General features: G+C 45.7%; 1 protein-coding gene and 1 long non-coding RNA gene across 5 annotated transcripts; one reads left to right on the top strand and one right to left on the bottom strand.

The window, feature by feature from the left end:
* Positions 1 to 31,372: 31,372 nt before the first annotated feature.
* Positions 31,373 to 75,418, bottom strand: KATNAL1 (katanin catalytic subunit A1 like 1). Of its 2 annotated transcripts, XM_058044994.1 has the most exons (12): positions 75,332 to 75,418; positions 73,889 to 74,012; positions 66,450 to 66,625; positions 59,025 to 59,185; positions 56,917 to 57,085; positions 50,138 to 50,262; positions 49,527 to 49,632; positions 44,883 to 45,041; positions 43,898 to 44,024; positions 42,803 to 42,937; positions 40,348 to 40,474; positions 31,373 to 38,854 (listed from the first exon to the last, which is right to left on the bottom strand). In XM_058044994.1, the coding sequence occupies exons 3-12, from the start codon at positions 66,609 to 66,611 to the stop codon at positions 38,656 to 38,658; spliced, it is 1,470 nt and encodes a 489-aa protein (XP_057900977.1). In that variant the 5' UTR covers positions 66,612 to 66,625; positions 73,889 to 74,012; positions 75,332 to 75,418; the 3' UTR covers positions 31,373 to 38,655. The 2 variants fall into 2 exon arrangements, with proteins under 2 accessions (XP_057900977.1, XP_057900976.1); XM_058044993.1 differs by lacking the exon at positions 73,889 to 74,012 and having other exon boundaries at positions 75,332 to 75,401.
* Positions 75,259 to 134,596, top strand: LOC131096599 (uncharacterized). 3 transcript variants are annotated; one of them, XR_009115995.1, is made up of 6 exons: positions 75,259 to 75,346; positions 105,005 to 105,072; positions 121,334 to 121,460; positions 130,234 to 130,313; positions 133,082 to 133,244; positions 133,323 to 134,596. It is a non-coding gene; the product is annotated as an uncharacterized LOC131096599 (long non-coding RNA). The 3 variants fall into 3 exon arrangements; XR_009115994.1 differs by having other exon boundaries at positions 130,186 to 130,313; XR_009115996.1 differs by lacking the exon at positions 130,234 to 130,313.
* The last annotated feature ends 9,583 nt before the right edge of the window (positions 134,597 to 144,179 follow it).

The following is a 144,179-nucleotide window of genomic DNA, read 5'->3' as shown; positions in this document are numbered from 1 at the left end:
TAGAAGGAACGAGTGTGACCCAAGGCAGGCAGGTGTCAGCACCTGGAAAGACTCTGTGCTCAGATCAGCAGGCTGGGAGCAGCAATTGGAGCTGCTGGTGTGCAACTGAGAGGGTTGTAGAAAGGGATGTGAATTTGGGTCCGTGTCAGGTACTTCCATGTGAAAAATTTATTGTTCTGCCTGGCAGCCGTGCCCACAGGGAGAAATAAGGCACCATCACTGCAGAGGTGACTGCCTGCTTTGAGCATAAACTGTGCCCAACTCATCCTCTCTGGCTTCTTCCAGATTTGTCTGGGGAACCTCTCAGAGGAAAAAACAAAAATATTTTTCTGTCAAACGCACCTGTTGAGGCAATTTTTTCCCACCGGATTTGGCTGCACAGTTCTGGATGCAAATCCAGATGGGGTGAGGTCTCTGCTCATGCTCTCAGGGGCTGCTGCTGTAGGGACCCCCTGGTCCAGCACTACATTCCAGCATGTGGCACCACACTCTGAGCTTCCAGCCTTCCTCCCTGGGCACCTTGCATGCGCAGCTTGCTGCCTCTCTGCTCCTCTCTGGAGTAGTTTTTTGCCTTACTGGCCTACCACAGCCAAACACAGCACCAGGGCAAAGACATCCCAGGCAGCCAGGTTTGTACAAATCCATTTAAAACAGCCCCCAAGGTAAGGCAGGATGGCCTCTGTGCTGAGGAGAGCAGATAAAAAGCTGCCATCAGTGCAACATCAGGAAACCCAGGTGAACACGATCGCTTAGGCAAGCAGAATACGATGGGGGAGGCTGTGGGCTGACCCCAACTTCCATGGAAAAGGTTTTCCCTGATAAACGTGCTGAGAGCTGCAAATCCCCATGCATGCTGTGCTCCCAGCCTGCTTCAAGGCCAGGAATTAAGGCAGCTTTGCAGGCAAAGCCGTGAGGACGCTGGGGAGCTGTCAGCCCAGCAGATGATTTAATAGAGCAGCAGCAGCAGCACACGAAGGGCCAGGGCCAGGCTGGGGCTCAGCAGCCTCTCTGTGGCAGCCCAGCCCTGCCCTGGCTCCGTGCTGAGCCCAGCCACTGCAGCCCATGCTCAGCCATGTGCAGCCTGGAGCACAGCAGCAGGCAGAGCATCTGCCACTGCCCTGGCCGGCTTGTCAAGGACTGGGGGGCACGGCCTAGTGGGAACAGTTTTATTTCCCAGTCTGGAGAGGTTTTCCTCCTTTTGGAAGAGGACTATCAGCCTTTTCTGACCTTTTTCCAAGGGACAGATGTTTTTGCTCTGTCACTCATTCACTGCTAAGGCTACAGCTACCACTAATTTTTTAGGTTTTGGATTCAGTTCCACAGCAGTGGTCCCTGGCTAAGTTAGGCTGTTTAATTAGTTATGGAAATGGAAGCACTTTTTTTTTAAATCGCATCTCCTACCATTTTGGAACACGTCCACTAACAGTAGACACTACTCAGACAAGCATTTTTTACTCTGCCTTGAATAGACTAAATAATTTTGGCAAGTCAACCTTTCTCTTCTGGGTTTGCCAGGCATCTGACTCCCTCTCACATTTGCTTTCAGGAGGGTGCAGCTGCCAAAGGCAAGGCAGCTGGACCAGGCACTCTGTCACCCCAACAGCAGCATTCCCACCTGGCATTACAAGAGGATATAGGGTTGTTCCATCTCTTTAGGGTGATGGTTTGCTCTGAAAACCTGATTAAGTGCTTGTGGAGGTATCTTGTGGCAGGATTTCCTGTTTATGTTGCCCTACACCTTGTTATTAGCATCACACCTCTGCTGAATGCGTGCCCTCACCCTGCAGCTCTGCACAAGTGGGTGGGAGGAGGAGGTTTGGGAAGGTGAGTCAGGAAAATGCCGGGGGCAATGGCTCTAAGCTGGATGACAGAGAGGACAATCCATGTGGGAGCAGTGGCACCATGCTGTGAGGGGACAGACCACAGGATGCCTCCTCTCCCCCTGGTGAACTCCCCAATTTACTTTACAATTACACCCCGGTAGAGGTAAGAGTCCCCCATGCATTCACCTGAGATTTGTTCTGGCACAGGGTCCCCAGGAGCCAGGAGATGCCAGGAGCACAGACAGATCCTTAAGGGTCTCAGGCTGCTTTTCTCAGCTGCTTTCTGTCCCCTCATGCATTTTACCTTCCAGAACTCTCCTCTCCTCAGCAGGAAGGTGCCGTGGGTCTGTGCCACGCATGCAGCCTCAGCAGGGTGGTGTCGCCCTGGCCCCACCATGCCTTGTGCCATCACGTCCCACACCAAATTAAGCAGCGACCTACAAGTCAGCTTGACACCAAGGAACCAGCTCTGGGTGCCTGACAGAAACAAATCATCATTTCAGTGGGGAATGCAAGTGTCACAGATGCTCCAAGGCAGCCTGGGGGAAGCCAGAGCAGACCACAGAGTGAATATTTTGGTTTCTTGGTTTTGTGGCAGGCTGGTGATTAGCTTGGCCTTTGCATTGAGCTAATGAGATGTCTCTGCACAAAGAGATGCCCACATGCCCTCTGAGGCTTGCGTGGATCAGTGCTTCCCATCACCCAGGCACAACTTGAGCCTTCCTCCTTCAGAGGAAGACTGATGATTTCTGAGTGCTCAGCATCCATCTAACACAGCTCCCTTCCTTGGCAAGAGGTATTTCTGGGATCTGGGATATTTTCCTGGCAGGCAAAAAGTGGAAGTACACTTCCAGTATGTGCCAACCCCAACCACCCAGTGTTCCCACCACTGACATGCATGGTGGGAGGTAGGTGAAACCTCAGATGTTAGGATTGGCTTTTCCAAGGCCCTTCGGAAAAGTTGAAGGTTTGCTGTAAAAAAAGAGAGAAAACTATCAAAAGAAAGATTTTCCTGTCAGACATGAATGTTTGGTGCTGCAAAGCAAATTAGGAATGCCTCGGGGCTACACCGAGCACCCAAGGTTACCCAGTCCTTAGTATTTGCATGTTTATCTGAGGGAAGGTGCAAGCACACCACCTCTGCCTCTGTGCAACCTGCCACAACACCCTGCCAGCAAAATTAGCCACTTAGCAGATCTGAAGACTGTGTCCCTGTTAAATGGCTTAATTTGTTCAGAGGGGCAGCCAGAGGGCACATCAGCCCAGCAGTGCCACAGCCATAATCCATTGGAGTGACGTTTCACAGGTGACAGAGCTCTGGGCTGTGTTAGAGGGCTGGTGGTGCTCAACACCTGCAGGAATTGAAGCTCTGGGTCTGTCATGCACAGCCTCAAAGCTGCAAAGGCAGCCCGTAGTGAAAAGGGGCCATCTGGCCCCTTGCTCCTTAAAATGCTCATGGCTGAAGTGCTCCTGGCCATGCACCTCTGGGGGTGCTGGGATGACCCCACTTCCCTGGCATGGAGCCACGATGTGGCTGGGACAAACCAGTGGTTCTGAGAGATGGGGAGTTGTACTGGGCCCAGCACCCCTGCCCTGTCCCAAGGCTGAGCACTGCCTCTGCCAGGCTGTGGTTGCAGGTTCTAACCCTGACAGGCTTTGGTGGTGCCTCCCCTGGGTACTGCTTTTGGCCCCTTGCTCCCCTCCTCAGGCTGTGCCAGCAGAAGCCAGCCCAGGATCTGGGGCTGGAGCTGCTGCCAGGGAGGAGGTGCAGGGCACACCTGGGTGAGTGCTGGTCTGGGTGAGGCAGGAGGGGAATCTCCATCCCCAGCCCCAAGCAAGGCACTGTCACATCCCAGAGTCACTGCAGGATGTGGGCATGTGCTATCTCAGCTGCTTTAGCAGCTGGCAGGGATGGGGTCTCAGCCCTGTGGTGGATTGCACAGCCTGACACAGGGCACGTTCCCCGGCAGGGCAAGTGACAAAAGCCAAGGCAGGAGGATGATTCCTCACCCACCATTGTGGCCTCTCTGCCCCCATCACCTGTGAGCTGGGCTGGACTTCCACAGGCCCAGCTAAGCTGTGGCAGTGCTGCCAAAGGCCTCCTGTGCCAGAGATGGCTGCAGGCAGCTCCACAGACAGACAAACAGCCACCTCACTGCAGAGCCAACCCCAAAGTGCTCCTGCCAGGCCACCCTGCAGCCCTGAAAACACCCATTGGTTTGCCATGCACAACACAGTGCAAGGCAGTCACGCCCCACAGAAACACAAAAAGAAAAGATGCCTGTGTTTCAGCAGTTCCCCCTTGGCTGTGCTACCAGGAAAAGGGCATTTAGGGTAACCATGGAGTCTCTGGGTAGCTTGGCACTGCACAGGGAGCTGCAGACTAAGCTCCCCACCTCCAATTTCCAGGCCAGATGGAGCTCAGGCAGGATGTGATACACCAAGCACCCACTGCAAGATTTTCCCTGGCTCGCTTGGGAAGGGATTTCATGGTTGTGGCAGCAGGAAGAGAGCCAACAGAGCCAGCTCTGTGGCCAGACCACACGGGGCACCAGGCTCTGGTGTCCCTGCTCTGTGCAAGGCCAGAGCTGCCCACAGCTCCCTGCTGAGGAGGGCTCTGTAACCAGCTGTGAGAGCCTGGCCCAGCAGTGCAGGGGTGGCCTCAGCTCATCCCAGCGCTGATCCTGCCGTGGGGAGCTGCGAGGAAAGCTGAGAGCTGCTCAGGAGGCGATGCTTGCTCGGGTGTCTCTGGAGCTGGGCCCTGGCAGGATGGCAGTGGCAGAGCAAGCAGCAGTGACAGCTGCTCTCTTTGCCTTGGGGATGCTGGGTTGCTCTGCCTCCGGGCTTGCCACCTCACTGTTTTTAATGGATTTAGTCCATTTCCTCCAACTCAAGCCCTGGCAGGACAAAGTAGCTCCCACTGGCCTTCTTCAGCACTGAGCAGGAGGAGTCTCATCCACCATGAGTGGTAGACCACCAAGTCACCACACTCCAGGCATAGAAGCACTCCTGTGGGGCCATCAAAGCTTTCCACCACAGCAGCAAAAGTGATTTCTAAGCTTTTAATTTCAAGAAATGAAGTGTGTGTGTGGAGTACACCCGGTCTCCCTGTTACACCCTCACTGTGGCTTTTGCTGCATGGCAAAGGATTGACATTGCAGGGAACACTTCCTCTCCAGGGAAGGGCTTCTTGCTGCCAGCAGGTCGGTCAGGCTGACCCCAACATCCCTGGCATCCTAATGTGGGCAATTACTGCTATGGCTGGGCTCAGTCCAGCCCCAGGAATGTCTCAATAACTGCAAATAGAGAACTGCTGCTAGTTAACTCATTCACCCAAAAGTTGAATTGATGGAAAGGCTTCACAGTCCGTTGCTGTCAGTGTCAGGTCAGCACGGCTCAGGGAGGGACACGCTGGGCACTGGAGGATGCCAATCCCTACTGGATCACAGCATTGTTGCACTGAAGCTCTCAACCTTGGCACATTAAGAGGAGAGGGCATCTTGCAGGAAGTGTTCGTCCCTGAGTTAAGCACTGAAGGTGCTGCTAAGGGCACTGCTTGCTGTCGGGCCAGGGGATGACTGTGCCCACCCTCTCCCCTTGAGGGAGGGAAAGTTGCCAAAAAGGTGTTGCAGGAATATCAAAAACTGCTCACTGCATAAGCTAAGAATCAATAACACCCGGGGAAGGGAAGAAGGAAAGATTTTCTTCTGAGAAAAAGGGGTGGGGCTGTTTCTAGGGGCAGAGTGAAGGTCTGAGCAGCCTTTCCTCCATGACTGCAGAGGTGGGCCTGCAGGAGGGTCGGCGGGAGGGTTGACAGGGCCTCCTTGGATCTGATACGATGGTAGGCAGATATCAGCGTGGTTTTCTTTAAATTCTACACACTGTCCCCAGTACAAGGTAATTTCACATTTATCTGACAGATACTTACACCCCCACAGTGCCCATCTCTGCCCAGGCTCGTTCCAGGGTCTCCAGGCAGCCACTGACAGCACTAACCAAGGCTCTGGCAGACAAGCTGTGCTGTCTTTCAGCAGGACTGTGCACACTGTGTCTCAAAGATCTGCATCCCAATGAACTGTCTGTGGCTTTTACACCACTAGAAGAAAGTACAGAAGGCTGGAAGATGTTACATATCAAAGAATTCTCCTGCTAAATTGATGGTTTGCTGTGGTGTTCCACGAACACAGGAAGAGCTGGGGATGGGGAAGATGCTTCAGTGTTTCTCCTTGCTTTGGTAGGACTGAGCAGCATCATTGCAGGATGGTCACCTGTGTTTTTTCCCCCATAGAAGCCGTGCTTTTGAAGAACATTTTGAAGGGTTGGATCTCCTCATAAGTGGAGCTTGTTTGCAGTTTTTACTGTTTAAGACCTGAGGGAAAGCTGAATTTAGATGCTGCTGTGCAAACAGAAAATAAGAACTAATCAAAGTACTCACAAAAATTGATAGGTCAGCATTTTAAACCACTAGTTTCATCCTTCAGAACATGTTTCTACCAGCATGGTACATGATATAACAAATAGCTGGCCTAGGGTATATAAATACAATATATTATCACTCTTTCTGAGGTGTACTTGAGTATCATCCTAGAAAAGTTGCTTGTGCAGCTTTCACTTAACTGTGCATTAGGAAAATTAATGACATGCTCACATACTGGAGATCAGCTGGAATACCTGCTCCCACCTGTGACAGGAGAGACAATGCTCCAGGAACATGTCTGGGCTGTGCACGGGAAAGGCTCCTGCCTGAGGGATCACTGCTGTGTGATACAGCTGGGAAGGAAGGAAGGGAAGGAGGATCAGTGACTTGCTGAAGGGACAGGCTAAAGGAGTTGATGGCCCTACCAGAGGCTGGGATTTACCCTTGCTGAACTTGTGATATTTCTGTTTCTGCCACCAGCCCACCAACCCACAGGTCGTGTGCTTTCCCTGTCTCCCGGACACGCGGGAAGCAGGGAGGGCTATGTGTGATTTTGAGGCAGCTCAGGCATGCAGATCTGCACCAAAATGTGCTCTGCACACTGAAAACATCCTGCCCTGAGCACCCCAGGAGAGGAGGCAGAGTGACCCCAGCCCCCTCACTGCACAGCTGAGAGGGGAGGCTTGCCCCTGCCTGCAAAGGAACAGAGGAGGCAAATTGCTGCCACACCAACCCCACTGCAGAAGCACCTGAGAGGAAATGAACCATTACAAACCCTGTGCAAGGAACACCTGGGTGCACACAACCAAGCCATGAACTGGGGGTGTCCAGTAAAGGCAAAAAGGGGGTGAGTGAAGGGAATGAGGGCTCCAGACCCACAGCTGATGCAGGATAGGATGCTGGCTTAGAGCAGGGACCTGGAGTGACCAGCGCTGCTGGCTATGCTCGGCTTGCTCCTCCTCTCCTGCTACCTCCCTCCTCCTGAAAAGCCTCATCCCAGCCCTGTGAGCAAACTGGTGTGTCGTGGTGCAATTACAGGCTGTCAGCCTGTGTCACCAGAGGTGGGTGGGAATTAAGGCTCCCCTGACATCTAGCATTTTTCTCATTTTTGACAGTCTGTCTAATTTCAGAGTAATTTGGTGTCTTCTTGCATTCTGCCATTTGAGTTTTATCATTATTACTATAATAACATTATATTTATGCACGTTTCTGTTTGATTAAGCCTCAAATAGTAAATATCCACATGTAGTAGTCACAACAAGAACAAATCCAAAGATCTTCAGTCCCTAGCTGGCCCTGGAGCAAAAAGCACGTGACCCAGGACCTTCACCTTGGAGGAATGCATGAATTCTGGATATGATGATCAGAGAATTGCCTCTGGGCAAAGCCAGGAGAAACAGTTTGCTCTCTGGCTCCAGTGTCCTTTAGGTTCCCACAGCAATCAAGCATCTTCCTTCCTCTCTTTACTCACCTGCTGTTTGTAGCTTAACAGTTGTGTTAACATGTGAGGCATGAATATTGTGTAGAATATGTATTTATGCAACCTCTTAGGCATTTGAGGATGTTTCAGAGGCAGCAAGATACATGAGCACCCCCATCAGCAATGCTCACCAAGGCGTTACTTAACAAATGATCAAGATTTCTCTTTTTGGGCCAGTTATAATTCTGCATCCTGGGTGACAGTGGCACCTTGATTTAGGAAGTTATTTGCACCTGCCAGCTGTGCTGGAGCAGCTCTCTGTGGTTGTGTTCAGCAGACAGCTCCAATGGAAGTGCTTGCTGGTGCAGGAAAGGCCCACGGGTGGATTGGAGCCACCGGGGATAAGCTGGTGGCGATGGCACGGCTTTGGTGCTGAGTGCCCACCTCTGGGTGCAGGGAGACAAGGAGCAAGGGTCCAAGGGTGAGCATGCCAATGTCCCCTCCATGCTGCAAATGGGTCACAAGGGCGCCCCTGGTCCCAGGGAATGTGCCCACCTACACTAGTGAGAATTGCAAGCTGCGCCATGCGGGGCAGGGGCAGTGAGGGAGGGCACAAGAAAGGAAGCACCTAAAGACACAGGAGGTGTCTCACCGGGATTGCTGCTGGGGTGGAAGTCATTCTGGGACACAGCGCACACCCATGAGCTCTCCTGGCCTCGGAAACTGGGTCCTGAGCACTGCTTCGTTGTTTGGTTGGTTTACATTTCTCCCAAACCACTGCGGTGGCAGAACCAGACTTGAAAACCTCAGCTCACCACAAGTGAGAGCTCCAAAGCAAGGCTACCCCGACCAGGGCAAGGGATGGGTGTCACCATCAGGAGGCACCACAAGGGCAGGAGGGTTTGGGTGGACCTGGCTACTTGTGAAAGAGCAGGTCTGAGCTGTGGTCTGTGAGAGCAAACTGGCTTTGCCAGGCGGAGACAGCTCTGGCTTGGCACAATTTCAGCTCTTCCAGAACCACTCCCCAGAGGAGAAAATATATTACTTTTCTTTATGACTAGAGATGCGACTTCCCTGCCACCTCCAGAGCAGAGGCTTTGCAAGAGGAAGGTCTCTGGACCTGAGATCAATGGGAGCTATTCTGCTCCATTAAATGGGGACTAGAGCATGCTCTCATCTTCAGGTGGCTTTTTACCCTGCTTGCTGCCCCAGCACATCCCGTGGCTGTTTTGCCTTCCAGAACCAGCAGGCATTTCCTCAGGGTTTCACCCAGGAAGCACATAACATGTTATATCTGAAGCCCATCAACAGGCTGAGTCAAACCCTGAGGTGCCTGGGTCAGGACCTGTTTGTGTACACCACACGCAGACTTCTTCCGCAGCTGTCACAGGAAGGGCACAATTTCACAGCACTTGTTGTCTGAACATCAATTTGTAACATAACAGGAAGAGCCAGAGAGGGGCACCTCACGCCAGCTGCTCCAAGGAGGAGTTTGAAGGAAATGTGCCCATTTTGTGCCAGCAGGATGGCTCAGACACAAATGAAGGAAATGTGCCCATTTTGTGCCAGGAGGATGGCTCAGGCACAAATGAAGGAAATGCGCCCATTTTGTGCCAGCAGGATGGCTCAGGGGTGGCGTGGAGCTGCTGTGCTCTGTCGCTGCATGCTGGGCTCAGGCAGGGCCACTGGTGACCATCTGTGCACACGTGCAGGCAGCAAATGCAGGAGCTCACCTAGGAGAAAATATGCAGAGACATTTAACCCAGGAGCTTTTCATCACCCTGGTCCAACCAGTCCCAGCCTGACTAACAGGAGGCCAAGCCTATATTTACTGCAATTTATATAAATCAAGAGACATCCCATGAAAGACAACCAACCAACCTAATTGCTCTAGGGACGAATTCCTTCTGACACACACATCTGATAACATCAATTACTTCCCAAACAGACTGATTCAAATGCTGTGGGTGTTTTCAGAGGTGATAAACATTATGGGAGGAGGCTGGGCTGAGGCTGAAACACACTGGCAAAGGCATGGACCTGTAAGGAATAACACAGTCAGAGACCATACTCTCACAGGCAACAGAGACCCCAGGACGAGCTGTTCACATCTCCATGCACACCACAGGCAAAAAAAAACAAACCTCCCAGCATCTTATAATAAAATTCAGACTTATTGTTAAAAAAATTTTGAAGCTAGACTGTGCTGAGGCACACTGCTGCATCAAAATCTCCTGCAATAGCAGGGAATATATTGAATGAAAAATGCTTAAAACCGCGGACACTGCTCCCTGACAGCCTCCTCAACAAATCCATCCCACTCTCCAGCCGGTGCTTGGTGCTCAGGTGAGGGCAGGCTGAGGTCAGCAGGAGGCCAGGCAGTGCCTCAGGAGAAGAGGATGACACTGCACCCATTACTATTCATTGCCACAGGAGCAAACCTCCCTGCTGCCACAGATCCCTCTGCACCTCCACCTTCAGGAGCTGTGGCTGCCTGGGGGGAGCTCTGCAGGGGAAGCTGGTGCAGGTGAGCTCAGACAGCTGGAGCAGCACAGCTGAGCACCCTGCAGGCTCAGGTGCCTTTGTGCCCAAGCTGCCCAAGCTCACACTGCTGGTGTTGCTCAGCAGGGCTGAGCTCTGTGGCTGGGCAGCACAGGCACAGCTCCGTCTGATGGCAGCCACCCCAGCTCCTCCCTGGGCCAGGGACAGCATCCCCATCTCCGTGGGCAGGCCGTGCCTTGTGCCCAGCCTGCTGGAAGGTGGCTTGGCCTCTCACAGCTGGCTCAGGCTTGGAGTGCTGCACTGTGCCCCCACAGTCATTAAGTGAATTGTTGTTTTTCCACAGTTTCCCAGTTCCAAGGGTCTGAAATAATATGTCACAGCCTGTCAGTGTGGTGCCCTCATAGCAATGGGTGCCAAGGCTGTGTTTCTTGTGCCCTAGGGTGCAGCAGAAGGGCTTTGGAGGGCATCCAAGGGTAAGAATGCCTGTAGGACTACAGCACTAGAGGACCATTAGGATAATTGGGAGCAGTTTGCATCAGGCTCGGGAGGCAAATTTCCTATCAGCTGGGTGAAATGGGCAGATACAGGGAAGGTAGCCCTCATTTCCAGTTGTATTTTAGGGCTAAAAGCAGCTTTTCTGTGGGCCTTTGCAGCTGGTGCCCATCCCAGTGAGCGTCTCACTCCTGGGAGAAATAGGAGATGTGAAAGGGGAGGAGGAAAAAGGCTGGTCTGGAGTTCAGAGAACTTAAGTGTGAGAAAGAATGAGGCAGGACCAAAGTGAAAAGTAAATAAAGCCAATAAAAATCAGTAACTGCAGAACACTTAAGTGAATTTGTAAATCTTGGAAATAAAAAGGAAAGAGTCGTTGTTAGAGCAGAAAGGAAGCTTGAGACCTACAAAAACTCTCTTGTGTCTGTGAGAAGTTGAGGTCAAAGGGAATACAACACTGACCCTACTACTACACTTGGAAATGCTGCAGGAAACACCTCACTGTGAGGAGCAGCTGTAACTGAGAAGGGACAGACGTCAGGTGGGAAGGACCTGTGCTCTCCAGTGTTTGCTGGGAGCTGAAGAACCCACAGGCAGCCACGGGAACAGAGGGAGAGGCATCTAAAGGTAATTGGTTGTGATTTGAAAGGACTAAATATAAATCCTGGGGGAAGACCTCAGCAAGCAGCACGTCTCTCCAGGGGACGCTGACTCAAGCAGAAGTGGCATGACGCAGATGAACAGAGAGGCAAGACTGTCCTGAGCAGAAATCTCATTACAGCTACTTAGCTATTCCTGCTAAACTGCCTCCTATTTACTGCCCCAAGGGCTTAAGCAAAGAACATTAAGAGTGAGATTAAGAAAGCAGAAATGTAGGCTGAATGTCTGAAAAAATTTCCCTGACACAGCAGGATGAGCCGAGCATGTCCGCAGAGATCTTTGCCTGGCTGAGACAGAGTGGAAGCGCGCACAGTCCCGCAGCAGCCTCTCCTCCAGCCCCAACCAAAACTGCCCGGGGCTGCTTCCCGCCTGCAGGGCACCTCGGGGCTCCTGGCAGGCAGGGGATTGGGGATGCAAGCTCCCCCAGGGCCCCCTGTGAGCAGGGATGCTCCCACTGGCTGCGTTATCGCGCCCAGGCCGGGTCAGTTGCCCACTTGCCACTCGCCCTTGCCAGGGGTGGGGAGCAGCCCACACATCTTGGAGCTCAGGGTGGGGATTCCACAGGAAAGGGGGAACAGCTCTGGCAGAGCACGTGCAACACCTCATAAGTCTCTGAGTGGAAGGGTGAGCCTGAAGCACTTTTGTATTTTTATTTGTGGTAGCCTTTCAGCTGCTCCCACAGCCCCCAAGAGCACTGAGGCTCACACAGGACGGTGCTGTAACACTGAAACTTCAGCCTGTGCTCACTCAAACAGCAGTTTCCCATCTCTCACCCAACTCTCCTTTTTGGTCCTCTCCAAAACAGATACACTAATGAGAAAATGAAAAAGCACTGGGGCCCGAGCCTTGCTAATGGACAGCAAAGCCTTCCTCCCTCTCCTGTGCCCACTGCTGCCCTCTCCAGCAGCAGGACCTGCTCCAACTGCAGGAGTCCTTTGTTGCTGGCACCGCAACTCGAGGCTGACACGAGCTGTCTGTGCTGGAACTTGCTACACGGGCATCTCTGTTGGCAATTATGCACATAGTGGGATCCCCAGGGCTGCCACAGGGGCTAGCCCCAGCAAAGGGCCAGAAGGGCGAGAGCACAGCCAAGTGAGGGGTCTGGCACCCACAGAAAGCGTCACACAGTGCGTATCAGTGCCTCCCTATGGCGGGAAGTGACTGCAAATACTTGCTTTTATAGACAAGAGTTGAGTAACCAGTGCATAAATAATGATATCTTGGTTCATCTTTCCACTGCTCCTGCAATTGCAGAGTTCCCATCTAGGCAGAAAGTTGATTATCTCTGGGATGGGAAGTGCAGCTTCCAGGACAAGGACTTTTCTCTGAAATCCAAGGGAACAGGGAAGTGGTTGCTGCCAGGTTTAGTTGGATATTTATCCCATGCAGTCTGAGTAGCTCTAGGCTGGAGAAGGCTGAATGTCTGTGAGGTCTGAAGATGGGAGCAAATCTCCAACTCTAATTTAGACACCCCTGCACTGAAGCTTTTAAGCAGATGCTCAGCTTCATTCATGAGCTCAGGCTCCAGACCAGCAAAAAACACCTGTGGTTCACAGTCATGGCAAAATCCCATGCCAGCTGCCCCCAAACCCCAGCCCCAAAGGCTGTCAGGAGTTGATGGAGCTTCACCTGGCAGAAGGTAACAGTAATTCTTCCTTCTCAAATGAATTTTGTCCTGAACATGTTTTCAGCAGTTGATTTATGTCTCTTCTGACAGGGCCTGGGCCTTAGGACCCAGATCTCCCCTGCCAGGGATCCTCTAACACACAACGAGGGAAAACTGCCCTGGCCATGGAAATCCTGGTTCTGCAGCATCTCTCTAAATTCTCAGACTGGAACACCCTGGTCTCAAAGCCCAGGAGCTGGAGTGGGGACATCATTCTCTTCCAGGCTCCATGCTCATTGGTGTCTTGTCTTGGGCAAAACAATAATCCATCCCATGTCTTTTTGCCACTTCAGACCCAGAATAGCAACTTGAATTCTTCAGAAAAAAAGAGATCATCCTTTAACAGTGTCCTGCTTTACAAAAGGGTGAGAACCTCATTTTTAGCTCCTGTTTGAATTGCTAAAATGATTACTTACTTCTAAGCACTTTTAATTATAACTCTGCTGTACTGCTAGTTATGTTCCAAACAGTTAACATTGAATCACTCATCTACAATTTCCTGAAAGCAGCAACCACTGCTGCATTTATTATTCCAATCCCAAACCATCCTGTAAGAGTTATTTTTATTTGTACACCTCAGTGACCACTGGTAATTCTGCAGCTCAAATCAACATAATGCTTTTTCCATTCCCCAAAATGACACCAAAGTATTTGTGAGAATTGTAGTTGTCCAACCAAATTATCATCAATCACATTAAATTAGAAAGCATGAGAGGGACTGTTCCACTCCAAATCATCTTTTTTGGTTCAAGAAGAGCAAGAGAAATACAGTTCCTATTCTTCCCTGCTGACATTCCCAGGCCTCACTTCCCATTCCCTCTATTCCTGCTGCTGATGCTCTGCAGGCACCACCAGGTGTGGGGACTTTCCTTTGAGGATGACAAGAATTTGGAGACGCCATGGCATTGCCCAGCCAGCAGCCAGTGGAGCAGGCTGGGACACCCAGGACTGCAGTGGAAAGAAAACAGAAGGAAAACAAAGTTCAGTAGAAGAAAGCTGCCTGCACAGAGGCGCTGGCACATGCTGCAGTGGCCCTGAGCTCTCCATGGAATGCTGTGGTCAAATATCTCACCCAGGCATCCCTGTGCATCCTGGCCAAGCAGTGCTTCTGCCCCTCTGCTCTTCCACAGCCCACAGGCACTGTGTGGCCGGGGCTGCTGCTTTCTTCTGTGCCTGGCCTTCCTGGTTTAACTCATCATTTATGATAAGTGAAAACTGCATTTCCAGAGCTCTCCCTGTGTAGCCATTGCCTGGAATTGTGCACAGCTGGAGATCACACCCATCTGGGCATTAAAAAGCCTGTTATTTCTCACATGGTGTCTCATTCCAGCCTCTCTTTGACATTTGCATGGAAAGAGGCTCTACAGAAAATTCGGGGTAACGCTGCAACCTTGTGTCAGGTGAAGCTAAACAGCAATGCAACTTCAAAACTCAGTTTACAGTCACAGCCATTGACTCCATACACCTTGGGATGGATGGATGGATGGATGGATGGATGGATGGATGGATGGATGGATGGATGGATGGATGGATGGATGGATGGATGGATGGATGGATGGAGCATCCCCCACAGCATCCTTGAGAAATCCCTTGGGAAGACCTAGCAGGAAAAAAAAAACAGAGCTGGGCCTTAGTCCTTCCACTGTCACTATCATATTTTCTGAAAAATCCCTTTGCTAGGATTTCTTCTCCTGGGAAGATGAGAAGCCTCAGCATCTCCATGTTTTGCTGCTCTGGAATGTGGTCTGGAGATTGTTTATCCACACATGTGAACTGTTCTCACTTAATGACTAATCACCATCAGCTGTGTCAGACTCTGAGGAGTCAGTCATGAGCTTTCATAATCATTCCTGTTAAGCCTTCTCTCTGTATCCTTCTCTTTCTTTAGTATAGTTTTAGTATCACATTCTTTAATATAATATAATATAATATAATATAATATAATATAATATAATATAATATAATATAATATAATATAATATAATATAATATAATATAATACAATATAATATCATATCATATATCATATCATATCAGCTTTCTGAGACCACGGAGTCTTAGTCTCATCTCTCACCTCATCCTGGGGACCTCCCAAACACCACATTCTGCTTCTTGGCCATGGGGAGCAAACAAACCCAGATTCTGGAGCCCCCAGGTAAGGCAGGTGTGAGCTATGAGGCCCAGCCCTGCCGACTCGGCCAGCTGCTCTCAGTGCCGAGCACAGGAGACAACAGCATTGTCACCTGCATGGTCACAGCCAGGCTGGATGCTCTGCTCCCTGCCTGCAGCTGATGTAGCTCTGCAGCTCTGAGCCTCCAGACCCCAAAATGCCACCCGTGGCGTGGGGTGAGTGTGAAGGAATTCATCACCTCTGCTTTCTCTGGCGCTCACCAGCAATGAAACACTGACTGCTGAACTCGCCAGCATGACAGCCCCAGTTCTCCTCCGGGACAAAGGATGAGATTTGCTTTCAAAACTAGGATTTAAATAAGCTTTTTAAATTCTATTTCAGGGACTTTCGACTTAGATCCGACTAAGCCATGTCTCCTGTGCCGGGAGCAGAAATGGCTGGGGATGACACAGACATATCAGAAAGCCCAAAAGTGTGAGAAGCACCCAGGGACGCTGAAGCATGTGACAAGCGGCACCAAGCCCCTCCGTTCTCCCACCCTCTCCATGCAGTGCAGGCGCCCCAGCACCGATGGCTACAGTTTAGGTATGAGTTTTGCGCTCATCGCACAAAGGGCGGCCGGGCCTGGGGACGGCCCGGCAGAAATGCCAGTTCCGTACACTTCCCGGGGGGATGTGGCCCCGCACGGAGGGAGCCCGGCCGCTTCCCAAGGAGCAGCGCCGCACGCTGTTCTCCATGGGAGCCGGCAGAGGGCAGCTGAGCCCTGCCGAACGCCGGGAATGCCGCGCCGGGAGCGGCCGCCCGCCCGCTCTCCCCGCCGGGCCCCGGGGGCGCGCCCGGCACCGGCAAAGGCGCACGGAGGATGCGGCTCCGTGTGCTGCCCCCGCTCCCCGCCCTCTGCGCCTCGGGGCAGCGCGGAGCCGGCCCGCCCGCCCTCCCTGCCGGGAATCTCGGGTTACGAGCGGCAACAATGCTGCAGCCCATCGTGTCTTCCTTTCGGGGCGGCTGGAGCTCCGGGCGGTCCGGCTGCCCGGACAGGGCTCGGTTTGGTCCTTGAGACGCCCCCGCTGAAGCCGCTGCCTTTCTGCAGGGAAGGATGGGTTGGGCGGATGTCAACGCTTGTGCCCATGGGGGTCCCAGACCTAAGGGAGAGGACGGGGCGACAGGGATGCCGTCCTCATCCTGGCCCGATGGGGATGGTTTGAACGTTTCCAGGTAAAAGCCCATGCAGCCCATACTAGAAATGGGGTGAATGCCTTTCACTTCCTGCCGTGTGGTGGGCTCACCCTCCGGGCAGGGGAGGCTGCCCAGCTCCTCCCCTTTCCAGGCACTCACTGCCCCGTGTGAGCGAGGGGCTCAGCTGGGCAGGAACATGCCAGGCATCACAGGGCCGTAAGGAAGGGCACAACCTTGTTGGAGATGCATTTTCTGCAAATCGTTCCTCAGTAAATAGATCGGAGCCCCAGCTCTTACATAAACATCATCAAAGAGGGTGAGTGGAAGAAATTTTTACCCAGAAATAATTTATTGCCATTCTTTCCAAATAGCTAAGGCCCAGGCAATTGGGTGATCCACATTCATGTGTGGCAAACAAACTTGGACTGGAAAGGCTTGCTGGCTTCAGCAGTAATTTTGTTATCTTCCCAAAGGCTAAGCTGTACTGCCAGGGCCCATCTTCTGTCACAAGCATTTTCTTTCTCCTCTTTCCTAAAGTCCACTCTGGGATTTCTGTCCTGGCTTTTGCCACGCTTCGTCTGCATGTGGGATAAAAACAATCGTACAGCAAACAGCAATCACAACCATGATGTTTCCATCTGCAACACACAGTGCTGGTGAAGGCATATTTGCAAACCAAAAAGTCAGCGGGGAAGAAGCCCCTGGGAAAAATAATTAACTATATTAATTAATTAGGAAATCACCATGGCAATTTTACACCTCCAGGATAGAAAACACACCCGCAGCTCATTTCATTGGTACTTCACCGTGTTCCTATGAAAATGTGTGGGGAGGACACACTGCTCATCCCAAAGGTGCAGTGCCCACCAGTGAGACCAGAGATGTGACACATGTTCCTGGCCTGAGCTGTGCCCAAGCAGCAAGCAATTCCAGGTGCATCACAGCACTAGGAGCCTGGTGCACTCCCCTCTTCAGCCACGGAGCCAGAGACTCCCTAATTTGTACAGGGACACCAGCACTGAGTTAAGCATCAAAAATGACACCAGCTCTTGGCACCAGCCTACTGGTGTGGTGGCTCTTCCAGAGCAGGCAGTTGCCCGATGGTGTCCCACACCATGGAATGAGTGTCTCCTGTGTGCCAGGGAGATGTGGGTCCCACAGCCTGGGCTGGCCAGGTGAGCCAGGGGGGCTGCTTCCTTTGGTTGCTGCTATTATCTTGCATTTTGAAGCCACAAGCCCAGACAGGGATGTGTCCAAGCCATGGCACATTCCCGTGCTCAGCTGCACAGACTGATATTCACTGTCGTCTACATGGTCATGGACAGCAAGTTAAGGCTGACAAGAATCTGACAGAGCCCTGGGAAGGGTGCTTGTTTGTTCTCCTGCCTTTGACAGCCACAGAAAGACAGGGACAGGACCAGACCATGACACACCCCCATCTCCTCCCTCCACAGCCACTCAGCCAGAGATTTCTGCAGCTTTTAACAAAGCCTAAGGGCAGAAATGTACACAGAGTCCCGGTCTGCACTGCACCATGCTCCCACAGGCAGCTGGAGGCTCCCCACAGCCATAGACAAGAGGGAACCAGCCTTTACAATGCTCAAAAAACGTGTGTTTGTGGCACTTGGGGAATTGGCTTTGTGGTGAAGGTGGCAGTGCTGGGTTAATGGCTGGACTCAATGGTCTCAGAGGTCTTTCCCAACCTTAGCAGTTCTATGATACCATGATTCTACAACACAACATGCTCAGTCTTCATTTACCTGACTCTACTCATTGACTGTCATGCAAATTCATATTCAACTCGGGTTCTCTGAATGATTTTCAACAAATAAACTATTTATGACTAAAATGTAACCTATCATATGTACAATGAATTTTCCTGGCTTTCTGGTTTAAAAACACTGATGGTAGGCGGAACCCTAAGCCTAACCCTAGGCAGTAAAAGTCTCGTTGGGCCAAGGTGGGCTCCGAGGAAAAAGCTGTGGAGGCAGCCATGTTGTGGCAGTTTTGTGCTCTCCTTGGGATGCCTTTCACAGCTGCAGTACTCTGGAGCTCAGGGCTTCCTGGTTTAAAAAACCCTAACCCTAGGCACAACTCTAACTCTAATGCGAGGCAGGTAAATCAGCCTAGGGTTAGGGATGGTCCCAAGGAAAAAGCTGAGGTGGCAGCCATGTTGGGGCAGTTTTGCGCTCCCCTTGGGATGTCTTTCGCAGCTGCCGTGTGCCTGGAGCTCGGGGCTGTGTGGGTTTTGAGACATCAACCCTAGGTGCAACCCTAACCCTAACCCTAGGCAGTAAAAGCAGCCTTGGCCTAAGGGTGGTCCCAAGGAAAGAGCCGTGGAGGCAGCCATGTTGTGGCAGTTTTGCATTCCTTCTGGGAAGCCTTTGGCAGCTGCGGAGTTGCTGGAGCTCTGGGCTCTGTGGTTTATGAGATGCTAACCCTAGGTGTAGCCCTAACCCTAGGTGTAAGCCTAACCCTAGGCAGTAAAAGCAGCCTTGGCCTAAGGGTGGCTCTGAGGAAAAAGTTGTGCAGGGAGCCATGTTGTAGCCCTTTCGTGTTCTCCTCGGCATGCCTTTTGCAGCTGCTGTGTCCGTGGGGCTCTGGGCTTTTTGGTTTAAAACCCCTATCCCCAGGTGTAACCCTAACCCTAACCCTAGGCAATAAAAGCTGCCTTGGGCTGTTGTTCACAGTTCTCTCTTAAGTGTGCGTTTCTTCAAATGAAATCTTGGTATTATGTATAACCAAATCTAAAATTTTACACTGGAAATCACTACTGTTGCTGTGATTATTTTTCACCATCCTAGTAATGTTGTTAAAACATGCAGCTTTTAGAACAAACTGATGTCTAAGTTAGACTATATTCCAAGGCATTTTTTGCAAGGAAATTTGAACAAGTCACATTCTGATTTCTTTTTCCACTTCAGCTTGTTGTCATTTTCTGTATAGTATTTAAAACTGTTTAACTTTTTGTGGTTTAAAATGAAATGCATTTTTTTTTATGTATTATTTTGTTACCTTGCATATTCTGGACTAAGTTGAGAAATCAAGGCTCTTCTCCTGTGTAGAGGATTGTAGCTAAATCAACCATTTACAAACTAATTCTTATCAGAAATACAGATTCTACAACTCTCAGGACAACCAATGCCAGTGCTTTGTCTCCCCCATAATGCAAAATTGTTTCCTGATGTTCATACAGAGCTTCCTGTTTCTGTTTGTGCCCATTGCCTCTATTTCTGGGGCAGGGATTTCATGGGTTGGCTCCTGCTGAGCAGTGCTGCCAGAATGTCTCACACACGCTATGACACACATGCTGGTTACTCAGAAAGGAAACCAGGAAGGGAAGCAGGAGTCCTCGCTGGCAGAACAAGCCCTGGAGGGTGAAATGTTATAACCCCATCCCTGAGGCAAGGGGAGCTCTGCATGCTCTTGAGGACTTGTTACACACCCTTGAAGCAAAGCTGAGGCAGCCAGTGATGCTCCCTTGGCCACAGCACTGGGAGTGCCTTGCCGGAGCTCCTGCCCTCTGTTGCCACCCAGCACACACTTCTGTCTCACTCTCCTGGAGCTTTTCTGTTCATGCACTTGCCTCAGGGCCCCAAATCAAAAACCTTTGTGGTTTTAGAGGGATTCTACTCCACAGGAACCAAGCTGCTCCTGCATGGACATCACAGCCCACAGACTGAGCAAGGAGTGAATGTCCATGAGTCATCGAGCTCTTCTCACACAGAGAAGCAGCTTGCTCTTGGTTATGTGCCAAAGGTGCCTGCGTCTCCAACAGGAGGTGGGAGAAGGAAGTTTTTAGCCCTCAAGTGTAAAACAAATGTTCAATAAATAGAATCACTTTTCAGCCATGAAAAAGCAGTGTTCAAGTCACTGGTGCCCCGGAGCTTATTTACTTGGCTACAAAACTGGTGGGTGTAGAACAAAGCAGCTCCTGAGTTTTGTCATGCACACTGCAGGATTTTGCTTGAGCCCTTTGGGTGTTTGTCTGGATCACTTTTAAATAAGTGTGAGGTGCAGGAAGTGCTGTGGGGACACCAAGAACGGGGCAGCTCGAACTCAGCCCTTCCCAGGCACTCAAAAAAAATTTGCTTGAGAGGTAGGGCAGACAAATGCATAAAGTTTGCAGGCACCATCACTTGTCTGGTGCTATCTTTCCCATTTCTCTAAATAATTTGCCACAAATTAATTAACACACTTGAAGCCTCAGCCCTCTCCAGTGCCCATCCCCTGCCACCCTCTGGACCAGGGTGCTGCTGAGAAGGCAGCAGTCAGTAGTGCTTTCTGAGATTAAAATTGCATGTGGAATAATAACATCCCTAGGGCTTATCATGGTTTTCACAGGAACAAGTCAAAATGCACCAACACTGGACAGAAATTTGGAATATTCCTTCACATATCCTGTCAGTTACATCCCTGTTAGCACTGTGAGCATGGTAGGCAGTGTTCTGTGGACCCAGTCCCACCATGCCTCATCCATGCTGAACTTGATTGATCCAAATCTTCCAGGGGACAGGTGCCCCAGAACTTGGGATGGGTTGATGCCAGATCCTTGCCCAGAGATGCAGAGATGTGTGTTTGGGTAGCATTGACCCCCAGGTCACCTCCCATCCCCTCCTGGGGAATTCCCACTTGCCTTTGAGTCCCTGTAGGGTCTCTGCCCTAAGGCAGCAGAGCATCCACAACCTTTTCCACATCATCATCCCAGAGCAGGGGTTTTGGAGAAAATTATATAGCTGGGCCCTGGCAGGGACAACTTGGACTTATTCTGGTGCATTTGAGGGGCTCTTTGATATGCATCTCTCTCCACAGCTGAGCACAGCCAACAGGATACACCTTCTTCCATCCCTCCCCTCCCTGCCGTGAGGGCCTGTCTAGCCTGAAACCTCAGCAGCTCAGTTTAAGAGGTTATTTTGTGAGGAAGACTGACCCGTGCCAAAACTAACACAGGAAAAGAACCATCATCTGTTTCCTCTTTAGGAAGTGCTATTGCTATGCCAAAACTATGCCCCAAACCCCTAATGTTTGATCCAAGACACTGTCCAGCAAAAATAAAACCAGTTATGATTACAATCCTAGCCAAGTCCAGCACCTAGTCCTTGGCAGGCATTTGCTTGGAAGGCACAACTTTGGGATGCCCCATGTCTATGAATAATTTGTGCAAAACCCAAAATGTTCCAGAGGAGACCGTTTTGTGGAGCCAGCATCATTATTCAGCAGATTGCACATGCACATCCAGTATCTTCATGGAAAACCAGGCTGAAATAACCACCTCTGAAGAAACCAGTACAGAGCAGTTGGCTGATGAGGTAAAGCAAAAAATGGTTTTAGTCCTGATCTTATTTATTCAGAATTAAATCCTTTGTTTCTGACCATGCACTTGCAAGCAGGCAGGGTGGTACCTGCAAGGCAGAAAGATGACACCTGCGATAAATTGTGACTCTGTGAAAGGCAGCCAGTGTCTGTGAACAATTCTGACCTGCCTGGGCTGTCCCACCCCAACCAGCCGTGCTCTGGTTTGCAGTCCCTGGCAGGGAGCAGGACTCGCACACAGTGCTTCCACTGCCTTGGCTGGGGGCACCCAGCTGAGCAGGGGGGGCAGCTTCTTCAGCCAGGAAAGGATATTGCTCCACCGGGGAACAGCCTCTGGGTCCGGTCCATGCCTGCCTGGCCTCAGCCAGGGCGTGGCAGGGCAAAGCCAGCAGGGCCAAAGGAGCATCCCAGAGCCCTGCCTGTGCCCAGCTGTCAGCAGCACGCTGAGCTGCAGCAGGGCTCAGGGCTGCTGCCTGCCAGGCAGAGGGCTTATCCAGCCCAGCCTCCAAAGGACCACATCTGGCTGAGCCCTGAGCAGTGCCTGCTGCCAGGAGTCACAGTGCAGTGGGAAGAGACAAAAGGGAAGTGGGCTCTGATGTCAGCACGGCACAGTGGGAAGGTTTATTCCTGAAGGCTTTGCTGCAGGCACCAGAGAGTCTTCCCTAGTTATGAGAAAGATGTGCTGGGAGCAAAGAGATCAACTCTGAGCAGCCTGTGCCACGGGGTTGCAAAAAATATCACTGCAAGGATGTCAAGGCTCATAGCCAATATCTGGATTTTTGAAATTCACAAATAAATACAGAGTTCTTCTAATTTACTGCCACATTAAACATATAAACCAACAACTTATTGTTCCATCATCTCTCCCAGGGGAGGTCTGGCTGTTGCAGGGTCCTGTGAGGGCTGCAGTGAATGTTGGAGGTTAGTCCAGCAATCTCATTGTGAGAGCTCTTTGTGAGATGGGGCTCCAACAATCACTGCTCCCCAGGAAACACAGCTTCACACTGCCATGGCTCTCTGAAGAAGAAATGGGGTGCTGGATGGAAAATGCTGTCCAGGAGCAACATACCCATGAAGCCTACAGCTGTGCTAGTCCCGCTGTTTGCTGGGTCCCAGCAGAGTTTGAAGCCACTCTTCTGGGTTTCTTCCATGTCCATAGTGAACTTTTCTTGGACAACAATCTCTTCTTGGTATCTCTGTTCCCTTGATTTTCATTCCACAGAAATGCCTCCATTTCTCAAAAACTCCACCTTTGCCCAGCATCTTTCAAAGGACCTTTGGGACATTTTTCTTCTCTTTTGTTTTTCTGTTCAATCCCATTTCTTCAGCAATTGTGTGATACTTAATGCAAATATCTTCATAGGTCAAGTCACTTCAGGTGTTGAGCTGCTGGAGATGAGAGAAGTAACAAGTTGTTCAGTCTGTTCAGTTTCTATGGCAGCAAGAAGAGAGGTTTTTTATTAGGCTTTGCTTTCAAGATGCTGCTTCCAGAGCAGTTCCCAGGCTCTGGCAATCAGCAGTTCCTGTGTGACCTGCGGCTTCAGCACCTGCCAGACCCACAGACATCTGTCCTCCCTCAGTCAGTCTTGTGGGCAGAGGGCACTGCTCCAACCCTAGGATCTAAAAGGATCTAGGGCACTGCTCCATCCCTAGGATCTAAAGCCAAATGACTGACTTTTTACACAGACGTGAGATACTGAACAAGAGGTGAAACACCGTAATTCTTTGTGACCTTACACAGGGCTGAAGGTGCATAATCATATGTTTAAAATCCAGGAGAGAGCTTTGCAATGATGGAACAATTTCTGTAAGTAACATGCTGTTTAATGTACCTGTGGAACAAGCTCAAATCTGCTTTTCCATCAGTGCTGTTTACAATGAATGGAAGTGTGTTGGGTGTCAGGGTCCCAGCAATGCTGCTTTGCCAGGGACACGGAGCCTTCCCTGGCAACTGCCTGCTCCTGCATAGTGGTTTGTCTGGGCACTTGTACGTATCCTCCAAAGTATTCTTTTGGGATTTACACAGACACAAAACATATCTTTCACATTTGTGCTGACAGAGAACAACATTTTAAGATGTAATTCAACATTCTTGGCTTTATTTTCTGTCTTATGGCCTTGATAGGTCAGATCAGGTTTTCTCCTGACCAAAACACAGGCCTTTAAGAATCAAATAGCAATGTGCTCTTCTCTCTTTGAAGAGCAGGGAAAGCTTTTCTGAAGTCTTGTGAGGCAGTCTCTGCAGTATTTAATGTGGTAGCTGGGCCCGGAGCAGGAGAGGAGGCACTGCTAGCATAGGAGGAAGAGTCAGCAAACAAAATGATGGATACCATTTAGGAGAAATGTGAGGGGCTTTGGGGAGGTGTCTGGAATCAGAGAATGGAAGAAAGAACAGGGAGAGAATGACACACATGGATGCCCTTGGTAACCTGGTCAGGGCAAATCAAGCTGAGGTGTTGCTTTTCCACCAAAGGCAAACACATTTTTTTCCTATAGGAAGCATAACTCTTCAGCTCCATACTTTTCAGTATGAAAACATTGACTCTGAAAGAGCAGAAGTTCAGGATAGTGGCACATGGCATCAGGAATTGGACCTCCCTCTCTAGCTTTAGCCATATAAAACTCTGATTCCTGATCCCATGAAGGCAGTATATTGCCTTGGTGCTGAGCTTGGCACTCACAGGGACTTGGTCCCTTCCCACATATGTTAAGCCATGTGGTATACCTATAACCAAACCCCAAAATGGGTTGTTTCCACTGGCCAAGTCTAAGATGGCTGTTGCTCTAATCTCCAGATTAGACTCCCACTCTGTAGCCAATAAAGAAAGACAGTAAACTCCAAATACCACCACCAACACTACCAACTCACCAGTGTTAGACACACACCTCAGGATGAGCTGAATCCTCCAAGGGGAGCACACCACCTTCCACGGATGAGGCTCCAGCCCTGCCTCCAAGGCCTGAAGTGAGGTGACATGAGTCCCACCTCACACAACCTCTCACATCTGGCCAAACAATGCTCATTTGTCTTCTCTTTATCACTGCCTACAACCTGAGCACTAATGAGGCTCACAGGCCAAGAGGCCACAACTATGGAATTCCCAGGTCTGTCCAGGTCTGTCTCCAGGGCCTTGGTGCAGCTGCTGCCTCCATGAGAGCTCCCAGCAGTGCTTGCAGGGCACCCGGAGCATCTCTGATCAAAGAGCACAGCTCTCCTTCAGGCCCTTTGTGCATTGCCCCTGTCCAAGGTGAAATGCTGCTCCATGGACTAGGATTACACTGCTTTCTTTAATAAAAGTGGTGCTGCATGAAGATTAATTTTTATCCTATTCCTATGCCAGTAAGCCACCTGCATAGCCTTCGTTTCAAGGGATTGTGGCTGCTGTCTCCTTGCTGTCATTGCCCTGCAGGTTACTTCAAGTGTGTCAGAGAATGACAGAGTAACCCAGGTCAGAAGGGACCTCTGGAAGCCATCAGGCACCAGCCCAGCTCTAAGTAGGTCCAGTTATAGCAAACTGATCAGGACCATGATGAATTTTAACACCTCAAGGACAGAGACACTACCACCTCTCTGGGCAGCCTGTGCCAGTGTTTGACCACTCTCACAGTGGTCTGATGATTCTGATGCCTTATATCTACATAGAATTTCCTGTGCTGTCTCTCATCCTTTCACCATGTATATCCTGTAAAGGTCTGATTCATATTTTGTATTACCCCCCATGGGATAATTGCAGGCAAAAACTGGATCTTTCCTCTGCCTCCTCCCCATATGGCTGAATAAGCTCAGCTCTCTCACCATCTCCTGGTACCTCAATGAGCACCAGCCATCTTGTGACCTCCACCAGGCTCTCTCCAGTCCATCAATCCCCCAACAACTGTCTCTATACACCAGTGCTCCTGTCCCTGGCTTTGCTTTGCCCCCTGAGGTAAGGACACCTTCCCACAGGTGTCCAACAAGAAGCACACGCAGCAAGCACAGGACTGACAGTGCCTTCACTGTCCAGGTTCCTGGAACACCCAAGCACCAGGGGTCAAAGCCCCAAACTGGCAGGTCAGCAAGGGAGAAAGATACACCCTGTCACTCTCATTCTGAGGACAGAAGCAGTGCAACAAGGTTTGCAGCAGCACAAACGAAAAAAAAAAACTTGGGATGGGATCTGAGCATCCTATCCAACCCCAAGATTGTTAAATCTATTTTACAGATATAGAAATGAGGAAATCTCACAGAAACCCTTCAAAGACCAGGAGACCTGACCACTGGGACAGGGCACATTACCCTTGGGATGCTTCAGGGAATCTCTCAAAGATTTTAGAGCGATTGGGGTTAGGTCACTGTCTCTAATACAGTGCTGAGGATGTGTACTGAAAATGTATTTGCAAATGACACGGTGACTCTGCATTCAGCATGTGTCACGAGGCATAGGAACTAAGGAAAAACCCTCCTGCCTGTGAAACATTTTCAATGCAGAAGACAGAGAGGACAAAAGGTTGTGGGTGCCCTCCTGCGTGAGGAGCCCTTAAAGTGTCTCACAGTTTGCAGGGCAGGTCTATCCACAGCCAGCTGTGGGCTGAGCCTGGAAAAGATCAGAGCTTGCCTGGCATCTCAAAGAGCTGGGAGCAGAATTTAGCAAGGTCTCCAAGGGCAGCCCTGCCATCCCGGAGTCACTCCCCTCCCCGGGGCTGCCTGGCACTTTGTGGCACCCGGAGCACAGCCTGCCCACCACACAGGAGCCTTCACAGCAGCACTGCCTTGCAATCGGCTCTGAAGTGGAAGAAACTGTTTCCTCAGCATTTTTTTCAACTAATGTGTCCAGGCTAGTATCACAGTGTGCTATTAATCCTGCCCTGGTTTGTAATTCTGCTTTTATGTTGGCTCCATTTATCTCTTTTTAATACCACTATCTGGCTTCTGGTTCTCAAATGTGGGGTCTATTATTTTTTTTTTTTGTCTGCTGCAGCAGAATGAGCTAATTTGGTCCTTCAGTGCATAAGCAAGAGGACTGTGAAGTGGAATAGAAGGCGATTTTATCTCTATGTATGTCCTTGGTCAGGTTGACACTGGAACACTACATCCTGCTGAGGTGCCATATTTAAAAGAGCACATCAAAAAGATTGGAGAGGGTAAAGAAAGGAGACATAAAAAATGGTTTGAGAGCTGAAGAAAATCACTTCCAGGGAGAGACTTCTAGAGGTCAGCCTCTGTAACTTGTCAGAAAGAAAACTGAGAAGTGATCTGATGATGTGTATAAGTACATGTGTGGAGAGAAAATATGGGATGCTAATAGGGCACCAAGAATCCAGTCTGAGAAAGGCCCACAGATAGACAGTGATGGGCACTGGAGAACATGCCGAGCTGAACTAGGAATCAGGCACACTTTCTAACCATAAGGACATTAACATCCTGGAGAAAATTGCACAGCCAGTGACGGATACTGCACTTCTTGAGGTGTTTGAGACAAGACTGGATGCTAATTCCACATGTCAGGATAGAGGCAGGGTTACCTAGCAGATGGAAATTGAGATGAGTTTGCCCAAACACAACCTGGGAGGCAGTAGAATCTCCCTTCACAAAAACTAGAATTCCACATTTTGTTTTATATGCCTTTTCTTCCTGTTGCGCATCATGTTCTTGGACAAAATCCTTGTGGTGGGGGGGGCAGCTCAGTCCTTTAAGTATTAATAAACCATAAACAGGCCAAGTTGTCCCCTTTAAGGCTGGGGGGGATATAGGGAGGGAGAGCTGGGGTGTGAGGATGCATGCTGTGAGGCTGCAGCCATGAGAACACCTTTAGGACCATGGAGCAGGCAGGTAAGTGCCAGCACCCTAGCTGGCCCCAGTGCTTCCACAGTGACCAGCGTGGAAATGCCCATCCAGCTTGCTGTGAAACAGTGCCACCAGATTCCTGAAACTGAACTTCTCCCTCTGCCTCTGCTGGTGGGTACCAGAAGCAACTCCATGAAGCAGCACTTAAAAACTCATGTCTTTGGTGCACAGGAAAAGGGGGATAAGGGTGTAAGGCTCAAATTGTGGCAGAACTCATCAGAACTATGTCCAGATGATAATTTAGTCCACTCTCCTGTTCACAGGCAGGATGGCTGCTCCAGTGCTGTTTATGGGGAAAAATTTTTAGTCCAGACACATTTTGCTGGAATGATGTCTCCTCTACTCTTCCAATTTTTGATGTAGGGAGGTTTGCATTTTTTCCCTTGATGTTTAACACAAATATCCCATATGTTAACTTGAGCTTGTATCACTCTGCCTTCCCTACAGTGGACACCAAGAATGGTATATCCTCTCCCTCTTAAAAAAAATTTTTGATTTTTAAAGATTCTTTGAAACTAGATTTAAAAACAGACATTTTAGAAAAATGTCAAGTTAACCTCTCTTAAAGTTTTCTTTTTAAAAATGTAGTGACCCTCATTCTGAGCACCTTCATCCACAGACTATATTTCTTCTCACCTCTTCCATTCCTTACTGCCTTTCTGTAGACACACTCAGATCCCTCATGTTTTAATAACCCCAGTGCCAGCACTGGGAACAGATGCCCAGAGGATAAGGACAGGAAAACCTTTCTTCCACCCAGAGAACAGGATGCTGGTCCCTCATACCCAGCTGGTGATGCCCTGAGACACCCAGACCCTTCCCTGCATGCTGTGGCTGCTCAGGTCATTTCCCTACCCTGCACATACACATTCATAAATACATCCCCAGTTATACAACTCCTCTTTAGTAAACATGGGCCTTTAAAAAGACTCCTACACGTCTGCATCAGAAAAATAACACGTCAGAAAGCTGCAAAGAGAAACTTCCAATTAAGCACACTTTGTAAATCATCTGCGGTTTCTAAACAAGCCTGGTGCATCACATTCCTCTTGGTTTTCCTCGTGATGGATGTTTGCAGTCAGCACTTTGTACACAAACCTTTGCAGTGGCTTTAGAGCTGAAGCTGCTCTGAGCAAGAGGCGCGTGCCTGAGCCCAGCCCCGAGGCCGGGAGCTGCATCCAGCCCCCAGCTACGGCTGCTAGATGCACAAACAGAAAGCTGCTGGGCATGTAAAGCAACTGCTGAGCTGTTCCAGCCCTTAAAACATCCTCAAGGGGCTTATGAACCTTGAAAGCAGTCTGAACCCTTTCTTTCTCTGACAATTTCTTACTCTCTTAAAGGACGCATTTCTGCAGATGGCTGCATTTGGGAGGTTTCTGTTGGATCAAGGAGTCAAGTGGTCTTCAAGAATTCAGAGCTCAGCAGGACTCTGAGACCCTTCCAGCTGAGCTCTTATGCTGTGCAGCCTCTGTGCTTCTTAAGAAATTTCAGTATTTATCAATCCAGTGTGGACACCACATCCCAAGAACGCTGAATCAAAGGGGTGACAGACTCCATGTACATGGCATATAAAACACTGCTTGAGGGATTTGTGCTGGATGAGCAAGCGGGTTCTGTACATTCAGTACCTGCACATTCCTTTCCGTACAGGAAAATTACATGGAAAACTCCAAGGCTTAAATAAAAAACAAGGCTTAGGTGTAAATTTGCAATGAGTTCTGGGAGACTGGAGGAGATACTGGAACGTTTGTTATATGGCAAGCTAAATCAATTCTTATGGAAAACATGAATTTGTCCCAAGGTAAAAACTGAAGCTGAAGCTGAAGAGCATAGCTTACTGGAGACACAAATGGTCCAGCTCTGTGCACTGTAGCAACAGCAGCTGGAAATCCTGGTGTGGCTAGAAAACCTTCAGGAAGCTGAGCCAGGAGATGTTGCACCATCTCTCTTTGGGAGCAGATGGAAATGGTCCCAACCCCAGCTTCACAAAGAGCAGGCTGCCCGTGCTCCCAGCTGCCCATGCCCCACAGTGCCCAGCTGAGTCTGGGAGCTGCCCAGCCAAACTGCAAACCATCCCATGGCTGTAGTCTGGACAGCTTCCTCCAGAAAAGCCTGTGTTTGACCTCAACCCTTGGAAGACACCGTCTCTAGGGTTGCTAACAAGCATCAGGGACAGCAACAAGCTCAGAACATCCTGGCTGCACCCATGATGGGATGGATCTCCTACCTCTGCTCTTGCCTCTTCCTTTGCCCATCCTGGCTCGTCTCACTGGTGTCCCCAGTTTCCTGTTCAGGCTGGGGATGTTATTCCTGCGTGCCTGTTCAGCACCTTGCACGACACAGGTCTCTGAAGAGATGCAGTGCCCACAGAAAGATGGCCTTGGAAATACCCCCTTCACAGGACCCTCTGTCCCCTGCCCTTGAGAAGAGTGTTAGCAAAACTCACAGCTATGAGAAAACACAATTTAAACACCAAAGCCATGTAAACTATGAGTCTGTTCCAAACTCATACCCCTAAGGCATCCATGGATCCTCACTTGGGCAGCTGCATCCTTGTCCCAGTACTAACTTCAGCAGCAGGAATTCCTCCCACCTATCTCTTCCTCATCCTGTCCCATGGTCCTTCCCTGATTATGTTCAACACATTATCAACAAGTGTGAATCCCATTTGGGAGCTGTGTGGTGAGCTCTGTCAGGGTTCAGACACAACCTTGTTCCTGTGTTCCTGCCCTTTACCAAACCTGGCCAGGCATTTTTTCTTCAGTGTAACAGGTTTTTTGTCTTCTTAAAACTACCCTGCACCATTAGGGGAAAAGACTGGCCAGGCAGCCTGCAGGTAACTTCTGTCAGGACTGAGAGCTGGAACATGGTACAAAATACCTCTGGTTGGAAGAAGCCTTTGAGAAGTAGAGCTGCTGGATCTCTAATGGGAGACAAAGCCTTTGCACTCCCAGGGTCACCAAGCAGCAAAGCTGTGGCTGTCTACACACAGCCCGTGCAGCTGCTGGCACACCACAGAGTCCCTGCAGAGCAACACAACAGAAAAGCCACAAACCAGCCCTGTGGTCACTGAGGAGCACAAGAGCAATAGTTTTATTCCCACCTTGACTGTAACAGCCACCAGCAGATACGAAGGGAACCTTTTGAACAGACTCCGTCTAAGTGGGCTCACTTCTTGCATAACAGGGTTTCTGGTGCCAAATGCTTAACAGCTCCCTTTGGGAGGCTGCAGTTTGGTTTTGCATTCAGACAGCTCAAGAACAAGGAGCATGCACTGGAGAATCCTGTTCCAGCAGGGTCCTGCACAGAGTGACTGGGGACTCGTGGTAGTGGGGACCTGAGTGTGAATGTCTGGGCACCCAGAGCAAGGCAGAAGCAGGGAGACAGGCAGAAGGCAGTTGTTATCCATCCTGTTCCTCCCCACTCACATTCATCCCTGGTTTCTGGTGGCCATGGACCCCTGGACTGTGTTAGCTGGTCCCAAATATTATTTTCCCCTTTGCCTGGGCAGCATCCAAACGTCCACAAAAATGCTGTGGTCTCCAACCACATGGGTGCATGGAGCTGCATTCCCTGCAAACAGAATACCCACATCTTTTCTATTGCTGCTCTCTGGAGAGCTCCTGCATCTTCAACCACTTCTCTGTGTATCCCATTGCTTATGAATGCCTCAGTTATCTAATGAAACCTGTTTGCTGTGCAACGACAATATACCCAAACCTCCTGCCCTCCTGCATGCCATAAAACCAAATACTTGGTTTATTTGCTTCATTACAAGAATGCACCACGACAGCAATTTCTTTTTTTCTTTGCCTTACTGGGTAACTTGCTGTGTGTGGCTTATGGAGCCACCATGTAACCCTCCTGATGATCTGTGTTAAATAAAGAATGGTCAGAAAGGAAGGGTGCTGAGGAGGATCCAGTTTGTACAAGAGCCAAGGAGTTTGTACAGTACAACAAAGCACAAGGTGTTGCTTTATATGGTGAGTTTATGAAAGCCTTCAGGGATGTACAGCAAATATCAGGGAGTGAGAAATATTTGTTAGACAGTGCTATCAGCACAAGATCAAATGGATACAAATCAAGTGATAACTTAGATTGGAAACAAGTTTCAAATCATTTGTGAGAAAACAAAACATCTGGAAGTGCCAAAGAGATGTGAAAGCCCTCCTGGGTTTCAGACTCCACTCCATCTTAAAATGAATTAGTTTGTAATTTGTTCCTTTGTTTTAAAGTAAGTTTCCTACTCCTCTCCCATCCAGATCTACATTGCATGCCCGAGGGAATGCTGCTCCCTTTCCTCACCACTTATTTCCCCTGCACACAGACACTGGGTGGGCACACAGGGCTGCAGCCCAGCATCCCATCCCACCCCAACACTGCCTGAGCTCCTCCCCAGCCTTCTGCACGCAGTTTGCTCCCACAGGCTCCACTCGGGGCTGTGTTTTGCAAAAGCACAGCTGCCTTGGCAGGTGAAGGAGGGGAGTCTGGATGGAGTGCCAAGAATTTGCTTAAGCTGGGCAATTCCCAGTTTAAATAGATCTGAATTCCCAGGATCTAAGGAGGGAGACTGACCTGGCAGTGCCACCAGTGTGTGGCTGGGAGCCCCACAGGGAAGGGGAGGACTTCCTGCCTTGTTCCCCCTGAGCTGAGGCACACAGATCCCTCAGGCTCTTGGCTCCTCAGCAAGGGGGAAGGAAACTGGTCCCCCAGCACCATGGCAGAAATGCCTAATTAGATACAACAGAGGGACAGATATGCATACCCAGGGACCTTTCTACACAAGCATAATTTAAGGAAAGCCAAATATTTATTTTAAATGGCTGCACCATATGCTGATGAAATGCTAATCTGCACAGAAGAAAACACACCGTAAATAAACTCCCCAGAAGCACCTCACATTCACTGAACTTCATCTTTCTGAGCAAACTAACAAGTAGAAAATAAAATCAACACCATCCATTACAGACTCTCTCCTATAAGAAATTCAGGCAAGATTAGGATGTCATGGGCCAGTGCTTTTCAGACCATCAACTGTGGCTCACAGGAGCACCTATTAAGGGTCTGCAAAAGGTATTTAAGAAAAACGAACTTGCTCTATTAAAGAAAAAAAAATTGCTCTATTTAATTCACAATACAGAGATCTCCAGCCTCAGTTCAAAAAATGCTAGGGGGCTGCAAATCAAAAGCAACTGAGAAATACTACTGTCTGCCTTAGGGTTGGGAACTGGGAGTCAGAGGGACAGTTTTGTCTCCTCCACTGATCCCAGGACCTTCCACCTCCCTCCCCATCCTTCTATCATCTAAACTCCCCATAAGCATTTGGAGTATCTCCCAAATTGTACCCAGCACAACAAAGCCCCAGGACCCTACAGAAATACACCCCTATTAACATTGCCTCATTCTTCTAGCCCTCTAAGCACAGCTCCAGTCCCACCACATGCCAAAGGCTGAAGACATTTCAAGACAGGCAGCAAGCTTTTGGAAAGTCCAATTTGATTATCTAAAAGGCAGCTTTTGTAGCAGTAGTGACAAATTGGCCCCTGGAGATTGTCATGCTTTAAAGCAGCAAGGCTGGGTGATGAAAGCTGTTGGCAGTGCCTGGAATTGGTTTCCTTTGAGCCACTTCCACCCTCTTACGTAGCTTCTGCTCACTGGTGAAGACACAAAGACCCACACTTTTATCAATATGCATATTGTGGTGTTGTCAGCATCTCCTTGAGGGTATTCCCCTTTTCTTCTTGGTTGTATTTATAAGCCCTGTGCAGAGTTGCTATGGTTTCTGTTCCCGCCAGCCCAATTGGTATTCTGTGCTGTTCTTCTCACCTTCACCATTTGGGTGACCTTTCCTTCACAAGGAAGATCTCATGCCATCAGCCTGTTCAGTCAGATGTCACACAGCATGCTGTGCCAGAACACCAACAGCCAAGTAAAAGAGAGCTCTGTGGAACCAAGTCATCTGCAAAGGCTGTCTGAGAGACGGATAAACAATGGCAATTATTTCAAAACAAATTGGAAACAGAAAGCACAGCCCAACAGTGCAACAAAAAGGAAAGCCACAAAAAGAAGAAATTGCAAATCTCTGCGTCTTCAGTACTCTTGTATCTTCCTCTAGGCAAATATTTTTCTACCTTTCTTGCTCTCCAAAGTCAAGTTAAAAAAAAATCCTAATTCCAAGACATTTTCTTTTACCTCAAACAACATATGCAAGGGGCTGCTTACAAATGAGAGCAATACAATTGCAAACTGGCAGTAAAAATTTCTCTTTGTCAAACGAATAATCTAAATATTATATTTATGTGAGTTTGCACAAAGCTACACTGCTAACTGTACAGCCAGACAGTCAGGCAGGATGCACGATGAGTTTCTCCAAAAGTAAGCATCCTGGGAATGGGTTCAGTTGCTTCATGTACCAACCAGATCATGGAATCTCCAAAATCCTAATCCAGACACTGAACAAGTACTCCGTGGCTTCCCCCTTACTCTGAGAAAAATGTTCCTACTGCAACAAAGAAATCACAAATACACAAAAGCCAGGAAACAGAGCTTGGACATGATACAACCCTAACTCTGCCTGTGCAGTAGGAGTAGGAACATCCCCAGATTTTGCTACTTCATAACAAAGCCAGAACTTTCCTTGTGGCACCTTCTTGCAGCTGAGGTAAGTCTTCTTGCATTGGGCAACCAGGCCAGCCAAGATATTCATCCCATCTGGTTTTAATGCTAGCTGGGGCCTTCTAAAGAAGAGGAAAATTGCCTGAATGCTTCCAAGACACCTTCATGCAGACAGGTAGAAGCATGGCACTTCAGCTGATCAAAAGAGAGCTCTGCACTGCACACAAAGAAACTCCTCTGTCAGAGACACTGAACCACCATGTATGCACTGAGTGGGTGACAAGAACGGGTCACAACCTGCACACAAAACCAGGCAGGCCCAGAAGGCGGAGAGGGTCAAACATTCCTGTGCTGTGGGATGCAGGAGCACCCCTGGCTGCTGCAGCTCTGCTTGCTGTGCTGTGTGTGGCAGCTGGGCTCTGGGCAGGGTGACTGAGGCACCCACAGTGATGGCCAAGCTTTTGCACAGTGCTCCAGTGAAATCCTCACCATGCACAGGGAAATGGCCGGGTGAGACGTTCTCTGAACTGCACCAGCACCTGCCTTTGCACCAGCAGTCTGCTTCATTCCAGAGCACTACTGAGGCTACTCTGGTCCATCTTGGCTCCACTCTGCACCACAGTGCTGCCTGGTGCACAGCTCACCCTCACAGAGGGGCTCAGCTGCTGCCGTGGTGCTGACACCCACCTTACACCAGTGTGCAGCTCCCAGGCTCCCTGCCTGCTCCCCTGCAGCACGCTGTCACCTGCGTGTTCATCACGTATTTATTTGTCACTACAGCTCTGAAAAAACATCTCAATTCAAAATCTGATTGAGGGTGGCTTATTCCAATAACAGATTAAAAAAAAAAAATCACTATTTCTTCATCTGCTTCCACGTCCTCATGCCTGGATTGTACCATGAAGTCTTTGCTCATTTGATGGAGGACTTCTTTACAGCACACAAGCTCTTTCATCTTTCCCATGATCAGAACAAGTCAGTGCACCTTTGCTATTTCAGTCCCTTTTAAACTGGGGTGAGCTGAACTTCCTATGCAAAGATTTGACCTCTCCTGAAATCCCCTGATCAGCATTTCCCTTGCTCGCTTTCATGTCTGAAGCATTATGAAACACTGGAAACTCCATTCTTTCATAAGGAAGTTAGTGAGAAAATTCAAATAATCAACTAAGTCCCAGGAGACATGGGGTCTCTTTCCAAGTTTGAAAGCTCCTTCCTAATAGAAGTTTTGCTCTTGAAAGTCTCCTGGTTAGCAGGCAGCTGATGATACAGCTTCTTTGGAGCCTGATTATACTTCCAGCCCAGGGGCAAGTAATAAAAAGGCTGCCTGGCTCTGTGAGGTCTGAATCAGGTGCTAACACTGAACATCTGCTGGGGCCTCTGCTCTCCCCTACCCTCCCTTCCATGTGGTGGGCATTGGAGTATTCTCCATTTTATAGCTTGTGGCAACAAAAGGCCAATTTAGAGAGAAAGCACTGCTGACAGCTTTATCCAAAATCCCCAGATTTTAACTGCTCTCCATGCAGGACTTTGGTGAAAGGGCACCACGACATACTGAAGAGATCCACACTGTATGGCAGCCTTTGGAAGCAGTCAGCAGCAAAGCACTCCCAGCCCCACTCGAGCAAGACACTCTAGCGCACATTTATTACTTCATACAACCAGATCACATACTGTACAAAAACTAACAGTGCCACCCAAGAGGGCCTCCACAGATGTTTAGAAAACACATAAACACAGCTCTAAGGCATGTTTTTTATGCAATCTAGGCACAACTACTGAAGCACCACCTATTGTATGTGCATACTCCACATGTGTGGATGATCTCCATACACACACAGGCATAGACTGAACAGTGTCACAGCAGGCTGTGACATGCTGGTACATTGCTCTCCAAGGAATCCAGTGTCCTTACACAAGGGTTTCCAGCACTGGGATGTGAACTGGTCTCACTTTGAGCTGTAAGCTCATCCTTTGGGCCTTGAGCTGCTGCCACTGTTGGCTGCCCTTCCCTCCTGGGCTGCTCCTTGCTGCATCCACTGCTGGCTCCCCTGAGTGAACAACCCAGCTCCAAGCCCACCTAGGTGCGTGTGCCAGCATGACTTGGTAAAGATGAAAGGGTCAGCACACAAGGACAGCTCCCCTTCCTGAAAGGGAGGGATGGTCTCAGCCTTCTGGGGTGCCTGATCCAGCAGGGCCAAGTCATGTCAGTAATTCTGGGGCACAACCATCATAAACATCTACTGCCTGAAAAGTTTCACTTTTCTGTTCTGCAGCTGTAAAGGATGAATGGACCTGTACAGTAAAAACATTTCTGGGGTAGAAACCATGACCTTTAGAGAAAAAGACTGCAGCACCTGAATAATTCCTACTAAAGGGAAAGCTCAGTACAGTGAATTTTGCTTAACAGCCAAGAGGGAAGTTTAATGCCTTAAGGTAGAAGGTTCATCAAAGAGCCAAGGACTGACATTTTTACCAAGTGCTGTGCTTTGATCAGTAGGAAGGTCACTTCTGATTGCAATGTGAAACTGAGCAAACTGGAACTCAGACCCTACTAAGCAGCAACTGCTGAATCCCAGCACTGCTCTTGGGCAGCTGAGTAGGGCTGTTACTGGCATTCATGTCAACTCCCTTCTACATCTTGGTTGTGCAGATTAAGCTCCTTGGGCAGCAATGGCCTCTTTAGTGAGAGACCCCATAGTGCTAATCTGGTATTGGCCACAAAAGATTTGTGTAGCTTTACTAATTTCTACTGCAAACAAATAAACAAAGAACAGCAGTGGCTGCCTACAGCTTCACAAGGAAAAAATGAGAGTCCATAGCAATACTTTCAGAGCTTTCTCTTTATAAAGGTCCAGTTGTTCCCTGTGAGGAATTACAGAATCATTAGGGTTGGAAAAGACCTCTCAGATCATCCAATCTGACCACTGACCCAGCACTGACATGTCAAAATGTTCACATGTACCCATGTGCCACATCTACAATTTTTTAAACACTCCCATGGATGGTGATTTTACCACTTCCCTGAGCAAACAAAGTATGTGATTTAAGGTTTTTTGTCTTAGTGTTAACATGTCATGGCCCAAGAGACCAGTGTGCTGAATTACTGACATTACTGGGAACTTCTGAGGACTAACAAAAAGGAGCAAATAATGATACATTCCCATTCAATAAAGGGTCCTGTGTGTTTCTTACTCCATCATATCTGTCTGTGCTGCTAGGAGTCTACACAGAGAGCTGAAGGGAGGAATACCTACCAAGCTGCAGGGCAATTCACATCCACCAAAATACTTAAGGCCTAGCTCACAACATCACCAAAAACCTGAGAGCTTGCATGTTTCTCTGTAAATCTGTGGTTTGACCACTCCTTCACATTCCTACCACAAGAAAACTTCACAGGCTGAGTCTGTGAAAAGTTCATACAGTCAGTGTGACAGGTATACTCTAGAGAGGATTCCTCACGTTAGACTTTAGAGCACTTCTCATCACTGCACTTGTATGAGGGAAGGGAAGAAACAGTTAAGAACATAAATGAGATCATACAGATTATTTTCTAAATATTACTAAACCAGTAATATTTATACATTTTTAAGAAACCTTCACAAAAAACAAAATTAAGCATGAACAGTTCAACATAAAAAGGTAAAAGTCCCATTGCTTAGTAATGCTAGGAAAAAGTTCATATTTAATCAGAAGTGGAAGTTCACAGCCATTTGTTCTAAAGACAGCGTTGTGTTTTAAATACAGCCTTGAAATTAGTGTCTTTATTAAACTCTTAGTACTAAAATAATAACAATAATAATAATAATAATAGTAATAACAATTACATTTAGATAGCACAGACAAAGCACAAGATGATATATAAGCATAAAAGTGCAAGTTATAACCTAAGTCAAAGTGCCTACTGGTCAAACAGGTTCAAACTATGTTCAGAGAACAAGCATAAACCAGACTAAAACCAGACTAACAACAATCCATGCCTTTTGCTTTCCCTCTCATTCCCATCAGAAGTCATTGCAGGTAACACTGATAACAGTCTGAAGTGACATCAATTCCAAATGAGAGTACATGAGAGGAGAGTCAGGCCCATGTCTTGATGGAAAACTGATCCTCATTTCCTCTGTGCAATGCCAATTAATCCACAGGCTTTGCTCTGAATATCCGAGCACAGAGATAAAGAATAATAACTTGGATGCCACATTCAAGGGAGGCAGAAGCAGCATTTAAGAGCAGGGGGTACATCAAGCCCTTGTCTGTTCCTCTGGAGTCACATCCCCCAGCTGATTTATTGACTCCAGCCATAAAAAAAATGACTAGGAGGGAGTTAAGTAACACTGCTCTTCATTTGAAAATTAAAAAGACTACCCTCAGAAGTATGATTTTTCCCTTCCTGTTCGTCTTATTTTTCTACTTCAGAGATAAAATATCTTTTACAATATCAGCTCATTATTGTGCTCATTCCCTTTAAAGGCAAACAGCTTAAAAGATCCTGTCAGCAGAAAGGGGTGGGATGAGGGCAGAGGCAGACCTTTTATTAAACCTTTAAAAAGATTTCTAACTTATTTTGAAAGTGAGAACAACAAAAACCATAAAACTCCAGCAAAGGAAAGCTGTCACTGAGATTAAGCAGATCCAAACTCCGCCATCCATTTTTCATACTTCTCCAGGTCTGCAGCAGAAACAGATTTGGAGATTTTCTTCAGAGCCAGCTCAAAGTCCCCCTTGGTAACTGGCATCTGAAGCTCTTCTTTAGAAAGTGCACGAATCTCTTCTGGAGTTAAGCCATTAATACGTCTTCTCATTGCCATTAAAGATGCATCCCTGGAAATACAGGACAATGCATGGCAGCTAATTGCTAGCAGGATGTGCTGTAAGCCTATGAATTTTGATTGTATACTCTTGCTAGAAACCACTGGCAGGAACACTTAGGACAGCATTTATTTACCATAGAAGATGCAGTTCACATCTTTCGTAGCTTCCATGTTCCCAGATCACTACATTAATTCAACATAAAGAATGCACTGGCACCAAAACCCATTTAAGCATATGGTAAATGTGCAGAGATAATTAAAACTATAAAACTGAAAACCTTTTACAATGATTCATGGAGATGAAATTTTACAGCTTTAGAGCAGAAAAGGGCAGGGTGGGAGACAAACTCAAAAGACTTTTTTTTAAAGTAATCTGGATTTTTACACTGCATTTCTTTTAGACTTCAACTTTCTCCCTGCAGTGTAGCCCCAAAGGACAGTCAGCAAGGGTTAAGAGTGCAGCCCAGCTGAGCTGCCTGCTTGTCCATAGCACCTGGATGTGTGAAGGGCAGAGCAGGAGGCAACAGACACAGCATCACATGGCCCTGCAGTGCTGAGGCCATGGGTGCCTGTGGCTCCTCATGCTCTGCCTGTTCTGTGACTCCTCCCCAGCTCAGATCCTGCCAGCCTGGCCCACCAGCTTGAAGAACACTGCTCATTTTCTCACACTGTGGCCCACAGGCAGTCTGAAATTACATTTTCTTTTTCCCTGGGTTTTTCCCAGCAAGGGATAACACAGGCCTTAGGGAGAAAGGTAATTTCACTACTACGTGACACACACCGAGTTTTCAAATCCATGGAGTGATTTCATGATTTCATATTTTCAGGAAGGCAGCAGGGGGAGAAGAAAAAAGGTTCCCAAGCCATACTCTTACAGGATCAGTTTCTCTTGACAGGATTCTTAAGGGACATAGACTTTCTTCAGATAAGTTTCTTCAAATACCTACCCCTCACCAGAAAAGACTGATTTGTCAAAAATGAGATAAATTGTGGGAACAGGACAGAAATAAATTAAATGCTAATATTATAATCTATGTCCCCCTTGGACCTCGAAGATTCAGGGAGACACCAAGATTCAGCTGCACTGGGGGCTGTCCAAACATGCAGCACATAGAAGTCCCAAAGAAGTGTTCTGTGAAAGGAATTTTTTTGGATTATGGTCTAGCTCTTAAACTGATGTGATTTAAAAAAAACCCCAACAATCTGCTTTGCACTACATTAACAAATGCAGATAACTACGTAAATGCAGCCAATTGTAACATGAGATCAGCTCAGATAATTTTTTTCACTTCAGATCCAAGAAAAACACATCTCACAGAAAGACTTCATGGTATTTGGACCACTCCACGTGACAGTAATACATGAATACAGTAAATAGATGTGGGCCTAATACACAGACACTGTGAGCATGGCTTCAGCTGGAGTGGGTATTGCCTTTCATCATATAATGCAAATGATGACTTCCCATGCAGTTCTATTTGCAAATTAAGGGCAATGTGTTACCTGCAAACATTAGTGATGTCAGCACCAGAATAGCCTTCAATCTTCTCTGCAATTTCTTCAAGGCTGATATCAGGATCTAGTTCTACTTCCCGAAGATTAATCTTCAGTAGTTCTGCTCTGCCCTTTGCTAGAATGTAAAAACATTTGTTTGAAGACTGGCAAGAGTTGCACTAAAAAAAGATATAAACACAACCTAGATTTTTCAGTGAAAAGTATGAACAAAAGAGTTCAATATAAAAAAAGAGAGAGAACAAGTCATAGTGAAGTGTGCAATCAAATATAGTAAAGTATTTGGTTAAATGCAGTATATAAAACAGCATGGTCAAGAGATATTTGTCAAAGTGATCTGTCACTAAAAATGTCTGTTATGTCTCAGGTGATAAAGCATTTGGTCACATATCACCCAAGGGCACAAAAGCACAATCCTACAAATTTCTGTTTCTTCTCGCATCCCTTTGGATCCACTCCATGTTCGAGGGTTTGACTGCATATTATTCACAGGGTTTCATTATAACTACAATAAGGATTCTATTAAAAAAGCTTCAGACAGCACAAACCCCTTAACAACAGGCTGAACTTTAAGCATATGTTTAAGCAGTTTATTCAGTTTATTCAGCTGGGACCCAAGAAATCAGCTGAAGTCTGATAGAAAACAGACACATTAATAAACCTATATTAATATATTTTCGATAGAAATGTCTTGGTATCCCACTTTCCTACCCAGATGCAGTGTGCACACAGTGATAACCAGCTGAGTAAATGAGCGCTTATGCAGTCAATTAACCATTCCTCTTGCAGGGGGCACGTGCATATGTGCATTTGGGTGCACATGTTAAGCAGCCTAAGCTTGTAAGAGGGAATTTGACAGCTTAGGGCTCTGTGTTACTGTGCACAAGGGTGGGAAAGAAGAGAATGACTGGTTTCTTGGCTTTCACTGTACAGGAAAAATATGCCAGCTCAGCATCTTTATTCCCCAAGTGATCAATTTTTATGACCTATAAAAAAGGACAACCGCAACAGCAGAAGTAGGAGGAGGAAAGGCTAAACGTCTTAAAGAAATGTCCAATAAAATACATTATGTTTTATTCATTGTTGCCCCTAATTCTTATTCTTTTAACTTTTGCAGAAGGAGAAATACTAAAGAAAAAAGAAAGCTTCTCTAGAGCTGCTGGTTTTGTGTGCTTTGCAGAACTGTCAAGAGCACAGAGTTATCCATCACACACAACTGGCACTAGCTATAAAATGGGGATTTATTATTTAGAGGGCACAATGTACACAGAGTATACCTGCAGGGAGTATCCTGCATCAGAGAACATTCTTCTAATTGTTGCTGTGGGGCTAAGCAAGTCTGTGCAGCATTTTGAAAATTAAACACTACAGAATATATGCTTGCATCAAATTCCACAATACACAGGTGCATACATGCTACCATGCCACTATTTCAGTTAAAATGCCTGACTACATCAAATCACACAACACAGTTATAAATGCATCACTAAGACTTGCCCAGAGTAGCACAACATTCTTACTTGCAGAACAGATACAACAGAAACTAAGACTGGAAATAAAACCAGATCACATCTCCTATGTTGTCCAGGGTGTAATACACTGTGTTAAAAAACAATCTGGTTTAACTAGAAACAAGAGGAAGAGCTGATAGGATTTTAAACTAATTGGTGATAAAGACAGGCATCCTGTTAGGGGCTGTTACTGCCTGTAAGCTGCACAGACAAGCTGTAGAACTATTAAGTGTCCTTAGACCTGCTAAACTCAATCACAACCACTGTCACCATGGACATGCATCTTGTTATCTTGACTGCTCATGCAGGCAGATGAGGCATCCACTGTACCAAGAAGAAAGGGAGCTATGCAAACTTCAAGTGATAGGAATCTCAAAATTAATAGGACAGGTGAATGACAGCTAGGAAAGACAATACAAGCTGAGATGTCTTAGGGCAGGAAAGCAATCAGCCTGCTGCATTCTGAGTGACTGGAAGCACAGTAATAAAGGCAAGCAAGCAGTGATTTGCAATGAACTAAGCCTGTAAGTGAAAATTCATGGATCTACTTCTTTCCATTTGTCTGCAAGGGCATGGAGTGCATTTGCAATATTTGTGAACATGTCCAAAGGCTGCCTTTGATGATCACTCAAGGGCTGACTGTTAAACATTTAAAATAATTCCAGGCTCATTAAAACTAACTCTCTTTCAAAATATAAGAACCCATCAATGGCTTGCAATGAAATGCCACAGCTCTTTGTTTTTCAGCCCCCAAGCAAGCAGCATTTCTCTTTTTTCCACTCTTTAAAAATAAAGCGATCCAGACAAATGATTAACCCCTGAATTACACTGCTCATCACAAAACCATCAGGATTCCTTACAAGCACAACAGTCCTGCAGTTATCCTAAACTCATCTTGTATAGAGAGGAAAAGAAAATGGTCTTATCAAACACACCTGTGGGCAAAGGTATATAAATCCTCTTCTCCAGTCTTCGTCGGAGAGCTTCGTCAATGTCCCAGGGAAAATTTGTAGCAGATAATACCATAACCATCTTGGAAGGGTCATCGTTTTCCAGAGCACCACCTACCCCTGCAAGCATAACAGTTCAGAGCAATTTAACTCCAGAGCCCTTATTGATGGAGATGCTTGCTGAGAAAGACTGCACAGACAAACATAGCCTGGACAAAGTTAAGCAACAGCTCTCTACAGTCCTTTCCAAACTTCCCATAGCTAGGTGTCACAAGACCATCATTATTACAGAGAGAGGGACAGTTCATTATTTTGCTGAGTAAGGGGAGGGCTTTCTTGGACACTGCTAATAACACAGCAATATGTGAGTGTAGCCCTACTAGTCCCACTGACAGTGCTATCTCTGTCGAGTCTGCTCATAGAAGAAACAGGAGTCACTCAGCTTACCAAGTGAGGACTGCAAAGAGACCAAAAGCTTTCCTATCCTGAGCTTACCACAATGAACCTGCAAATTTGAGAACATTTAAAATAGTAGTTTATATACAGCAGTTTATACAGCAGTTCATGATAGCTGCAATATAAATGTGGCTATCAAACCTCTACACCATACAATATTCCTTAGATGGTCATGCTTGCTGTGTGCACCTGCACAAAACAGGTACTACATCTGACTTAAAAGGGTAGTATTACCTGCCATCATAGAATACAGCAAAAGCAGATCTCACAATAGGGTTCCACAGTTGGAGAGTCTAGCAAAGGGCAGAATTTTGTTTAAACTGAATACAAATTAAATACCTGCATTAAAGTGCACAAATCTTCATTATCTGCTTTTCGTGCAGTCTGTGTCTCTTTAATATGTGCTTTCAAGTCACCCTAAAAATAGCCATTTTAGAAAAAATAAAGCAGAACACCCTTTTCAGTTATCTGTTGTTGAACACTCCAAAAATACACTCATCTCAAGTTGTGCTTCATTTTTCTCTCATGCATAAAGCCAGGTTTTCCAGATGGCTCGAGTTCTTACATTCCCACCTGTAAAGAAGCAGCATCCCAGCCCCAAAGCCAGATCTAAGTCCTTGTTACCATCCATTTGCACAAGCAGCTCTGACTTGACTCTGCGACTGGCCTCGTGCTCGTCAGACGTGCCTCTGCGGCTGCAGATGGAATCTATCTCGTCAATGAAGATCGTTGTTGGCGCATAAAACCGTGCCTTTATTCAAATGAAAACATCACTGTTAAGGCTGCTCAGCAAGCACAGGCCCTCATCAGACCACAACCCAGCCCTGCTGGACATACTGCATACATATCTTCCCTTACTGTCACAAGGGAGGAATTCAAACCTTCATTTAGAAACTGTCACATGCTGAGGTTTATACACTTTGAATTGTACTCCTTGGGTCAGTGTTGGTTGGCTTGCCCCAGCAAATGACATTGGAAAGGGGAAAAGAAACACTACCACAATAGGATACTCTTCTTGACACAATACAAGCAGTTTTCACATCCAGGTTTTAGGTTGGTGAGGGTTAAGCATAAGGGATAGAAGGGAGCTCAGCAATCCCAAGAGACTCAGGTTTTAGCTGTGAATATTACAAGAGTGCAGGGAGGGTCCCAGAGGTGTAGCCTACATGGACATGTCCTTCACACACCCTACATGATGGACTGCACCCACAGCTTCACTGAGAGGATTGTGACCATGATTCAGAATAAAAACAGAACAAAAACATGTATGGCTTCTAGAATAACTGTTCCAAACCCCTTCCAATTTCAAATCTACTTCACATGGGATTGCTACCCCATAACCAAACAAGTACTGAATTTCTGTTGAGGTCACGACTCTTGATTTAGTCTGGAAAATGCTATCCTAAATATGGGTGACGAAGCATTTCCTTCTTAATCCTCAGTAACATACCATATGTGGTAACCCAGAAATTATGTTTTTCTAATTGGTTGAGGGGGTGTCAGTTCAGTGAACTCCATGCTTCCAGCAAGCTACTGGAAAGGCAGGAAACCAAGAGTGCTGTCCTTCCTCACCTGAATGAGCCCCCAGAGCACGTCATGGAGGACATACCATTTCAAACAAGAGGCGGACCAGCTTCTCAGACTCGCCTCTGTACTTAGACGTCAGTGTAGAGGAGGACACGTTGAAGAATGTTGTCCCACACTCTGTAGCAACAGCTTTTGCTAGCATTGTTTTGCCAGTGCCAGGAGGACCAACCATCAGCACACCCTGAAAGGTGAGAACAAAGGTAATGAACAACAAATTAAGAAAACTTTGTCATTGGTACTTTACATAACACCTCTATATGAACCAAGATCTGGATTAAAATTAATAACATAATCCTCCTCAGTGGGAAACAGAAAACAAGTATCCTGCTTTTAAGGACAGTGTGGAAGTGTTCTGCCATTCTTACCACTCCACTGGAGTCAAAACCACAAAAGCCAGTACCTGTTGCTTGTCCTAATACCTAGGAAATGGACAAGAGATTTACAGCCTTGCTCAGCATCAGAGTCTAGACTTGAACTTAGGCCGTTCCCAGCTCACAAGGAGCTGCACAGGCAGATGAAGATGGTAAACTCTGTTTTTGGAACAAAGGCCCCTTCACGAGAAAGTTTCACAGAAACCAAAATACTTTTGCAGTAAGTTGTGTTTCCTCAGTAGAGAAATTTTCTACAGAAAAACCATTTCCCAAAATATCCTGACAATATGTATGAATCTGGTTGATGTTTACATTTGCATGAGAGCATTCACTGAACACATCAGTTTGTTTTTTGCTTAATCTCCCGATCTCAATGTTCCTATGACCACACTACTGCATCATAGCAATTTCTGGATGAAACACCATCCTCATCATGCTGGATGACTGGACTGCACTGCTATTCCTATTTTACAGATAAGCAACTGTGGCTCATGTGGACTACTGCTTAGTCCCACAAAAGCCTAATCTGAATTTCAGTGATTATTCAGAAAGCTTTAAACTAGAAACAACTCTTATATCCACATCATCAGACTATCTTTCCATCTGTGGTCTGTGAAAGAAAGAAGCACACATGTCTGCAGCTCAGCACATTTACCCATCATTACACAAATAGTTTTTTGGTTTTACACACAGTTCTCTCAGAACTCGTGTTAAGATTGTATTACTGAATGGGTTAATCACTCTTGATAATACTACTAAGTACAGCCATCTTTATGGGTAGTCTTTCCAACCCTTTCAGCAGCAGCACTGGAGAAGGACAAAACACTGTTCCATGCTCTGCATTGTGCTAGTATAGGGCCCTGTGATTTTAAGTAAATCAATGAAAATGTAGTGCTCAAGCAGCTTGGGGTTTTTTTCCTCCTCCCAATTGCAAGATCTTATTACATGCTAACAAGAGTTTCCTAAAATTGTACTGTATTGCAAGGGTAATCAAATTAGCTAGTGTTAGAATTGCACATCACAATGTGCTTTGCAATTAATAACTTACATAAAATGCCGCAGCAATAAAATATCTGTTAAATGCAAGCCATATAGCAAATTAGATTTCATCTGTTCCTCACAAAAATCTACTTCAAAAAGCACAAAGAATGACATGGAAGAGATCTATAAAAACAAATCAACCGGGAATGCAATTATTCAAAAATGTCCCATTCAAAAGCAATAGCCTCTCTGTATTCCATTTTCCATTAACTCTTAATACCTTTATTGCCATTTAATACTTAGCTAATGCAAGCTCAACATACATTCATCGGTAAATTAAATCAGAAATGTTCACACGCCATCTCTACAGCTAACAGTCCAAAGTCACTCCTCAGGCTGTCCAAGGCTTCCTAAGCTCCAGAGCAGCAAGCATAAAAAGCAAATGGACTCTCTTTTGTCCCCGTGAACACTCAGACATTCTGATTTGAGATGCTGCACAGTTATACTGATATTACAGCAATATTGCAAATACAGCCCTGGAGTGACTGGGTGAAAATTACTCAGCCTGTAATATGCAGGTCAGAGATGACTTACAGCTCTCTCTGAGCTTCAAATATGTTCATTTAATATTTTTTTAAAACTTCACCTCAATTCAAATCACATTCAAAGCATGTGTTTGATAAACTGCGTTTAGTGCAGGACCTGGTGATATAGGGAAGTAATGACATTTTTGGGATATTGGTTCAATTCTCCATTATTCTGGAAGGTCAAATCCTGGTACACATGCAAAAACTGAAACCCATCCATTGCTTTTCACCTCCTGCTAAGTACTACAAGAAGCGTTACCCTGCACGTGATACTGGTGGCATTATACATGTGCATAGCACAGGTGCAAAGCAGCCACACCAGGTGTAAAGCCAGGGGGAAAGTAAGGTCTCAGGGGATAGACAGTAGAAATATCAGTTAAAAAAAAAAAAAAAGAAAAAAAAAAGAACTTGAGTTCACAGCAAAACAAGATGTGCATGGCTGCAAACAGAAACACATAGGATCAAGTTGCTCTTTCTGCAAACTAGGAGGCTGCCACTTACTATTTAAAATCCTTGACAAACACAAAGACTTCTTTATTCTTCCTCTAAGGCTCCGTTAATCCAAAGTATTCCAATAAGAAGCTGAAATGCACCGCAGGGAGTAAGTGTTTTGATGAAATCACTGCAGGGTTACTTCTTGTTGTTGTAACAATCACTAGCAGAGCAGTGGGAAGCACAGTGAGCAACCAGGCTTTCTTGGCACAAAACATTTCAGAGAAACAGAAAGAGCAAACCCATGGACACTCAGAAACCCATGGCTGCAACTACACAGCACCTGTGTTGAATCAGGGAAGACAGCTGGCTCCTTCAGACAAGGCACAGTTCTCTGAATACAAGCACAAACTGTGAGGGCTGTCTTGGGAATTGTTCTCAGGGGAGCCTGAGCATCCAAAACCAGCTTCGGCTGCCTTTTTCCCTGAATTATTGTCCTGAATTCCTAGGCTCAACAAATGCCTGCTGCTACACTGATTACTGCAAGAAACAGCCTTCCCTTCAATACTTTTCATCCTTATAGCACAGTCAGAGGTCAACAGTAGGGAAAATACATGCTGCTCTGTGTGAAAAATAAATTCATGAGAGTTACAGCTTCACAAGTCACCAGGGAAAAGGCTAACAATGAAGACTCTTCATAGCCTTGTCAGAAATCAATTTGCATTTCAGACTGAAGAGAGGAAATAATCTTAGAATCTTCTCCATGTCTACAACCACCTGGTTTTCAGAGGTGACACTGCTCGGTAGGAAAAGGTAGTCTTGTGCAAAGAGATGGAGACTGTAACTCTTTAAAGGACCAAGCTGTTGCTCCTTTATTCCCTGCCACAGCACTTGGAGACAAGGTCAGTGGCATTTTTCACATTTCCTGCAGTCTGCTGAAGTACCTGCCTTAAAGACAGATGGCCACTGCCTCCTCTGTGCATGCTAACAGGCAAAAAGAAAGCAGAGCAGATCTTTATTCCGTTAGAAGATTTTGAACACTAGACAGATGGAGCCCCCATAGTCTATAACAAGAGTATGGATCAACTTCCTCTAAGCTGAGAAGAAAGAGATTCAGCTGTTCAAAATACACTAAAATCTCACCCTACACATTTAACCCACAACATCTAGGCTCTGTCCAAGATGATGGCTCAGTTAACCCTAAGGTTAACCACAAGGCCACTGGTACTGACCGCAAGCACTGTTACTCCAAAGGCTGGGGCCAGGTTCGCACTGAGTATATGTTTGGGCTCCCTCCCTGCAACTCACTAAAACTCTGCAGCAGCTCTCAAGCAGCAATCTCCCAGCTCCTGCTGAGTCTGACCTAGGTATAAGCCAGGGAAGCACAAGGACCGATCAGGAAAAGACAGAACAAGTGTTAGCAGAGCAAGATCCAGCACACGCTGCTGAACCAGCACGCTGAACAGGAAACTACTCATGCACACAGCATTCCCTACACACGCCACTTCCTTCCACACTCAGAGCAACAGACAACTTGCAGTCTCTTTTCCCCAGTAATGCCTCTCAATAACCAAAAAAGCCTTGTTTTGTGACTAGTTATTCCCCAAACAAGCATCAATTAGAAGCAAAATAATGCTGCTTGCTGTTTACAGAAATGCTTGCCAAATCCTCCCTCCTCTTCCTTCTTAGCTCTAAGCAAGGCCCAGACTGGGCTCACTTCTGGTCAGTCAGCCTAGTTCAGTCCTATGTCCTTCCTGCTGCCCTGTCTGCAACTCCTTCTCCTACTCTGAATTTCCCACTCCAGCTGCAACTATGCCCAGCTGCAAATCTAAGTCACCAGACTGGCCCCCTCTTTCCTTGCTTCCTTTACCATGCAGGCTGCAGTTTGCAGTCTGAGTGAGAAATAGTTGAAACATTGGAGAAAAACAGTCCAAGGATTGCTTTCTTCTGGGAAGCGATGACAACTGGACACCATAACCCTATGTATAACTGTCTCTTAAGCGTTTATGCTTCAGCCAATATAATCTGTTTGCTCACATCCTCAGGTTGGCATATAGAAAGTATTATAATAGCAACAAGCTATAAGTAAGTAAATAAACAGAAAATACTGTTTACTCTAAGGGCCAGATACACTTCCAGCTGTTTCTTTCAGTGCCTTTTACATGAATCATTATGAGAGGATTTAATAAACAAATTCATGATCTTTTCTTTTTAGCCCTTGCTACAGATACGTTACAGCAGGAGTCTCACATAGCTACAGCTTGCCATTTACTAAAACATCACATAAATTCTCACCTTCCAAGGTCTTCTGATCCCTTTGAAAAAATCAGGCATCCACATTGGAAGAACAACAGCTTCTCTTAATAATTTCTTGGCTTCTTCCAAATCTGCTATGTCATCCCTGTGCAAGATGAAGAAACTTGTATAAGATTCTCATAGAACTCTATTTCTTCTATTTTTATACAAGAGAAATAGAAAAGCTTTTCACTTAGTACCATTTCTTTTAGTATGCAAGCATATGCCTCATGAGAGCACTCCTATCATACTGTGACCTAAAATTGAATCCACTTTTGGAAGACAGGGAAAAAATTATTTTCAACTCAAGTCACCCAGAGCTGCTTAATTAAAAATTGTTTTGGACAATGTGAACACCAAAGCAGTATCTTTAAAGATCTCTGGAGCATATGTTCATTTCAGCAGTACCTGTAATGAATGTACTGCACTTAATATCCATTAGCATCAAAAGCTTAACTTTAATCAAATTAATAAACTGTTAAAGCAAAAGATCTCATTTTTGCCTGTCTGTAGAAGAATATCTTGTCTCCCTATTTTAGGAGTTTGAAGATGGGTAATTTCTCTCCTTTCTCACACTAGCAAAAACACTTGAATTGGGAAAATCCTCATACCAATGAATGCTTGGATTCCTTGACACAATGTCTCTTTCAAGAGCTTCGATCAGGTCTTTGTCGTAACCTGCTCCATCAAATTTTGGAATATCCCCATCACCAAATTCCTGGGGTATTTTCTTTCCCTAGAAGTGAAAAATCATACAGACCCATAAGAATATTACACAACTGACACACTTCCTGGCCAACCAAAGGTATGAATGCAGGAACAGCCTCACATAGGTGGCTGTGTCACAACTAGCTGAACACCAGAGCATCCAAAGCACATATTGAAGGTGCTACACTAGCCACCTGTCAGAAGTAACATCTGACACTATCATCACTGAAAAGGAACAGGGAAGTTTCACACGCGTTGTCTTTGATGGAGGAAAACCAAGGTTCTCTCCCTTTGTTTCATTAAAGCCTTCCTGCCCTGCAATATCTGCTTTGCTCAACTACAAACTATCCATGTCTCGCCTCTCATTTGCACGCCAGCTTCAAAAACAATTAAAATGCTTTTCATAGGTTGTGTTTATTTAAGGGCTGCACCAAAAGCCCTAAAAGAAGCTCCAAAGACACCCAGGTTTCAATAATTTTTGCAACACACCAATGCTACATCAGTGATCAAGCCACACTCTGTCCCAAGTGGGCCAGAGCTTCTGGTTAGTACTTCCACAGTGCAGTTCAGCTGATGGGGGTGAAGTAACATTTTCCCTTTGAAGCATCGGGGCTCACGCTCCTCCTCTCTCAGTTCTGAAGGAAATCGCTTCCCCTCCCACCATTCAGGGTGCCTGAAAAGCAGCTGCGCTGGTTTAACGGAGGGGGCTGAGCAGGGAGCTACTTTAGGACTCTTAACTCAGCTTCTAAACACTATCAGCAGCAAGTTAAAGAATCCCAGCTGGCTGGACAAAAGCGTCCTAGACGAAGGCGGGTTGAGAGGCAGCTGGAGACACACAAATAACCTCGCAGTGGAAAAACTAAAAAGGCAGCGATTACACCCCTCCCAGTTGCCGTTTGCCCACGACGACTTGGGAGGGAGTAGTTTCTCTTCCCACTACTTTTATTTCTTGCTTCCAAGCGAACTCTTGTGTTGTTTAGTACTTCTAACTCAGCTTTTTGCAATGGAAACGAAGCTCAGAGTTGTGTTTAAGCAGAAAGCTGGTGTAAAAAATGTAGTAGTCTGGTGTAAAACGGAAACGGTAAAAAGACACCCTGTGGAGTTTTCAAGATTTAAGGAGAGATAAAATAGAATCCAAATGTAACCATTAAAAAAATAGTAAGAACAAGAAAACAGGACAATGAAATGAAAGGCAGTTGTTGTCTGCTACATACTCCTCTTGTTCCGCAATGGACTGGCATTCCTGGTAGAAAAATTTTTCTGCACATCACAGAACAATTGTTTTATCTAGTTGCGGTTGGGTTTTGTTTTTTCCTGAGTGACACCGAGTTAAGGCAGGAGCTGAAGAGCAGGGCAGGGAGGGCGGCACACGCCGGGGCTCCCGAGAGCCCCCGAGCCGGGGGCAGCCGGCGCAGCGCGGCCCAGCGGGGCGGAGCAGAAACCCAAACATGAAACGGGGAAGGAAGGCCCGGGCCGGGAGAGCGCCGGCAGCCCCGGGGCGGCCGCGGGGCGGCAGCACGGCCCCGATCCCGGCCCCGATCCCGATCCCGATCCCGCGGGACGCGCTGTGCCCGGGACCGCTGCTTCTCCTGCCCCTGCGGAACGTCCCGCCAGCGGAACGATGGAGAAGGGCGGCCAGCGGGCAGACACGCTCTCAGCATCACCTCGGCTCTCACTGGAGTGACACTGAGCTATTCTTTTTTTTTTTTTTTTCTTTTTTTACCCCCAGTTCCATAATTAAATCAAGATTTAAAGTAGTTGTAGTTTTCACACGTAATACGATTCTTAATGCTGGTCCCAAATTGGTCCAACCTGCAATTCTCAGTCAGCAGGTAAGTGAGCATAGACTAGGAATAATGATTTTTTTAAAATGTCACCTGAAACTAGGCAGCAGGAGTAAGCATAATTTTTCCAGTCATCTCTTCGGGTACTACTTTCACAAAATACCTTTAAATAAAGTTGCTGTGATGGCTTCTCTCTAAGAGGGTATGCCAACAGAGAGGTATACAGGGCTGCAAAAATCTACTCCCACCCTTGGCAATCCCATCTCATAATTTCAGGCAACCAATATCTGTCTTAAACATTTAGAAATCAGCTGTCCTTTCCATCAGGGAGAGCTATTAGACCTGCACTAACACACTGGAACAAAAACCTTGTTTCCAAAATTGATGTTATTCCTACTCCTAAATTTCTGAAATAGTTTCAGCAGTTCGTTCCTTGGTGTGTCCTCCACACTGATCCACTTGCATCAGGCTTTATGTGCTCTCTCTTCATTTACCAAATTAAGTCTCCTTTTGGAACATAAGCTGAACATAATTACCCATTCACTTTGTCAATGCTTTTTTTTTCTCTCCCTCCTAATGTTAACATATCTTTCTTGAGTGTGGTTGTACACAAAATACTCCAGCTGTTTTCTCAGCAGATCCCCCCTATAATGGCACAGGTATCTCTTCTCTCTGCTGGGAACACCTCAACAATCTGGGATTTTGTTTACATTTGCATCCACAGCATTATTATACTGCTCCCCCTTCAAGGCAATCTCAGAAGATTAATCACATAGAATAATCTTGAGGGCTGTAATGGCCAGAACTGGACTCTGAAGACACCTTGCCTTCCTGCAGGTTCTTCCCACTACATACAAATGCCAAATAACCACTGTCACACGCAGCCTCCACCTCTCACTGCCAAAGCCAAAGGTGGCACCTGACTGCGCCTCACCCCTTCCCAAGCAGCCAGCCCTTCCCATCACCACCAGGAAAAGGTAATGGAAGTTCAGCCTGGTCCAGTTTCTGCTGATACATCCAAATCTGTCTTCTCCTCTACTGCTGAGTTCCCAGCTTCTAGCAAAAACTCTTGTTACAGTTTCCAGGAACACAGCCTGCTGCTCTGCACCTCCAAACATTATCCCATTTCCATTATTCCAACACAGAGTCATCCAATTCTTCCTGTGCAACAGCCTCATTTGCCTTTTGTGGTGATGGTGCTTCCCAACTTGGTGTCATGAGCAAATTCAGTGCATGTCTCTTTTTTGTGGCAAGTTAAATTGGCACAAAAATATTAATTTAAATACAAAACAAGAGTCAAAAATTATTTGCCAGTTGACTGCCACTTCTCCTTTCAGTATTGCTTGTTTACTTTCCCCTTGCTGCCTAATCCCACTTTAAATTCCTCTACACCACACACTAGATTAACAAATTGCTTCCCATGTGGTATCTGGGTAGATGGATTTCTTTCTAAAGGACATTAACTAGAACTCTAAAGAAATCCTGGCAGAGGCAACACCTTTGCTTAAGAAACCATATTTCACTCTATTCCACTTTTCAATTAGTTCCAAGTCTTCAGCTTTTCGCTTTTCATCCACTCTAAATTTGTTGCAAAACATATAACAATTAACAACTCTAGTTGCCTGGATCACTTTTCCTTTCCTCTTCTCAATAGAGGCATTGTCAACACAACTCACCATTCACATGAGACAGCATCAAACTAAGTAAATTTTAGTGTAAAAATGTGCTCCCAGCCCTGCAATTTCACCCAACAGTTCTTTCAGTGTTTTCAGTGGAGGTTATGCAGCCTTCCAGTCCCAATGCACGGAGGTCTGTGCTTTCACCTAAATGCAACTATCTCATCTCATGTCACAGTTGGTGATGCACAGGAGGATAATCAATCAAAAATAATTTAATTTTTTAAGTCCTTTCACTGACATGGCTGTGCAGCCCTCGGCTGTTTCATATCCTTCATAATATTTACTGTCTTTATCCACTGACAGTCTAAAATAATCTAAAGAGTACTCCCAGAAAAGTGTTCCACTACTTAGATATGGTATTATGCAATTTCTAAAAGACATACTGGTAGCATTCATGCTGCCTCTTTAAACTGAAATATTAAACAGAAGCTAAAACTCTTGGTAATGCTTCAGCAGAAGGTACCTTGAGAACAAGCCTAATAATTTCCAGTGGAACTAAGAAGGAAAAAAAACAACTTGAAAGCAGTATTTTAGGAAAAAAAAAAGACACATAAGGATTTAGTGGATAGACACAATCTGGTGGGTTTAGTTCAAAATTATTTATATAGCACTAAAAAATGTAATTTTATTGGCATAGTTAGGTTAAAATTACCTATCCCAAGATGGTTACTGTCAGAATGAAAAGATGTTATGGTCTAGAGAGGAAAAACATTGAAAGACAGCATTTGTTTCAACTGAGGCAGAGCATTTCTAAAATATATGTGCTATACTTACATTTACCTTGAAAAAAAAATATGCATTACATTGTGGTATTATAGGCACGACAGCACACAACCTATTACACTGCAGTCAATGTCTTAGGAAATGGATAGTTCATGACATGCTCCAAGTAGTCCTATCCTTGCACCCAAACCCAAAAACTACAAAGCTGAAACATTTAGTAGGAGAAAAGATACCTGGTTACTTAATTTAAAGCTTCAGCTTTGCCCTATTATTTTTAATTGAACATGATAAGTTGCCAAATCTCTTTGATTTGACATAGCAGTCTACAGAACAAAGTTGCTTGATGGTTCAAACTCAGAAACTGAAGAACAAACACTTGTAAACTAAGAAAGGATAAAACTGAAAGGTAAACCTATTTTCATGCCTCTGTGCAAAATATAGGAAGTTGCATTAACTTCTTCCTCTTCCCACACCTGGCTATTTCTTCTTTCATTCAAAATCTTTCTCAAAGGCAAATCATGGATCCCTTACAAGAACCATTATATAGCACATGTGGATTTGTAACCTCGGGTGATTTTCAGTCACATATCCCAGACAAAGGAACTAGAATAACCACCCAGGAGCTAGACAAAGGGGAGTACAAGAGCACATGTACTGGAATGTTTTGAGGAGTAGACATATTTTCCTTCTGCCACCTAGTGACCAATTTATTCGGGTAAGAGCAGTGTTTAAAATGTACCATATTAAATGGAACACCTCCATGACTTTTCCTGCACCTCACAGCAGTAGTACTGCTAATCACATTATTCCCAGAGACAAGTATTATACAAGTCATGTTGTTGTAGGCTCCTTATAGTAAAGCCCTATAATGCTCATCACCGGAAAGCTTGGAGAGCAGAGTTCACCCTCATTAGAGCTAAGACTTTGAAGGCTGCCTTACACAAGCACATCTGGTGAACCTGTCACACACCATGACTCCAATTCCCCATATAGCTGGCAAATCTTTCAATAATTTCACAGATCTTCATGAAATTTTTATAGCTTGCAGGAGGCACACTTGTTATTTTAAATCTTACTGATCCAGGGTAGAGAGATTTCTAAAATGCTTTATCTGTACAGTCACTCAGTGGCACTGCTGAAAATGTGCCTGGCCCTACCTTCTGATTGTCATAAGGGCTAGGATTACTTAATAGTTTTCCTGTGTATCAGAAAACAATTTATGATGGAAAAAGCATATCTTCAAGTTGTTCCTAAGCTGTCAAGAAGTGCAATAGAAAGGTCACAAAGGAACTAACCAAATTTTGGAAGAAAACTGGCCTAAATATTTTCTTATTCATCTCTCAAGATCTGTACAATACTGTGTGCCTCCATAGGAAGGCATGTCTTGTATCTTTGTCTGTCAGGAAAGTAATGCCACTTCAGAACAGTCTCAGCTTATATAATAAACACCACAGAGTCCTTGGGTTCCTGGCACTAACTCCACAGTTAAATTTAAAAACACAAGTGTCTCAGAAACAGCGATTTGCACACTGACATTTTTCCAGCCACAAAACAGTCCTGGTTTTGACATCACCACTTTATACTGAATCACTGTTTCTCCTTTTCTTTCACTTCAGCACTGCTCCCTTTTCATGGATCTTCAGAAGAAAGTATCTCCAGATTAGTCTAGTTTAATTCATTGCTTTTACTTTTAAAAGAAAACAGTTCCAAGAAGCTTCTTTCTAAACACTATAATAAATACAAAACCCCTTTCATAAACCAGAGAAAATGAATGTTGCTTAGAGTTTGGTTTTAATACTTCTCCCTCATATTATTTTCAAATATGTAACTTCAAATAATTTGGCACAGATTTACCTACCATCAATGCATTTATGGAACTGTTCTGAACTCCTAGGCATGCCTACATTATACTATGGTATGGCAGAGGCAATGGTACTGTGGAACTCCAGTCATAATGCTTCAAGTCTAGCTTGCTTCTAGATAAGGGCACTGCTTCTAGATAAGGGCACTGGTCTCATTTTTGCACTTTTTAGATTAATATCTTTACATTTACAAAAGTCCTGTATTGGATTCCTTTAAGGAAGAAAAAAAAAAAAAATACAACCCACCAAATATGGGGGGAAAGGAGGAGAAGGGACTACATGCCTGAATGACACTTAGAGATTAGAGAGACAAACCCATGGTCTTCACTCAAAGAATAAGAAACCCCCAGCAACAGGACACTATTCTTCCCTTCCTCAAAAATGTTACACCAAGATGGAGCAAACACGACAGAACTTTTCTTAATTTGGTGTAATTATTATTATTATTATTAATAATAATAATGATAAATGTCACCACTATACAAGCTTTGATCGTGGGGAAAAAGAAAGCACTAAGTTTTCCCACAAGTGATTATTGTGAATTGTATTATCTGTATTAAATGACTAAGAGTGCTCCCCTTTGCCACCTGCTGCAGCACAACAGCTCCCTGCCAAGTTCTTTCCCACCTCTTACCTTGTCATCCCTTGCCCTGGCTCTGGATTCCCTTTCGCGGCTGCCGGAGGATTTCTCCCCCTTGGACACCAGGTGTGCTCTGCCCGCGGGCCCGCGCGGCTGCAGCCCTGGGGAGTCTTTCTTCAAAGATTTGCCATCTCGGTTGGGACGTTTTATCTGAGGTGGAGCCCTAACAACAGCAACCACAACAAAAACATGCTAAAAACAGCGGAAAAAAAGAGCAACATTAAGAAGGATAGATTCTAATTTGCCTTAGTACATTATTACTAAAGCTGCCAAGACCCTAAGCCTTATTTCCCTGTATCTTCAAATCCAAAACCACATTCCTGGTTCTGTCTGATACCCAAAGTAAGAAGAAAAAACACAAAAGAACAGATTAACAACATTATCAGATCAGTATTCCCAATCAGTCTTAAAACAAACCAGCACCCATGTAACAAAAGAGGAAACAATTTAGCAAAAGTCATCAAATTGAATATTCCTCTGACTCCAAGCCAGAAGATTATATTAGGCTACATTCACATGCACAAATTCTACAAAAAATAGATGACATTCCTGGTAAAATAAAGATTTTTAAAATAGAGACATAAAAAAAAGGTGGCTAAAATCTTTGACAGGCCCCAAAACAAAACAGGGAGGATTTTAAACAATCCGCCTACCTCTGACTTCATTCCCCTGTGTGAAAATGTCAAAACATAAAAATTGCCTTGAAAGCAAAAGCAAACAGAGCTGAACTGCAATCACCTATATTTGTGTGCATCACCCACAATGTCAAAGAGTACTCAGCAGTAGAATGAGGAGAAAGAATTTGGTTTTAAGACAAGAAGTCATTGTCATTTTTCTCCAGGGATTGAATTTGAAATACAAAAGTACAATAAACAGCCAGGAATGCCACCCAAATTTAATAAGTGTCCACTATTGAATCTTGTACTGATTCTTGTTTTGAGTAACTCAAAATTTGTTAACTCCAAAAACATTTTCCTGGAATATGCTTTAAATTAGGCACATTCTTAAATACATTGCTGGATACAATGGCAACATTTTGCTTTTCATGCATTTTCTTTAAACTTAACAAGAGAGAACAGTGCCTAAGTTTCCTTACTTATTTGCACAAGATTTAAATTTCAGCCTAAAAGAAGCAGATGAACTGTTGAGGGTTTACCACTAAGGAAAATATAAGAATAAATGCATCTTGAACTTTACATAACATTACCACAGAAAATCTGAGTTATTTCTACCACTCATAAAAGTAATCAGCATTAATATAATATTACACATATTCTTAGGTTGGGTTTTTTTTAAAAACAAAGATCTTTTTGATAATCATAAAGCACAGAAAGTTATAAATAAACTTGGCATTTCTTTCCGTTAACCAAGATCTCTCATTTTGCTTTGCTCCTTTGCTTATGTGAGTATACACATGTTAAAATTCTGTGCTCTTATGTTAAAAAACTATTGGCATGATAAATGCTATTTTTGTCTGTAAACTGAATCTGTTTCCAACCAGCTCTGTTAGGTTGAAAATAGGGATTTCAGAAAATGCACAAGGATCTATTTTAAGAAATCTATCAGCTAACTGAAGTTACCTTAAATATGGTTAGAGAAGAGATATACCATGCGTAACAGAACACGTTTAGCAATTAAACTAACCAATGGATTAAACACAGGTTGAACTATCTGTAGCTAGGGAGTGATTTCTAACCACCATGTCCTTCAAGATCCTTCAGTTCCAGCTCCTTACAGACTTCTCAGTCATCAATTAATTCTTTTGCTCAAATAAACTGAAATGGAAAAGTTTTCTCCTTGCACATGAGAACATGTCACCAAAAGCCCACTTACCTCTGCAGCAGATTCTAGTTCCACACACTTAGTTACTCCTACCAGAATAAAGGAGTGACTCTCTTTAGAATATCAGAAATAAATCCGACTGTAGTTTAAATACTTTTTTCTCAATTAATTATATTTAGTCCTTATTACAAGTGAATAAATTAAATGTAATAAATGTGTAAATTAAATGTGATTTTCATGTTACAGAAGCATTCACAAACAAATATAAAATTATGGTGACCCACCTTTATTCCACCCACTCTGCTTGAGCCTCTCCTTACCTGTGTTCAGCTGGAACAGGAGGAGGCCAAACAGCTGGATCTCTGAAAGGCTCATCTTGACAGGATACAGAGATATCTGGAGGTCTGTCCATTTTAAAACTCTCTAGAGTGTTGACAATGCTCTTAACTTGTTCATATTCTTCAACTAATTCTTGTCGGACCTTGAGAAGCACGTATGTTATTTAAAAATTGTTACAATTCAAACTTTAAAAAGAACCAAACAAACATAGAAAGTACCTCAAGAACCTCAAAGGCAGGGACTCAGAAGACTTCCTATTCACAAACCCCAGACCTATCAGGTTGATAAGAGACGTTTAACAGCAGCATAAACAATTGAGTTCATTTTCCTGCTTGTTAATGTCCCAAGCAGACAGGATTGCTAACACAGTGATCACTCTGCTGTAATGTATGCTGATGCCTGGATTTGTGTGTGCATGCTGACATGTATGCACACGTGCTTTCACACTAGTAAGGGTGCTCTTGCAGATCTGCAGTACTGTGCTACTGTTTTGGCATAAAAAATCTCTGATTACAGTCTCTGATGTCCTAGTTATAAAACTGGCCAAATCATTAAAATATAATATTACAAAATGAACTCTGTGAGGAGAACAACATTAGAGTGTGTCCAAAGGAGAGCAACTAACATGGTGAAAGGGCAAGACTTATGAGGAGCAGCTGAGGTCACTTGGTTTGTTCAGCTTGGAGAAGAGAAAGCTGAGGAGTGACCTCACAGTGGTCTACAACTTCCTCAAGGCAGGCAGCAGAGAAGGTGCTGCTGATCTCCTCTCCCTGGGGACCAGAGATGGAATAAAGCTGCACCAGGGCAAGTTCAGATTGGACATTAGGTTCTTCACTGAGAGGGCGGTCACTGGAACAAGCTCCCCAGTAAAGCAGTCATGGAAGCAAGTCTGCCAGAGTTCAAGGAGTGTCTAGACAATGTTCTTAGTCGTGTGGTTTAGTTTTAGGTAGGAGCAGGGAGTTGGACTCAATGATCCTTATGACTTCCTTCCAGCTTGAGAGTTTCCACCATGATTTTATTAATATATGTGAGTGTCATCAGTGAGATACTGGCATGGACAGAGGGAAAGAGAAGGGTAAACCCCCAAGACCCTGAACAGATCTCAAAACACTGCATTTACTTTACCAGAAGGTTTATGAACATCTATACAAAAAGAGCCTTAAGTACAGGAAGATCTTGATCATTTCACAGGGCAAAGCAGCCTTCTTGCTCTTTCCAGATGAGGTGACTGTATCTCTCCACAGACACAAGACATCCAGCTCAGGCAGGATTATTCCTGCCCTGCTTTGCTGTCTTTGCTTTCTCATCACACAATCAGTGGACACATTCCCCAATGTGAGAGCTTCCAGCTGAGTTACAAATGTGATTGATTACTAACTTGGTTCCTTCAAGCTGTCTTCACACACATCCCTCCTGTCCAAAAATAAATCCAGCCAAACAGCTGCTGTGAGGTACAAAAGAATGATACAGCATAAATCCTCCAGGGCACCACTCCACGAGAGACAGCCACTTCCTACTCCAGTGCTCCAAGAGTACTGACAGGACCCATTCTATCAGCCTTCCAACACATGCAGAGAAATTGGTGGAAAACAACTTTCTAGCACTAACAGCCAGTGTGCTGTTGTTCACCTCACTGGACCAGCAAGAGGATGGTATCTGAAAACTGAGGGAAAGTGACCATTTGATGCTTTGCAAGATGAAAACAGACTAGTGTCTGCCAGCCATCTCTTAACCTGACCTGAGCAGACCAAACTCTGAAATACACACCCTATTTCTTAGTCAATACCTGCCAAATCAACCAACAAGGAATCCTCAGCATGTGGACCACAAAGGAAAACCAGCCATAAACTCCTAGAGGCCTTAAAGAAACTGACTCAGATGAAACCCGTGCAGAAAGACTTCCTTGCAGTTGAGAAACAACCCAGACATGGGCCAAAAAGGCTGTGCCACAATTATGAAGTTGACAGAGCAGTGTCTTTCAGTGATCACTGCTACTCTGAAGCAACCTAGGAAGGATGCAAATGGAAAAATCACTGGTTTAGACTCACCCAGTCTCCTTGTCCCCCATCATACACACCATTATGTGCCAGATCCCTTAGGAGGCACCAGCTCAGGTTTTAGAGAGCCTGAAGAATACTTTTAAGTTGTTTATGTTTAAGCAGTTTCAAGAGATAGTGTGCCAATTAGCAGCTCACTGCTGCCAAATAGAAAAAACTCCCTTCACTTCTCCCCAGCCACACTGCCCCTGCTCTTCTGGATTCAATTCTGACATCTCAGTACAGTAAGACAGGTTGGTAAAATTGCAAAAAATGGCCTGGGAGGGAGGCCAAAAAAAAAATAAAGGACACTTCTGCTGGGTTAGCAAGCTGCACATGCACACCATCCTGTGACAGGTAAAACCCAGGAAAAAAAACAGGACAGGGGACAGAGGAGGGAGAGAAGCTGGCACAGATAAAGGAAGAAAAGGTAGGGAAGAGCTTGGCCTCCCTAGGCATGGCAGGATGTTAGCTGGATTCAGCTACCATGTGAAACTGCCTGGTCCCCAGAGGCAGGCTCTGGTACAGCCACTACAGTTGCCCTACCAGCCCCATCACCTCCCCTGGGCAGTGAGTGGTGTTGGAAGGCCCAACAAAAAGCCTTTCAGCCCATGGGATGGCCCCACAGTTTTGTTTTGACATGCCACCCCCAAGAATTTCCAGGAACCAAGCAGAAAACACATCCTATCGTATGGGTATAAAACACAGTGAACAAGAATTGAGTTCACTCGTTCTTAGTGGTAGTTACAAAACCCATTTCAGGGTTGTAACTCTGTATTTCATAATCTGGCAACTGTTATACCTTCTCCATCACCAGCTTTTATTTGCTATGCTAGAGCTTGTACTTCTGTACCCATTGTAATAAGCGTGGGCATTTGTGCCTTGGTAAATACAAATAATGTGTGGGATTTTTCTTTTGCGGAAGAAAACTGATCAAGTTTATCTCTAAGAGTTTTCCAAACCTGAAATTACTACCTGCAATTAGTGTTAGCTATTCAACAAGCTCGATCTTTTAAAAAGTGAAAATAAAAGATCCCTTAACCAGGTATCCTGCAACCCTGTCTGATCACAGAGTGAGGGTATAGCTCCTATAATGACACCTCTTCATGAGTTACCCACAGAATGTTTCTTAATTAAGTTAATCACGAGATGACCTACTAAATGTTAATGAAACAGGCATGAAGCAAAAAACAACAAAAGCACAGACTGACTAAAATGTGTTTGAAATAATAATAAGAAGAATTTACCCTTTATTCTTTAAGCAGGAATAAAGTGCACCTAATCAGTGCACCTGCACCAGTGACCATAGTCAGTCAGGGTGCCCTGCTGGCTGCTCCAAGCACTCAGGGAATCACTGAACTCCTGCCTGAGCTGCAGTGGAGGCCCCTGTGCTCTCAGCTCTTGTGCAACACGGAGCACATGGCTCTAACACGCAGCAGGTTTAGCTTGACAGCCGCTGGCCTTGTCGTAAGCCAGCACTATCTCCCAGGGGCACGCTCTGCTGTCATTCTGCAGCTGCTGAGCTGTCACTGAAGCTGCTCGTTCCTACAAGCCAGCTGTCTAGTAAAAACACTGCAGCAGCCAAGAAACTCTCTCAGAATAAACAGGGAGAACGTCAACACAAGTTCACAGTAGTGGACATGAGACTAAACCTACCTTTTAGTTTTGGGAAGGATGAGTTGCTTCTGATTTTGTATCTTTCCAGTCCCAGCCTGCATTTACATGAATTAATATGCCTACCTGTCAGCCTAACCTCAAAGCACAACAAAGTAACTTTCTCTTTTTTAAATGAGCTCCGGTGGCCTAGGAGTGAAGATGCAAATGGAGGTACACTTGGCCAACCCAAGTGCAAGCTGGGAACTCCCTGGATGCAAAACAAGGATGGTCTCAAGACCAGGTCACCCTGACATCCCCAGGATAAACCAGTCAAGAGATGATGATCAGTGGCTGTGAATTTTCCATGAACTCAGAGGAATTCTTATGCTGTCATGTCTCTGCTTTGGTGGATCCTCAGCATGCATCTTTTGCCCTGTTTAAGATCTGCAGGGTGTGCCAGACAGTAACAGAATCCTTCTTCCCTGGTTAGCACTGATTTGAAATTCCCAGAAGCAGTACTGCATCAGCTGTAACTGAATGAGTCAGCTGTTCACAGAGGAGATGTTAACATGTTCATATTCCTCCTCATCCCAACCATCAGCTCCAAGCAGGAGGAATCCTCAAGATCAAGACATCCAGTTGCAAAGCTGAAGCTGTCTCTCGGTGTGACATGAAATACAGCCCAACAAATACTTGCACAGAACATAATTCTGTCCAGACCAATCTGTAGCAATTTTAAAACAATGACACTTCTGCAAAGAGATGTAGATCAAGAGCATTTGGGAATCTGACCCAAAATCCCAACTAGTTCTGGTTCACCTGGGCTTTGACATTGCTCAATAAACTACTGAGAAAATCCTCTGTCATATACAAAAGCAGATCCAGGATGGAGCACTCACTGTTGAGAAGGACCAAACAGGAAGAACAATGGTGCATGTAAGAGATGTAAGTTGGTCAGCTGCACAGCCACAGCTGAAACCATTCTTTGAGATGTTCCTCAAATGAACATTTTTGTTTTAAAATGGAACTTGTCCACAAACACACGAAACTTAGATCACTGCCCTAGAAGTTTCAGTAGGACAAAAACCCTGTTAGTGAGCTGCACACAAACCATACAGAAAGGAAGGGGATGCTTCATACTGACACTCAGCACCCCAGGAATCCTTCAGAAGGCTCAATATTGTGAATGTGTATGCAGACAGTACATCCCAGAGAAGAACTAGTTTAAGTAACATTCTTCTCCTTTGAGCACGCACGTACAAGGACATTCAAGAGTAAAAGCTCCCACAGTGTTAGTGATTGCTAAACTCCACCTCCAAAAGGCACCAGTGGTATTATCTTCTCCAGATTCCTCAGATGATGGAGAAGCTGAAGAACCTGAAGAACAGGCTAGTCCCATATGCTTGAGAAGACAGAATTTCAGGTAAAAATCAACTGCATTAATCCCCTTACCCCTGACCTAAGGGTTGCTTTGCTTCTCAAGCCACTTGCAAGAACCACACTGGTATGGGAATCTTTTGCTTCTGCACATTACTGGTACCAAGTGGGTTGGACTTGAAATTTGCTAAACTTACATAATGTGTATGGCATAACTCTTTAATGAGAAAGATCTAAAATTAATATCTAGATGTTGCTTTAATACTGTGAATGAGTGTTACTTGTGATCCAACTTCTCAGTTACATTTTTTTCAGAACAGGTTGTCATTCAAGACAGCTCCTTGACTGTGACTGACAGTGTGAATGTAGCTGCTGTTGGAGCTGGAAAGTAGCGCTAACATCCACATCACCAGACTCCTTCTTAGTCTGTCTCAAGAAGTGAGAAACACAACAATTATTTATTTATAAAGAGTGGGTAAGGAAAGCAGGTCTATCTCTATAGGTCTCACCTAAACATGCAAGCTCTGGTATGGAAAAGCTAGTAATTCCAGGGCTGCATTGTTTGCTCTTGGGCTGTATCATTTTGTTCCCACAAACAAATGAGAAGGCAAATAACCTAGGGATGAAGCCCTTCATTTTTTTTTTTTTTTAGTCACACTTCTTATTTTTTGCTGTTTGTCTCCAAGCCTGGCACCAGTAACAGCAAAGCAATATTCTGACAAAGCTCATCTGCCACTACTATGTTGGGAAGTTCCAGAATTAACATGAGTGCACAGTGTGACAGACGCTACCCCACCTGCTGCAGATCTTATTTGGGACACATCTCTAAAGCATTTATGTGACATGGTCAGGAGCAATTCTTCTTTTGCCTAAAGGGGATAATTTCTGAGAAGGTGCCAACTTCAGATCCTCTGCTGGAGATACAGCTGCTTTCCCCAGGGAATAAATCCTGGAAACTGTGTTGATGGTCCTTTTGTACTTGAGGTTTGTCTCCAATGTGCAGCACACATTCCATGGTGCACAGGCTTCTGTGAAGCAGTTCAAACAACACACAGCAACATGAGACTTGAGTGACCTTCACAACACAAGAGCTGTTGAAAGTTTATTGGAAGAATCAGTGTCATCAGAAGAAACACTAAATACTAGATGTGAAGACAATGCAGTGGTTCAGCTGCAGAATGAGGAAATCCTCATACTCTACCTTCACATCAGCTACAAGTTTGGCAGGAACTAAGGACATGTACTGGGCATGAACACCTTGTATCAGCATGTCCTGGGGTGGGAAAAAGCTTGAATACAAGTACTTGAATGTGAATATCTCCTACACAACATCCAGCTTACTACATTACCAGGAAAACTATCTCTGCTGGATGTACAGGCACATGCTTTGCAGACAAGCTCTTCACAGACATTCTGTGATAAACACCTATGAATAGTAGTTACTACAAAGTGGTTGTTAACAGTGTTGTACTTATCAGTGCACAAAATACTCTATGTTAGTGTCAGAAGTTTCAAACACAAACCCATAAACAAATCATCTGCTGCAATAAAAAGGAAAATTTCCTTCTGTTTTTAGGTGATATCATTCAAACATATATTTAGAAAAACTCTTACTGAAATCATCTCTTTAGGTACCTAGTGCAAAATTGTATCTTTCATAGGAGATATGTTATTCTTTCAAAACATAGTCTTTATGCAACACGAATTCTTTATTCTTGGAAACATCTTTATATGGTTTTACTCCTTTTTATGTTTATAGAACACAGTTTGTACCATGAAAAATGGGCTAAAAAATGTGATGAAGACATAATACTGAAAGTAATAAAAATAGATGGGGTTCTTATATTTCACCTGCAGATTACTTCCATGGTTTCAACAATACTCTGTCTAGCAAGGAGACAGATGTGTGCAAGATTCAGGATAAGAGTATGACTTGCAGTTTTAGAAACCTGATCCAAATTTGTACACTATAGTAATTTAGTGTACATTTAGGGTACATTTAGTGTTATTATAGTCAGACAACAATTCTAGTGATGCTAACCCACCCACTCACATTTTAGTTTACTGGACATTAGATGGCCAAAAGATACAAGGGGAAAAGAAAGTCCTCAATTTTTTCAAAAGTATGCAGTCATAGAGAGTATGCAGAGAGAAACAGACCAGGAATTAGACAGATATCCTAGGTGACAACAACAGAAGAATTGATTCAGTTAGAACAACAGAATTCCTTTTGAACACACCATGAAAAATATTTTCCCATGAATATCAACAAAATATTGTACAACTGTTGCCAACATCACTGAAATGTAAGTCCTCTGCATCTTATAGGGTTTGGGAGGTATAGTGTGGTTTTCAAATATCAAGTAATAGAATATGGTCAATGTTATTTCACCCTACCTGTTGCCATTTGCCCTTAATTGCTGGATCTCTGATTGACTGGCAATGTCTCTGGATTTGCTGGATGACACCCTGGTAATACACCATAGAAGAGTCATAATTCCCAAGGAGTGCATATTCTCTTCCTTTTTTGGCATTATCACAAATCTCTGCTAAATTCATCTTCGCTAAGAAATCTAAAAGAGAACATAATTACCAGAAAAAATGAATTTTACATGCTGTAGAATAATTCAGACAGTGATGCTTTAGTTTTCTTATTTTTCTCATAGCTGAACTGTTCCAACACTGTTCCCATCCAGTCCTGCTCTTCTACAACCATTTATGTCTGGAGTATCTCTTTACTAGCCTAAAGTTTCAGATCATGAATCGTAACTCTTTTATAGTGATTAAAACCACAACTTCTTTGCTGCCTTTGGCCTCAATCCTGTTAAATTAATGCAACAAAATTAAATGCCCTTCCCACACTGAAACTAACAAACTCAACTTTAATTTGTAGATCACCACAATGTATTAGCAGCCATCAGCTGTGAATCACAAATCACACGAGGCATTAAATTGCTTTTTATTCTGTTATATTACATACATGCCTAAATGTGCCAACCAGCATCAGGGATGTCTGCACTTCACACTTTCAAGAGCCCTCACCCTAATGAGATTATGATATGGTTGAATGACTGCTCTACTATAGATGAAGTTGAGAGCCTCATTCTGTTTAAATATTCTTTCAAAGTACTCCAACATCTACATGCTGACTTGAATTTTTTCATTAAATTTAACATGTCACTTCGAGATTTATGGCAGTTAGCAATCCAAATTTAACATTCCTTAGAACAGTGATTCCCAAAGTACAAACTTCCCCTAGTCCTCAAATTGCATGACTTTAAGGCAAACCCATAGCCCAGCTTTTCCCAGTAACCTGTCAAGAAAGCAATAACCCAGACATTCAGAATTCAGCTGTATTGTACAGCTAGGTTTGTATTTAAGGTTCAGGATTGAAGCAGTGCCTGCCCTTTTATCTGAATCCCATGTGACCCAAAGTTTAGGTCCTCACCACAGAATAAGAGCATCAGTTCCTTTCCCTTGTGCTCTCAATGTGTGTGGGATCCCTGACATTCACCAAGACATAAACCTCTAGAAATGAAAAATAAAAAATTGCATTTCATAGCTATGCAATGCAGAGTTGCATTGAGCAAGAGGGAGGAGGTCAGCTCTGGAGTGGGGTTCACTAGTTGTATCAAGGGTTTGGCAAGACCAAGGAGATGAAGAAGAAACTGGGAAGGAGGGATACAAACACAGTTTAGACTACACAGCTGAAAACAGCCCATGCTACATGAGTGCACACAGAAGGAACAGGTGGTAGCAGACAGAAGCCAGAACAGGCAGAAGCAACCTTTTACATCCTAGTGGGTTATAAAAATATTAGTAGGTTTTATAAACAGACAAGAGCAAGATGGCATTAAGGAGCATGTGTCTTATGCTTTTGTACTCCCTTGTGCTTAGCAAAATTCAAACCCCTGACAAGTTAAACAGACATCCACATGAAATTCATTCTGCCCTGAGCAAACACGCGCTGCACCTCCCAAGGGTGCCACACTGATGGTCCTAACTGCTGCCTAGAGCTGCACACCAGGTCTGCTCCACCACCTCACCACTCCTGCTCCCTGCAGCAAAGCCATGGAAACTGCACCCTCACTTAAACCCACAGGTCACACAGCTTGCATGGGGCTGATGGCTTTGAGAGCAAGAACATGCTGCTACCCTGCAGCTGACACTCCACCAAGCACAGCAGGACTTACTGGGCTTTACTTGTCCTCATGCTGTGCTGCACATTTCAGCTTGCACAACATTCCTGCTGGCTGTTGTAAACTACTGGGGAGGAGAAAATCTAAGGTGGAAAGGGTGACAACCCTAATTTTGTTTCCTGACATAGGCAGGATACATCATTACCAAGATCGGGATTAGCAGCAACTAAGATAATTTAATTTTTAAATACAGAAGATTGTCACTAATAGGAAAAAAAAAGTGATGTCACCCACATTGCACAGGAAATACATAAAATGATAGGAACTGAAGATAGTTTATAACCCATTCAGATCTCATGAGTCATCTTACAAATGAACAGAACACCATGTGGGGCAGAAGCCTTTGACCTGTCTTCAAACACATCCAGGTCAGCATCTGCTTCACAACCAGCCTGTCACTATTAAGAGAAGCATTCCTCAAATCTCTGGAGGTTTTCTGCATATGTAGTGAAAGACAGCAAGTAAATAAAACATTTTTAAGGAACTGCTGAATTTAATTCCTAGAAATCCATTAAACAGAAAACACACTTGCTTTACAACCTCTCATTGCTCCTTTTTACAGCTAATTCCCACCCTCTGGGCATATTTAACTCTCTTTTGCCTTAAGAGGACTGATATTCACAACCAACTCCCTTAATTCCAGAAGAGTCCCCTGCTCACCAGAGGAGACAACCTCCTCATCTCTGCCTGTGGTGGGATCTGGGTCAATCCACAGGCAGGAGGCAAGCCATAGGAGCCATGCAAACATGTGCCAGGACAAGGAAGATGAGAGGCGGGAAGCAGAAAAATGTACACAGTTTTAAAATTGCAGGAGCAAACCAAACAGGAATCTCCCATTTCCTCCAGCTAGCAAGAGTATGGAGGCCTCTAGCCTCATGCTTGTGATGCCAAAGTTTATGCATGAGCTTGATGCCTGGTGTGTCACACTAAAGAGCTTATAAAACACTGACAGCACTGAAACTTGGAGCATGGAGGGAGGCTGGTGGATGTACACCTATGTACCTCCTGAATGGTCAATGCCTCCAGACCTAGGCTGACAAAAGCCCTTGGATCTTTCTTGTGGATTCAGGCACTTCAGTTTTTACTTATTACCTACACTAGACACCAAAGGTGTCATACAGCTTGAAAAGGTGAATATAATGCCACCTATTTACCTGAGCTTTATTTGAAACAGCAGCTATAGGCCTCACTCCTAAACCAGTGATTTCCTGGAATCCCAGGCAGTTTGCTGAGATTCTACTGCTATTTAAAACTAATGCTAAAAATGGTTTAAACAAACTACAAGCTTCCTATGCACACCAGTGAAGGTAATGTTAATTCAGAATATCCAAAGCAAATCAAAACAAGTAAGTCCAAAATCAAGGGAAAATAATTTTTTGGAAGGAATTATTTCCTGTGTTGTTTCCTCATCATCCCATTCTTCAATGTCAGGGATGGAGAGGGAGGGAGAAGTAACTTCAACTAGGTGAGGACCTTTTCATGCTATGTACTCACTCTTTATTATCTATTCTACATTGTATTATAGAGTTCATACAACATCAGAGACATCCAAGTAACCAGAAATACAGAAATCATAAAGCATTTTGTTGTTTGTTATCTGGAGCTTTGTTTAGATATTTAATTTTCCTACCATACCACAGCCACATCTTTTAAGTAAATATACAGCCAGGGACAACAGTTGTCAAGTACATTTAGAACAACTTACACACTACTTGTGACACCAGCTTTTCATTGTACCGTTGTGTGGCTCTCTCCTGCACTAGACCGTAACAGCTCCACTGCAAGTCAAGATATCCTTGGAGATTCCTCAGTTCACGGATCATTGACAAGAAGAGACATTACAGACATTCAAGTCGGTGTAGCTGCCACACATGGGGTCTTAAACCCACTCGTTAAAAAACCTGCAGTAGCCAGGCTAAAAGGTCACAGGGGATATTAATCTCTATTCTGGAGCATAAGCTGAGCTGATCCCTATCTAGGGTCAGAAAAGAATTTTTCTCCCAGAACTAAAGCAATGCACAATTGAGCAAGATGCAAAAATCAGTCTCTACTTTAACATCAAAGCATTATACACACAAATATATCCATGGGCAGATACAGTGACTGTGTGGACGACAGGCAAAGGGGGACAACCTAGCACATTATTCCAAACTTGTGTGCAACACCAGTAGGAATGGATTCAGGACTGGCCCCCTTCAAACCATCTCTCAGCACTATCTCACCACAGTGTTACCAGAGGAGAAAATGCTCTCCCCTGTAGAGGGGGTCTGCAGCAGGGCTTTTCCCCTTGCTTGATCCCAAACATTCACTCTGCAAGTGCCAAAATGGAAGGCATCTGCTATCTCTACGTGTCTCTTTTATGCATGTGTTTTGACACAACCAGTGACACCACAGCATTCCAATTTTTCCACAAGCCCTTGACTCTTGCACAGGATGAAGGACTCTCATTAAATGAGCTGTTAGACACTTTTGCTTTATTCACATTGTTTCAATACTCACATCAAGCCATAATTAATACCTACTAATCAGACTTTTCTCCAAATCAGATGTTATTTCCCCACTGACAGGGTTATACCATACATGGATTTTCCTGGACATGTGTCTTTCTCTGATCAAAATTTTATCCTGGCAAAACAAAAGCATTCCACAGCTTCCTGAGATTGCTGGACATATGCTCTCACATCATGGCAGCCCTGTAGTACTGCTGACTGGACAGCTGAACATCTGGAAAGGCCTGGACATACGCTGATGAAGATTGGTTACTAACCCTGTTTCTCATTTTCTGTAAATCAGCCGTGCGTGATGTTGGGCATCCTGAAATGCAATGTAAGAGTTACAACTAATGTCACAAGACAGAGAGTCACACTGTTAGGCACCATCTCCTGAACACAGTGCTTATGACTGAGGTATGACTGTACATTCTCCACTTGTACAAGGCAGAGCCAGGATGATTCTCTGCCACACACAGTCCCAGAAAGGTCAATTGCCACAGAGAGCAAAGCAAGGAAGAGAAGCCCATTGTTAAGAGATTTTGATTTTTGGATTTGTATACTTTTCATGTGCAACCAGTTCCATTATCAGAGTCTAAGTCATAAACTGAAGTTGTTTTTTCCTCAAATTCCTCTTACTGCTTGGAAGTTTTTCATTACAGTTAATTGAAACCTGCCCTTCTTAAGTTAAAGCCATATTGGTTTTGTAAGCCAACTTTGACCAGTTTCAAACAGCTCTCTCTCCCTCAATTATGTCATCACTTAAATAGCACAATGATCTGATTTTCAGTCTTCTCTTCAAACTCAAAAATTGTTAAAACGGAGACATGTAACAGTATGACAATGCTTTACCTGAGAGAGCATAAACAGCAACACTAACTGGAACATTGTCAGAGAAACAAAAAAGTGTTTTTCCCCACATGACATGTGACTCCAACTAGAAGCCTACAGAATTCTATTTCTAACATAAATACAGACTACATTTTTTACATGGTTGATACATTTCATTTGATTTTTAAGAATAAGATATTAAAAAATACAATAATTAAAATAGATTAAATAAGTCTTTCCTGCTTTATTATAAAGATTATCTCTCATTTTGGTGTTGGATGCAGAAAAACTGATCTTCATTGCCAATAACAGTCTGTCCCTGTTCAGAAGCAATTGCTGATGCTGCAGACATTACGTTTGCATGACAAAAACATTTTAACTGATTATTGTCAGATAAAAAACAAACAAACAAAAGTCTTGCCAAGTTTCACAGCTAAATCCATCTTTCCCTGTTAACATGGCTTTGTTTGAACATGCAGCTGTAGTCCCATGGACTGGTGTGAAAACTAACAATCATGACTTCACAGGATCACAACTCCTGTTAAAAACATATCTATAAGTAAAGACATGGCTCAGTTCCAGCAGATTTGAATTTAAACTACATGTAAATGAATCAAAGATGAGAAATGTGTTATGCCAGTGCTGTTTTTTCTTTTTGCTGTGTACATTAGCAGTGACAAGGCTGGCTACAACGGCAGCAGCAGACATCAGATAAAACATACACACACACATACACACACACACACATATATATACCATAATCCAGGAAACCCAGCACCAAGGGATCTTTTAACTCAGTCAGCTGCTTTCTGCTAACTGGTTTTTGGCCTCTTGCATTGAAACTGTTTTGCAATGGCAGATGTGGAGTTAATGGGGAAATGTGTATGGAAGTGGGAAGGAGAAGAAGCATGCATGCAGGCCTCAAACTATTTTTGTGTGCATTCTTAACTTGAAACAGAGAATTACTTTGATTGCAAGTGAAAAAAAAATCTCCAAATGAAGTAAAGACATTCATCACAAGTTAAAAGTAAACTCATAAGAAAACACTAAATAGGTGGCCAGTCTTTTAAATAAAGATTAATTTAGAGATTTAAATTAGAGATTTCATTCGTTTGGTGAACCAAACAGCAAGCATCGTGGAGAATGAAATAGCCATTTGCAGAGCCTTTGAAGTACAGTTCTCTGAAGAAGCAGAAAGGACAATCAGAGACGGCTGTGGCCGTGCCATTGCTAAAACTGAGTGTGAGCCATATCCTTCTCCAAGCACCTCATACACCACTTTCAGACCCATCCATGTGGGCCCATCACCATCCTTGGGGTAATGAGGTGTTCATTAGCAAGGCTGGGTAGTGAAAAGAGCTAAAACAAACGCTGTGGGGCACTCTGGCGGCTGTAACTCCATACACACACAGGGGTCAGGCAGTGACAGCTCACCAGCTTCTGCTCCATCTTAGCCCTGCTGGACCCAGGCTGGCTGCTCACCTCTCTCTCCTCTCCAGCACAGCCTCCAGGGCTTCTGGTACTAGTAACAAATCAAACCCAGGCCCATGATCAGTCAAACCCCTCCTCTGACAGGATGCAGGGCCCAGAGACCTGAAGGAATCTGTAGGGCCTGTCTGGAGCCCAACAAAGCCTGAGTCAATAATCCTTCTGGTCCTTTGTGGAGCCACTTGCTCCTCTGCATATCACATGTGTAAGCACTTCTGGTAGAGCAAACATGCCACCAAAGGCTCCCAAGATGGGTCTGCACAGAGCCAGCTCGGGTTCCGAGCGTTTCTTAGGTCGGGCTCTGTGCCAAGAAAGGCAGTGGAACTGCTCCTGCACCTGGCCCTGGATACAGCACTCCCGTGTTCCCCCGCACCAGACCGCAGCCAGCTCCACAAAGACTCAGTGCTGCTGCTGCTCCATTCCAGCTCAGCCAAGCTGCATCCCAGATAAGCTTTCCATGAATAACTGGAGGTTTAATACACTCACACAGGTGTTTATTACCCTGAGTCATAAGGTCAGAATTTTGGGCTGAATACTTTTCTGCCTCTTGAACTCCACTCTGAATTTCAAAGAAATGGCTCTTTAGGACTAAGGATATGTATTACATAAATAGCATACATCTTTTTAAATATACATTCATATGCATATTGCTGTTAGTGCTACAGACACCAAGTCTTCAGATTTCTCAGTTCATCCCCAGAAGAATCAGCTTTTTTTTTTTTATTAATTACACAGAAAACCAGATAAAGGCCTATCATTTTTTTCTTGTATTCCATTTATTTCTTTTGATTGGGATTAGGTCAGGGCAGGAACTATTTCTCCTCATTACCTGCTCAAAAGCCCCAATCTCCAAGAGCCAGGGACCCTGGAAGCACTCAGCAGCTGCAATGTTCCCTTCTGCAGTGTGGCAAGCACCAGGAGCTGCAAGAAGCTGAAGCCTGTCTAGGATATAGCTGACACAGGGGTTGGGGGGAAAGGAAGAAAAAGGAAACTGCTCAGCAATCCGCAGCTGCAATCAAGCATTCATTGGAAAGAAACCTATCTCTGTGAAATGTGAAACTGTAGTAGGAATAGACATTCAATATTCATATACAAGGGAGTACTAATGCACTGATGCTTTTAAGATACAGATTTTCAGGAAGAAAAAATGACACCCCCTTATATACCAATCATAAACACGTGTATTTTAAGTATGATATATAGAAAAACTGTAATTGTATTCTCCCTCATGACTGTTAGAGAACACAAGATAAAGAATAACACAGAACTGTCAGGAGAGGAAATGGAGAGAGAAAATGGACAAATGCTGGTATCATGAAAGAATTTTTGGGGAAAAAAATAGAAATGTAGCAGAATAATTTTAAAAAAGTAACACTGTGTCCAGACCACCTACTGCAACAAGCTCATCAGAGCCCAAGCGTGGTAGGAGACATGAAACTGGAAACCATCAATGCAAACTGGCTGGGGAAACTTTCCAGAGCTCCCTATGACCATTGCTTCCTTGGTACCCATTCCCAGCCTCCGGGCTGCTCGGCCTTCTGCACAGCTCTCCGTCCATCTGCTCCACCACTCCTCCTCCAGCACATCTCCATCCATCCATCCATCCATCCATCCATCCATCCATCCATCCATCCATCCATCCATCCATCCATCCATCCATCCATCCATCCATCCATCCATGTGCCCCTTCCCCTGTATTCTTTCTCTCCCCCACAGGCATCCAGACGCCCCCAGCCCACCCTCCCCTCACGGCAGGCACCCACCCGTGTTTCTCCCGCACCACCCCCATTCACTCCCCTGCCCCGCGCCTCCCTCTGCAGCCGCACCGCCCCTGCGCCCACCCTGCCAGCCGGCCCTGCCGCACCGCCCCTCCCTCCGGCCCCTCCCGCCCCGGCAGCGGCACAGGGGCTCCTCTCCCTCGCTGTTCCGCGGGCAGAGCCGCCTCAGCGCCCTCGTTCAGAGGGAGCCTCCCGTCCCCATAGGGCTCCCCTCCGCAGCACCTCTCCCCCCCTATCCGCCGAGAGCGCTGGGGGCTGTAGTTCCCTCCCTCCGCTTCTCCCGGCAGCCCCCAGCGCCCGGCGGGGGGCGCGGACTACACTTCCCGGCACGCTCCGCGAGAGATGGGGGGCGCCCCTGCCCTCCTCCAGCCTCTACCGCTGGTTTCCCCCCCATCCCCGCCGCCTCTCTCGGCGTGGCGGGGTCCGAGCCGCCGCCGCCCGCCGCGGGCAGCAGCGGCGTGAGGGGCTGCCCCGTTCCCGGGCCCTGCCGTTACCTGGGAGAGCCGGGGGTGCGTGTCCGCGGGCGGGAGCGGCGCGGGGAGGGGGCGCAGCGCTGCGGCTCTGTCAGAGCGGGGCCGGGGGGGGAGAGGCGCGGGGGGGCGGGCGGGGAAGGGGGTGCGCGCGCGCGGCGACGGGCGGTTGCCATGGCGGCGGCGGCGGGCGCGGGGAGGGGACGGCACCGCCGCTCCGGCCTCCGGAGCGCCTCCGCCTCGTCCTGCCGCCGGGGGAAAGGGATTTTCCTTAAGGAAAGGAAAACGCCGCGGCACCGGCGGCGATGGCTGCGGGCGCCGCCGCCCGGCCCGCGTTTAGCAGCCCTGGGCAGGGCTCCGCGCTGAGCATCCCAGGCGGAGGCGGGCGGGAGCTGGAGCGGCGCGGGGCCCGGCCGGGCAGCAGGGAGGGAGCGCCGGAGCCCAGCGACCGGGCTGGCTGCTGAGCCCGCCGTGCTCTGCGCTGTGCTGCGCCAGGGCTCGGGGCGGGGAGGCTGAAAACACAAAAACACAGAGTCACAGGGTGCGTCAGGCTGGAAGGGACCCCAGTGCGGCATCTGGTCCAGACTCCCTGCCCAGGCAGGGCCGTGCCACAGCACATGGCGCAATTGCGTCCAGAGCCTTCTTGAATAGCTCCAGTGAGGGAGGCTCCACAAGCACTCTGGGCAATCTGTTCCATTGCACGGTCACTGCACAGTAAAGAAGTCCTTCCTCATGTTCAGCTGGAACTTCCTGTGCATCGCTTTCTGCCCTTGCGTCGTGTCCTTGCAGCTGGAACCAGCGGGAAGAGCTCGGAATACACATCAGAGCTCGGAATACACATCAGAGCTCAGAATACACATCAGAGCTCATTCACGCTCTGAATGCAAACCTCATGTGCCTCCACCTTGTCTGTGGGAGTGTCTAGAAAATGCAGAGCATACGTTTGTCCTGTGTGGGCATGCAGAAGGGCACTGGACTGTCTTTGCTATAGCAGTGTAATACACTTCCATAGTACCATAAAGGAACAGATTTAGGGATTTACCCTGTTCCTGCGCCAAAGCGGTATTTGGCGATCGGAGGCAGTCTCACAGGGTGGCACCACCCAGTTTGTGTCATCTGAGGGTGAATGTTACCTAGCGTTTCTGAAACGTGCAGCTCACTGTTAATACGAGCAGCCTGGTGCCCTGCAAGGGGAGCCATGCAGTTATAAACCTTTCTAAGGATGTAATTTCACGGTTAATGCAAGACAGCCTGTGTCTGTATTGCCACCGAAAGGGGCAGTCCTGCATTCTACTCTGATCAAGGATATGCCCTCCTGTTTGTTATTTACACCGCAGTAACACTGATGATGCCATCTGGCAAGGCAAGCCTGGGAATCTGATCTGGTGGAGAGCCAGTTTTGCTCCTCCAAAAAATTAACCGAGTTCAGCTGGAACTGAAAGTTCCCGAATTAGCTGAGTCTGTGGAGCTGCTGCAGGCACAAGGAAGGCAGAGGAGACGTGCAGGCAGGAGCAGCCCATTGAATCTGCAGCCCTGTGAAGCTGAGCTGTTTCTGTGTGCAGCTGCACCACTGCAGTGAGCCCTTACTGCTGAAACTGCCTTGTGACAGCTCTGAGAGTGTCCCAGTGATGATGATCTTGTGATCACACCCAATAGTTGCACACGTTTTCTCCAGAAAATTTCTGTTGTTGTTACTTTAAGGCAGCAGCATGAGGTTGTATCTCACAATAAGGTTCTCAGAAATGCTAACTGACACAAGTGAGAGAGCAGGGATGGAAACTAAAAGCTCAGTATGCCTCTTAAACAATACAGCATGCATGAATGTGTCACTCGTATATCTACAGATCTTGCTTCCCTCAAAATCATGTGGAGATTCTTATGTCTTTGTGAGGATTTTGGAACTGGGGCCAAAATCGTGATGAATTCATAACAGCTGCAACTCTGGCTTCCCCCTTTCCCAGATTTCCCCAAGCTTGCCTGCCCATGACATCAATTCCTGCTGGTTTTTCACATACACAAAAGCATAGATGCTGTGCAGACCTTACAGAGTTCAGCCTTTCTGGGGGAGAGCAGATGATAAGCAGCCTCGTCCCAGCACTTCCATAACATCTCTTCCCACAAGACCATGTACCTCTTACCACATTAGGCAACCTATGAAGTGCTTTGTCTGAGGATTGTGTCCCCCATCTAGGAAATTGTGACCCAGAGGAGGCTGGTAATTTGGGTGTAATCTCTATTTGTCTGGTTGGGGTTTTTTTCCCCATCCCTTCTTGTAGTAACCATTGAGTCGAGCGGGGCTGCTTCTTAGTGGTAGAGGGTCCCCATGCTACAGCTGACCTCCCTTCTGAAAAGCACTTTTTCAACACCAGAACAATACCAGTGTCAACCTATTTTGACCACTCTGAGGGAAAGTTTGGTGAGCATGGGTCTCCACAGGTTGCTAAGATAGGCTGTGGCTGTGTCAGCAGGAAGAACTGTGTCTTCAGGTTCCTGGCCACACACACTAGGTGTATAGGGTAATTCATGTTGGAGGGGACCTCAGAAGTTCATCTAGTCCAGCCAGACAGGCAGAAGTTCATAAACCTGTTAGTAAGCCATAAGAATGATAACTTTAAGTGTGAAATTTCTTAGTCTTCTATTGCTGGGTCAAATTTGAGCAAATCTGGCTGGACTTCTGCAAAAGATACTGCTTCCCTGACCTCCTTACTGAAGGTTCCTGCCTTCTCAGCAGTCCCTGAATTGAAAAACAGTAATGTTTTCAAACCATTTTAGTGCAAAATATGATGTTAAAGTCATTTTATGAGCAGTTTAGGCTAATTTGCAGGACCTTGTGTTGAAGCAGCTGGGACTAGTGTGTGTGTCTCATTCCACCAACTCTGCTGTGAGGCAGTAATATCAGGCAAAGAGGAGGTAGGAAATTGCTGGGAGGGGAGATGACACCTTAAGCCACTGAAGCTTGTTCTACTTTGAGCATATTCTCATGGCTTACAACTATTTTTTGATAGGGGCTATAAACCTAGCAGTTCTGGATAAGAGGCTATAAACCTAGCAGCTCTGGATAAGACATTATGATGGTGGGTGTCAGCGAGTGTGGTTAGGCAGGATCCAGCTGTGTTGGTGGAGGAGAGCATTACTCACAGCCAGACCCCAGAGACTTATCATGGCCCTTTCCAGCAATCTGCAAATCTGCCAGCAGAGCTGATTGTGTGCCCGCTCACTCTGATTTATTCTAGTCAGTTCAATCAGAAGCTGATAGAAATTAATGTAACTCTTTTGCCATGAACATTAGATTTGGTTCAGAAGTGTCTCTTCAGCTAGAGTAATTGCAGACACTGTCAGGGAAGTTTAAAGCCCTGCAGTCTTGGGGTCTCTGACAGATTAACAAAACTGGTTTCTGAATTGATTTGGTTATCATTACATAAATTCCACTGACTAGAGGGATGGCACAGGTTTTTAGCACAAAGTAGCAGAGAGCTTCATTTGTAACCTCCTCCCACCCACAAAGTTCTGCAAGGAGAAGGTTGAAACCATGTGAAAAGTCTATGAATTATGAACTGCCCTCTGCTTCTGTCTTCCTTTCCCGTTGCAATTATATTTAACTAGACTACAGGAATTATTGTGCCTTCATAATAAGCTTTAATGCTCAGATGCAAACATAACTCTTTACCAAAGGTCTTACAGGCTATATGGAGAAATGCTATAATAATGAAAAGGGAAAAACAATAGGGAGGCAGTAGGGAGAAGAAGGTGCATGTTACGTATTCATGGACATTACCCTTCCAAGGGAAGTTATGCACAAGTCAGTAAAGGCATCAGTAGATTGTTAATTTTCATTCACACATAGTAATTGTTCTTCTGCATGGATATTTTTATGGAATTATATTTACCACTATGACACATCCACCAATTTTTCTCTCAGAGTCTGAACCCTGAGAAAGATTTAGTCAACATCCTTCCCACAAGGCACATCTCAAAGTGCTGTGAATTGTTAATAGAGAACAGTGTAAGAGAAAGCAGTTGATTTTCAAACAGGATTGATTGCAATTAAGCCAGAAGGTGAGAGGTGGAGTAGACAAGGATGTTTTTATTTATCTGGTTAATGTAGACATCTGTCAAGTAGACTTTTGCTTCTGAGTTAAGACTTTGGGGATACAATTCCTGCTTCAACCAAGGTGGATTGTGGACTGAATGTGCTTAATTTTTTTCCAGTGCTTATAGCAGACTCATCTGATCAACATAAATGTAAGTGTTTGCACTGTAGATGTCTAAAGGTAGGTGACAGGAGTCCCACCCAATGTGTTGAGTTGTTAGAGCCTTAGAGAGGGAAAGCTGCCATGGCAGTTTTAAGTTGGTTGATTAAAATGATGAAGAACCGGCTAGTGTTACTTTAATGGAAATCACAAGTGGAAGAGAAGACAGATCTTTGAGGTGAATTGAAACAAGCCCACAGTACACTGGGAAAACAACCCACGTGTTCTGCTTTGAGTCTGTGGACAGAAATTAGAAAAATAAACAGGAACTAGGATATTGTGTTTCTTTTATGAGTATACTTAATATGTTGGAGTATTACTTTTTGGACAGGAATAAGAAAGGAGTTTATCGGAGTCAAAACAAAGAGAGAGGAAACTTGCACAGAAACGTCAGAGAAAGTAGAGTCATGCCCAAGGAGCTGGATGTCAGCAACTGTTAAGTGAAAACCTGGACCAGGAAAGAAAGTTTATTCACACCATCTCGACTTTGTGGCACACCACTAGACAGTATCATGTGGCAAAGTTCCCTTAATCCATCTGCTGGGGTTGAGAGCTGAGAGAAAATCTCTTGTGATGTGCTTTTGTTTGGTGGTACAACTCTTTCATGGTAAAATGTGAGCTTTAGGCTGTTTCTTAAAGATGTGACATTCTGGAGTTTCACTATCTGGAGCTTCACTGTCTGGAGTTTCATTGTCTGTCCCACTGCAATAAGTTTGAGCCTCACTGCTCAGTTTCTGCCACATTTGCAGAAGGATGGAGGTGTAACCAAGTTCCTTTTTGTTTTGTAGTAAGTAGCACAGTAGAAAAGGTACGCTCAGCTGGTGCTTCTGCTGAGCACAAGGCAGGCAGAGTCAGCTCTTCTAGATTTCATCAGGCAGCGAGCTGCCCAGGGTGCCCATGTAAAATGACTGGCAGCTCCCCACCTAACGATACCCACAGCACCTGCTTCTGGGCACAAGTTGCAATACCATGTATGATCCATTGGCAAGTTTATTGAAGGGATGAGGGGTTAGTGGAAGTGGATACAACACCACAGGATAGTAGGCTTTGATAGTTTGAACCAGTTACATCAGTTGAGCCCATTAACTCAGGCAGAGCCATTTTAAGTCATTGCTGGTATATATTATTTTCATTCCCCTGTAGATGTTTTTCTGACTTAGCTGTGGCAGTTTCAAATCAGGGAGCTGTTGGGCAGCTTTTTGCACACACTGTGTAGATGCTCAAACCACTAGAATAAACAAATCACAGTCTAATACATATTAATGGCTTGCCCAGCATGTTTGATTTCTTAGGCATGTTAGTTGCAGTTCCGCAGTGTGAGACACTAGAAAATGAATTGGTTTTAACAATCCACTCCTGTAAACATATTTATCCACGAGAGAAGATAGCTACATTTAAAGAGCATTCCTTCCACAACTGTCTCAAGTAGTCCTTTGAATAGTGCTGTGATCAATGGCAATGAGCATGTTTACACTGGAGAAAGACACACTGAAAATTGGTGTTGTGGTGTGTGCCTTAGTATCAAGATTTTGCAGGGCAGGAGGTAAGCCATGCATCTTCACTGAAAGAACAACTTCACTGAAAGAACAACTTCACAACTTCTGGCATTTTTTGATAAACTCTGAAACCCACATCTCTGAATATGTAAAAAGTTCTGAGTAGATAAGAGCAATGTAGACAAGATGTAATTATAGATCAAAGCTCCTAATTGAAACATTTTTAAAAAAAGTTTGAGGAGAGCAATAAAGTTAAATATACACTGGTGATCATTGTGAATAATCTATTTTCCCTTTCTGGTCCCCTAAAATGATTACTACTGGGAATTTGCAGTGGTTTCCATGTGAACAACTTAATCTGGTTTGTATCTTAAGAGTAAAATTGGGAATCTTTTTTTAACTTCAGAATTTAGACCGTCACTGAACAATGTGCATTCTGTTAATGTTGTTCATTTATCTAATAAACAAGCAACATGGTTGTGTCAGTAGAGGATTGGTGGCACAAAGAACAGTATCTCATAAAAGAACACACATTGGCATCACAGCTTCAGTGAAACATGTTTTAAACTATTATAACATCCCATTCACATTCTCGGGGGAATATTCACTGCCTACATTTAAACATCTAACTTAGATGCCTAAATTTGGAGGCTTGTCTCCCTAGATGCCTTGCATAGTTGAAGGAGTGAGAGAGGCTCCTCCAGAGAGCAGTTCAGACTGTTAGTTAGGCTTCTGCTCTGAATTATCTAGAGGAGCCTCTTCAACTTCGAATGCCTTTCTGTGCTATTCTTTGCATCTTTTCCTTGGTAACTAAACTGACTTACCTGATCTCCACCCCTCAGCACTTGTTCTTGCCTTCTGCTTTACATACCAGTCTGTCTCTTGGGCTAGTACAGGGGTTGATGTGATGGTACTGCCAGCTAGGTTGGTGAAATCACCTGAATTGAACCCTGCTGAAGAAGGTGTAACTTTTAACCTGGGTTGTGTCTGATATTCTTAATTGCATGATCTTGTAAACAGATCTGAGGAAGGGATGATCTTTAGCAAGGGACAGAAATGCGCTGTTGACCTCTTTGCCAAGTGTGTAATCAAGAAAAAGATATGTTTAAGATGTAAGTTAAGGAGACTGAGACTTGAATCTAAGCATCGTTCTGTTCAAGTACATTATTTTTATACCTTTACACTTTCAAAAATGTCATGAAAGTTTATTATGGTTTGCATCACTGTAAGAAAGATATAATCTAGCCATGTGTCTCTATTATCTATGTAAAAAGTGGCCATAATTTTTACAGAATTATTTATAGTATTTACAAATGTACCATGAAAAGGTGTGCCAAACTTTATAAAGAAGCCTAGAAGCGTGGTGTTGCCACTAGCATAGAGCAGCTGCAGTCAAGTAGGAGTAGCTTAAGAGATTCCCCACCCATCAGCCAAGGGCTGCTAATGTTTCATCAGACATGCTGGATGCAGTGTGCCTACCTTTAATGGTTTACAATGCAGGCATCTGCATGTGAACTAGTTGTCTAAAATTCTTTTCAAATTCAGTGGAAAATCTGGCCTTCTGGATGATGCTTTATATGACCCGTGAGAGATGCTGAGATATGAAATGCCGACATTTGGGCAGCTGGATCCCACCTCCAGGCTGAGCAGCTGCTCCTTGTACATGGAGCCCTGCTGACTACAACAAGCAGGGTTCAACTGCCCTGTGTGCTGACCTCTGAAACCACCCAGGCTCAGCTGCTAGTATGTCACTACAGCTTCATTTCCTAATTGTTAAAACTCATTCCAGTTCAGACACACTTGATGCTACTGGTGTCCACCACCAGGACACTTTTGCAGTCTCTGGCAGTTAAGGTATTTCATGTTGTCACAGAGTTAACCATCCTGTTATAAAACAGTATTCTTTTAAAACAAGCATGTATTAGGAATGTGAGCCACAAACCCAATGAGGTGAGAGAATTATTAGTAGTTTTTAATAGTTTTGCATTGCATCTTTTGCTGTTTTTTAAATTCCTGGTAAGCATCTTAATAACCTGTGAAGACATTACCTGTGACCTTCTGTCGCTTCACTCACCCAATTGCTTCTTTTAGCTAAAGTACTCACCTTTTTCTGGTCCTTTTCCATGCAAGTAAGAATAAAAATATTCCTTAAGATTTAAATAAGGAAGAAGCTAAAATCCACAAGGAAGCACAGCTGAAGATAAACCTCAATATGCTAAGCTGGAGTTAAACCTATATATGCTGTTGTCCTTCTGTATGCATTTCCTCATTCACACAATTTTTCATGTCACCTTAAAGGAAAAAAAAAAGAGGGGAAGTGTTACATTTAATTTTCATGCTTGATGCATTTATAAATGTAATGAATTTACAAAATGAGCCTGTTGTGGCTTAACCCCATTAGGCAACTCAGCCCCACACAGCTGCTTGCTCACTCCCTGGACAGTAGGATGGGAGAATCAGAAGGGTGAAAGTGAGAAAACACATGGGCTGAGATAAAAACAGTTTAATAGGTAATGCACAAGCCCCACAAGCCAGCAAAGAAAATTAAGGAATTCATTCACAACTTCTCAGAGCCAGGCAGGTGTTCAGCCATCTCCCAGGAAAGCCAGGCTCCATCATGCTTAATGATTACCTGGGGAGATCAACATCATGACTCTGAACATTTCCCCATCTTCCTTCTTCCTCCAGCTTTATACACTGAGCATGACACCCCCTGGTCTGGGATATCCCGTTGGTCAGCCGGGGTCAGCTGTCCCTGCTGTGTCCCCTCCCAGCTCCATGTGCACCCCCAGCCCAGTCACTGGTGGGGTGGGGTGATAGGCAGAAAGGGCCTCGACCCTGTGTAAGCCCTGCTCAGCAGCAACCAAAACATCCCCATGTTATTACAGCACAAATCCAAAACACAGCCCAGCACCAGCTACTGTGAAGAAAATTAACTTTATCCCAGCCAAAATCAATACAAGAGCCTAAAGTCTTCACATCCTTCTATAGTGTAGGAATACATATATGATGAGGGTACTTGTGCTTTAGAAGATAGAAGATAGAGGTTGCTATAATTACAGGTTACAAAAGAACAAAGGCTATCAAAAGAAGTTGTTCCTAGTGCACAGGAGATTAATATTCTATGGATTTCTCAGGATGGGGAAGGTAATAATTTTTATAATTTTTATTCTGGGTTCCTGTTTTGCTCAGATACCAAAAAAAACCCCTCCTATTGAGACAGTCCTTGGGACCTTTTTATGTGATGAAAGCAGTCTCCATTGCCACTGTTGAGTGCAGTGCTGGCTGATATGGGCAGACAACCTATGCCATTATTTGCAAGTGTCTGCAAAGTCTGTATCTACCCAAGAGAGACAGAGTTTTCCATCCCAAGGCTCAGTGATGCGTGCTGATGCACACCAAGGATGCTTAGGGCTACTCCAGACTGCTCTGTCTACGCCACACAGCCCTGTACCCTGGATCTCACATGGATGTACCCTGTGGTGTCCATCTCTGCCCAATGCAGAACCCGCAGGAATAGTGGTGGAGTGGTGGGAGACAGCATAGGTCTGGGAGAGCCAAATACAATGTTCCTGGCCTTACTGCCATTTGGGGGCAATCTGGGGAGTGAATGCAGGGGATGTACCTGAAGAGGTACATCTACAAGGAGAAAGTTGCAATTCAGCAGAGGGGACAGTTGGGTGCTCAGACTTCCTCCCTGTCAGTGTGGGACACAGTGGTGACATTTCCTAAGTACCCAGTTTTAGTCCAATGGTGGGATGAGTTCTATATAAACACACACATTCCTATAGATTAGCTGAGCATCTGTGTTACTGTATGCAGATTTTGGAAACACAAGTGGTTAATACCATATATCTGAGGCACCTTAATCTTTCATACATACTGCTGAAATAAAACCACTTACATTCCTAGTTAGTAGCTTACCTGCAACTCGGCAGAGCTTTGGCTGGGTCTTAGATGTAAACATAACATTTTCTTTCCTGAGATAGCCTACACTTCAGTGATATTTTTAGTAGAAATGCAGTGCAAAAGTGAAATAGATTATATTAATCGTTGTCTAGAAGCTTTCTATCCACTGCATAGGAAGTCCTTATTACATTTTTCATCAGGCCATATGGCATCTAAATATAATGTGCTAAATTACTAATGCAGGACAATAAATAACATTATGATTATGTGTTATGGGTGCCACCTCATATGTGCACAACAAGTAATTATAGTTGGGATGAGTAATGGAGATTTGAGTGTTATATTTAGGAATATATGGGAAAGGACACAATTTGTCATTAAGGATGGTAATTGTCTCATCTCGCTTTGCAGATTCAATAAGTAGGTGTCCATACTAAGCCAATCATCTGTGACTGCATCTGTGATCAGTGGAGAGGAACAGGGACTTCAAAAGATAAATGGTCCTTCCTCTCTTAGACAAATATTTTCAGAGGACTGCATCCCAAAGTCTCACACAAACAGAACAACATCTTTCTAGGGAAAAAAAGAGCATCCAGGAAGACCTGGTCACACACTGTAACCTTTCTCAGATGAATCTCCAAGTCTTCTCTGCTTCTGTGAGTGATCATCCATAGTGAAACTTTTGATGGTGTTTATTTAAGCCTTTTTTTTATGTTCCAGTGAAAAGTTTCATTACTTCCCTAGGCACTGTATACCAGTGCTTAATTTCCCTTAATCCTACTCTGTTGTCTAGTGCTTTAATGTAAATATCCTTTACTGCAATTTATCCCTATTGCTTCTTGTTCTAATCGACATAAACAAGTTTATTTCATCCTTTTTCACAAGCACTTTTACATATTTAAAGATTCCCCTGCCCCCTGTTTTCTCTCTTCTTGACATCGTTTGTGTCTTGACACCGAACTAAAGTACAAGTAAAGCGATATTAGTAGGATTTATGTAGAGTTAAACCTTCCCTCCCCTACCCCTTCACGCCCCCAGTAACCTCAGTGTTGCACAGACTCCACGACAGCACTGATCTCTCTTGCTGCACCCGTGGTTGTGACTCCCTAATACTGTTGGTCTCTCAGCCCTGGCTAATTTCAAGTGAGCACTCCCAGCTTCTTCCTGGAAAATTGAGGACGGGAGAGAGTTAAGTGTTTGGTTGTTTAACACTTTTTATGGACACTAGCTGCTTCACAGCTTTGCCAGTGTTTACAAGCATAATGTAGTTTTTTACTCATATCTGCCTTTTTAATTTTCATGTATAATTTTCACTGACCTTCCATGCTTTTTAATTTCTTTACAGTGATACCTTCATAATTTCCACAAATCCAGCCATTTTGTTTGAGTGTACTGAAACATGCTTAAGGATTTTGTGAGTTACGCTTCACAGAGAACATTTCACAGAACTATACATTATACCACAAAATTGTTCTTACCATGCTAATTTAAAACATATTTTTCTTTAGATTAGTTCATAAAGAGAGAGGAAGGAAGATATTTAGCTCCAGACAGCACTTGCAATAGAAATCAGTTATTTCTGTACAGCATCTTTCCTTTGAAATATCACTAAATGATTTCCAGAGAGAGGAAGAATGTAATTTAATGATCCCTTGCACAGCTCAAACACCTTTCATCAGAGCATCTCAAAGCATTTCAGACAAGCCTCAAAGCTTGTCTGTTTTTCCCCAACTATTTCAGTTGGCCTAATAAAAGATACTGTCTTCCTACACACATTGTATTGTTTAGCACTCAAAGCATTATCATACTTGTTTTACCGATAAGTAAAAGGGGCACAAAGAATCCACATAGTTTTATTTGAGACGGTGAATCTAAGGTGAACTCTGTGTGGTCTGGTTTTCACTGAGTCTCCAGGATGTGCAGAATACATGTTCTCAGATTACAGGTAGACATGTAGAGGGGAGTCTTCATTCCACTTACATCAGTGGCAGAGTTCCCACTGATCTGAATAAGGCTGAAATCACATCCCAGCTTTTCTAGCTGCTGCCTGCCAAAGTCAGCTTCAGACCTGTGCATCCTTCCCATCTTCTGTGTCACTGTTAGTAATGGAGGTTCTGTCACACCATGCCTGCATTTCCCCCCCAAATAAGTGAACACGACAAGTCTAAATAAGGAATGAGAGACCCCAGCAACAGGAGGGGGTGAGTGTGTGGTGTGTGGTTAACAGTGTCCCTGCAGTCACTGCAGATCCCTGCATCTGCCTGCACGCTCCCTGTGCTGACTAAAGGACCCCTATGAAGAGCCCTTTGGACAGGCTTGCCCTGAACTGGATGTGTGCTGTCCTGGCTCATGAGCGTCCCAGGCTGCCAATGTGCTGCTGATACCACCACAAAAACCATATCACATCTCTGTTACTATGTCTGACCTTTTTAATTAAAGGACAATCTAACCATTTTGAGAAATCTAGCAATCTCTTTCGGCTTCATTCTTGCGTAATTAAGACTGTGGATTTGGGCATACAGCACCAAATGCATCCAAAGAAACTGTTGTCTTAAGGAATTAAGAGTCTCAAAACAATGATCATTAAATCTTTTTACATACTGCCTGTGGAGTATGCACTTTCATCAGAAGCCGTATTGTACAACAGAAATACAAACACTTTAAACTACAGATTACAAAAAGGAGCACAAAGAGAGAGAACTCCATATACAGATGTCTTCTGCTATTGAGGATAGATGAATATGGTTCTAATGAGAAACAGAAGATATGTTCATTCTCACTCCCTGTACTGTCCATTTGTCCCTTGCTACAGGGGTCTTCTCAAGCTTGATGCGGGTGCAGCCTGGGTGGCAGGTCTTAGTATATTCTTGTTTATTTTTAAGCAAAATGATCACTAAATCCTCTTGCTGTGGTGCTAGACTGAGAACAGAAAGCTCTTGCCCATCTGGCATTTGTTATCTTCAGCTGCCTTTCCTCTTTCATAGGTATTTCAGGTCATGGATAAGTTAGAGGAAAAAAGAAAGTTTTTCATAACACCAGTTTCAATTTGAAGGTAAAGAACACCAAACAGAAAAGGTCTGAGTGTAACTTCTAAGCTCACAGAAACATTTTCATGTCTTTTTGGCAAAATTATATGCTAGTGTTTCTATACACATCATGTATTACAAGCCACTTTCAAATCTTTATATCTGATCATTCTCTCATTGTGTTGGAAAACAATATGTGGGAGTTTCTTTCCATACTAGATCTTTGTGGGTAACTTGCTAGTAAACTAATTTTACATGACTCAGATTTAAATAATAAAAAGGCTTAACTCCAGTCTGAGAAGAGTTTATTGTCCACAACTGTAGCCTAGAGACAAACTCCAGCACCTTTGGGACTCGGCTGAGGCAGCAATTAGGCAGCATTTTATTGTGATGCAGTGAGTGCGCAAAAGATGAAGCTGGACTACTCTCAAGAGCTTAGAAACAAAATTGGCTTCCTGGAGAGAGAACATAAGAAATCTGGCAACCTAAAAATATTTAAAGAGCTTAGGGCTCCCAGGGGAGAATTTCAAGCTATTGAAGTGGAAAAGACTGAGCATTTGCTAAGATTGAAAAAAAAAAGGGGGGGGGGCTTACATGAAAAACGACAAAGTGGGGATTTTTTTACTGTAGCATTTTTCAAAGGGGAAAATATAATAAACCTGAAATCAATCAGTAACACAGACTTCAATGCAGTGTTCCAAATCAAACAGCCCTGGCTTGAAAACAGGAGTCAAAAGAGATTTTTTTTTTCATTTCAGAATTATAAGGGATTGAGGCCAAGAAACCATTAAATGAGGTGAAAGGTCTAGGGTAGAGGGCATCTTGAGCAAGTCTAATGAAGTCATGGTTGCTTCAGCAGCCACGTTCCCGAAGGGTTTTGCTGTGTCTGTCACTGTGTGTCTATTCCTCTGAATCTGGCTCCCTGGCCTCTGGGGTTACGTGCCAGAGCGTGCTGCACCAGGCACCCTACAGAGCCCCTTTCTGCAGCCCCAGAGCGTGAAGCATCCCTGTGTCAGAATGCAGCCGTGCAAAGTGGGATTTATCTCGCCATCGTTTGGTGTGTGTCATGTGTTCACCTGGGAGCTGGCTATGCCTGACTCCATGTATTATCAGCGGGGAGCAGCAGGGGCTCACGAGGCACAATTGAGTTCAGCTGAGTGTAAATTTCTATCTTATGCCAAAAGTGTCCATTTTTCTCACTTAAAACGGCGTCCTAAGGTGACTGAGTAGCAAATGGACACCTACTGCTTAAACATCTACATTTGTTCAATGAGCACTACCCACGCAACTGGCATCACCCCCGTGCAGACTGTGTGTTAGAGTTTTCTCTGCTGTTTTCTTCATGCAACATGTATCTAGGACTAAGGTGAATTAGCTGGAACAGTTGCATTTATGTCCCAACAGGAAGTAGAGGGTGCAGAGTGTTTATCTTGTTGTAGGCTCTTCTCTTACTTGCCACCATTCCTCCACATTATGCTGACAGCCCTGTCTTATATCACCCCTCCAGCCAGATTTGGGTCTGAGGAATGACTGTCAGTAAGGAGAGAGGGATGAGGATCACCACAGAATGGAAATGAAGAAGGCAGGTGGAGGGAAGGAAGCAATGCAGTGTGAGGAAGGGCTAGGATACTTTATACACAGAGTAACAGCAGCCCAGTGTGTCTCCTGGGCATCTGCAGGGCAGTGCAGTTCACAGTCCTGAGCTCTGTATGTGTAAGGCAGCTGAGGAACAGATCACTCAAGTTCTCCACCTGGGTCCTGGGCTGCACTGCAGGTAGAGGGAGCATGCTGTGTGTTATTCTCTGACATGAAATGAACCCTGCCACACACATCCTACCTGCATCTGGTATTACCACCCTGCCTCAGCCGTACAGCTCAGCCCATGGTTTCATGTATCAGAGGCAAACCCATCAAATGACAAAAGAAACTCAGAGATGTCTGAAGGATTTCTCCCCCAAGGGCAGAGCCAGGCAACTGATCAAAAAGCAAGGTCATGCTCTGCTCTTCTGTACCTGAGTAAACTTCTCCTGCACAAACTTTTGACATCTCTGTTGACTGACAAAGCTGTGTGTAGGCAGAACGAGTCAATGAGTTTTAAATAGTCTCCTGAGAATTATCCATTCAGTGCTGAAGGTAATTTCTTCTCATGGTCCCAAGGCATCCCTTTCATGTATTTAATGTCATAGGCTTCCCATGCTGTTGTTGTGTTGCTGGTTTTGAAGTTTATTATCTCTGTCTGCAATTCGCAGTGCAGACAGTGTTTGCTGCTGTTATCACTAATCATCAGTCTAAGGGCCTGGTACAAGTGTGATACCCAGTATCAGGGGGCTTTGTTGAGCCCTACTCACAGGCTGTATATATTGTAAAGCCATCTTGCTCAGCCTGCACTTGATTATTGGTAAATTGCCCAGAATTCATCTCTTTTGTTTGCCAGAAATTAGGGTTACGATAAGCAGCAGGGAAAAGGACAGCATTATCTTCTCTGAAATGCACCAACATAGCAGCCAATTTCTGGACACACCATTCATAAACCAGGAAGCAAAGTGCTGGCTGGTGTGCAAATGTAACAGCAAACACAGCATTCCCTGGAGAGGCTGAGCTGTAATGTGCAGAGACAATGTGGGCAGCTCTGGATGAGCAGAGGACATGTGGATCTCAGTGTGCTGCAGACAGCTGTGGCTCTGCTATGGCATGGTGGAAGGCCAGACATATACTTGAGGCATTTCCTGCCTCACCATTGTCTGCTCAGAGCACGATACACACTTTCTATATGTCCAGAAGACCTCGGATAAATGCAGTCACATCTGCAGGAGAGGGGGAATTGAACCCTATACCCAGGAGCCCATGTTCAGGACCTGTATGGAAGTACTCTGTGATCACTGCCATATCAGTGGAAAGGATCAGGGCACACTGCATGGCACCCCATGATGCTGAAGAGGAGACAGTGCTGAGGATCTGTGCAAATGCACCCATCCCAGGCCTGAGCTGCTTTGTGCTGGAGATCCTGTCACTTCACTGAAGTGGTGCACAGGAGAAGGAGCATGATGGAGGGTGGATTCAGCTAAACATGGGAAGGAACAGCCTGGGCTATGAAGGGAAGTGGGTATACCTTAAATGGGTTTGTTGTTGACAGGACAATCTGCAGCCCCAGAGTCAGGGCCTTATGGTAGAAATCCAGAGCCATGTGCCCTTCTGCAGTACACCCTTTGTTGCTGGATGAGCATCCACAGACAAAGCACATATTGCAGCAAGGCTTGCAAGAAAGCAGGTATAATCCATTGTCATATTGCTAGGTGACAAGAAAATAAATGCTTTTATGCCTACCAAGATGTGACTAGCTTTGTCAGTTATGTAACCCACTTGTTCATGCTGTTGTCAGGATCAAAAGATCTTACAGAGCTTCTTGGCCTTCAGAAACCCTAAAGATCTGGGCTACATTGCATTAACATGATGCATACTATAGAAGGATTAGGACATCCTCAATAAACTCTTCTTGTGGCCATATATTTGCTTTTCTCAGGTGAGCTCAGATCTGCAATACACATTGATTAAAAAAAAATGCCAACTCTTACAAGTCTTTCAACTTTAAAGTTACATATTTAATAAACAATTCACCCAAATCATACCTTGTTTTATAGTAGAGATGTGAAAGGGGATCAGATGTATGAAGTGTCAGGTCAAGGCTAGTTTAAGACACACTTCAGACACCTAAAAAACACCAGTAGCACTTTGTACTCTTGTTGAGATCTCACCAAGCTACACCATCTCAAAGTATTCTGCAAACAAGCAGTTGTGCCTCTGCTGTAAGAGATATCAGTATTACTCCCATTACAGATAGGAAAAGTTAAAACAAAAGGGACATGGATTTGTCTCTTTTTGGTGGCAGAGCTGGGATCGGATTTACTTGTCCTGATTTTTTGCTCTAAGCACCAGCATTGTTTCTCAGGTGTTATCTCAGCCAAGCCTTCACTGATGAACAATGGGGCAGGAAGCAGAGTAAAGCCAAATAAAGCCAGTGTTCATCTTGAATTAGATCAATACTAATGGAACCTGAGTAGCTGCTTGGAAATTACTACAGGTTGACAACTCGATAATATGAGGAAGAGAAAGACCTCTGCATTTTGGTGAGGAAAGAGGTCCTTGGGGAAAAACTCTTACAAACTGAAACCAGACTAACAGGTGAATTTTGGTATCTGTTCATCTGTTCTTTGTGGTGTAGCTGAGTTTGACAAATGTCATTACTTTCCTTGGTTTACAGTTATTTTATTTTGTACCTGGAAATCCCCACTACTCACAGTGAACTGTTGCCCACTAGATGCTCTGAACACACAGTTCATGGCCCCTGTGATCTTCCTGAGCATTGAAGATGCATTGAACCTGGGCAAGAACATGGCAGAGGCAAGGGGACTTGCCTCAAGGTACAGAATTGAGATGGCACTGCATGAAACACAGCCATCAGCATCTCTGTAGACACTGATTCACTTTCAGAATTATAGGTTCCAGGGTATGGAATAGAGGGGGAAGAAACCCAAGGAGAGCCCTTCTCAGGCAGATGAAGCACTTTGAGTGCTGTTCTGGTGAGGAATGCTTTTTTATCTTCTGTCATGTGCATGAGCCACTTCCCTTGGAGCATTCCTCTCTGCCGTTGTTCTCATCTCTACTGTCCCCACTCCTAGGCAGATGCTGATGCTGTCTGGACATGCCTTGTGGAAATGAGCTTCTCTATGGGATGGAGGACTGCACGCTGCCTTTGGAGAAAAGGAGGGCCAGGATTACTGCTCCCAGAAGAACTGAAATAGCTATTTACCCACAGCAAGAAAATGTTATTTTTGGGGCAAAAGGGAGTTGTAATGTTTTCCTGTTACAGTAGTTGGCAGCATTTCTCTATAGCCCAAACAGTTCTTTCTTTACTCTTTGCTGTAAGTTTATTAGAAGGAGAGACATATATGAGCAATTCTGTAATTCAAACAATATACTGACAGTAAGACAGGTTTAAACCCTGGGAGGCTATGGAGATGGAGTGAAGGAATAGCAGAGTGGGACCCTGAACCAAGAGTCTGAGCTGAGAGGATACTGGTGGCTATGTGCAGAGAAATGTTGCATGCACAGTGATTTTCAAAGCACAGACTATTTGGAATAAAGTAAGGACATCTCTTGCAGTTTTTTTCCTGGGTTCATTCAGATGTTTCAATTTACTAGATTGGAGTGGTGGCATGGGGAATTGTGAACCAAATTAGTTAGCTAAGACAACTGCATTTTGAGGCTGAGGTAGCTGAATGAGCTGATCTAAAACAGGAGGAGCATTTCATGGAAATACTGAAGTAAGCTGCGTAGCAACTTGCCTTTCCTACAGAACAGATTATAAGCCATCCAATGACCCTGGTTTTCCTCTTCCATTAACATCTTAAACCTCTTTTGCTTCAGGGGAAGGTTAATGGAGAGGCTGCAGTGGCTTAATCCTGGCAGAACTTGTCTTACTCTGTAGCTTCATCTTACAGGGGTCACACAAACCTGACAGATGAGGGAAGAATGAGTTCTCCCTTCAGGGAATGCTGAGGGGCCTCTAGTTCAGCTGGTTGCCAGTGTTTGCCCGTTTTGCCTAGTCAGTGTGAGCACTAGGTCCTTTTCTGCACAGTTCCCCACACAGCTGCAGCACTGACTCTTCACCAGACACTCTTCCCCCAGGTCAGGCACCTACCAAATACACTCTCCCATCAGCAGCGTGCCATAACCAAGAAAGAAAGACACTTGATTTTGGACAACATTTTGTTCTTTGGAGAGAGTGTTGACCATGATGTGGCAGATTCAGCCAGGTATAAGCTGCTGCTGTAGCTATAGCCATGGTGCAGCAGGTGTTAAATCTAGTGCATGGGTTGCACTGAACACATTTGCAGCTTGGGTGCATAGCTGGATGGTAAAACTGTAAACACCTCAGGCCTAAATACCACAGGAAAACCCCACACTTGCACATATATCAGATGTGTTTTCCTCATGGCACCACTCTTTAACAGATGGTTTTTAAAGCCCTTTTCTCTGTGTTCAAAGGAGCAGAGGAATGTTTGCATCCGTCCCATGGTAAGGCAGTGGCCTGCCCTGCCCTCCTCCCGCGGGCATTTGGGGTGGTTTGTGGGCACTGCAGAAGCTGTGTGGTTTGGTGCACAGCCCTCTGACTCCTGGGGGCCCAGCCCCACAGTGGCAGAAAGGCCAGACTTGCACTTTCCAGCTCGGCAACCCTGGCCATCTCCTTGTGCCAGCTCCAGTGTCCACCCAAGCAGTCAGCCAATTCAGCAAACTGAGCCAATTAACCCTACCAAAAGAGAAAAACACCAGAAGGGGAGGATTGCACTGAGACCAATCAGCCCCTGGCACCACAGACCCTACAGCCAAAGGAGCACAAGAGTCAGCAGAGGGGGAGAGCTGCCTTTTGGCTGGAGCCCAGCTGTAGGTCAGCTTAGGCCAGTTGTGAAACCGCACAGCCCCTGCGCTGCCCAGAGAGCGGGTGTGCTCACCAAGAAACCTCTCTGTGGAGAGCTTCACTGCCAGTGTTTGTGTTAGGGAGCCTGGAACGTCCCTCGTGGATCCAGCCATTTCCGTGATTCATGTCTGAGGCCTTGAAGATTTAATGGCTATTTTCCCAAGCAAGAAAAGTGCAGATTCTCACTGCACGTGCACTGTGAGTGCCCTTCGAGGGTGATTTTGTGTCATCCCACTAGAGGAAGCGCCTCAGGGCAGAGCTGGGTCTTGTTCTTTTGCAAAGTGGGAGGCATAAATAGTTAATAGAAGAACAAAAGAGGACAGCTCTGCCAGGGTATACACCAGGGAAAGTGAGAGCACAAATTAACCTTATGGCTTGCCTTTTGAAGAACCACACAAAGTTTTGGATGTTTTTACAGTAGAGTAGCAGCAGTGATGGTGTGAGGCTATAACCATGACAGAATTTATAGAAAGAGATTAGGTCTACCAGCTGACCATGTTGTAGTAAACAGACACATGAGCTCTTCTTCAGGCCTGTTTTAGATTTGAAGAACTTATGTCTCTGAAAGCATGTTTTGCCTAGGAAACAGGTCGGTCTAACAAACATCTTTTCAACCGGTCCTGCCCCACTGCTGATTTAAGGGCACTCCTCTGGCAAAAGTTTCAGCTGGAAATTTAATTCTCAGTCTTGAAACATTAACTCATAGATCTACATTGTTAAAGGCACATCAGAGGCAGGAGTGCGGTGCACCCAGTTACACACTGAATTAATTCTTCTCCCTTCCCTCCCCCCTGCCAGGCACCACCACACGCCATCTAGTGAAGTAACAAAGAACGCTGCCAGACATACTGTGCACATGTAGGCTACATTTATCGTATTAAACCATGAAACGATGCCTACTGGAGAGAGCAGGCTCGTTTTTTCAAACTCCAGTTATTTATTTTAAGGTAGCTACCCTAAGGAAAGGGCCTTTCCCAGCCTTTGCTGTTACATAGACTGGGGCACTTATCATCACTACTGTGATGGGATTGATATGAGCAGAAGACAAAATTTACACCAAAATTGCTTGATTCATACTCAGTAAGCTTGAAGATGCCTGTAAGGTATCTGTTGCCTGAAATACTTCCTGGCTTAAAGGCAGATGCTGTTTCAAAACTAACTTTACCACGGTGAAACTGCAGCCCGGAGTGAGCTGCGCTCCTTGGCCCTTGAAAGCCACATTCCTGCCGCTGGCGTGGCTGCAGCCTGCGCTGCGGAGCTGCGGATCCCTGCGTCCTTCCTGCTTGGGGCTGTCGTGCTGTAGCAGCAGCCAGAGTACAGGAAGCAATGCCGAGCACACACCCTCCCTTTGTGCTTTAGGAACCTTCCAAAGGCAGCAAACACTTGTCCTTTGTCAGCGAATAAAGCACAGAGCGTAAGGCACAGAAGATTTATAGGTGTGCTGTCCCGGCACTGCGTGCTTGGATTTACCCTCACTCAGATCCCATTTACTTTAATAGGGATGTTGCTGCTAAAACCCGGCACGATGTTTAAAATATTTACCCCATAGAGAGCAGATAATCTGGGAAGTAACAAGGTGTTATTTCCTACCAAATGTGCTCTCTGACTATAACCACATGTTAATGGTACTATTTAGGGGCATGCTAGAGCAAGGAGCCAATTCACCACTTACCAGCACAGTTAAGCTGTGCCGCCATGTGAACTAGGAGGGTTCTGTTTGCTGTCATGCTGATATTTGTCAGATAGGAAAAAGAAAAAAAATTATAATACCAAAGCTGGAACATCAGGCTTCCTTGTGTGTGGCTTGCTTTCATTATTTTTCTTTTAATCCTCAGGACAAAATAATTTTTTTCTTGCAGTCCAACTCTGAACTTTATTAGATTTCTATGAGTGCTTCAGTGGTGCTCCTCACACATGACCACCACAGATGACATGGTGGTCCTAGAGATCATGTTAAGCATGGCAGAAGGATGCTTAACATCAGGAATTCTGCCTCCCTTTTTAAGAATATCAAAATGCTGTCTAGCCCTTCATTTTGCCATGATTTTGCCCATTCTGGTGTTGACATCAGCAGATTTTATTCTGTCATTTGCAACATGAAGCAAAGACAGCAGCTGAGTTCTCCCATCACTTCACCTACCCCTTGCTCAGTTCTGAATGGAGGCACATCAGCACAGCACAGCTCAAAACCTCTGAAGAAGCCATAAAACCCAACAGCCCCTATGAAACTGTAGCCTTTCTCCTGCCCAGACTAAAGTGGTGCTTGATTGACTCTCCTTGTCAGTGGACAAGGAGACTTGTTATGAGATGTATTAATGAGTGTGTTGGGAGGGATTAACCACAGTCCCTCACCTTGAAATTGCTTCAGCTTGATTTCTTATGGAAATGAGGGCAGCTGTATACATATATCTCAGTCTCTGCTTTTCTGCATATCTGCCCTTCCCCCAGCAATTTCTGAATTCTTTGACCAATGTCAGCAATCTGTAATAGAGGAGTAGCAGTCTTAAAGATAATTAAGTTGCTAAATGTTCATTAAAGCTGGCCATGAACTACAGGAGAAAGAACTTATTGTCATTTAAAATAACAATGTGGCTCAAAACTAACTTGTCCCAAAGAATCCTTTCTGGGGAGGATATTATGCGAACCCTTTTTTCCCTCCCTACACATGTGCTTAGTACAGCAGAATCCAGCCCTAAAAACTGCAGTTACTTTATAAATGATTTCTAAGGTGGAATCCCAGATATTATTGCATAGATAATTAACCATCAAACACTAATGAATTCCTTCCTAAGGCCCCACAGAGGGTGTGCTGTAACGTGCTGCCAAATGAAGCAGTCTATTCAAAACTGTAATGGGATCACTAGTAGAGTTGCCCAAAACTCTAGAAATAATCTAATGGGATTAGAAAAGTTCCCTTTGATGAGGGGTATGTGGTAACATCCAAACGGTTTTCACCAGGTGCTCGCGTGGAGCTTGTTGGGCATGTTGAGCTTGTGCACATGTTGCTGTTCACCCATTTTGTACTCTAACCCCATCCATTTTGTGCATGCTGGCATGGCAGCAGCAGCAGCAGCAGCAGCAGCAGCATCTCTGTCTCAGGCAGTTTGCAGGGAGGAATCACCTCACTCTGCAGCCCTGCCCCACAAATACAAGAGAGCAGAGTCTCGGAGCACAGATTGAGCAAAGAGCTGACATTGGGAGCCCAAAGCCCCTTGTGCTGTGACACAGAGAAGGGCTGGGAGTGACAGACGTTCCCTGCTCATCCCCGAGCCCAGAGCTACCACTTGAAACAGATGTCTGTGTGAAAAAGGCCTCACACCTGCCAAACCACCAGCCTCAAGCTTCCTTCCTTGTTTCTTCAGGCCTCAGAATAATAACAGCATTTGTGCAATATGTACTGCAGCCTGTGGTTTTCTCTTGTCCCTGTACACATGCTATTGAACCTCACCGGAGCAAAAATCAGACAGCAAAGCCTTACAAGATGGCAGAAAAGAGGTGAACAGTGAAGCAATGCGTACTCTGCTCAGCTGGGTTCACTTTTCAACACCAATAAAAAAGGAGGAAAAGCGTGGGTCAGTGTTGCAAACCTTGCCGGAGTGGCATTTGAATCTGATAAATACTACAAGCACCTCATTTGCACATTGACTGCAGAGCACTAAACTAGGAAAACAATCCGTTAACAGCAAAGTCATCTTGAATCGGAAACTTTCAAGATTTCATTTTTAACTGCGGTGAGAATTAAGCGTTTATTGCTGCTTTGCTTTTGGTTCCTGTTTTTGCTAGCATTGAGAAATGAGGTGCCTTAGGAAGCCGCATGGTATGTAACAGGCAGGAGCAGCCTGTATACAAAGGAAGGAAGATGATGTGGCAGAACATTGTTGAGGAAAGATCCTGTTTGTACAGGGAGCTGCAGAATAGTAAACCAGAACAGAGCAGGGATGCAGAATTGAAAGGAAATCGACCCAAAATGATCCTGAATCCTGTTTGTGTGCAAGAGCCCACTAGAGCCACCAATAAAATTTAAAAATCAGGCTTGTCTTTTCTCTGATTTCTTATTCTGCAGTGGAGCAGAGAAGAGAGAAGAGAGGGTAGACATGCTAGCTTGAATTCCCTTGCCAGTCTTTCTTCCCAGTGCAGTCCTGCAGCAGTGACTGCAGCAGCACTCAGGTTTGCTTTAAAACTGCTAGAGCTGACCAAAAGTTTCTCAAAAGTCATTCCTAGCTGTGTTTTATCCCAGGGACACTTATTTCAGGAAGAATTTCTGAAAACGTCCTGACTACCTTTCTGATTTTTTGAGATATATTAAAAAAAACATCTCTTAGGGCTTGGTTTTGGTTGTTTTGGTTTTTTTTTGAAACAATTAACTGATTCAATGAGCTTCAGTTCCTGATAAATATTTGCCTATTCTGCAGATGCTGTATGTGTAGCAGAGGGAAGTGACTTCCCTGCAATATATGCCCATTTCAGGTCACATACTCTTTTGTTAGCCCTTTTAAAGAACAGCTACTTAAGGTCATTACATTCTCTAAATAAGTCTCTAATATGATTTTCAATAAACTTATCTCCTCAAAGTCATATCAAACATCTTGATAACATCTTGTTATCCCTGCAACAGGAGGATTAGCCTGTGAGTAATCTGGGTGGTGCTGCAGCAAGTGTTTGGGTTTTTTTAATTGCTTCAAGTGGTTTATGGTCAAATTTAGAGACCAATACATGCAAATCCTGCATCCAAACCTGAGCATTTGTAGTTACTTTTTTGCTTGTAGGTAACCTTCTTGCTTTGGTGTGAGCAACTTTGATCTTTGATACACTGACCAGCTTCCTGCAGTAGGCGGAAAAGACATTCTTAACGCTGTCTGCAAGCTGCCTCAAGAGTTTATCCAAGTTGCTGACTCCTAAAATTCAGGCGAGCAGTGCCACAGCACATACTATAAATGACCTTTTTATCCTGGCCTGCTGGCTGTAAACAAGCTTTATACAAACATAGGCAAGGAAAGCACCATGCTAAGGTGTTTTTTGATTTCTTTGTGTTGTTGATATGGTAGTTTGGGTGGGCCCTGCTGAAGTCCCCTGTAAAAAAATGCAGTGCATGAAAATGCCTCCCCCATGAAATTTGAAATAATCTTAATTGTAACATGCCAGAGATATTCTAGCACATATCAGAGGTGTCCTGGACCCGAGCAAAGAATGACATGATTCTTAGCCCAAGGCACACAAAATGCAGTCAGCCAGTGCTGAGTGGGGAGTGAATCACTGATTCAATGAGCTTCACTTCCTGATAAAATGTCTGGGGGAGAAGTAACTGGTCAAGGAGTTTTTCTAGGCATTGAGAGCCTAGAAAGCCTGTTTCCTCAGGAAATTTCCAGGAGGAATTTGCGTGGTTTGTGCTTTTCTATGGGTGATGAATTATGTCACTGGATAATTTTGGTCATTCTAATGGCAGTGCAATATGGGTGGGGCAAAGGGAAAGCAAAGGGGGCTAAAATTCTTCCCTTGTTTTAGATATGTCATGTGCTCCTCACAATGTGGCTGGCACCTCTCACTCTCTGTGCTGATGGGGTGAGGCAAAGTGACACAGGAGCCAGCCAGAGCTCTTGTGCATAGCTGCAGCAAGGTGGGGCAGTGCCATGGACTCCATCAGCTCTCCCTGCCAGGCATGGCGAGGTGCTGTATGGCTGGGAGATCCCCAGACACAGTGAAGTGCCACGTGGCCAGGGGATCTCAGGCCTGGAGGGCTTGTGGGCAAGTATGGGCTCCGGGCAGCAAGTCCTGCCTTCCCATGTGGCCCAAATATGAAGTCAGGCATTTGTCTGATATATATATATATATATATATATATATGTATATATGCAAGTGATCCCTCCTAGAGGTCCCATCCCATGCTGGGGACACATGGGATGTATGCCTCCCCAGCATGCACACTGTCACTTTCAAAACTGGCAGTGAATGACCCAACTCTCTGTGAGGCAGCAGCAGTGATGCAAGTTTTAAATTAAGAAAAAAAAAAAAAAAGCCCCAGCACACTTCCCAGTCCTTATGTTCTGATGTCTGAGTATGCCATGTGGCATCCCAGGTGGGATGGGAGCTGTGGATGTGTACTTCAGGTTGCCATCAGCACCAAGGTATGTATCTGCAGGATGTGGGTATGGGAAGTGCCTGCCCAGGTCTGCTTCTGCTGCTTCAGTGTTGAGTAGGCATACTAAAAACTTCATTGTGGTAAGGAATGTCCTCTCTTCTCACCGTTTTGGTACATTTGTGCAGCCTCTCTGGGTTTGTATGATGCATGTCTGAAAAGGAAACAGGAAGGAGCTGCAAGTGGAAATTTCAAGCTGTCAGCAACAGAGCAAACCCCAACCAACTTCCCATAGCCTAGGTGTAAAACTCAGGCTGTGCACTTCACCTTCAAATGACAGAAGATGCTGAATTTTACACAGAGTCTTCTGAGATCAGCAAGGGCTGAAGATTTAAAAAATGGCTTTGTCTTGGTTGTATCTGCCCCAGGAGAGGGCCCAGGTTCCAGCCCCCCTTGGCACAGCTCTGCCTGTTGCCTGTGAGCCCTCTCTGAGATGTTTTTCCTTAGGCTGGGCCACCCTGTTTTGTTTGGAGGTGGCTGTGGGAGAGGAGCTTGCCGTGTATAAAAGCTCTGCTGCGCCACTTGATGATGGGGGAGAGAACACTCCTTGGTCTGTTTTGCTCACAACATAAATCACAGTGTCACATTTGTCTTTGGCTTCACCAGAATTGTACCAGAGAGTTTTAGCCCATAGCTGTATAATGCATGTCCAGCTGCCATGAAAATGCATGTGAATAGAACAGGAGAAAAGATCTATGATATGAGAGCCTAATACCTGTATTGTCAAATATTTCTGTGTGTACACCATCACCCAATCCAGAACTGGTCACAAACTGTGCATGGAAGAGTACAGAATTTATTCTGATCTACAGTTAATCAGTTTCTCACCCAAGGACTGATGAGTGTGTGACCTTTTTCTAGGAAAGAGCCACTCCCACCAGCTATAAAATTTCACAAATCCACAAAACAAGCAAGTTGCCATTCTGCAAAACCCTCATACCTATGGAATCCTCATTTCCTGCGAGGTGTGGATTTCAGGTGAGCAGTGCTGGATTCTTGGATTACTTTGCTAGGAAGGAGCATACCCAATACATCTGTATCTCTAAGCTGATATGAATCCAACTAAAAAAAATTAGCAGTGAAATTGTGCAAGTTTTGCAAACTTACAGTGTCCCACATAGGTGGTTGTTGTGCTGGTCTGCTTTCATACAGGTAAGGGCTTCCTTCTATGTAAGTGTGAGGATGAGTGAAAATGTGATTGTCCCATAGTACTGACAGATTAAAAACATGATTTTCTAGAGCTGTGAACTCTAGACTTGGTAGAATGGACAGAAAGAGGATAATTTTCCTGGAAAAGACTGGGTAGCTGAATAGGGATTCTTTTAAATAGGATGAAAGTAAGAGAGCAAGGGGTGTGGATCATCAGTGCTTCGCATTTGGAAAAAAGAGCGTGAGGATTTTCAGTCCATGGGGAGATGAATGGAGACAGAAAGCAAGTCCAGAATATGTGAAGGTAGAATCTTCATAAGGCCTTGCTGCAGGGCTGGTTTTCTGTGCTAGTGGTTCGGGGAACTGGTAAAACTGGACGGGGATATTAAAGGCTGTAATCCCAATTCATCATTTATAGCCTGCTCGTGTCCAGGCAGACATGGCCATCCCAGCCTTCTCAGATCCAGTGAACTGCTGCATTTCACAATCATGGAAAGAGCTTCCCAGCTGCACGATCCGAGCGTTTTGAAGTGACACATGGTGCATTATATTAACTTGGTTCAGACAACCAGCTTTAAACATCTGAATCTGATTTCTTGATGCTAATTCTTCTTGCTCAATCTTTATTTCAGCTGTGTGGAATTCTCAGACCTTTTTGACCCTGACTTATCATTTCCTGATGTTTTATTGCTAAGTCATTGAGGTTTCAGGGAGGCTGATGTTTCTAAAATGTGCACACCTTTGATTGTATGCATGGCTGGCGTGTCAGAGCAAACTTTTCATACGCTCTGTATATATCACTGTCTGCAGTGCTGTGTGCTCTGCAGTTGCACCATTTGGTGTGCTTATCTGCATGCCCCATTAGTGCAGTCCTCCTTAAAATGTGGTTGTTATTTAAGGCTTTTCAAAAGCTCAGCCTCTGCACAGTACAAAATTTGATCTGAGCCTACGTCCGCTCTTGTCACTCAAGTACAGGTTCCATCTGTTCCCCTTTTCCTCTCCCGTTGCTGCTTGCCACATCCAGACCACATGCTGCTTATACATTGTACAATAGACATTTCTGCACACACACTTCTGAAAATGTGGCTCTTAGTGCTTTATTGTTCACATGTGTCTTGTTGCTTAAGGCAAGTTTTATCAGTAACAATTTTGTTGTTTACTGACACATAGAATAAAATGGGTACTGTTAAAATGTGACTTGAGGAGAGTAAAAAGACCTTTGATACACCAATTACACAATTTCTGCCAGCTTTCTGATCACTCTCCCCTGCCACCACTTCCCCAAATTCAGTAGTTACCCAAGAATAAAGCAAGATCCTAACATCACTCACGGTAAGGGCCACTCCACTCTGCATGAGGCTGCTCCATGTTGGTAAAAATTCACCAGCACCTCCCCTGCTTGTGTGTCTGGTGAGGAGAAAAGATGGGACCTTCTAGCACTCCTTTCCAGCAAGGCAGCTCTGGCTTCTGCTTTAGATCTCTTTTACAGGTCCCCCGTGGTACCTTGCAAAATGGCTACATTCTTCCCTTTGGGGAAAAAAAAATTCCCTATAGGAACTAGTTCCAGAAGAGAAATCAGTGCTAGGAAAGCCTATGAAGACACTTCTTTTGCAGGAGCTGAGCCGAGCTCTAGCAGCTCCCCCAGTGTGCAGACTGGAGCAGACCCAGAGGTATGCAATGACAAGGGAATTAACACAGGCAGATTCCCTGGGAGCCTTCTCAGGCCTTTCCCATCACACCTCACTCCAGACATGTGGTGAGACTGGAGTATCTGCAAACAGATCACAATGGGTGCAACTCCCAGTAACGTTCCTGGGTGTCTGCAGCAGGGATGGCACACAGCCCAATACACTGGATTATTGCCACCCAGGGATTTCCCACACCAGGAAAATCCCCAACTGCCCAAAACCTCCAGTTTCCCACCTGGAGAAACCCAAGATGTGCCCATGGCAATGATAATTTTTCCTACTAGGGAAGACCACAAATGGTAGGAATAGAGCAGTTTCTATCCGATGAAAGCTCCCCTGCCAAAGACAGCGTGTGCTTCTGACACAGACACAGTCCCCTACGAGCGGCCACACATCTCCCTTGCATCCTGCACATGCAACCAGAGGCTGAAAAACCACCTCAGGACAGGATCATAAAGAGCCTTTTCTGGCCATGGACTACAGCCATGGCTCATAGGGTGTCTCATGGCTACTGTTCCACCCTGTGGCTCCCATCCCACCCAGTCCTCTCTGCAGATCAGCAGAAGCAGTGAGGAGACCCGAGGTCTCTTTTCCCTCAGAGGGGGAGAGGGGGTGGGTAGGAAGAGCCAACTTTTGTTTGCACCAAAATTCTCATCATTTTCAGATACAATTCACGGAATATTCTGTGTACCGCCCTGTACCAAATTTGAGGTCATCCATTGGAGGGGAAGCATGAAGGATACAAAAGAAGAGAATGGAGCAAAGCTCTTGGCAAACTGTAGTAAATTGGAAAGGAGGCAGGTAGGAACAAAAATGAAGCAAGTGCTTAAAAGAGTTATTCAGGAGAAACAAGGGCTTTAAGTGACATTTGAGTACGGGAAAGAAATCAGTATCCGTGGTTTCCACTGGTGTTCGGAGTGCTAAAAGCAGAAGTGGTTGCTGAAGTCTAAACAGGAATGTGAGGCTGAGCTCTCAGCTTCCTCCCAAATTGTATGATTTACAGGCTCACTTGATTTACAGGCTCACATGCAGAAGAGGCCTTATTTTGTAGAATTTCAGGCCTTTTTGAAACAAATTGCTTTCTGAGCAGTGGAACTAGTGGCTCATGGTGTCCTGAAGGTCTCTGACCACTGCTTCATATTCACCTCTCTTCTCTCCTCTCCTCCTAAAATAAAATGGCTGCAATGAGCTCCACTCTTCCTTCATTATATGCTCCAAGACCCTTTCCTGGGCTGCAGTCAGGTCCATATATGCTGGCTGATCAGCTAATGCATACATGGCCAGCCAGCATGCACATAGCCAGGTGACTGCTGGCTGCATTTCTTTAGCTGAGGTCCCTGCCCCTCACACTGCAATCAGTTTGCACAAAATTTGGAGAGGAAATCAGTAGCTGTTGAAATTTCTACCTTTCAGTCCTGTGTGAAATCAGGTACAAATTATTGATGGAGCTGGACAGACAGATGGAATCTGAGCTAAAAAGGTTCTGCTGTATCGGCTTTGGATGTACATATAGCATATTAGTCCAGGTTCTGGAATTCATTTCTCTCTCTCTTTCTCTCTCTCTTTTCCAGCTATTTTTAACCTGGATGTGTTCTGTGATATGTTTCCCACACAGCACAGAAACTGGCACAGCTGAGGGGTGAGTGAGTGGTGGGAGAGGGGAAATCAGGGGATGCTTATGTTGGTGCTGCTGCTGAAAGAAGTGCTCATCAAATAATAGCCTCTCAGATCTGTGTAATGTGGAGTCCCACACCTCCCCACAGGAAAATTGTTACTCTAAATATATTCACAGTCTTAAAGTGCTCAGATACAGGGCAAAAAGAGCTAGAGAAATTAAGGGGAACTCTAAAAATAACCAGCAGAAACAGCAGCCAGTTTTGAAATGTAATATTTTCTGTCATAGCTTAACATCTTGGTACTGCCCACATTCTTGTGTGTACATCTCAAGATATCCCTTGCAGAGGATCTCATAAGGAAAATTCTGTTTGTGGCAGCTCAGTCTCTGCACAGAGTGCACATCAACTCAGAAACCCTTTATCTGACTTACTATGCATGCAAACCTCAAGCTTGAAAAAACAGAGTTTTTGTATGGAAAAATATAGGAAAAAGCTTCTTGAGTATTACTTTACAAAATGAGACCTCTAAATGTGAAGGATTTCTTCAGTTAACTATAGATAATTATAATGTGTGAGATCTGCTTTTCCCCCCATGTTCTGTTTAACACTGTTTGTTAGACATGAAAGGAAAAGAGGATTAAAAGGGAGAGATGGTATTGTAAACAACCCTTCAGGGGAGGTGGGAAAACAACAGTAACTCTCTCAAACAGAACACAAAGATGCCCTTAGGAAAAGGTTTTCAGTGTCCTGCATTTGAAAGTTAATAAGTAAATTGAAGTCAAATATTGCTTTAAGGACTGACAGTGCCATCTTTAAGATCTCAAGCATGCACCACAACTGAGAAGAGACAAAGGGAATTTTTAATGGGCAATAAATTGATTAATATTTTTTGAAGCAAAGCTACAAGCAGGTTAGTTCTCATGGGATGTGAATTTGGTCTGTACTTCCTGGCACTGTGACTTTATTTTTTTCATTGCTTTACACTGTCTTTTGATGAAGCACTGATTTTTCTTTTAAAAAGAAAAAAAAAAAAAGTGATCTTAGTAAATAATCCTCCTTCAAGTTACAGTAAGTCCCTTGAGGAGTACAGAGCTGGCTGGTTTGGGGGTTGTGTAGGCACGTGCCAGAACATCTGCCCACTATCCTGTTATGCCTTGCCTCACACCAAGCTCAGGTTGCTTGCTCATCTCTGCCCCTGCAGAGATGTTTCAAGACCACCTTGTACAGATGCCTCCTTCACCCAGAGCTACCTGCCAAGAATGTTTTAAGACCCTACTAATGTCTTCCCAACCTTTTACCCACCCAGGGATCCCAAAACCATACCACCTGTTCCCAGCTGCCTCTTACTTATCCTCACACCTCAGAAATGCACAGGCCACTTCACAAACCTTTCCTACTCCCCATTTCTCAAAAAACTCCTTTGCCATCACCACAACATGGAGATCCATCTGCTTACACTACCATAAGTTGCCAGCCTAAAAAAAAAAAAAAAGAAGAGAGAATCAGCTCCTCAAGTTTAGACACACAGACACAAGGGAGCACATGCCCAGCCTTGAGGGAGTGCATCAATAACACGTCCACCCTTTTATCACTGCTGCTATCTGGCTCACTTAACCTATTCCCAAGGGTCAGCCACTACCTTCCAGTACTTTCTCTGTGGATAAAAAACACTTAGTTTAACTTTTCTGCTCAGCTGCTATGTTCTAGCTCTTCCAGAGCAACTAAAACCCCAGTCTGTTCACACTTTCATGCCAGACCCTGCCTCTCAGAGCTAAAGGGTTGTACTGCTCCTTGAAAACCTCCCAGCAGTCAGCTTCTCTCCAGGAGACATCCTGACCTGGTGCAGCATCTGCCCTCTCTGCAGGAGAGGTGCCTGTGCTCCAGCACGGATCACATGGCTCCCTTGTCTCTGCAAGCTCGAGTACTTCAGTACTTGGACAGAGAGACAGGCTTGGCTCCTCAGTGTCATCTGCCTCTCCTCTCAGGGCATTTTTCAATACATTCCCCATCTCCTCCCTCTCACTAGCTTCTGGGTTAGTTGTGGGCTCATCCCTATCTAAATGACAGGCTGCCAAACAGGCACATGAGCTTTCACTTGGCTTCCACCAGGGAATACAGCTTTGATCTGCTAAGAATGTAACTCTTAACAGTTCTCCTGCCCCATCAGAGATGACACCATGTGGGATCAGCTCGGCTGTGCTTTCTCTCTCCCCTTTGGAAGTCCCCACCAGCAAGGATGCAAGCTTTACACTATCCAAAAGCAAGATCCCACCTTTCATACACAGGTACATACTCAGACATACATACACTAGCTCAACTGCATCCTGTCCCATTTCTGAGCAATCGGAGCATGAAAGTAGGGAAGCAAGAGGATACTGAGGTGCTCTATGTTTTTATGAGAGAGAGACTGCTTGAACCAAGTGGCTGAGTTCTGTGTAGTCCCAGCTAACTGGCTCAAGGCTCTAGCCAAGCTTGTTGTGACCCTCTTTGGAAAAACTGGAGTTCAGCTTTCATCTGGCTGATAAAGTTTGTATTGTAAAGAAACCAGAAATACAAGTCCTGCTCAAGAGCTGTGCTGTGCCTCAGGCAAGAATACGAACACAGGCTTCTCCTTCCAAATTACAGTGAAAAAATCACGTATTCTCAGAACAGCCCTGGCTGGCAAAGCCTTGCTTGCTGAGATACATGTAGTTTGTACATCTAAGGGCAATGATGCGAGACTGGGGACAGCTGGGGCAGGGAAACACAAACCCATTTGGATAAAGGGTTTCCCCATGGTGCACAACCAAAGAAGAGTTTCAGCACCATGTTTCTCCTAGGCACAAGTCAAACCATCTTGATGCCTCATTTGATTTGACTCACCAAGAACAGCATCATGTTCAGCACAAGGTGAAGCACAGAGTAATTGCATGGGCAGGTGTTTGCAGAGAAGCAGATGGGAAAGGTGGGTGCTCCAATACTATCATGGCAAGCATGGAAGGAAGAGTTTGAAGAGGGCTAGGAAAAAATCTCAAAATTCTCCTTACCATGCATGAGATCAATTGGTACAGCAAAGTTAAGTCTGGGTCTTTTCAGTGGGAGGACGAAACCTCCCAGGCTGAAAACTGTGCTCCCATTCCTTGTCCTTGTCCTCATCCAATGCCCAGATTCATGTCAAGCATCAATATTGTGTGAAACACGAGCCCTAGTACATATAAATGTAAAAATCCTTGAATTCAAGCAAGTTCCATCACACTCCAGGGAATGTCCAGTTTCCAGCTTGTTTTCTGCTCCTTCTGTGCCTTGATTCATGCTAGACATGGATTTAGTCTTTTAAAAAAGACACTTGGATTGAACAAAACAGTCTTATTACTGAAAAACCTGTCCTGAAAAACCACACTCCAACATCCCTTTCCTCCCACTCCCTTGCTGCAAGGGCAGTGCTGGGCATAAGTCATCTCTCCACATGCAGGTGTCAAATCAGAAAAGGAAAACCAAGCAAACTCCCGGGACTCCAGTTAGTGAACTGACTGGATCTGCACTGAGTGTAAAGCACAAGCTACACTCCAGAACTCACTGACACCTCCCTGAAATCCTGAGGATGCACAGTTGGAGACCCAAAGCCAGACCTATAATGTGCTGTAGAAAAATAACAGCTGCTGCGAGGTCCCAAGTCTTGCCATAGCAGGGACTCTTTGGCAGGTATTTCAGAGTCAACACATCTAGACCCCTAACATTATTCCATCCAGTACTGGTGTCTATTTTAACTTGGACAGTGCCCAATCTGCACAGTTAAGTGTTTTCCACACAAAAATGCCTGGTTGGTAAACTTCCAAGAAGTTCTATTTTAGATTCAATGAAGAGTAGCAGCTTTCCATGAAACTTAACTTTGTTCTTTCTTCTTCTCTTTTCCCTCACCCCAAGATCCCTAAAAGACCCATAAATTTTCATTTGGAAATGCTACCTGGGGTGCCTCATGGATGTCAGAGTTCATTTGTTCTGTCCTTCAGGCAGTGGGATAGTTTCATTAGAAGCCCTTTTGTACCTTGAAAAAATACCTGGGGGGGCAAGGAAGGTCCCATCTTTACCTTCTCATTGAACTGCTCTTCCTGAAAAGAGTGCAGTAGAGGCTCTGCGGTTGACTTCTGAAAATTCACAATTTTTAACACTGTGCTGCTTCTCCTGTGTTGTGTACGAATGTATGGTCGCTCATCACCATGAGGATGAGGAGCAGAATCCCAGCTGTGGAGATTCTCCATGGTCAGCAGAATATCAATCTGCTGATGTGCAATTGCCTCAGAGTGGGAGATACACACAAATCCTACTGGAAACCTCTTATTCTCCTGCCTCCAGGTTCCCCTACTTCTGCATAAGAGCGGTTCCATAGCCTGGAAACCATGTCCTAAACAGCTGAAATTTGCAGGAGTATGCCATCTCCTTATCAGCTCCCACTTTGCAGTACATTTCTATACTTGTTTTGTCCCAGTCTGTGTCTCCATAGCTCTCAGAAAGAACTGAGCTCCTTCCAAGTTGTAATGATCCTCACTTGTTCAGTCCCTCACAAACAGAAATCACTTTGGCCAAAAGCCAGGACTGCAAAAAGGGCCAGGCACATACACAGGCAGCTTAAAAGCACCTCAGCTTTGGGAAATCCTGCTGGGCTGTAAAAGCTGCCACAAACCCAAATCATATCAAGCAAGGCCTGTCTGATAATTCTTTGGCTAAATCCCCAAACTAGCTAAACTGCTTTTCCATACAAAGTATTTCCAGGTGGGTTATTAGGTCCTGTATCCCTTCCATGTTGTATTCTCTCATGGTTGAAAAAGACATTCCTTAGAACAAGCTATTTTTAAAAGAAAAGCAAATATTCTCCTTTATATTTCTGGCTCCTCTAAACCAGGATACTTTGCAAGACACAAACTGTTCCCACTGAGTAGCACACGGGTCTTATCTGCCCACAGTGTCTGTGCCTGTGCAGGACTTTCAGCTGGGGACATAATTTACATTTTCACAAGGAGATTGATGCTGGTAGAAGTACCAGTGTGAAGAGTTATGCAAGTATGAAGGGTCATGCTTTGTTAAACCTAGTTTCCCTTCCTATATTTTTATAGCAGCATCACTACAGCCACATTTGAGTCTGTGCTGCTTTAATGGTACCAGAGGAGTTAAAAGGAAAGAACTGAGCCAAGGGTGCCCCACAGCTGGTTCTGGCTGGGCTGTGTGAGTCGCAGTGTGAGGAGGAGGCAGAAGCCTGGCTCCACACAGCCCTCCCAGCTTCAGGTAGGCACACCTGGGCTGTTTTACATGTGTGCACACGAGATCCACCAGTAAAGCTTTGCTGAAATAGCTGCACCTATATAAACCCTTCATGGTGTAAGAGAGCAAAGCTTTGGGAGGGCTGGTTTGCTGTACTTGCTGTGGTGGATGGAGCAGGCATTGATCGACCTGCTGTGACTTTGGCCCATAGCAAAAATCTATGCCCAATGTGAACAGGATTGTTGGAAACCAACCACAAGTGTGAGACCTGTAGATCTGTAACTGGATACTGCATGACAGAAGTAGATAAGGAAAAAACAGGGCTTTCATTTGAAAACTGTAAGGAAAAAAAATGGTTTGTTGGTTGATTTGAGTCTCTCGGGTCTTGGAAGGGAGGTGGAGACAGAACAGTACGAAACCCCGAGGTTTCTGTGAGTTAGAACAAACTGTTTCACTTTGAGACGCTTGCAGACACTTTGATCTGCACATGTGTCTTTAGAAAAAAAAAAAATACCCCGCAGTGACCAACGAAATCTGGCCAGGCGGCGATCGCCGGGGTCTGACCGAGCTGCGGGTGAGAGGCCGGTCCCCAGGGCGGGCTGCCTGCGGCACACGGTGCCAGCCAGCATTTCTCTCTCAGCGCTGCTGGGAACAGGCACGTCTCGATGGGAGCCCTGTCAGCTGCGTGCCGCCTCGCCAGCGGCTGCTCCGGGCTGCAGGCAGGGCCAGAGCTCGGGCTGCAGGGCCGGAGCAGGCAGGGCCGGAGCAGGCAGGGCCGGAGCTCGGGCTGCAGCGCTGCAGGCAGGGCCGGAGCAGGCAGGGCCGGAGCAGGCAGGGCCGGAGCAGGCAGGGCCGGAGCAGGCAGGGCCGGAGCAGGCAGGGCCGGAGCAGGCAGGGCCGGAGCAGGCAGGGCCGGAGCAGGCAGGGCCGGAGCAGGCAGGGCCGGAGCTCGGGCCGCAGCGCTGCAGGCAGGGCCGCAGCACCGCCGTGACTCAGGCTCCCGGCTGCCCTGCACGGCCTTCCTCCCCGCGGCCTCCCCGGGCCGCGATGCTGACATCGCCCACTCTGGATACCGTCATCTTTTTCCAAAGACAGCGCTGCCAAGCGCCGCTGCCAGCGGCTCACGGCTGTGCCAGGCACTCGGCCAAAGCTCCTGCCCTTAGCCCACGGCAGCCCGGCTCGTCGATGAGTGCCAGTGAGACAGCGTGAGGGCTCCCCTGGGCTGCAGAACAAGCTGGGAGTCCTGGAAAAACTGCGGCATTACCGGCCTGGCAGAGCCTGGAGAGAGCCCCGTGCTCCTGCGGGAGAGCAAAACAAAGCAGGAGCTGTTGCAAACACTTTCTATTTCCTCCCAGTGAATAGTAGAAAGCCTCACCCACATTTCACTCTCCACTCCCACTTCATGTTAAAAAACAAACACACTCAAAAAAAAAAAAAAAAAAAAAAAAAAAGGAAAAAAAGTCAACATTTGCTACTGCGTGTTGTCCTTGCTTCCATGTGACCCAGGCATGTGATTAAGTTGTTGATACTTGTTTTTTATAGGATCAAATTCATAGCTGCTGTAGAAGCCTGTGTAACTTGTCAGAGCAATTCTTTACCCTGGCAAGTTACACAAGCTGAGGAGCTTCTGTCGGCCACAGGGTATCCTGCCCATCTCAGCCTTCTCCCTGCACGTGTGGCTCCTTCTCTCCATCCCAGCAAAGCCACCAGTTGTATACATTTTTGGGAAAACAGGCAAAATCCCTCTTAGCTGCACAGCAGATCTTGGTGAGAGGCCCCCACCCCATGGCAAGTCAGTATTTTCTTCCAGCCTTTCTTTCTTCCTCTTGGAAGTGCTGCTTAAATACAAGAGAAGGATAAGACTCCACCAAAAAAAAAAAAAAAAAAAAAAAAAAAAAAGGCCCAGCTTGCCAGCCCACGGCGCGCTCTGTGTTTGGTTTCTGCTCACAGCCTGCACAGCCCTGCCTGTGTGGATCTGTTGAGTCATGTTGCACGGCTGGATGGGATGGGGCTGTTTGCTTCCAGCCTGCTTTTTGTTCCCAGCTCTCCTGAACCATCAGACGTTACCTGTGCTAGGGAGCCACAGTGTTGCCATCAGGCCCCTTTCCCTCCTTGGCAGGCAGGAACTCTGGGGGATCAAGAGGTGATGCAGAGCCTGTGTAGGGAAAGCATGGGGACACCCTTTTCCTCAGGTGGTAGAAATAACCATGGCCCTGCTTGTGGTGTCTCCCTGTGACCAGTGTGCAATGCACTGGGCCACATCAGCCCAGCAGCCACTTCTTAGGTCTCAGTAGTTCCTGTAAATAATGGGGGAAGCCTCTGCATCTGTGACTGCATCTTTGAGCAAGCCTCTGAGATACCTACACAAGGCTCTGCTGCTGGGGCTGGCCAGGGAGCAGGCCAGCACCTGATCTGAGGTGTCCTATTTATGAACCTGGAGTCCAGCCATAGGCCCATGATTACACAGAGGCACAAGTAGGAACCAGTGCTGCACTGTTGCTCCTCAGCACCCTGTCAGGGGAGCACTGGGGGTGTGAAATGCCTGTGTCTTTACCTCAGCTTTAATTCCTGAGTACCACAGAATCATGGGATGTGTCAGGCTGGAAGGGACCACAGTGGGGCTTCTGGTCCAACTCTCTGCTCAAGCAGGGCCATCCTAAAGCACATGGCACAGGATTGTGTTTAGACACCTCTCTGGGTGTATTGAGGCAGAAGACACAAGTGTCAGCCTTAGAGATCTCCCCAGTTTGCCCCAAATCCATGTGTGCTTCTAACTGACACAACACAGTCTTCTTGGGATTTGCTTTTAATTACAAATGAGTTTTTGTTCACAGTAGTAGGTACTACCTTTCCCTATGGGCTTTAACTGCTTGCAAAGTTGCTCCTGCAGCAGTGGTGTCCCTTCCACTCTTTCTGCAGGGCTCACTGGTGTTAAATTGCTGTGGATGCTTCTACCTGCAGCCATCCATAAGCAATGGAGACACTGCATGTTTTTTGAAGCAGGAATCAGGTGTAACAGTCATATAATCTGCCCCAAAGAGAAAGACATTCTGTTTTTCTGTGGGTGTCTTGTTTCTGTCAAACATAAAGCCTGAAGGCAGCACTGGACACATGCTTGCTTTTCCCGTTTCCCAATGTTTCCCTTCTTCTGTACTTTGCCACTCTATCTTCCTTCTTGTTGGAAAGATAAATCTTTGGACATAATAATTTATCATCCCCTCTTTTCATAATGCCTGGATTTGAATAAGAAAGTCACAATCTCTAAAACTCATTGCAAACTTTTTGAGTTGCCCCATTCTTTGGGAAAAAATTGTGATGTTGGAGTTCTTCTGTTTGAAAAAAATATTTGGAAACAGCACATTGCTTTTAATGGCAGTTTAGACTGTCAGATCCAGGAAATTTTAGGCTTTCTGTGCTGAAGTAAGAAATCATAAAATTGATAGCTTTGTTTGGGTTAGAAAAGACCTTTAAAGATCATCTGGTCCACCCCCACTGCTGTGGGCAGGGACATTGTTCAACTGGATCATCCGACCTGTCTTTTAACACTTCCAGTGATGGACATCCACTTTCCTGGGCAAGCTGTGCCAGTGTTTGGATGTCAGTCAGCATACATCATATCCCCAAAATATATTTATTTATAGCTTTTTTAGTTTTTTTATTTTCTAGTCTTCTTGATCATGGCCTGTGTGAGCACCTAGTAGCTTCTCTAGGCTCTCTCCTGTGGCACGCTAGTCTGAAATTCCTTCTCTCCCAAAGAACTCAGGCAACTCGTGTCTGGTTTGCATCAGGCCTCTTGTGTCTCTGACACAGGCTGAGGTCTCTGTGCATTACTGGTTTCTTTTTGCTGAACAGGAGCCTCTAAATTTTTAAAAACCTTTATTCACATGATTGGGGAATGTTCTCTTTTGCCAGATCACCAAACCATCAGCATGGAGATGCCAATTATCCATAGGTCCCTGAGCAATTAGTTGGATAGGGTTGAGTGTGTGGTACTCAGGAGCAGTCAGTATAAATTTTTTGGTTTTTTTCAGATCAGTATAGCTTGTTGTTTCTTGTTGAGAATTACTTTCTGATATTAGCAACCCCCTCCCTTCTCAGAACTCTCTTTTTTCCTTAGTGATGCCAGCAGGAAACCCATTTCTGATGGCAGATATTTATAGGAGTAATAGACCTTCAGTTTTCCAGATTTTAACTGAAATGTCTACTTTGCATTTCAAAAAAAGAGTCTGAAATACTCTGAGAAGGTCTGCCATTTTCTGAGAAACTCTATTAAAAATTAATTTTCAGTTCCTTCCTTTTCTGCCTGCCAATATTCTCTGGCAGGTGGGTGTTTTCTCTGGCCAGGAGGGGGGCTAATCCACATCTTCTTCCATGTTTTCTTCTTAGCCTGGCAAGGCCTATAGGGCAGAGATTGCTCTGGTACTTGTGCTGCTGCTGAGGACAATACACTGAAGGTCTTCACAAAAAACAGTTCAAAAGCTTTCATTCTCCCAAATCAACAGCTACTTGCAAAAACAGAGAGGAGTATTTTTGCCAGTCTCAGATCTCTCTTATTTCCCCATGAAAAGTTACATAGACTTCTGTGCCAGGCAGGGGAGAAACATCAACTCTCCTCAGTGGTCATCCCAATTAACTTGAAGCTGTGAGCCAGAGCTGCATTTCATGAGCCCAGAGCTTTCCCATGCAGGAGCTTTAACTTCAGTGATGGGTGGCACATTAGAGATGAGCTTCCAGGCTCCCAACAGCAAGTCTGTTGCAATAACTCTGTTGATCAAATAAAGTTTCTGTTCACAGCACAGAGCCAAAAACTGTTTTTGATTGCAGCCTTGAGGGGTATTTCTTGGCTCATAGTCAATGTTTTAAGCAATGTGCTGCTCTACAAGTCATTACCAATGTTTGAAATCTCTTCCTTCTTACTATTATCCTCAGAGATGTGGAATGAAGACTATTTACCTTTTCCTTATAGTTCATTATGATTATTAAGCCAGGTATGAGGACTTGTGCATGACAGTTGAATATAGAAGGCCTGTTCTGGCTGTGATATTATTTTCAGAAGAAGTGAGTATATTCAGAAATATGGCCAAGTTTTTCTTTTTTTCTTCTCCTAACTGTATTTGTGTACAGAGATTTCAGGATTTCACAATACCATGTTGTATATGCACTCTGTGCTGGAAGCAGTAATAACAAGGTTTCTCACTGCTACATTACCAAGACACTTAAACAAGCCTCTCATTAATAAACTGCTGCCTATACCTTCAGATTCCAGTGCCTGGTCTCACCACTGCTCATTCTCTCAGCTGTCTTTCCACCCCTCCGCTGAATTTAAAGCTACTTTGGGTGCCCCACCTCCCCCTTTGGGTCCTACCAGCTCCTGTGAAACACATCCTGAGGCCATCTCAGAGAAGTGAGGAGTGAGCGAGGTCCCAGCATAGATGGGGAATGTGGGCACTTGCAGATGTGTCCCCACCACACCCACAGCAGCTGTTTCCAGCTGGAGCCACCATGTGCTGCTGTGCAGTGCCATGCAGGGGTGCTGTGAGGGTAGGAAAGGGTGGATGTCTGCATTGGCCCTGGGTTACATGGCAGCAAAAGAGCAAAACTTGTTCAGCCAGGCTTTGATCAACCTGGCTATGCTGATTCTAGCCCTGGGGGCACCTTGGGCTCTTCAGACCACCTTCACTTGCTGCAGTGGAGGTGGATCCTGACGTCCTTCATGGCTTTCTCTCTACATGATTGAGCCCTGTTTTCAAGCAGGCTCATTTACATGAGACTTCCACACATTAATAATTACATTCAGGCTCCTCCATGCCAAAATCTCTTTGGAAAATGCAAGTTGCTCTTATAAGTCACTGCAGACAGTGGGTGGATTAATTGTCTCAACTGAAGTCTGTGAGTAATATTTCTCTCAGCCCCTTTTTCCAAGGATGGGGAGATGGCAGTGGTGAAGATCCTGCTGTTGATGGAAGTGGGAACACAGAGAGCAAGCTGCAGTGGGTACAGAGCCTGAACTGTCCTCTTCTTCCCTTTAAATTTAGTCTTGACAGGTCACTGTGGAACAACATGATGTATTTGTTCTCTGGATGGAGAAAACTGAAATTTCTCAGGCTTTTTATTTGTCTTGTTTCATAAGCACTTCACCCATTCTTAAATAAAAATGAGATGTCTGCACAGACCATGAGCACTTTCACACTGTACAGTTTTCTCCTGAAAAGCAAACTTTTCCTGCTCTGAAGAATGTGGGGTTTTGCTGGGCACATCAATTTGCACATTCTCCCCACTGGCACTGTCCTTCATCTTCTGCTTCCAGGTCACCGTGGCACTGCATTGGAGTCTGCAGGAACAGGGACTGTTTCATGACTTGTAGCACCTACAAAAGTGAGGTTTTAATCTAAACACAGATCCCTAGTCCATAAATACAATAAATTGGCATAATGAAAATGGATAACGGGGAGTGCATTTCATTGTGGAAATAGTACCTAATATGGGAATAATTCCTAACTCCTCAGGGTTCCAGTGCTCCTTTCTGCTTTGCTTCGAGCACTCAAAGGCATGCTCACCACAAGATGGTTTGTGTTAGGAATGATGACATTTGCTTAATTAAATTTCAAAAATATCTAAGTGGCAGCCCTACTGGGCCAGAGTCAAGAACTTTTCCATGTTTTGTGGTGCTCAGGCAATGCTGTTGGTTGGTGACTACTGAGTTTTCAGTTTATACTCTCAACAACACGTTGCTGATGGCAAATATGATCTGACTCTTTGGTCTGGAAGCCTTACCAATACAAATCTGTCTTTATAACTTAGCTATGCTACTCTAGCCAAAGAGAAAGCAGCATTAACTAATAATTCTGTAGATATGTGGATGACTTTTATTAATAATATAACCAGGTATTTTATTAATGTTACAGTCCCTGAGAGCAAATGCTCATAACCAGGATCATGCTGCATTGGACTCTCAGCAAGGAGCAGGACATACATGCTCCAAAGTGGTTGACTGCAAGAAAAAATAGATGGGTATAGATAGGATCATGTAGGGCCAGGAGCAGGTATGGATACAAGGCTCTGCTAGCAGAACTGAGCAATGGGGACAGTGTCTCATCTTACATGGAGCTGTCACCAAGGTTAAGTCAACCTGTCTCAAAACTGTGTCCATGAAGAAAAAGAGACAGGTCATTGCCATGGAAGACTCCCTTCTGAAGGGAGAAGAAGGCCCCATATGCTGGCTGGAACCACTTCTGAGGGAGGTGTGCTGCCTGTCTGGGACATGGCTTTAAGATGTGAAGAGAAAGGTTCTTGCCCTCGGGTTGTTCTCCACTATTAGTTTTCTGGTAGGCAGCAATGAAGTTGCACCAGGAAGTCCAAAGGCAATCAGGAGACACTTCAGAGATTTGGGACAATTGGTTAAGGGATCTGGACCATAGGCAGTGTTCTCCCTTATCCTACCAGTTGCAGGGGATGATAAGGAAGGAAATAGGAAAAGACAACAGATCAATACCTGTCTCTGAGCCCAGTGTCACCCACAGCATTTGGGGGATTTTGATCATGGGTCAGTTTACATGACAGCAGGGCCACTGGTCACAGATGGGACATACCTGTGTCAGAGGGGGAAAAGGATCTTTGCCCTGAATACTTGGAAAAATTTGTTCACCAAGGGGATTGTCAAGCATTGGAACAGGCTGCCTAGGGAAGTGATGGAGTCACTGTTCCTGGGGGTATTTAAAAGACATGTAGCTGTGGCACTGAGGGACATGGTTTAGTGGTGCACTTGGAACTGCGGGGTTAACAGTTGGGCCCAATGCTGTTATAACTCTTTTCCAACATAAATGATTCTATGATTCTATGACTGCATTCCAGCCTATCCACGTGCCTTTAAAATCAATACTCAAGATCCTTTCGGTCAGCAGATCAGAACAGGGTTGTCTTTTAAGCAGTAGCAAATGTTGAGATACCAAAAACACCATGTAAATCCATGTGTACGTACAAAATGTTGTCAGTTCCTGGCACTTACCAGATATTCTTCCAGCTCCAGAGCATGCATACAGCCCCATACATGTAGCAGCTCCCTCAGACCTCATGCCAGTCTCCCTGAAACTTGAAAATGTGGTACATGCAGGTGTACTTTGTAATGGCAGCACGTTTCAGCAAGGCACAGTGTTTGGTGCTAGTGCAGCTCTGAGGGAACTGTAGCTTCTCTGTGTCATCTTTCACTGATTCCACTTTTGCTTCTGTCTCCATTCCATCTGTTTTAATTAGGTTCATCATAGCTGCCACAATACTGCTGCTGCAGAGCTCCCCAGTATGTCTGGCCCTGTCAGTACCTGGCGCAGTGAGCAGAGGTTGTAGGGCTGCTGTCTGCCACGAGGAGAGCTAACAGAGCTGCTGGGACCAAGTCATCATGGGCTGAATGCAGTTTGGGGTGAAAAGGCTAGCACAGGCACTCGGCTGCCAGAGCACTCATGGGCGGAGAGGAGCCCTGAGGCAGCACTTTTGTGCCATGTCTTCACTTTGAGGATTGGATCTGGCCTTGAGGGCATCTCAGAGCCCTGGGAGGCTTTGAGGGTGGTACTGGGGCTGTGTATGGGTGTGCTGTTGATGCATTATGGAATTCAGAGGGCAAAAGCTTGGTCAAAGAAACAGCAATTAGTCCAGAGGTGCCTAAAACTGAAGAGAGCAGATGGAGCAAGTAACCCAGATGTGTCCAGCTGGACAAAACAAGTTGTGTATAAACAGTCTCAAACTGTTTACAAAGTCCAAAAGAAAGAGGAATACGAAAGATTACTTTTCTCTGTGAGAGCAGAGGACACATGCTGGTTCTTTGTCCCTTCCACCATTGTTGGACAGCTTGTTGCTGGTGATGACATGGCCTGTGCCTGTGGTGTTTTGGAGTGTGGGGCTCCCCGTGTTACACAAGCGCTTCCATTGGTCACCCAGCCATTTCTGCAGTCTCTGCAGATACATCAGGAGAAGCAGAACAACTACAGGCACCCGTTCATTTGACTTCTTTCTCTTCTGCCCTTCTCCTTGCATCAGAGCACCAAATCCTCCTCTGCCCTGGGGCACTCAGTCATTAACAAGGACCTTGCTACTGCCAGGGCTCTTCTCAAGCCACTGAAGTCAAGATGACTTCTGGGAAAGAGAAAGCAAGTTCGACTTTCATCTGCTGCAAAAAGGAAAAAAAGACCATTTTAAAACTCTGTGGGGGATTTTTTTACCCCATACCCATGCAGGACAGCAGGGTAAGGCTGCAGCACTGCAGAGAGATGGCTTATCAGAAGCTTGTCTGCCATGATGAGTAAATAAAAACTCAGCAACTAGATCCCTTTTTCCCAAGAGAGGGGGAAGTTGACGGAGGACATTCAGAGAATGCAAAGGGCTAGTAAACTTTGCAAAGATTGGAGTGGCATGGAGTTGCAGATCTCTGGCTAGAGAGAGAAATTGTTTCAGGCAGCCAGAGGATGCTGCATGACCCCTCTGTTAGCAGAAAAGGAGCCTGCTGAAGTGTCTGTGGTGTGCGTGAGTGGAAGCAGCAATAAACTCTGCCAGGATCCTCAAGTGAACAGAACCTGCTGCAAGGAGACATGGTCTGGGTTAGTTGATGACAAGCAGAATTCCCAGCAACAATTGCCTCCTACCCTGGGATATCTCTTCTTCTACTATTTAGTTCTGAGTGAAGCAGTTGGACTGTCAACACTCATGGCTAGACCATGCTCACAGGACCACAAGCCATGTTTCTGCAGCAAAGTGGAGACTAGAGGTGGACACAACACACTGCTGCCTGTGGGAGAAGGAAGAGTGGAGAGAGACTAGCATTTCTTAACATTTACTGCTAGCTTCTTGGAAAGAAGACTGCAGGACTAGCTCCTTAGTTGGCATAAAAAGACACGTATCCATGGAGCTGAAGTGTGTTCATTTCCTTCGCTAGGAAAATAATAGAAACACAAAAATGTTTGGAAAAGTCCTGTGAAGGCCCAAGGTCATCCAGGCTCCTGCTTAGCACAGGACTATCACATTACATCAAGTCAGCTTTGGCATTGTCTAGCCAACTCATGAAAGCCTCCAATGATGGAGAATGCACAGTCTCCCTCTCTGGGACATGTTTTCTGCTAACGTCCATTCTCTTCTCCCAAGCTCCAGGCTGGGTTTGTTGCCCCCCGTTTGTCCACCTGTTGCCTGCAGGATGGATTGGGGTCCGTCCATCTCCTCCTGAGGGAGGTGTGATTGGCAATAGGGTCCTGTTGGATCACCCCTCCATCTCCCTGTCTCTGGACTAACCCCACCCAGCTCGCTCAGCCTCTGCTCCTAGCTCCTACGCTCTGCCCCAGCTGTCTCAGACCCCCCTGACTGGCTCTGCTCACACTGAGGGGTCCAGAGCAGCACGGAACCTCACCCATGGCCTCTGTGGAACAGAGGCTTCCCTCTCCCTGCCAGCTACATGCCTCCTCCTGCAGTCTGCCAGGCACTTTGTCCTGCTGGCAATGCCAGCACACGCTGGGCTCAGACAAGGTGGGACCTGTAATTATAGCAACATGAAAAGCAGCAGAGGTCTCATTCACTGCATGGAGATAGTACAGTAAGCAAACTGATTTAAAATCCAATTTCATAGACACAGAGATTACATTAATCTCTTTTAATAGCTAAACAATTCAATTTTCAAGACAGGACAAAGCATGGGGATATTCTTGACAAAACTGGTGCTTCAAAGGTGCCTACATCAGATTTCCAATCCTAACTCCTAAGCTGCTAATGGTAGAACCGATTGTATCTTTTCATACAGTAGTGCTACAAAACTTGCTTTTAATCTCCTCTTTTTGTAACACGCTGTAGCTGCCTGGGCTTGCCTGTGGGAAGCAAATGTAGATTGTCTTTGCTTTCAAACACCATATGAGGAAACTTACCCAGCCCTCACCAACTGATCTTGGGGGCCTGTGGAACAATAAAAGCCCAAGTTATCAAAGTATCTGTAAACTGGCTTCTGATTTCTAGCTGGAGTACCTCCCTGAATCTGGACCCTTTGATTTAAGGTAGCTGCTTTCTTTCACCATGTCTCAACAGGCAGGAAAGAGCATAGCTTTAATTCCTGTTGGCTCAGTCACATTTGCTCAACATGACTGAAAACCCCCTTGACCTCTAGAAATGCAAAAGTGAATGTGGATCTACATTGGAATCTTCTGCCCTTGTAGTAAGTACTGTGTAATATGCATGGATGTTTCTATACTGCCAAAAATATTGGTGTAAAATGCTTTTCTTGTTGACACTGTTTTGCTTGGAGAATCCAAGTTATCTGTCCCAGGGAAGGCACTATTTATTTAACTAGATTGCACGTTTTTAGAGAATTTTCAGGTCTTGTAGTCTAGCCGTATCCATTTTGGGTTGATTTCTAGTGTTTGTGTTGTGATTTAGGGCTCTGACAAATGAGCTCTAACAAGTGATGGTGAGGTGACTGAAGAGGACCCACCCAGCTGCTCTTACTGCTCTGCTGATAAAGATTACAGTCCCTGCAGTGGAGCTGGCAGAAGACAACATTTGTCCAGGGCAAAGCTTCTCCAAATGGCATTGGAGTTGAAATCTCCAAGGAGGTGGGCTTATACTAAACAGAAGACTGTGAACTAGAGATACTGAGATGTTGTCCATAATGGTTTATGCCCACCTAGAACAGCTCTGCTTCAGTGCCTCAAGTCCTAACAGATCCTGCCTCATGTTCCTGTCCCTTCCTTTACACCAGAACTGGCAGTCATCTGATGCTAATACAAAATTATATAGAGCCTTCAAGCCAACCAAATTTTCTTCTCATTCACCCAGAAGGTGTGGAGGGGACTGAAACGCCACCAACTTCTATCAGATTAATCATGGTAACCTGTTTCTCAGGTAGCAGTGAAAATGTTCCTGGGTCTCAGTGCCACTCTACCCTGTGGTCACAGAGTGATGTCAAGCAACAGCAGGTGACAGTGTCTTCATCTGTTTTCCACCCAAACAACAAACTGGGGCCAGAGCCTTCCCCTGATGCTCCTGCATGGCCAGCCAGCAAGGCTCTGCTGCCAGGGAAGTCCCTTCTGTCCTGTTCTGCTACAGGGGTAACGTGCTGTAGTGGTGGCCTGGCTGTCAGGAATGGAGCTGGCATGAGCAGTTGTCTCTTTCCCCTCCTGACTCAGGGGGTGTCTGGCCAGAGACTGCCCTTGCACCCCCATGCAGCAGCGAGCAGGAACCACAGCAGGAGAGTCAGGACTGACTGACCTGAGCACTATTTCCTGGCTAAATTACATAAGAGTTTTCCTCTCCCTGGCCCATTACTAACATGGCAAAAAATCAGTGGGAAAATGCCTGGGCCTTAAATATACAATGAGCCTTTCCCCACCCATTACCACCTAACTGATAAGCTGCTCCAGGCTATCTTGTTTATGTTTATGAGTCTTTAATACCTCGTAGCATTTGTGTTTGCCTTGAAGCTACAGGCAGCTATGTGCTGTAGCGTGCTGAATTTTCGTGCTGTAAGTACAAACAGATGTTTGAAGATCTGCTTTGAAGCAAATCTATGCCCTCTACATTCTCTCCCAAGACTCCTCAGGAACAGTATGCATCACTGTATTCAGAGGAAAGCTTTGAAGGGCAGTGAGAGAGGAGACACATAGGAATAGTTAGCAGTGGAACAGGAACACAGTCACATTTCTATTGCATAAATCCTTCACAGCAACGCTTCGGACAGCAGTGTGCATTAAAAAATTTGCAGGGCCTCATTCCTACAAAGCAGCTGCTGCCTGTATGCACGTCTTGCCTAGCCTAAGTCACTAGCTAGATCCTTGTTGCCCTCAAGAGCTATTTCCTGCCGCCTAAATAATTTCCCTGATACCAAAAATCTCAGGGTGAGCAGAAGTAGTAAAACCTGAGCAATGTGCACAGATGGCTCTTGCTCACTTCCACTGCTTCTGCCAGCTGCTCTTAGGCGTGGAAAAGCTTCAGGAGGCGGACTCAAGTGGCATTAAGTAATTTGACTCTCTCAAAAACTCAATTTAGAGTCAAAACCTGTGAGACACCCCATAATACTTCATGTTGCATGCAAAATAATGGGGAAGCTTAAACAGCTTCTGCCTCAGGCAGCTCCCAGTTTATGTCAGAACACAACAGAAAGGCTGAGAGGGAAAGGTAAGATGGCAGTGGTGAAAGCAGCCAAGATTGTGTGGTGATTGCTGTGTGGGAGGTTGCAGCCAGGACTCTCAAATGACTGAAACCACCATGGTATGGTTTTGGTTTTATTTCTTCTTTTCTCACATTTTGAGGGAGAAGAGGGTGTGTCTGGAGGTTCAGATGCTAGCTTGGAACTTGGGTGATCTACATTCAGGTATCTGCCTTGCCAGTGACTCCCTTGTGTATGCTGGTCCCATCCTTCTGCCTTTTGCCCCTCATTTTCCAAGGAAGAATGTGTTTCCATACCCCTGAGGTGTGTGAGGTTAATACCTGTGAGGAATTTAGCTACAGTATGAGAGAGAGTCATATCAGGCCATGAAGTGGTTTGGTCTGTATTACCTTTTTACCGTAGGCAATGGACAGCAAAGGGGATCCTTCAGAGCACTGTGTGTAGCTGACTTTTAAATGCAAAGCAGTGTTTGACCTGAGCTGCACAGGGAGCTGATATTGTGCTGTAAATCTCTCTAATTCCCTCTGGAGAATGCTTTTCCTTAATTCTGCTTCATTTCATACCTCTCACATTTCTTGCTTAAACATGAAAACTATTCATATCTTTATTTATAGAATTCTTTTTCATTTCCTAGTAACCGCTCTTTTGTCTTGCCTAATTCCATTTCATCTGATACAGTTCTTCCTCCCTTCCTCCTCCTCCTCCTCCTCCTCATCCATGAGCTTAGGGGATCTCAAAAGGACCTATCTGGGAGCCTGAAAGCTGCTTGCTGTACCCCCTCCTTACCCAGCACCCCTAAAGTGGCCTGAGTGGAGAAAAGAAGACATTCTGGGGGGGACAGCTGACTGACAGCAGGGCCTTCCCCTGAGGATTACACTGTGTACATCAGTACTGTAGTGAACAAATCTTGGCAGAGGTAGTAGCTCCTGCAAGTCATGTACAGCAGATCTCCTTTAAGCAGCAATGAAATTTGTGATGTTTTTGTTCGATATCTGCAACCTCAGGGGAAAGAAAGTGTGACTCCTGCCTTGTGTTTGCAGCTGAAAACTTATTAAGGACAGAAAAGAAGATGCACCTCTATTTTTTTAATATTCTGCATGTACAAACATGGTTTTTTCAGTGTAAATTGAGAGGTGTAAGGCTCTGTGGGAGGGATCTCCTTCTAGGAATTTATTTCATGTGGCTGTGAGGGGCTCAGCAAGATAGGATGGGAAAAAAAAAAAAAAAAAGAAAGAGGCCCAAATCTCTAGATAACTGAAAAAGTGAAAGTGCTCAGTGAACGAATCCTCACATGAAATCTCCTGTTTCTCCAAAAGAAATGAAACCTTTCCCAAGGATCTGACACCTACTTATAGTGTTTTGTCTTCTAAAGAACATCCAAGTTACACTAGGAAGTATGACCTGCCCAATCATAAGTCAAAACAAATAAATATTCTTGGGGTTTGCCTTTTGCCTGCTCAGTGCCAGTTTTTCTGTGCCTAGCTTGAGTCTTTTAATAAATTCTCCATGAACATGGAGGCCAGGTAGGCAGCTCCCTGGCCCTGTCACCTCCACGGTGGCTGACAAAACACAGGAGAGCTCAGATAGCCAATGATCCCACATCCCAACAGGTTGGCACTCCATTTTTGACCTTGCTAGTTCTCAGTGCAGGGCTTCCTGCTCGATCTTGTCTTTCAAGGAGGGACTGTCCAGTTCCCTTTGAGAAAGGGCAGTTTTTTAAATTGTCCTTGTTTGAAAGAAAACACTGTGTTGGGCAGCAGTGAAAACAGAGAGCTGAATGCAGTCTGGCGTGTGCTGTGCTGATGTGATGAGGCTGGGCCATGAGTCCAGGAAGTTTTGCTCATTTCTGCACAGTGTGGTGGTAAGCTGCTCTGTACATTATTTTTCCTTTACCCTGGAGCTTCCTCTCAGGACCCTGCCAGTAACTTGATCTTGCTTTGATAAACCATCATGCAGACACGATGTGAAACTGTAGTCCTAATGACCTGTGTTATTTAAAAATCAAATGACACTTTCTCAAGAGAAAGTTTTTTAGTTCCAGTGTTTTCCTAAGATAACTATACCAAGGCAGCATATTACCCTCCCCTGTAGTTTCATTTATTGCTCACTTTGTCTAAACTCCTGCATGCCATAGCGCTGCACTATTTTGTCATGTTCCACCCCATCATTTCAAAATAGCTTCTCTGTTTGTTTAAAAGTACAGCACAAGCTTTAAAGACTTGAGGAAAGTGATGCTAAATACTTTGTGTAATGATGTACAGCCTGCCGGCTCAATTTCACTGCCTTGTAGCACCAAATTACGAAACTCTTTGCCTCTTCATCTCCCCTGTCTTCTGAGCTAGCAAGAGATAAACAGGAAAAAGGGGAGACACCTTCTGTTTGATATTGTCTGACTCTCAAGTCAGTTCAGGCTCTGATATTAATAACTTCCTGTTTTGCTGCAAGCCTTCTGATAAGTGAAAAGCCTCCATGCATGTTGACTTTTCATCCTGAACTCAGGCAACTACATGACTGCTGTATTCCCAGCCCCTGGGCTACAAATTCCAGTTAGATGCTTACCTCCAGGCCAGAATTTTAGAGTTGGAATTCAAATCACTGAAAATTTAGGTGCCTAAATGCACAGTTAGTTGCCAAAATACAAATGACCTGACTTGCTGACTCTGTGAGTGTAGTGGGACTTGAGAGGGCAGAATCTATACAAATCAGACTAATTTTATTTAAGAACTCAAGTAAGGATCCTAATCTGAAATGTTGGGCTGTTGTTCATTGCTCAGGATGTGCTCAGAAGCTAGAAACAGAAAAGAGGATCTGCAAAATAATGTGGAGAAAGGTGCATTTGTGTAATATCACTTGTGCAAGATGCTTGTGAAATGTAGTATACGCTGCATTGCGTATTTTTTTCACACATGCTTAAAATAGTAAGGCCTTTTCTTTTCCAACTATGTGTAGCAGGTTGACCCTGGCTGGGTGCCAGGTGCCCACTAAGCCAAGGGGACAGGGGAGACAATAAGATGGAGAGCAACCAGTGGGTGAGGTAAGGCAGTTTTATTACAGTGAAAGAAAATAAACGAGAACCTGCGTGTGTGCACAAAAGAAGGGGAAAGTCAGTCTCTACTTCCCATCAGCAAGCAATGTTCAGACACCTCTGGGAGGCAGGGTGTAATGGCTCCCTTCTATCAGTCCAGGGGCCAGTTTGTTAGGGTGTTTGCCTATTCAGGAGTAAATTCCCAGGCAATGGGAGATGATTTAGGTGATTTAGAACCGCCCTAGGAACCTGCCCAAATCCCTCCACACACCCTTCTGCCCAGGAACTGGATGCCTCAGGGCACATTTTAATAGCTCCTCACCCAAAGGTTTTTTCTCTTGCACTTGGGTGATGACAAATTCCATTAATTCCATAGAATAACAGCAGTATGGGCTAATACTATTAACAGTATCAGACAGCTTGTAAGGATTGCCAACAACTGTGGAAGTCTGCAGTAAAAAATCGTCCACATTCAACACACAATCTTTACTTAGAACAACAAAAACAACTAAACTAAACAGAAAGAAAAGGGGAAAAAGTTGCCCACACCAGATCCAAAAAAACCCCATCATCACAATACAGAACAAAAATGGACAAACTACACAAAATCCACTCCTAGACCCTTCACTACAATTCCTTCACTACAATGCAAATTCCCACTATCATTCTACTTCATAACATGGTTTAATAATTGGTTTGCCCAATATTTCTCCCAATTTATATCCTTATCTCAAAGTTCTTGTTAGTGCCTACATTCTCCACCAAAAACTGTTGTGGTTTGACAGTGCCAAACACCAGGCACCCATAAAAGCTGTTCACTCATCCTCCCCTGCCACAGCTGGGCAGAAGAGAGAAAAGTTTAATGAAGGGTTGAGATAAGGACCAGGAGAAAACACTCCAAGGGCAAAACAGACAACTTGGAAGTGCAAAGTAAATTTATTACTACCATAGTCAGAGAAGGATAATGAGAAGTAAAATAATCCCTTAAAACACCTTTTCTTCCCCAACCCCCTCCCTGCTTTCCACTGACAGTGCAGGGAGACAGGGCATGGGGGTTTGATCTGTTCACCACCCAAGATTTTCTTCCACTGCTCAGGGAGAGGAGTCCATTCCCTGCTATGCCATGAGGTCCCTTCCCTAGGGAGACAGTTCTCCATGAACTTCTCCAGTGTGTTTCCAATCTCACAAGCAGCAGTTCTCCCAAAACTGCTGCACTGTGAGTCCCTCCCATGGGCACACAGTCCTCCCAAAACTGCTGTGAGTGGATCACTCTTCCACAGGGTGCAGCCCTCCAAGGACAGGCTGCTCCAGCCTGGAGGCAGGGGCTCGCTCTCTCCACTGGGTCTCCCACTGGACCACAGCCTCCTCCAGGCATCCACCCACTCCAGCATGGCAGCTGCCCCACAGGCTGTGAGTGGATCTCTGCATCCTCCATGGATCCCCATGGACTACAGAGGGACAGCTGCCTCACCATGGCCTCCTTACAGCTTGCAGAGGAATCTCGGCTCTGGTGCCTCGAGTACCTCCTGCCCTTCCTTCTCCACCAACCATGGTGTCTCCATGTTGTTTCCCTCACGTATTCTCACCCCCTCCTCTTCTCTAGCTGGAATTAACACTGTGCACACACCTCACTTAGTTTTGATTTTCTTCTTAAATCTGTTATCACAGAGGTGTTACCAACCTTCCTAATTGGCCCAGGTTTGGCCAGCATCATGTCCATCTTCAGAGCCATCAGCCATTGGCTCTGCTGGACATGGTGGAAGCTTCCAGCAGCTTCTCATAGAAGCCACCTCTGTGGCTCCCCTGCTACCAAAAACCAGGCCATGCAAACCCAGCACACTACGAGTTATTCAAATAACTTTGCTTATGAACTGAACTGTTTCCTGTGGATAATGCACTGTTTTGCTACCTGCTGCAGAGATAGAGTCCCCCTGAATGCCTAATGCCTGTGTAGTGCTGCTCTGCATGACTGGGAACAGTCTCCTGATCACAGTGTGAGACAGGAAAGCTTGGACTTAGCAGTTCTGTGAGATTTACAAATCATAACAGCTAATCAAGATTTAAAGCAGCTCTGGACTGAAAAGGCTAGCAAGTGGTCCAGCTGTGAGTTAATTCATTAGTTGCGGTAAATATCACTGGAAGAGCTTGTCAAAAGGAAATGTGAAGCAGCTGAAAAGAATCGTCCTTAAAGTGAATGTCAGAGGTTTTTGCAGCTGTCATCCAGTGGACTGGAGACTCTGGGCATTGGAGAGAAAATGAGGGTGAAAGACATAAAAATTTGAGTACAGAGGATAAAGTACCAGTTCCCACTGAGTGATTATAAAGGAAGCAATCTCACCACTACAGGGACCTAATTAGAGACTGAATCTCACAACCATCACAGCACTCTGAGAACCCAAACCAGTGAACACAGCCCGCTCCGAGCAGCAGCAGGAGGAGGCTCTGCTGCCTCAGCAGCACGATGGAATATCACGTTTGTGTAGCTGGGGGCATTTCCAGTGTCCTTGTGTTCTGCTCAGCGATCACTTGGGTCCAGAGGAGCCACATCATTTTCCTGCCTGCCAGCACAGCTTTGTCCTGGTCCTACAGAAGGCAACAACAGGCTTCCACTGCCACATATCTGAGCATCCCAGAGGAAAGGCACCAGGACCCTTTTCCCCAGGCAAATATAAGAGTTAATTGTCAACATTAACAAGACAGATTTTTGCATTTCTATGACTGATCTGATAAATCACCACTTTTCTTGCTCTCCTAAATGTGCAGATCGATGTGAGTCCTCAGGCCTCCCTGGAGACACCAGTGCTGTCAGCCAGAGGTTGCATGTATGGTTCACTCAAGCCTTGGTGCAGGGCTCAGCTCCACCTCACTCCAGCTATTGCCTGTCTGAGACACTGTCACCCTTCCCTCCATCTTTATGGAAATGTGGAAACACTGGCTTTAGTTTGAAGATAATTTTTGGCAGCAATGCCCACTGCCCTGCTCTAGCTGCTCCTTCCTACCTCTGGGTTGCAGTGCATCACATAATCATTGGTATGCCAAGCAGGGAGTTCTCTGAGCTGGGTCTTTTCTTTGTCTGGTGATTATTTCTAAGCAGCAGCAAGTTTTCACTGGATTTTATTTATGACTGGGTCATTCTGGGTGCTGGTCCTTGGCACATCGCTCCTGGTGCCAGGAAGGACTGTTGCCTGCAGGAGCCATGCTCTGGGGTGGGTGAGCAGCAGGGTCAGCAAGAAGGAGTTCTTGTACCTGGTATGGCAGGAAAGGCACTTTTAATGTAACCCTGTGAGGGTTGCAGGGATGTCTACCATTATCACTACTACTAGCAATGACATTTTTCTCTAGCAGGATTTTCCAGGCATAGGGAAGGAAGCCTTCTGAGACAACTTGGGCAGCTCAGGGAAGAGAAGGGATAACTGCTCAGGATGCACAGATGTATCATGTTTGGGGGGCAGTGGTTTATGGGTCTCCTCTGGAGCTGGTAGGAGATAGGTGAACTGCCCAGAGAGAATTCAGCTGACATCTGACAAGGACATTTTCATAGCCAAGATAAACAGATGCCTTTCGTTTTATTCCAGGGAAAGCAAATTACTGGCCCGAGGTCAGGCTAAACCTGACAAGCCTAAACCACTTCATTTGAGGTTGTTATTTATTTGGGTCAATATGAAACATTTCTAGCATTTATTTTCCATTTTTGGCCATCACATGCTGCTGTTTTCACTCCTATGTATGTTTTCTTCTCTAACATTTCAGATCTTCTCTCTTGTAATATTTAAAATCCTTATTTGACTGATGCTGCAGGTGGAGAGTATTAGTTACCTCCCATGACCACTCTGGCCACAATGGCTTCCTTTGCTTGACAAGCTGATTACTTTGTCAAGGTGAGTGTTAAGTCTACCAGGAGTATCTCTGTATGTCTTGTGTAAGATTGAGGTTGCAAGCTGGTTTCTTATTGGACATGCAGTTTCTCCAGACACAGAATCCCTCTGAGGGGATATTTCCCCCCTCACTTTCCTCCTGAGAGTGATGTTGCTGCAGTTTATGCAGTAAGATTTAGATGGCTGTATCTCTGAATTTGACAAGCTAGTGGATGGCAAGCAAACCCAACCGATGAAATTCCATTGATAAAGAAAATTCTCATCCTAGCAACTATCCAGAAAAGTCCACAAGAAGAGATTAGGAGTTAATAACAACTGCACCAAGTCTGCCAAAGCTGCTGGGGATATAACCAACAGACACTTGTGTGGAGCCGAAGAATCACTGCAGTGCCTGCTCCTGCTGCCCCTCATCAGCAGGTTTGGAAAAGCACAATCTCAAGAGGGCGATGGAGCTGATGGGCTCCCCAAAGTACCAGTTACAGGCAGTAGGGATCAGTCAGGGCCCTTTGTGACAGTTTTGCAAAAACTGGCTCAACACTGCGTAGACTCATTAAAGTAGAAAAGAAATTTCCTGTCAGTTGTCACTGGGGTTGGTGTCTCAGATTGCCGCTGACACGGGAGTTCATAGCCCTGCTTCACAGAGCCAGAGCACAGTGCAGGATCCAGGTGTGTCTCTGCTTGCCAAAGTGGCTGTAGCAGGACCAAACTTTGCCATGCACAACCCACCCAGGCCTCCGGAGACCTTCAAATGGTCATATCCTGCATGATCCCTAAAAGAGGCCAGACAGAACTGCAGCAGGGAAGCTGTAGCAAAAGTAGCGCCTTCAGATTGTCCATTGGATATAGTTGAGACACAAAAGCAAAGCTCAAGTAAATGAAATGCATTTCTTAGCAGTTCCTGAGAGTGAACAGGTTGTGTTGTTTGTGAGCTGCAAGCCACATCTGCAAGTGGGGTGGGTGTTCCACAGAGAAATTGCTGCCTCTGGCCCCAAAATATCATTGTAAGAAGGTAGGGAAACATCCAAATTTCTCTTAATTTTTGCTAGGTGGTACATTATGAGCAACTGGCAGTCAGACCACTATAGATGATAAGAATTCAGGAAACATTACTAAGCAACACAAAGAACAGAAAACAGTGTGTATTTTCCGAGAAGATTGGGGGAAAAGTCCTGTGCCACTGAATGCTTTGGGAGAATGAGTCCTAATAGTTACAGTAGCCAAATGTCACCTGGGACTAGCACGTGAACAATTCTTTTGTAATATTATTTGGCAAATGTCTCAACATCTTGAGCTTATTGCAGAATAGAAAAGAAAATGATGGCCAGTGTTGTTTTCTGGTGGTACAGGAACAATAATTTCTCTAACCTTGTGTGGTGGTATCTGACCATACCTGAGGGGGCAGGTCAAAGGAAAGCAATGTGTAGATGTGGTTTTCAAAGGCACCTATTTCCTCATTTACTGCTAGGAATAAATTTCTTCCTGGCATATTGTGAAAGAAATAGTAAAATAAACAAAAGGATGGTATACTTTGTAAGATGAGGCAAACATTTGTAAGAAGTCCTTTGTAAGATGAACCTCAGGGCTACACTGCCCATAGGCAAACCAGCTCTGGGTGCTATGTAAGCACTGAGGGCAAACCCTTGGCTGCTCTTTTCCCAAGCAAATGCTGTCCTGGGGCTTCTTTCCTCACGGCAGGAAGGAGAAAAAGCAGCTTTTACTATCCAAGTGCATGGCGTTCCTGCTCCTCCCGGGTGGATGTTGGAACCCAGGAAATTCCTCTGGCTGCCCTGGAGGACTCGAGACCCTGACAGGGGGCTCGGGGACCTTGGCACGGAATCAAAAACACCTGTGCCTTCAATTTTAGCCCTTGAAAAAAACAATTACCAACCTTATATGAGGATTCACAAGCCACAAAGTTTAAGTAGAATGATAGTTAGTTTGTTACAAGGTAGAGAAGTAGAATTTTGAGTTTTTAGAATGGGGGTTCAGAAGCCGAGATGGAGGGATTTGGGCATGCCTTGTCCTTCTTCTTTCTTCTTCTTAGCCTCCATCTTCTGGGTGATGTTGGCACTTTTGGATTGGTTTAGAGTAGAAACACACTGTCTAACATGGGTGATAGGTATTGGAAAATTATTGTAAATGATATAAATGTATTTTTTAGTATAAAAAGATAACACTGCCCCTGAAGGCGGTCAGTGTGCCTCGGACCAACCTGCTAGACAGACCTCAGCAGATCAGAAAAGGAATGTCATAGATAACAAAGAATAAACAACCTTGAAAACCAGAACAGAAGAGTCTCGACTCCTTCCGCTGCTGGGCCTGGAAAAGAGACTCTCTAACACATCTCAGGGTCATCTTGACCACAGAGACGCCCGAGAGGTGGAAAAGAGAGGGAGCTCTTCTCCCCCTCTGCCTGCGAGGGAAGCACTGCTATTGCTGTGAGGGGCAGCAAGCTGTGTCGGGGCAGACCTCGTTCCCCGCAGGGGTCTGCACCCCGGCCATTCCCTGCCCAAGACCAGTGTGCTGGGATGCCCTGGCCTGCCCTTCCCACGCCCCCCTTCTCTGTAGCACCGAGCTCTGCCACTTTCTGTCTCCTTGGAAAGGCAGAGGTGGGGGAGCAGAGGGTCTCCATCGGGGGTATCTCCTTGTAGGAGAGGAAGAAGGCACTGGCTGCCGACAGGAGCACCCACCAGCCTCCCTCTGCAGCCGGCAGCGCTCTGCCTCTCTCGTTGTTTGTTATCTGACGTCTGTTTTGGTGTGTTTCCCTGCAGGCCGGGAGCCAGGAGGGCTGGCGCTCGGGACACCTCCTCCTGGTGCGCTGCCAAGGACGGTGGCGGTGTCCTGCGGCCAGAGCGGTGGCCCCGGGCACTCGGCATCCGTCCTGCGGCTCGCCCGACCCTCCCCTCGAGACCTACTTCTGCCGGGACAGGCAAGGTAACTCGCTCTGGAAATAGCTGGGACGGCGGCCAGCCGAGATTAATGCCTTCATTAACGTCCCCGGTTTATTTATAGGCTTAAAAATGCCTTGGACCTGCAAACCGAGCACAGTTGCTCCGTGGAAGCCAGGGAATCACAGGTCTCCTGCTTCTGCCTTTCCCCTTCCTGCTATTTCGTTCTGATTGCTGGGACTGTAAAACCTCTCTGGAGCAGGCACCGTTTCCCATTGTGAAGCTACTTTGTAAACCTTCCTAACTGAAGGGACACACACAGATACTCTTTTTCATTCTTTTTTTTTTTTTTTTTTTTTTTTTTTTTTTTTTTTTTTTTTTTTTGTCCCAAGAATGATGTATTTGTCTGGTCTCCTTCCTCTACCAACTTCTTTTTGTGTGCACACTGTGTCCTGTGGCACTCTTGGAGAAAATTCTCTTTTTTATTAATTCCTGAGGCAAAGGCTGAGCAGCCATCACAGGAATTAGTGATTTCCCACCTTGGGTTTTAAACCGTGAGCTCTGTGGAAGGAAGACTGAGATTCTCATGGCTGTGGAGAGCATGGAGAGCACTTAGGATGTGTAGGGCCCTAGTGAGAAATGCAGATGCAATTAGTGATTGTGCAGGTCTTCCAATAAAAGCAGCAGAGCTAGCCCAGCACCCAGGTCCTCCAGAAGCTTCATGGGACTGGTGAGAAAAGAAAAAAACCACCCCAAGTGTGTTGGCCCCAGATGAGGAGTTTTTGGCTCATGACCTGTGGCCATACTGCCTGGCCTGTTTCCCAGAGATCAGTGAAAGGTAAGTGAGAAAGGAGACTTGTTGTCAGCAAGCACAAATCCAAGGGATAGGCTGTGTGACTGGGAGATAGGAGGCTCCATGAGTAGGAGAAAAAGGTAAAAATGCCTGTCCTCACACCCAGAAGCATGGCAGCTCATGGAAGTGAGGTTGTTTCACAGGGCAGCCACCCTTCACTTCACTGTTGCTTTTTTGTTGTATCAATCTGAGATAAGCTCCTGTGTCAGTCTCCTCTTGGCCCTCATCTTCTAGGGATGAAATAAAGAGCCAGCAGAGAACCACTCAAACCAGTGTTGTCTTAATTTTCCCTCTGGGCAGTGAGAATACTTCAGAGCAGAGTGAATGAGCCCAAAATGGTAGAAGGAGAGTTTCTGTGCCACTACAGGTGAAGCCACAACCCTGGGATATCCTCACCCTGCCAACAACTGGTGGTTTTGAGGCGTCTTTGGGCCTTGCTTTCCCCTTCCTCTCTTTCCCACTTGGGTTCTTGGCTCCAGATCTCCTCCATCCCATCTTGGCCAGGCCCCAGCTCTCCTGGGATGGGGCTGTGATGAGGATGGGAATGCCTGCTCACATCTCACTTTCCACGGGACCATTAAATTCTAACTTTATATGGAAGTGTTCCAGGCCAGGTTGGATGGGGCTTGGAGCAATCTGGTCTAGTGGAAGGTGTCCCTGCTCATGGCAGGAGAATTGGAACTGGATGGTCTTTAAAGGTCCTCCCAACCCAAACCATTCTGTGATTTTCTACAGTCCATGGAAGGGTAAAAGCAGACATGCAATTGTTCAGCCATCCAAAGGTGATAGCTGGGAGAATATTTCTATGCCTGATATACATGAGATCCTGTGTCATTTTAAAGGCTTCAAAGAAAAGACAAGTCATATGCAGCACCTGAGACAAAGCCAGGAAGGGGGAAAAGAGTCGTGTGTAACTGTATTCTATTTATTCTAGGAAAGAGACACATTTTAAATTGTGTCTCATCTAAATTCCTGAACATCTGACCAGAAAAGGCAGTGCAGCTTTCTCACTAGACAGATGTCAGAGCAGGGGAGTGAGTCTTGTGACAAGAGACCATCTGCATCTCAGACTGATTACCTGCTTTGAAGAGTGAATATAAAAAGTAGAGGGGTTTGGGTTTTTTTTAAACAAGATGGCAAAACTTCATTTCAGCTCTGGGACACCCATTCCTGAATGCTGGTGCTATCCAGCTTCTGTGACATTACTCACCCTGATACAGAAAGGAAGAGCTGGGGATTTTTCCTGTTTCATTGGGCTACACCCAGTTGTAACCATATTTAACCTTCCTTTTTCTAGCTGCCAACACTGGGTGGCACTAAGTAACTCCTTCTGACATTTTACAAAATTGACTCTAAAACCTTGAATCACACCGATTTGGCTCCACTCTGTCTTGACAGCAAATGGTTTTGTTTGAGAAACTTTGGATCATATGGTTGTTGCATAGAAACATCTGACTTGCATGGCATGTTTTGTACTTCCCTGGTTTGTTAGGTTGTTAAAACTCTTATGAAACTCTGGCCTTACAGCCTGGTAAAGGTTGAATGTGCTGTTGGACTTGAAAGCCAAATTTCCTGTGTTGAGTCAAGAATTTATGGAATACTTGAATATATAGACCTGAATATCCAATCTGTGCTTTATGACAGAGGTTTAAATAAGTCTCACTGAAAGGCTGAGGTTGAAAGGCACCTCTGGGGATCACGTAGGCCAAGTCTTCTACTTGAGCAAGGTCAGCCAAAGCAGGGTTAACCAGGTGGTCACCAAAGGGTTCCAGGAGCCGGTTGCCAGCCCCAGAGTTTCCTTGTCAGTCTCTAACCAGGGCCTGGACACTGCCATGTCTGCTGGCTACCACTGCCAGCTACACTCTGTAAAAATCCTGCTAAAATAAATCAGCTTTAAAAGAAACACCCCACAAACACATGGCTGTCACCCCCACTGGCTGTGCTCACCCTACAAGCACCCCAGCCACCCTTTAACCAGCCTGTCCAGTGGGCTCTGGGAGATGCTGGTGCATATGGTGATGGAGGTGGCAAAAGATCAGGGCCAAGTGGTTTGTCCTCAGAGGACACCCAGGTCTATGAGCAGCCTGACCTGGTGGCCATGCCCATGATGGAAGGTTGGAACTAGATGATCTTTAAGGTCCCTTCCAGCTCAAGCCATTCTATGATGCTATGACAATGGCTTGTGGCCATTGTCAGCTACGCCACTGTGGAGCCCACTGCCATGTCCTGGTAACAAACATTACCATTGTTGTGCATGTACCTGTCCCTAAGAAGGTGTTTACATTCTAACAGAGAGCAGATGGCATAACCTGATGGACACATAAAGATGTGTGTCCTGAAAGGAGGACATAGAAGCACCACTCAGAGTAGCTAAAAATGCTCAATACAGAAATTAGGTGAGCAAGTCTTGACAGACTGGCCATGGCCATTCTGACAGCAGTGGGAGAGGTGCAGCTGAGGAAGAAGCTGCCCAGGGTGAGAGATGGTAACTGCTGAAGGTCCTTGATGTCTCCCAGCAGAAGAGCAGGCAGAGGGTGAGACCATCTGGCAACTACATTGGAGCGAGGGCAGCAAGGATCATACAGGAAGCAGTACCTGCAGTATCCCTTCCCTCTCCTCTGGCAGTGGGAAGGGGGCACAAGTAAAGCCAATGATGTCTGAAGAACAGCTTAGTCACTGAAAAGCACAGCTTCTGGTTGACTGAAGCTATCTGCCAATTGGTGTGCAACCATTCATCAGAATTAGCCCCAAAAATTAGAAACATAAAAATGGCTTGCTTTGTTGGTTTGAGGTTCCTTTTATTTGTTTTTTGAAGATGATCTCAAAAGGAAACCTCAGCTGGAGCGAGGATTTACCCAACACGCTGTGTCTTCAGAGTGTGGCCAAACCACAGGACAGCCTGCAACGGGCTCTCCTAATCCTCTTGCTCAGGGTAGAATTATTTACTCTGTTTATTGGACCAGATAGAGCAGATAGAGCAGGACTAAACTGCCTGCCCCAAAGAGCAGGCCTGGGATCTGGTAGCTAGTGGACAAGAGCAGTTGTTTCAGAGTAGTATTTGCTGCTCAGGGCCAGCCAACAAAAAAGAGGCTGAATTTGACAGCATAGCATGGCACTTGACTCCAGCTTAGCTTGGCCCTGTGTGTTGGGCCTATGGACCTAAGAGCAAACCAAAGTATTGTTGTAAGTTTGGTGGTTTTTTATCCCAGCATAAAATGCCCAGAAGATGATGCTATAGCTCACCAGTGCTGAATTCCAGAGGGTGTGATGTAGCATGGTCTGGATTGAGGCATGAGAGCGTTCAGGAGAGCTGGAGGATGGAAAGGCTGGTGGGACCATGCTGGAGGAACATCCTGAGGGAAATGAGACAGAGCTTGTTCATGTGGCTCTTGCAAGTTGTCCCAGGAGTATCCATGCCCAGAGAAGCGCTGCCTGGTGGCTGGAGGGAGCTGCTTGTCCCAGTCCAGAGGACAGCATAGGTGTGTGCTGACCAACACCATGGGAACAGGCAGGATGAGGACCCAGAGTCAGCTGGGGAGCTGTGTCTGACATTGTAGGCACATCTGACAGCTATAGCTACATCACCAGCAAAGAACAGATGGACTCCAGCCCTGGATTTGTGCTCATTGTCTGCTGGGCTCTCTGCTAACTCTGAGCTTTTGGTGTGGATCACTCCAAGTGGCAATTGCCAAGGTAAATGTTCTCCTTGGGAAGCAAGCTCTAGGCACGGTGCCTGCGAGCCCAGGGGTGCCACTCTGCCCTGGCCTTTGTGCTGAGCAGTGTGGGCACAGCAGGGCACAGCCAGGCTCCTGCCTCTTTGTGCTGCATCTCCATGTGCCTCTGGTGCTGCCTGGCACACTGGGTGTGATATTGCTTCCAGGAAACCTTTTTAAAAATATTTTCCACATGAGAAACAGAAGGGGTTTGAACTTGTATCCTGTGTGCTCTGAGGCTGTGTTGTAGGCAGTGGATTGCAGTGGGTGATAGCTTCCCTTCACAGGCCTTGTGGCTGAGGACAAAGTTTCCTTGGGAATCTCCCTTTCCATTCCCGTGAGGGTTTAGGGGTTGGCCTGTATCATGCTTTTTTAGCCTTTAGTTTGATTGCCAAACAGAAAATCAACTATTGGAAGATCTGCCTTGTCAAACAGACAAAGGCCCCGAGAGGCAGAAGCTTTTTGGAAAGAGGCCTTAGCTTTGCGGGGATCATGAGGATTGGGCAGGATTCAGGCAGAGGATAAACCCCACTATCCAAGAGGATAACTTGAGGAAAGGGAGTTGCACAGGATTTTTCCACTGCTGTAGGAACCTTTGCTGTAATTCAGCTCGTGTTGATTAACCCTGGATGCTGGATTCTTAAAAAGTGATTAGCGAGATCACCCTGGAAATAGAAGCAGATGTGCCATCTGTTATGCAGTGTATGGGGCTTAGAGGGAGGTTTTCCTGAAGCACTGAAAGAAAGGAGGAGATCTCAACATTGAAATGAGATTTCACTCCTGTCGCCTTCCTGTTTACCTCCCCAGAAGCTAAACACCCCTGTGAACACGTGAGGTGAACTGGTGGGATTCACTGTCAGTGGACTGGAGCTGTAGTTCTGGCCAGTGACTGGGTTGAGAGACGAGCTATGGTGGCACCTCAGCCTTCAGGGGAAGACATGGTATAGGTCTTGGTGTCAGAGACACTCTCCAAGCACCTGGAATCCCAAAGTGGGAAGTCTGGGCTTCAGTCTGAACTTGTGCTGGTGCTGCCTCAGAGCACCTTTCCCCTCAGTGAAATGTAAACTGGAGGTAGTTTTTTTTAATACTTCTATGGAGTTGTTCCCGTGCTGTACCCCTGCCCCAAAATGCTCTCCCTTCATCGTGTAGTGACTCACTGCAGGTCCCAAGGATTATCAGAAGCACTAAGCAGCTCTGAGACAGCAATTGCAATTATGCTTCTACAGCTGTGATTGTCCACAGCCATGCTTTCTGTCTTCCTCCAGAGCAACGGAGGATTTTAAGGAATGGTGCAAGGCTGAAGAAGGCAATACATCCATATGTGCTTTCCTAAATCTAATCTGGCATCCTTCTGGTTGCCATAACCTCTGGAGAGCAAAGTGCACGTTTGTGCTGTTCATAGCACTGCTGCCTGATAAGCAATATCTGCTCTAACAGGGGAAGCACTGCCGCACCTGGGGAGAACAGGAGCGGGTTCCCTTTGATCTGCAGGGTACCTCTCTCAGCACAGCTGCACAGCCAGCTAGAAACCTGTCAGGATTCTTGTTTTCTGCTTCCTTTTTCTCAGACTAAACCTCGAGTTTCATACTCAAAAAGAGCCTCTGGCAGGCCTGCATGTAAAAATATAACAATGTCACTACTATTTGTTATTCATACATACTGTCTATTCATATTCAGGAGCAGAGAAGGGCCACTGCTTTATGACCATGCAATAAAACAGGTCACTGCTCCCCATGTGCTTTGAAGCCCAGGACATGATCCAGTGGGGGTAGAAAATGAGACTCCAAGCACATAAAAGGGATTGCTGCAGTGGATCCCTTGGCAGAGACCAGACCTAAATACACAGCACACCTACAAAGCACAGGTACAGCTCCACAGTGGAATAGGAGCCCAGTATCCAGCTGCCTCCCTCAAGCAGAGGTGTTCAAGGGAGGCTGAGCACTGCTTCACCAACACCTTTGGGGATCTGCTGAATGTGGAGCCTGCTGGCATTGCCCTGGTTTTACCTGGCTAAATCCAGCTGCCCCATAAAACAAATGACTTGACTGCCCTCCTGTTGCTCCTCTTGCCCACCTCTACCACTATCACCTGCCCTTGTCTCTGGAGTCTCCACTGGGACCAAGGTGGGGCAGGTGACATGCCATAAGGAGGAGGGTGACCAGATGGATTCAGCATGCAGTTGTTCCTTACATTTTCAAAATGTCATCTCAACCCCCACCAACACCCCCAGCTTCAGCATTTCATGGCTATCCCCATGTCTTGCTCCCCAGGATGCTGGAAGTTTGGAATTTGGAATTCAGGAGGGTAGAGGGGACAGCCTGGAGAAGATAGCTCACTTTCTGGAGGCCAGGGCACATCTTGGGGCAGGTAGAAACTTCAAGAGCTGAGTCATCATCTCCTCCCAACACCACCTGTGTGGTGAGGAATCCAAGTAGACCCCACCAGCTCTATTCACTCCAACAGGAATCTGGGGACACAAAAATTTGTGGTGAGCAAGAAGGGCTCAGGTTTGCTCTCTGCTTCCCTACAGAGGCATTTTGGCCTCACAAGGAGTTAGGGGACAGGCAAGCACAGCACAGGGAGAAAGCAGGATGCTGTGGAAGCCGGTGGAGACAGCAACCCCACCAACATCTCTTTTTCCCCCCAGCAGTGGCAGCAACCCTCTGCCTCCCATCCCAAATGGAGCAGCCCCCAGCAAGCCCAGCTGTCCTCAAGGATGACATTGCTCTTCCGGGCTCCCCCTTGTTCATGCAGGGCTGATCCAAAAAAGATGTTGGCAGAAGATGTTACAGACCTTTCAAAATCCCCCTCCATATTCCAGCACTTCCTCTTCTCCATCCTCAGGCAGGAATCACACAGGTCTGGACCTCATTCCCCAGCCCTGGAGCCCTGGCAAGCAGAAGCCGGTGCTCGCAGCAAGTCCTCCCAATTACTCCTTCTAAAAACACTCTCACCAAAGAGTTGATTAACACAACAAAATGTCCTCTCTGAGCACCCTACCATGCACAAGGATCACACACCCACTGCCCAGGGAGAGGATGGGGTCCAGACTCCTCCTGGAAGCCCTAATGGGTGAGGGGAGAAGGGATGTTATCAGGAAGGGAAATGGTTATCCTCAGAAAAAAGTCACATAAGATAAATCTTTTTGTCCCTCTAAAGCCATGGAACAAAAAGACGTTGTTACTCTCTATTTCCATGGAGCTTTCATCAGAAAAATGGAAAGCATGTTTAAAAAATAGGGAGAAGGATGTGGGGAGCCTTACCAAAGGTGTCTGAAATCTCTGAGCACACCTGCCTGGCTGTGTTAGTGCTGCTGGACCCTGTGCCCTGGAGCTCAGCGATGCTCAGGGGACCAGGCAGTGCACCCATGGGGGGCTTTTTCCCTGTCAGCGTTCACACAGCTGGAGCAAGGACACAGGAGGAAGTGCTGGTGGTCCTGAATGTTTTGTTTGAGCAGCTGAAGGGAGAGATGTTTTCTCCCGTGGTTTATTGGAAAAGCGGAGTACAGCGTGGCTGCCAGCACAGCGACAAGGTCCCCACTCGGTGATGAAGGTCTGCACTCAAGGGCGTGCTGGAGCACACTCTGACATGGCAGCCCAGCCTCCCCTGGGACAGAAACCACTCAGTGCTGGACCTACAACCACCCACAACAATCCTCACACTGCCCCTTGGGGCTGCCTGCCCTAATAATAACTCAGTAGTAACTCCCCTCTCCACACACCCAAGCATAACCACACATTTTTCCCAAGTGTTTAGCAAATGTAACCTCTGTGTTTTATACCTTTCACTCATTGATCAAGCTGATGTGTTTCTCTTTTGGACAAATAGTCATTACATCTGAAAGTTTATGGCTTGGCTTTGAAGTTAATGTTCTCTGAGATGAAGGAGAAAGTTCACACTTCTTCTATTGCTTCCAGCCCTTCTGGCTGCAGACCAGATAAGAGAGTGATGCCTTTAATTTACAACTGATGACTATTTTTTCAGGCAGAAAAGCTGAAAGACTTCTTAATGTAATAATGGCTTGAATATTGCTATAGTGCTCAGCAAAATGCTAGAAAAGGAGGGAAGTGAGTCCATGAAACATATGGACACCTCAGACTGGTTATTTCTCTATTTACAGTCTCATTTTCATCTGAGGCTGCATTTCCCTTCCTCCACTCTTGCTGTTGCAGCCACTCTGACTCTGTCCACAAGCTGTCATTTTCTGCCAGCAACCTTCCTGTGTGGAAGAGCAGCCTTCACAGCCAAAAAGTTTTCTCCAGCTTAACATTAAGAGGTCTCTCCCTCTAATTCTCCTTGAATAGGTAAAGAAAATGCAGTTTTACAGCACACTCCATTAACAGCCAAGACTGAGTGTTTAAGCTGGAGGGTGTTAAGGCATCCAGTTCCTTCACACTTATTTGGAAATTGCAGCCTTGGTGTGACCTTTTCAAGACTCCTACTTCTCCTCCTTCCTATTTCAGCATCAGCTCCTCCAGCCTTCACTGGGAGAAAGATTTTAGAAGCTTTTAGGAGCAACCTGCACAGAATGCTTGGAGTATGACTGTCACTACCTGCAAGCTCCAGGGAGAGTAAGCAAGCCCTGAAGGGACTTTGGAGAGGGATTGGGTTTCCCAGAGATCCATCAAGCCAGCTTTGGGAAGTCTCTAAAGATGGCAGAGCCACCACTTGAGTAGAGGCACCTGTGCTTGCCCACATCCTGCTCCCCTGCCCACCATATCCCTCTAGACATGGCTTTTCCATTTGACCCCACCAGTCACAGGACTGGCCAAAAAGAGATGCCAGGAAGACCTAAGTGTACCTCTCAGCTGGGGCTATCTGAGCTGTGAAATGCAGCTCTGGCAAGAGCTCCTGCAGAGCGTGCACAAAATTGCCACTATTTTGATACTGCTAATGAGTAGATGCTTGTATAAATAAAATACCTTCTGATATGTCATTTACAAAACATCAAGGTTTTCAGTAATTTAGGATTGAATTACACCCTGTTGTAGCACATAAGGGGAAGGATTAGGGCACTGCAGCTCACAGCTGGGCAGCTAAACCTGCTTTTCCTGTTCAATCGTCTGCCTTCGATCTGTTTCTCTTTAATATTCAGCTGAAATTCAGCTGAGAGGCATCAGCCATGCTCAGGTCAGTAAGGTACCACTGGATGAATGTTTGTGCTCTTTGTTAAGCAAAATTTGGCACCTGACTGGAGGGACCACAAGCCCTCCAGCAAATCCTGGATGCCTCCCTGTTGTTGGGTCAGGTGCTGCTGAGAATTGGCAGCCCAGCAGCACAAGGCTCCCAAGTCTCCCTGGCACAATCACAAGGATCAGCCAGAAAATCCCTCCCAGGAGGTGATGGAAAACCCCAGGGTGCCACCAGCATCCCCCACACCAGCCAACAGAGCCCCTCCACCACTACAGACCTGCAGCATCCTCTGCCACATGCAGTAATTCCCTTTTGTTGGCATCTGTGCTGCTCATTTATTTGCCTCTGTCAGCATGACCAAGTGATGGGATGGGCTCTGCAGGATTTCTATTGATCTTCCTCCATGTCTTGGCATTGGGATCTGGCTTACTGACCACTCAAGAAACTTCCTTTTCCTTTATTTCACTCCATTTCATCCTTTGATGTAATGCTAAATAAAATCTACTTATCGTTAACCACACCTCACAACAGCAGTGGTTATGTTTGTTGCTGGTTTAGTTTCCAAGTAATTTAAATAAACAACTGAGCCATGAGGAGAAACTACAAAACATCCTTTTCCCTTGTCTGGACATCATGACATGGCAGGCTATTAATATTTCTTTAGCACAGCAAACTTTGGGGCGTGAAATACATACCTTGGTTTGCCAAATGGGATAATTATTAACATTTTCAACTATTCAGCTAATGAGTTCCAGTGTTGCAGTGAATGTGGTGCTGTATGGTGTTTCTCACACTAATTTCTTGGGAAATCTGGGTCCGTAATTCGGTGCAGTCCTCACAGCAGGAATGTGTTTCATCTTCTAAGGTGACGTCAGCCACTCTTGTCCTGGCATTAAAAGTCAGCCAGTGTCCCTTCCAGCTTTCCCAGGCAATCAGCAGCCAGAAAATCCGTGTTGTGCTTGGGAACACCAGTGTCAGGAAGTGTGAAGGTGGTTGTCCTGCTTCTGGTGTCAGGGCTACCCTCTGGGAACCAGCCCCAGTGCAACACCCCCTCTATTTCAGGGAATGCCCAATTTTCCTTCAGGAGCACCTACAAGTGCTTGGCAGTGCCACACTGGGGACACAATGGATAAATCTCCTCCAGGAGAACTCAGGGGCTGGCAGTCACTTTAGGGTCTTTGATGCTTTTCTCTCCTTCCCCTGGGGAAGGCAGGGCCAGTGGGAGGGGTGCTGGGTGCCAGTGGCACTGGAGCATCCCTGGGGCTAGCAGGGGCACCAGGAC

This window comes from Melospiza georgiana, chromosome 2 (genome assembly GCF_028018845.1).
Source record: "Melospiza georgiana isolate bMelGeo1 chromosome 2, bMelGeo1.pri, whole genome shotgun sequence".
Classification (NCBI taxonomy): Eukaryota; Metazoa; Chordata; class Aves; order Passeriformes; family Passerellidae; genus Melospiza; species Melospiza georgiana.
Note: the sequence above shows the minus strand (reverse complement) of the source record. Positions and strands in the feature narration are given on the sequence as shown.

Bases quoted from the DNA above. Each gene is read 5' to 3' on its own strand.
- KATNAL1 (XM_058044994.1), bottom strand. From the start codon at position 66,611: ATGAATTTAGCAGAGATTTGTGATAATGCCAAAAAAGGAAGAGAATAT. The intron at 50,263-56,916 runs GTAAGAGGTGGG...TTTCACTTCTAG, and splicing joins CCAGGGCAAGGGATGACAAG to GGAAAGAAAATACCCCAGGA. The intron at 49,633-50,137 runs GTATGAGGATTT...CATCTTGCACAG, and splicing joins AGGAATCCAAGCATTCATTG to GGATGACATAGCAGATTTGG.